General features: G+C 41.0%; 4 protein-coding genes and 1 long non-coding RNA gene across 8 annotated transcripts in view; 4 read left to right on the top strand and 1 right to left on the bottom strand.

The window, feature by feature from the left end:
* The first annotated feature begins 2,694 nt into the window (after positions 1-2,694).
* On the top strand, positions 2,695-57,482 carry LOC133511252 (collagen alpha-1(XX) chain). Of its 3 annotated transcripts, none has more exons than XM_061840023.1 (42): positions 2,695-2,905; positions 8,539-8,655; positions 10,186-10,290; positions 13,180-13,323; positions 15,480-15,647; positions 16,193-16,384; positions 17,585-17,752; positions 17,904-18,023; positions 18,107-18,271; positions 18,616-18,774; positions 19,117-19,289; positions 23,207-23,336; positions 25,475-25,620; positions 26,951-27,080; positions 27,381-27,520; positions 29,508-29,634; positions 29,711-29,850; positions 29,938-30,070; positions 30,535-30,680; positions 30,752-30,881; positions 32,339-32,455; positions 32,844-32,990; positions 33,621-33,677; positions 35,000-35,038; positions 35,140-35,278; positions 36,086-36,228; positions 38,364-38,473; positions 44,470-44,628; positions 44,729-44,806; positions 44,939-45,025; positions 45,117-45,170; positions 45,399-45,494; positions 49,538-49,591; positions 49,700-49,753; positions 49,828-49,881; positions 52,284-52,355; positions 52,433-52,468; positions 52,999-53,065; positions 54,120-54,308; positions 54,391-54,468; positions 56,055-56,216; positions 56,906-57,482. In XM_061840023.1, the coding sequence occupies exons 2-42, from the start codon at positions 8,544-8,546 to the stop codon at positions 56,932-56,934; spliced, it is 4,749 nt and encodes a 1,582-aa protein (XP_061696007.1). In that variant the 5' UTR covers positions 2,695-2,905; positions 8,539-8,543; the 3' UTR covers positions 56,935-57,482. The 3 variants fall into 3 exon arrangements, 2 of the variants coding, with proteins under 2 accessions (XP_061696007.1, XP_061695999.1); XM_061840015.1 differs by having other exon boundaries at positions 2,695-2,909; XR_009797824.1 differs by lacking the exons at positions 49,828-49,881; positions 52,284-52,355; positions 52,433-52,468; ... (3 more) ...; positions 56,055-56,216; positions 56,906-57,482 and having other exon boundaries at positions 2,695-2,909; positions 49,497-49,591; positions 49,700-49,745.
* On the bottom strand, positions 16,410-27,960 carry LOC133511304 (uncharacterized). The gene is made up of 3 exons (XR_009797863.1): positions 27,908-27,960; positions 25,498-25,676; positions 16,410-16,519 (listed from the first exon to the last, which is right to left on the bottom strand). It is a non-coding gene; the product is annotated as an uncharacterized LOC133511304 (long non-coding RNA).
* A 363-nt stretch (positions 57,483-57,845) lies between the features above and the next one.
* Positions 57,846-70,034, top strand: dpm1 (dolichyl-phosphate mannosyltransferase subunit 1, catalytic). The gene is made up of 9 exons (XM_061840000.1): positions 57,846-58,039; positions 58,232-58,331; positions 58,431-58,464; positions 58,575-58,651; positions 58,730-58,755; positions 59,568-59,663; positions 59,746-59,814; positions 62,853-62,967; positions 69,445-70,034. The coding sequence occupies exons 1-9, from the start codon at positions 57,873-57,875 to the stop codon at positions 69,547-69,549; spliced, it is 789 nt and encodes a 262-aa protein (XP_061695984.1). The 5' UTR covers positions 57,846-57,872; the 3' UTR covers positions 69,550-70,034.
* Positions 70,035-72,744: 2,710 nt separating this feature from the next.
* Positions 72,745-86,110, top strand: adnpb (activity-dependent neuroprotector homeobox b). 2 transcript variants are annotated; one of them, XM_061839986.1, is made up of 4 exons: positions 72,745-73,382; positions 79,110-79,226; positions 82,510-82,602; positions 82,695-86,110. In XM_061839986.1, the coding sequence occupies exons 2-4, from the start codon at positions 79,119-79,121 to the stop codon at positions 85,584-85,586; spliced, it is 3,093 nt and encodes a 1,030-aa protein (XP_061695970.1). In that variant the 5' UTR covers positions 72,745-73,382; positions 79,110-79,118; the 3' UTR covers positions 85,587-86,110. The 2 variants fall into 2 exon arrangements, with proteins under 2 accessions (XP_061695970.1, XP_061695962.1); XM_061839978.1 differs by having other exon boundaries at positions 72,746-73,392.
* A 4,545-nt stretch (positions 86,111-90,655) lies between these two features.
* pard6b (par-6 partitioning defective 6 homolog beta (C. elegans)) overlaps positions 90,656-108,055 on the top strand; it is a 26,170-nt gene continuing 8,770 nt past the window's right edge. Inside the window, exons 1-3 of the mRNA XM_061839945.1 lie at positions 90,656-91,132; positions 95,292-95,514; positions 108,037-108,055. The exon at positions 108,037-108,055 is cut by the window's right edge and continues 877 nt beyond it. Coding sequence (XP_061695929.1) covers positions 91,070-91,132; positions 95,292-95,514; positions 108,037-108,055 — 305 coding nt within the window. The 5' untranslated portion in view covers positions 90,656-91,069. The remainder of the gene's footprint in view (positions 91,133-95,291; positions 95,515-108,036) is intronic.

Raw genomic sequence — 108,055 nt, 5'->3', positions numbered from 1 at the left:
ACACAAGGCAGTTTAGATGCTGCAGCATTTGGTCAGCGTCTCCATGGTAGTATAGCACAATGACATTACACAGATAGATCTTGCCTTGGGAGAGTCATACGTCAATGTCATTGCCATCTTGGATGTGGAAACGTACAAGTGAAGCTGCCTCATTCATTTGGTGCTTCGAGATGTAGCAAACATTTTACTTTCGAAGCCATACCTCAGATTAAGACCCAAGAATAAGCTTTAATTGAATCTAACCATTCTAACATCATTTTGCAAGTGAAAATATAATTTGGTGACTTGGTGGTTATCACTATGAATCTGAATAATGCTGTGCAATGAAATCAGCCTCCCATCAAAGTATATTTTATGTATGAGTAAATAAATTGCCTCAAGGTAACTTTGATTGTTGTTAGTTACTTATTTTACTTTTCTTATACTGTCGACTTATTTAAGATAAAATGCTTCAGAATCAGTGGCAAACAGTCAAAGGAAGGTTTATTTATTTTTTTTTTTTTTTGCAATTCAGTTTCTAGTGACATCCGTCCATTTTCTCAGCCACAAGGGTTGTGGGATCCAGTGGCATCCATCCATCCATTATACTTTGCCGCTTATCCTCACAAGGGTCGCAGGGAGTGCTGGAGCCCATCCCAGCTGTCAACAGGCAGGAGGCAGGGTACACCATGAACTGGTTGCCAGCCAATCGCAGGGCACATGGCGACAAACTGCCGCACTCACAATCACACCTAAGGGCAATTTAGAGTCTCCAATTTACGCTAGTTTGGGGGATGTGGGAGGAAACCGGAGAGCCCGTAGAAAACCCACGCAGGGACAGGGAGAAAATGCTATCTCCACACAGGCAGGGCCGGGATCGAACCCGGGTCTGTGAGGAATTTTATGTTAATATTTAAATATCATTACAGTAGTAGTGTTTAACATATTGGTAGCATTTAACAATCAAAACATTTGAAAATAAAACTATTTCTTTGGTGCATATATACATACGTTCTGAGTACTTTGTGCTGTATATCCTAAATGTAAGCAGTATACGTTTATTATTGCCCAAGTATATCGAGCTCGTGCACGTGACGTTACCATTTTCACGGCGCCATATTGCCGGTCGAAAAGACGTGCTCGACATTGTGGGGGACGTTGAACCGGAGCAGAATAAACACAATGCCCGAGACTTGTTGTGCTGTTGGTTGTCACAACAGACAAGACAGATATTCAAAGAGATCATTCTATAGAACACCAGCTGGAAAGACCAGAAAATATCAATGGATTTCGGCAATTAAACATGATGGATGGTGCCCAACCAAAATACACACACGCCTATGTAGCGATTGCTTCATTTCAGGTAGGAATTGTTCTCAATCTCAAATTCCCAGGAAGTATTTATAATGCCAAGTTGGCTGATTTGAGAACAATGCGTATTAATAAAAAAAAAAGACACTAAACCGTCTGTCACAGCAGAGAGGTTAACGTGTGGCCACAATCGCTTCCGTGTATGTTTGGTGTAGATGACTCTGTCCTCTTTTTTTTTTTTTTTTTTTCAATAATAGGTAATGAATGCAAATTTGTGTAAAACCAGGGGTCATTTATTTAAATATTGGTATTTGTATTGAATACTAGCTGAAGAGATTGATGGATTTCGGCAAAGGTTAACGTGTGGCCGAATACGCTTCCGTGTTCATGAGCCATCTCCCCGTCACTATATGGGATTTATTTCTGATTGAGAACAGATCCAGCGAAGAAGTATTTGTATTCGTCCTGACTTCTCTACGCTTTCAAACTCTTCCGTGTAAATCTCAACGACTTACTCGCCAGATAAATGTGTATATCCAGTTGTCCAAGGCAAGCAGAAGCGGATTAACAGTCCAATTTGTTATCGGCGAAAACATCGACTTTGGCATTAAATATAGGTCCTTTATGCAAAGCGTCTCTCATTTTTCCACGTACCTTCATTTATCATCACCATCTGAATGTTTTACGGTACCAGACAAAACTCTGGATGTCGTGCTATAAGACATATTTTCATTTTGTTTCAAAAGAATTAACTTGCAACAATGCTTTGTTTTACCAGCAATATGGCGAGTCATGTGATTTTATGACATAGGTGCACAAGCTCTTTATCTTTGGGTGTGTTAAAGTTAAAACGACTGCACATGAACTATTGTTAAGTGAGGTCATTATGTATTGTAATGGATTTTATGTATATTGGTTGAAATGCAAATGTAATTAAATTGGCAAAAGATACGGAGAAAGGTAAACAGCTGCATTCACTTCCGGGTTAGTCCGATATACTCTTTAATCACTGAAATCAAACTTATTTCTCTATTAAAGGGACAATTCTGATTCACCTTTAATGTGTTATGCTGTTCTGTTTAATCGAATCCTTGTCGAGGACAGTTTTTCATTACAATATTGAAGTGCAGTGTTGTGGTTCAAACTGTTATCGTGGTGAATGATAATAAATTAACCCTCTGCCTGATTTTTCGGAACATTTCGGCCTACAGCACGACTGTATTTGTTGATATTGTCGTGATGGCCTTAATTGGAGAGCCAAGTATTTTTGGAAGTTGTGGTTAGTGTAATACGGGACAGATTTGTGACATCCAATATGGCGGACTCGCTGACGTGTTGCAGCAACGGGCGATTGAGCACAATGCGTGGCCTCAGTACATTTGACGTCTATGGGGGGACGCCCACGAAGGGGAGGATACGGCGAAGTTTTGGAATCACGTTTCCACCTAAAAGACACATTCGCGCACACTCACGAGCCGGTGCAGGAGCGTAGGGCGCAGAACTACAACCGCGGGTGTTTATTTCGGTGCCGTTGCCCGCTCGCATTCGGAAAGAATATGCTCTTCACCTGGAGCTTCGATTAGACCGGATCCCACCCAAGCTGCGGCGTCACCAGGCAGGTAAGCGCTCACCTTGCCGCCCCTCGACTGGCACAACAAAAGCGAGCAAGAACAACTTCGTCCTTTAGCTTTATGTTTTCAATCACGTCATCGTGGATCAACTTGAATTTTTATTTGACCAACTTTGTCTACTTTTGACATTCCCACGCTTCATCACTGACGCGAAGGTGATTCTTTGCTCGACAAAAGTGAAAAAAAAAAAAAATGATGGCTTTACTTTGAGGTAATGTTATTATAACACTACGGGAAATTCAACCATCTTTCCCCAAGCAAGATAATTTACACAATTGCTGAATTTACTGACAAATAAACCTTTTTTGATTTAACACAATATTTGGTGAATTAAAGTGTTTATTTCATGTTTAATGTTATGACTTTACTGTTCAACGCCTGTATTAGTAACAAGTTAATTTATGAACTAAATATCGCTCGTTCGTAGGTGATGTGATTCCCCCCTCCCCATTTTTATGGTATGATGTCATATCCATAGAGTGGGGGTCCTCGGTTTATAACGGTCCTCTCATAGGAATTTTTGAGGTTGTAAAATGCGTGCCACAGACATCTTTGCCAGCGGCGGTAGATTCCGTTGTCACACAGCACAAGACGGCTTACGTATGATTTTTCATTTGATTTCATTGATCGTCTTGACTTGATTTTCATACGTGTTTCCTGTAAGTTTTCGTTATATACATATATATAGTATGAGAATAAAATAAAAGCAGGTTTTTTTTTCACAAAATGTACTCTCTAAGGTTAATACACTTTTTGTGTGTGTATTTTAAGTGGTACAATGCTAGACATATACAGGGGGGGGGGGGGGGCGTCACGGTGGATCAGCTGGTAAAGCGTTGGCCTCACAGTTCTGAGGTCCCGGGTTCGAGCCTGCGTGGGTTTTCTCCGGGCACTCCGGTTTCCTCCCACATCCCAAAAACATGCTACATTAATTGGACACTCTAAATTGCCCCTAAGTGTGATTTTGAGTGCGGCTGTTTGTCTCTATGTGCCCTGCGATTGGCTGGCAACCAGTTCAGGGTGTACCCCGCCTCCTGCCCGTTGAGAGCTGCGATAGGCTCCAGCGCTCCCTGCAAACCTCGTGAGCATAAGTGGCAAAGAAAATGGATGGATGGATATACATGGGGGCCTCTGTTTACAAGAGTTCCCATAGGACATTCAAGGTGACAAACAGGGTGCAATGAACTTATTGATCCAGCAGCAGAAAAATATAATTATTCCTATAAAATTATATGTCACAAGAATGTGTGCTGAGTTCAACATATTGACTTTTTAATTTGATTATTTTTTGTTTGTATAGGGTTGTTGTATTGGCATTATTACTTTGATAATCAATTAATATTTTTTAAAGGCATCCCTTTATTGAAAAAGACAACACTATTTTATTATATCAGAATTGTGTTTCGAAGTGACTGTTTAGAAAAGGCACAAACAAATTTATTACTACTGGTTTGGTACATAACGCCTGTCAAAAAATGGCCAAAAAGGTGTCGTTTTCCAAAGTCAAAACAGTTGTCAGTTAATGTGATAATCAGTTCCAGAAATTATTATTTGTTGAACCTCTAATTCCAATAGTATTAAGTCGGTATTTTACTATATGATTATAATTTTTTGATTTAGCTCTTCAAAACTGAAGTCAACCAAAAGATATCTATATTGTCATTTTAAAGTACTGTTTGTAAGATGGACTTTAGCTGCTTAATATGCCTGTATTACAATACATGATTTAGTTTATTATACTACACAATTTGACAACGAAGCTCCAAGTAATGTTGGTATTATTGCTCTGCACTTCCAGAAATGATAAAAAAGAGGGTCAAAATAGAGTCACCAGCTTTCTCTAACAGGACTACTTTTTGTTTCAGACGGGCAGACTCTCAGTCAATCGGTGACACGCAGCAAGTCGGGTTTAAGGCAATATTCAGGCAAGCACAGACACATGACAGGCATGAGAAAATCAAGCGCATCAGACCTATGATATCATGCTTGAAATCTTCTCCGGTTGTCTTTATCACTCCGGAGATTGTTATGTTTAATATCAACAACTTACTCAATGTTCTGTCCATCCATCCCATTTTGTATACAGGGACACACGTGAGCTGAAGCCTGTCCCGTCGTATTTTGGCCAAGAGGCAAAGTACAGTTTGGACTGGTCAGCATTCAATCAGGGGGGGGCATACTGTATAACACAACAACCGTTCATACTTATGGACAATTTCAAGCAGGGGTGGGAAAATGTGGTCCACTGACCAGTGGCCACAAACAATACAGCCTGCTCCATTTTTTAAATCATGCCCATGGAGCATTTATGGAATCAAGAGTACTTTCATAATTTGTTACATTTATTTTTTTCCCCCCTTAAAATTGGTAATTGAGAAGTGTTCCCCATTCACCATATTTTAAAATTTACTTTCTATAAAACTGATTGTCAGGTTTCAAGAATAAGAATTTGCATGATAATACTGGTTGGAAAAAGTCCTTTTTCAAGCTGTTCTAGTTGGTCTTTTCTGGCTGGCATTTGCGACGGTCTGTTTTCTCATCATTATGCTCAACGTAAATAAGCTTTGCTTTCATTGATTGTTCATCTTTTCCGGTTTACAGATGGAAAACAGTTTGGATTGGTGCAGAACACTGGCTCTGCTATTGTGTCTCGATAGAAGCTTGGGGCAGCCAAGCATTGATAACTATGTCACGTTCTTTGGTTATGCGTTCAAACTTGCATCCCTCGTAAGAATTTGATGTTGATAGAGATATAGGTAGATATAGATGATACCTGTATTTTGATCTTATATTCGTCATCCGCTCCCATTCATTGGAATTCAACCTCCTGTGATGATTATTGCTGGCGAAAATGACCACTAGTGTCACATTTTCATCCACTGTGACGTCATAAGCTGTGAATATAGGAAAGTATTGTTGTAAAACAAAACATATAATACTTAATAAACTGTATTTTTATGGTTCAGTTATGGTTAGTGGCTGGGACTTACTTGCTTAAAAGCAGGAAATGCTGTGTTGATGTTCGCTTGAGTTGAGTGGGTGGCTACTAAGCAAGAAGTGGGTACGTGGAGGAATATTCATTGAAAAAGCTTCAAATTCACCTGTTGTCAAACCCCCCGTTATAGATTGTCTTTTGTATTTTATCGGCAAACTGCTTAGATGCATCCATCCATTTTCTTTTGCCGCTTATTCTCATGAGGGTCGCGGGGAGTGCTGGACCCTATCCCAGCTGTCAACGGGCAGGAGGCAAGGTACACCCCGAACTGGTTGGCAGCCAATCACAGGGCACATCGAGACAAACGACCAATCACATTCACAATCACTCCTCGGGGAAAGTTAGAGTGTCCAATTAATGTTGCATGTTTTTGGGATGTGGGAGGAAACCAGAGTGCTTGGAGGAAACGCATGCAGGCACGGGGAGAATATGCAAACTCCACACAGGCAGGGGCCGGGATTGAACCCGGGTCCTCAGAACTGTGAGGCCAACACTTTACCAGCTGACCCACAGTGCCTCCCAAACTGCTTAGATGTCAAACTTAAACCTTGTCACAGACTCATCTGACCTGATCTGATGATGAAAGGGGACCTTTAAAATATTGTCTGTTCAGTCCTTATGATGGTGAACAGTGTGACCCTGGAACACACAACATTCGCTGTGGGATAATTTGTTATAAATTTGAAAACGTCTATCATTTTAACCTTAGAGGTTCCAAACAGAACAGTTTGCATAGATTTTTTTTTTTTTTTTTTTGGTACTTTTTCTTGGGGGGCGGGGATTTGGCGGGGGACACTATTATAACTAAGTTGTCCCATTCTAACTACTATCTCCTCCAGGTATACTGACAAAAGCATTCAGAGAATTGTGGGAATGAGGTTTATGAGCTCCTTTAAAGAGCAGTGTGAGTCTTAATATTACAGACCTGTGTATGTCATTACCTGTGTAAAGTCCGAGGGTCTGTAATGGAGGGACAGCACCAAAGCACTTGTAGTCAGACTTGGTCATAAATCATTTCCCACGGGAAAGAGGATCATTGGACTGTTATTGCCATGACTTCCGACATCCCAACAGTACACATCAGCACTTCTCGGGAAGACAATCACTTACCTGATACTGGTTAACCTCTATTTTTGCTACTATTTCAAATCAGTATTTCACATCATTTCCAAGTTTTTTTTATTTAGTTATTGATTTTCGCAATCATAAAGATCTTAAATTCTCTTCTAAATAGGCAAGGTGCCACATTAGACATGGCGCCTTACGATGTGCTCTACCTTATGTGCATACTGAGGTCCAACATTTGCAATTGTTGTTGTGTGACTTGCCCAGCAAAGTACACTTAATCACGCTGGTTCCACTGTCAACTTTCCTTTTACTTTGCTGCTTGTAGCACCGCTGTCTTTCTTTTTGCAAAGGAAATACTGGAAAAATAACCAAAAAAAAACAGTCTTGAGAAGCACTAGCGCAGGTGCGTGCTCACACTATGAGCACACACTCGGCGTACTGTGACTGACTGCTAGAGTCCGAGTGAGCAGCGGCTGGTCTCGGCACCGCCCCATATGCATACATAATTGCTCCGTTCAACTGGGCCACCCGGTCAGCCTGTGTTTCATGTGTTCGGACATCGAGAATTGGGTTGAAAACTGAGACATTTTTTACGCAGATTATTTTTTTATTATTATTTTTGATTGAAAACCGATGTGTACTAGTACTGAGGCGTTCGAATTCCGAGACGGAGATGGTCACAACTGACTCAGTAAGGTGCAGTAATTGATGTCGTTTTTCTCACAGCATAAAGTTTATATGCCTGTCTGTTTGTTCTGTTGTTGGTGTTCAATTATCCAGTGCTTTCAATAGTTAAAGCCATTACGATAAAGCCATCCTGGCTGGAGTTGTAAGGGTTTTAACGACTGCAATATTGATGTTGCTGTAGTTTTGCCCTTCTGTGGTATTTCGCATTGTGTGTTAGCAATAAGATAGAGCACTTTTGTAAGCAAGTACTAGGCTTTTTTTTTTTTAAGGATTGAGATTTTTTTTTACATACAGTAGTTCACTACGGTCGGTATGGTGGCCTCACAGTTCTGAGGTCCCGGGTTCAATCCTGGACCCACCTGTGTGGAGTTTGCATGTTCTCCCCGTGCCTGTGTGAGTTTCCTCGGTGCACTCCGGTTTCCTCCCACATCCCAAAAACATGCAACATTAATTGGAGACTCTAAATTGCCCATAGGTGTGATTGTGAATGCGGATGTTTGTCTCAATGTGCCCTGCGATTGGCTGGCAACCAGTTCAGGGTGTACCCCGCCTCCTGCCCGATGACAGCTGGGTTAGGCTCCAGCACTCCCCATGACCCTTGTGAGGATAAGTGGCTAAGAATATGGATGGATGGATAGTTCACTGCCGCCATGTTTCTGTGGTAACAAATTTGTTTGCTCGCAACTAATGACAAAAAAAATGTCAAGATTTCTCAAAACACGCAAGTAATCTGTCACACCATAATCTCTGTACGAACAATGTTTTAAGTATAATTTTTAACATTGTTATCCACCATACAAGTGTACAGCAAAATTGTGGTTCATTATTTATATGACCAAATATTGCTATTGCTTTGTGTTTTTTCAGGTCTCATGTCCCTTCACCAACCAGCCTCTTACTCTCCGTCCTCATTGTCATTTCACTGGATCATGTTGCATTTCCTATTTATCGTTCTGCTGCTGTCATCAGAAGTTCAATGCCAAGGTAGACTGTCTGTCATCACTCTGGCAACACCACATGTGTGTTACTTAAATACAACACTTAACGTTTAACTCCCATAATTCACTCTACAATGTATCATCATTGCGTCTCTTTTTTACAGGTTGCAATTTTCTTGCCTAATTTTTCAAAACAAATTACTAAGGGGATAGACTTGGCACTCTTCCCTTGTATGTTGGTTTCCATTACATTATATACAGTGTGTGTATATATGTTATGGAAATAATCTGTTGCCAACATACTTAAGACATCTTGTAATTGGTTTTTTAACTCAAAGAAATGTAAAAAGAAGTTAACTGCTGTTTTAATTAAATGAGACGGAAAAAAAATACTTATCCTTTGATGACACATGACAGGTGCATACAAATATGGAGTAATTATGATGAAGGTAATTGATTTAAGGTAGCAGAACCTTTTACATTATTGTACAAGTGTATGGAAACTGTATCTGATGTTTCATTAAATTCAAACTATAAAATCCATCTTATTCCCCAGTTTAACAGTTAATAATTATACTAATAATTAATCCAAACCACGGAGCCTTTAATAGGCTGTTTTCTAGGCATGGCAGCGGGAGTTAAAAAAAAAAAAAATTTGCTGCATTCGAGCGCTCACCCTCATCATGCTGAAAATGTGATGTACTGCCTACTAACCAGCCTTCAAGTTGAAGGCGCTTGACCTGTCCATGGAAAAAGGCAGCGAGCTAGCAAATTGTAATATTCTGAACCTTCCTTTTTTCATTTCTTTGGCTCGTCTGTGACATGCATGCAACATAGAGTATACGGTCAAAGATTTTCCCAATAGGACTAAAAATGTTATTTCCAATTCCATCTGTGCACTTGCCTGCCTCATTTTAGAGGGTATCGTTGTTCACTGGGCCGTCAGACACAGTACTCTTCAAACTCCGCTTTGGACCCAATCCGAACCCTTCAGAGATCCATGACCCATACCACACAGGCAGATAGACACACACTCCTGTGGATAAGAAAGGGATCTTTTCACTGTTGAGGATCATATGGTATCCATAGAAGCACTAACAACATCATTTCGTTCATGATTATTCTTCTGTCTTCGCCACCTTTTCACCCTCATGCTCTATCTATAACTCATCCACGTTACGTACAAAACACTGGCACTCTGTAACTCTGTGACGAGCCCCTGACATGACCTCCGACACTCATGGCCCGCCTTAGCATCCTCTTCCTGTTTCTTCGGGCGACGGGAGGACAGGACGCGCTTTGACGGGTGAGGGGGTAGCTGCAGCAGGGGCTGGATGGAGGGTGGGAAGGCAGAAACATGAAAGATGCTGTTTGTTGGGAAATCCCCCTGCTGGAAATCATGCAAATGAAGAAACAAGTGAAAATTTTGTTGGGGAAGGAAATGAATGGCATGGGAATAACAGAAGAATAGGAGAAAGTTCTTGACAATTCCGCCATTTTATTTCCGTCATCTCATTTCTAGGTCCAAGCCAAGTGCTTGACTAAAATCTTGCCGTCATTTTATATCTTTGCCAAGGTCGTCTTAAGCTTACAGTGCTGTCTCAAGACAGACTCCAGATGAAATGGAAAGAAACGGATGGACCCATTCAGAGCTACAAGGTCCGAATAAGACCTATCTCAGGTGAGACTTTTCAGACTCATTTTAAACAAGCAATAGAATTTGGTTCAATTTTTTTGCGTATCTGTCCTGTGTCACAGAGGTACAAAAGTAAAATGTAGTAAAAAGAAATCTCTAAGGTTGAACACAATCAGTTCTGGGACATTGGTCAACTTCATTTGTTTGTCAGTAATTACAGTAAAATACTCGTAGTGGATGATAATATAGAATTCCCCCCGTGTATGTGCACTCCGGTTTCCTCCCACATCCCAAAAACATGCAAAATTAATTGGAGTCTCTAAATTGCCCCTCGGTGTGATTGTGAGTGTGGCCGTTTGTCTTTATGTGCCCTGCGATTGGCTGGCAACCTGTTCAGGGTGTACACCCGCCTCCTGCCCGTTGACAGCTGGGATAGGCTCCAGCACTCCCCATGACCCTTGTGAGGATAAGTGGCAAAGACAATTAATGGATGGATAAATGTGCATTTCACTATTCACCATTTCAACTATTGGCATTTTTTTTCCCATGGCCCACACCCCAAACTATTTGCTGAAAAACTAATTAGCACTTTATTGTGTTGTTTCTGAAATGCAACAGGATGGTGGCGAAACCCTCTCTAAATAGGAACATGGGTCAATAAAATTTGTTGAAGTGATACATCCCGCTTGTCAGGGAGGAGCTGACTTTAACTGGGATATTAGTGGAAGTTCCAGAGATTCTGTACCCTATATACATGGGCATTTCTGGTACATTCCGGAACCAAATTATCTGAGTCATTTATTTATTTTTATGGATGATGCTGGAATGAATATAAAATTATATTTAAGATTTTCTGCACCTTCTGCATTTCTGTAATTCTGCTAATATGGGTGTAATTTACATAACCATCATCTACACAAAGTCTGTCCACCAAAAACTTTGCAGCTGGGCTGAGCGAAAATCCTGTCTTTGGCGATGGGTCTAAATGCACATATCCAGACACTAATTGACTAGTGCAAATCACCAGCTTGCTTTTGAAATGCTGACTCCACAGGTGAAAATGCTTTTATCTGTTTTAGAAGCACTCACATTTTCCCCACACTCTGGTCTCTAATTCACCAGGTAGGAGTTGCTTGCTTCCCACTCGGAATCTTTCTAGTCTCGCTCCCTAGCGTCATGGTAACCAAATCTGTATTTGTATTTGCCCAGCACTATACATTGTACACAATATATGCTTTGGGAAGAATGGGCATAGAATCCAATAAATACTTTTGGCAATGTAGTCTATGTCGCCTTTAAATTGAACGATTAAAAAATGACAATATTAGCAAGCCTGATTCATATGCGCCCCTCACAACTTTTTAATGGATGACCTGGAGTATATTTTCCATGATGATGATCACTTTTTCAAGTCTTTCAAAATAATCCAAAAAAGGCTAAAGAAAAAGCAGAACATAAATCCCCAATTAATCATTTGACATGTTTTGAGTTTGCGTTATTGCTTCTGGTATGTCCTGTGTTATGTCATGCATGATGACTGTTGGAACTGTGACTTTAAGTGGCATATTTTCCCCAACATTTCCAATTCCGAGTTGGACAATCTCAGGGGCATTTGACTTTTACACATTCCACTGTATGACTTTTCGGCACACTTGCTTTTGGCTACCAATTGCATTGTCCTGATTCAATCTGAGGAATGCGAGTCAGTCCCTGCAGCCAGACCCCAAAATCCTGTGACAGCTTGTTGTCTGACCAAAGGAGACATTTGTAGCACCTTATTGTTCCTCTTTTAACAAGGTCAAACACACTCACGGATTGCAGGTGTAATAACCTGTTTACTACACATGCTGTTGTACTGTATATACATGTCCTCCGTTTTTAAAGCTGTTAGACCGAAAGGCCATTGAATTGGAAATGCCTCGTCTTTGTGACAGTATTGCTATGTAAACTAGCAAATTATTATTATTTTATATTATATATTATTTGTCAATTCTCAGTTAATAATTCTTTCATGGACATCCATCCCCCTGCATCAGTGGTCATCAAACATTGTTGTTCCACTTTTTAAATTTTAAAATGGCTCAGTTTATATTTCTTTCTAATATATGTTCACAAACTGAATGAGTGCAGTTGTCCTAATTCCCTATCCAGTTGGAAAAATGATACGATGAAGCGCTGTTGGCTGCATAGTACGAAGATGACACACAACATGTTGCTTGTGGTATTTTTTTGCCAAGTTGTTGGCAACTGGAATGAAAGTGTGTGCAAATCATGTGCAGTGCGCCCAACTGGGTATGAAAGAAAACTTACTGTATTTTTCAAGTCATAATAACATGAACATTTATTTACCACTGGCAGTTAATTCGTCTTGGAAATATGGCAGCAGTAAAAGCAGCAGCAGTTTCTTAAAATTGTTTTTATTGCTCTACGACAGCGTTTCTCAATTTTTTTTACGGCAAGTTCCACCTCACCAACTGCTGTATTTGACTCTCCAAGTTCCACCACCACACCACCACATTGAAATACGGGAGCGTAAACTGGAATAGGCCACAGTGCTCATCAGAATAAATAAATAAATACATAAATAAATGGATAAATAAATAAAAACTACTCAAATAATATCAATTAAAATCTATTGCACATAAAAGTTAAAGATGTACTTAAATGTTCAAAAACAAATGAAACGCACATCTATTGTGTCTAAAAGTTACATACAACTGAACTGTACTGAGGAAATGTACTGTACAATTTGAAATTTTAATAAAGTGATGCTCACACCACACTTTGGTTTTGTGGCATGGATTCTCAATCTGAAAACTTTTCACAGTGCTGATTATGGGATGTACTGTGGACTCAAATAATTCAGTTTCTTTCACATGACACAATGAAATCACTTTTCAACAATAACATATGTCTTGTTTATTTATTTTCCAGATGTGCCGCAGCCAGAGCTCATGTTGACCACCACACGGGGGCGGGCAACCGTTGCCGGACTGGACTCCAGTCAGGAGTATGCCCTCCAAGTTCTCATACTTAATGGGACCACGGAGAAACTTCTGGCAAAGCGACGATTCACCTGTAAGATACGCACTAAGGTGCAATCCAGTTGGGTGACTGGAAGAAGGACAAAATAACCTGATAAATCAGATCTGAGCTATTACTACTAGATGTACTATTTAGCCTTATTTCAACCGAATGAAAACCTGTTTGTCCTGGAAGGTGTTTTTAAGGTAGAGTTAACCTCAACACTAACCCATAAACACTGGATGATGATGTTAAGACTTATCATACAAATATTTAATGTAATTATGTCCACGAGTTGTATGTCCACAGGCTTATAATCACTTCAGGGTGTAGCCTGCTGCGCGCCCAAAGATAGCCAGGATAGGTTCCAGCTAACCTGTGGCCCTAATGAGGACAAACACTATAGCAGCGGTTCCCAAACTTGCTGCACTGCACTTTTTGGAGATCAGCCCCCCCCTGCAAACATTATTGCTTTGGCATAAAAAAAAAACACGAACAACAGCTGGATGTAACTTAATGAAAAATGTTCATGGTAGTTCATGGTTCCAGTCCTAACGCCCCCGTTTGAAAACCACTGCTCTATAGGAAGTTGGATGGATACATTTTATGATAAAATGCAGCACATACATGAATAAATGATGGTAGTCAAACTTAAATTTTGCATAACACTGGATCATAATTTTGTAAAGGAAGTACAGTATTATGTTTAATTACATGCAAAAAGAATCTGATCTGATTCAATCGGACAGAGATGCTGAGAGTTGTATAAAATTCTTTTGACATTACACTTTACAGTATTTTTGCACCTTGCAAATTTCATCTTTTTGATATTTTAATGTTATTTGGTATCACAGCTACTAATCTACAAACCCAGCAATTTGACATATAATGTTTTTTAGATTGTTGCTGAGGTTTTTTCCCCGTTTGATTTTTTTCCTTATGAATGAATGGCACACACAGAAGTCACCGCTAATATATGTTTTCATAGATTCCATTACAGTCCAAATGAAGGTTATAACATTCCTTTCCAACATTTTTGTGGAGACTACCAGTTGTGTTTTTTCTGCATGGCAGGAATGAACTGTAAAGACATCCCGTATAACTCTCACTATTGTTATTGATATGACCCTATAGAACATGTACTTTTAACATTTTAGGAAGTGGTAACATTTCCGTTGAATCTGCGATTGAACCAAATCCCCCACACCATCAGACACAATGATGGATATCAAAGTAGTATGAGAACCGGAAAATTTGTCTTTAAACATACTTTGTATGCTTACACAATTAAAATGACACTGCTGGTATTGGCTCCACACTGTATTCACCCACAATCTCCCCATCCGTTTCATCACCTTTGTAATTTGTGGTATCACTTTTTTGACTTTGTTATATTGTTATATTCGCTCTGGAAAAGCACACCACTAGTTGTAGGATACTGTGTCGAGACACACATGTCCAGGCAGGCCTCAGCAACTCAGCGTGCAAAAACGTGACATTAACTGTCAGCCTGGAATGAATGATGGAAGTCTGGGACTTTCTTTCCCCCTGCCTTTTGACTCTTTCTTGGGCTTTGTGAATATCTCAAGTCCTGTCAATTGTTTCCTCCTGAAACGTTTCAATATTAAATTGTAACTCATCACCTAAAATCCATCCATCTATTTTCTTTTGCCGCTTATTCTCACGAGGGTCGCGGGGAGTGCTGGAGCCTATCCCAGCTGTCAACGGGCAGGAGGCCGGGTACACCCTGAACTGGTTGTCAGCCAATCGCAGGGCACACTGAGACAAATAGCCGCACTCACAATAACACCTGAGGGCAATTTAGAGTGTCCAATTAATGTTGCATGTTTTTGGGATGTGGGAGGAAACTGGAGTGCCCAGAGAAAACCCACCCAGGCACGGGAAGAACATGCAAACTCCACACAGGCAGGTCCGGGTTTGAACCAGGGACGCTTTACCAGTTGAGCCACTGTGGCGCCCACCTAAAATTGAGCCCTTATTTATTTGCTGTAAAATGAGACCCTGGGGCCATTTACAGCCCTCAAGCCATTTTTTAAAATTTGTTTTTTTGTCTCTCATTGGCCACGGTGACCCAAGTTAAGGAACAAGTTTAGTGGAAGTTACTTAGTCAGACATTGTATTGACTCACAAAGTTGGGCTGCATTCATACCATTGAAACTGCTGCTTAAAAGGGCCTCTGTCTCGTTCAGTGGATGGCCTACGCCAGGAGGAGATGATCCGTAGTGGTCAAAGGAGGAAGCTGTTGCCAGGAGGGTCTGGATCAGAAGACCTGGATGATGGTACGGATGCTCTGCTGGCTCTGCCTACCATTCTTTATCCAGACCCTGTTATCACAACTGTGGCTACAATGAATGCAGGTAAATCATTCTGGAACAACGGAACACACATCCATCTCTTGCTATTCCTTAACCTCGATGACAGCTTGAATACAGAACGCACAAGACTCGAGAATGAAATTGTAGTTCTCTCTTTGGCCTTTGACCTCTGGAGCACGCCAGATTGGTACTGTTTACTTTACAGCAGATCAATCTTGTTATGACAAGCAAGGTCAATACCCATGTAAAGTTTATTGTAAAAAAGAAGAAGTTTTTTTTTTTTTTTTGCAAGTTAGTTTAACTGTTCCCAACCATTTCAAAATCTAAATCTCCTACTGGTCTGTACTGGAGTAATATCAACATTCAATGTGTATTGCAGTGACTCTTAAGTTGGTACACTGTGACCACAACAAGCCTTTGCATTGACTTTTTAATCTTGTGAACAATTTACTGAGTTGAAAAATAATTTTAAAAAAAACAATATTTTGATGTAAATTTTCAGCTCGGAAAGGGCGGGGGGGTTGCATGTGACCTTTGGGGATCTTGATTATTAATTACTTACAAGTAGTATTACTTCCCTCTGTCAGAGCCGCCAACTATAGAACAGTCTCTCCCGCCTTTGGACGAGCCCCAGGACAAATCCACCAAGGAGAAAAAGAAGAGGAAGAAAGAAAAAGAGCGAGACCGTTTTAAGGTGGAAATCAAGGATGAACAGGGGATGACAGTGGGCAAAGAGGAGAAAACACACAAAACACCGATTCCCACCCAGACGGTTACAGGTAACCTCTGAGCCGAACAGCTTTACCTCAGGTAGACAAATCCAGTGGTCACTCAGGTTTATGCAAAGCCAACTTCCACCTTTGACAAAACAGGATGCAGCACTTCCTTATGCTTCAGGTTACTGGCGGAGTCCTCTGTAGAACCCAAAAATGACCAAATCCTAAGTTTAGACTTTGTGTTTACATATATCATATATGTAGAAATAAATGACATCCATGTTTTTAAATGTTGTCCAAAGGCAACAGCAACAAACAAAACAATATTCTAGCAAATTTCGATTGAAACCATTATGTCTGTCTGTAATTATTGCTCTGTGCACAGGGAAATCCGCTAAGCTGTTTTCCGTTTTGGTTTTGTTATGTCCCGCATAAAGCCCATCTTGTCGACATTCAAAACGAGAGTTCCCTTTTTCCATGCATTTGTAATAATGGGACTTTATGCCAATGGGTTCGGTGAAATCGGTATCTGTGTGTGCGTGCGTTTTGCGTTTTTAACTATAACTATTGCACTGGTTTAAAATGAAATCAACCACCACTGTTATGTAAAATGTTCATGTTAACCAGTCAGTGGTTATGTAGCGAAGAGCCACATCCCTCAAGTCACCAAACTTATCCAAATGTGCAAATGGGAAGTAAGAAGCAGCCGAATTAAAAACAGTAACATCACTCATCAATATTTCACACAATCCGTACCTTTGCTCAATTGTCCCAACAGCCACTGGCAATCAACTCCAACTGGCACTGAAGCACAGTGTTAATACAGTACTAGAATTGTGGCCGTGTTTTAGTATATATAAATGGGTACAGGTACAGGAGACCACCTTTGAGACCACTGGTGAAGGAAGACACGCTACACTCTGCCGAGTTGATGACAGGATTTACAGAACGGGAAAAGATAATGAAACGCCGTGCTGTTCGCCTTCAGGGCACTTGTCGTACTCTATAATTCAAGGAAACATGCATTTACACAGATGTTCATGTACACATCGTGCTGACACAGGGCGTGCATTTGGCATTGTCTCTCTAGTCTGTCTAATTGAGTAGGACTGTCACGGCGCATTAAGAAATGCACTTTATAACGTGCAATAGTTGATGATACGATATTTCGAGATCCGTGCCTGAAGCTTGTGGAAAAACATATTTGCTTTACATTTTGGTTGTTCCAAATTACTCACACTCTTGGGTGTTGTCTTTTTCAAGGTCCATTTCCGAGGAAACCTTTCGAGTGCAACATTGATGCTGCGGCAGACATTGTGTTTTTGGTGGATGGCTCCTGGAGCATTGGACGCACTAACTTCCGGCGGGTTAGGGACTTCTTGGAGGGGCTGATGACACCTTTCCGTATCGGACCACAATACATTCAGATTGGTAAGGCCAGTCTTATTGCGCTCTGTACTCAAATGGCAAACTGTATAGATGTCAAACTTAAAACTATGTCATAGGCTCATTTTGACCTTTAATAAGGCCTTAATGAAGAAAAGGTTGGTGGTTGGTGGAAGGTCATGTATTCCTCTTTCAGGTCTTAGCCAGTATAGTGGAGATCCTCGAACAGAGTGGGAGCTGAACAACTTCACCAATAAAGACCAACTGGTAGAGGCAGTCAGGAATTTCAGGTATAAGGGAGGAAACACTTTCACAGGTAATATCTGACTGGAACGCAACCTATGATGCTATATTGGCGCGTTGTTCAAAATTCATTTGACTTTATGCATTCATCTTCAGGCCAAGCATTGCTCCACGTCATGGAGGAGAACATGAGGGCCGAAGCAGGCGCAAGGTCTGACACACCCTTCTTCCTTGTGCTCTTGACGGATGGTAAATCACAGGATGACGCCATCGCGGCAGCAAACCGACTGAAGAATGCGGGAGTGGAAATCATCACTGTAGGTGAGACTAGAATGGCCGAAGGTGGGATGGTATGACTGGAATGTAAAACATGCTGTTTGCAGTATTTTGCATTAAACTGACTTGTTTAAATTTGGTGGTGAACAGGGCATGGAGTCGCTGAGTATGTTCCAGTCGCTTCATGATTGCTAAGTTAATTCCAAAAAGCCCAAGATGATATCCAAGTGTCACCCTGATGTTTTACATTAAAGTCAGTGCAATTCACTGGCAAACTATAAAGTGTATCCACCAAAATTTTCACCACAGGCGAGATGTGTTAAGATTTTTCTGATTCTGTTTCCAGATTAGGTTTTAAATATCTAATTAGATTTTTATCTTGCATGTAGGTGTTAAGAATGCCGATGAAGCAGAGTTGAGGCAAGTGGCTTCAGAGCCGGCAGATGCGAACGTGTACAACGTCAATGACTTCCCGCTGCTCAGCAAACTGGTGGCCCGACTCGTCCACATCCTGTGCGGGAGGATCGAGGACCGTGGAATCATAAAACGTAATGTAGCACAAATGTCTCTTATACAATGTATTAAGCCTCAAGCACAACTCTTGGTTTGGATAAAAGTCTGTAAAGGTACATTAAAAGACCAATGCATTATTGTTTTTGGTGTGTGTTTGTATCCTGTATTACTTGTGCTTCTGTGCATGCTCATTAACCTGTCGCTGGAATCTTAAAGAAAAATCAAATACAACAAATTTCTGTCAGACAATCTATTCATATTAAAAAATTAAATGTAAGATAGTGAATATTGCAAATTTGGGTTAGTGTGACCCATTATTCACCATTCGTCCATTAGCTTTATCTTTTCTACACAAACTATCACATGCTGTTTTCTAGAAAGTGAACCAGAGCCCACAGTAAACGCGGCCCTCTCTTACCCGAGTCCCACTGACCTTCGGTTCTCCAACCTGGGTTCCAGAGAGGTGATGTTACACTGGACCAACCCAACAAAGCCAGTCCAGCAATACAGGGTGGTTTACCACAGTACTGAGGGTTCAAGTCCTCAGGAGGTCAGAGACTTTAACATCGCTTTGTCTGTCTTTCTCGCAACGACCTAATGTGTTGTGCTTTATTTTACATAGCTTCATGTTTTAACTTGGTGGCACGGTGGCGCAGATATAGAGCTTCGGCCTCACAGTTCTTAGGACTGGAGTTCAAATCCCGGGTCCCGCCTGTGTGGAGCTTGCATGTTATCCCCGTGCGGGGGTTTTCTCCCATATCCCCAAAACATACATTCAGTGGAGACTCTAAATTCCCACAAAGTGTGATTGTGTGTGCAATTGTTGTCTGTCTCCGTGTGCCCTGTGATTGGCTGGCAACCAGTTCATGGTGTACCCCAACTCCTGCCTCCTGACAGCTGGGATTGGCTTCAGCACTTCCGCAACATTTGTGACTCTACATAGGCAGATTTGAAACCCGGTCCTCAGAAATGTGAGGCCAATGGTCTACAGCTGCACTCACTTGTAATTTAAATAAATAATATTACAACCCAAAGACAAGTACAGTCCATTAAGTTGTGGATTCAATGAAGCAAGGTGTAACCACAACTGTATACGCGTTGTTACGTGTGAATTTAGACTAAAATCCCCAAGCTCAAACCTGCAAAATATGACAAAGGAGTTGTATTGCGTTTAAGGCAATTTAATCACACACAACAATACAACACAAAAACGATAAAACAACTAACACAAAATATAAGTTCAAAGACTGAGTAGTTGACCCAAGCAAGGAATAAGCACCAGAATTGAACAACCAGGCAAAGGTTCCTTCCAGCCAATAGTCTATCCAAGTCAACAAATGTCCAGGGACGAAAGGCAGAATCCAGTGTGGCGTGTACTTGTATACTTGTTCCAGAGAGTGGTGATAAGAAGCTCTGTTGACAGTCCTTCTCGGTCCTCTTAAAGAGGCACTCCTCGGGACATTCCAGAATTCCGCATCACAAAAGAACAGCACCATAGTAACATAAAAGTATGAAATGAAAATAAAGAATAAAAATACACACACAAATGACACTCTCCTCCTTAAGGAAAAGAAAGTTACAGAGAAACTTTCTGTTGTAATACAACTAAGCAACACAAAAAATGACAAAACAGAATAGAAGATAGAATAAACAGAAAATAAAGAAACGAAAACAGAAAAATACAACAGTACCAAACATCAAACAAAACTTGACACCTGGAGAGTGCATCAGTGCGTGCAATAGCCTCCGCCTAAGCACTAACTGCTTATACCCGGCCGTGCCCTACAACATGCCCCAGGAATTTAACCTGGGCCTTTCCAAACTCAATGGACAGTCCGTTTCCCGGCCGACAGTCTCTCGAAGAACTCCTGAATCCTCTTCCATGGCGTAAACGATGACATCATCCATGTAGGCTTTGACACCTTCCAGACACGATGTCACGTTGTTGACAAGCCATTGGAATGTTGCTGGGGCATTCTTCAAGCCGGCATAATTTTGTATTGATACAGTTCGTCAGCGAATGCCAGAATAGTCTTTGCAGTCTGTGGGCGGCACCTGCCGGAAGCCCTTCAGAAGGTCAAACTTCCTCACGTATATAGCTTGACCGACGTGATCAATGCAATCATCCATTCTCGGCAGAGGATAGGCGTCAGTTTCGTGATAGTGCATTGACAGTTTTCATGTTAGCGCAGCAGCGCCAACCACCACCACCACTCTTGGGCACAAGTACACTAGCTGAACTCTATGGACTGTCACTTGTTTTAATAATGTCATTGTCGAGCGTGTACTGCACCTCCTTCCGCAGAATCTCACTCTTCGCAGGATTCATCCAGTATGGGTGTTGTTTTGCAGGCACAGCATCACCCACATCTATCTCATGACTAACAAGGCATGTGCGACCAGACACATCTGGAAACAGGTGAGAAAACTCAAAAAGCAATTGTGACATTTCAGGTTTGTGGTCAGCTGACAAATGAGTTAATTTCTCATCAAGGTGAGCTCTCACATCAGAATTGCAGAATCTTGGTGAACCCTAGATTTAAATTAAATTAGATTTTATTTTTAGAAGTACTCAAAAAAGGGACAATGAGAGCTTTGTAGAGTTTGCTAGGGAAAAGGAAAGTTCGATAGGTGGTGTAGTTCAAGGGGGTTTCAGATTGGCACAGTTTGAGGTAGTTAGTTTTGATGGGGGAATTTAAGCAGTGTGTTATTCCGATCTCAGGACATATTTGGATGAACAGACTATTAAAACCTTACATGATGCAGTGGTGTTGGCTGATAATTATTTTTTGACTCACAAGAGTTCTGTTCAGTCTCCCGGCAATTCCATGTTTTTTCCTCAAAAGACATGTTTCTCATACATAGTCAAGTGATGATAAGGAAGGTTCAAATTCTCAGGATCAAGGACCTGCCTGTGCCTATTGTAAGAAGCCCGGTCACTTGATTTCTGCTTGCAATAATCTCAAATACAAAAATCAGTCCACAGTTTCCTCAAACGCCTGTGCATATATCACACCTCAGCCTTCTTTGCCAGGTGGTTCTGAGGAGAGTTTTGGTTCTGACAATGAACTTTCAGATTCTGAAGTTTTTGCCTTCTCCCCCAAGGCCCGTTACTATTCTGAAGGACACTGGAGCTCTGCATTCTCTGATTTTGAAAGATGTTTTGCCCTTTTCTGCAGAGTCTTCAGCTCGCTAAGTCAGGTATTATTATTAAGGGTATAAGTGGCTATTCTCTTGCTCCTTTGCATTTTGTGAATTTGACTTCAGATCTGGTTTCTGACACCATCGAGGTTGGTGTTCTTGACTCTCTTCCAGTACCCGGTGTTGATTTGTTGATCGGCAACGATCGTATGGGGGCACAAGTTGGCGCTGATGCTATTGTCACTGTTTCTCCGGAGTGTTCACCCAATACAGAGGAATTAGAGTATGACGTCACGGGTATTTTTCAATCTTATGCAGTGACTCCTTTGATGTCAAAGGACATTTTTTCCAAGATTCTTTGCCGAATGATTGTGATTTATCAGATACATTCATGGTTCATTCTGTATCCTCAGCGGCTGATGACTTTATCTACAAACTACTTAGGTCCTACTGATAAGGCTGAAAATTTGTTAGAGAACAAACAAGTCATTTGTATTGCAACAACACTCTCTTCCCAGTTACTGATTGTATTGTTGATGATGTTGCAAGCTTCCATGACAATGTTGATAATGTTGTTAGCAACGTCAAGTTTGATGATTTGAGTGACAACGCTTGAGATCGGAATAACACACTGCTTAAATTCCCCCATCAAAACTAACTACCTCAAACTCTGCCAATCTGAAACCCCCTTGAACTACACCACCTATCGAACTTTCCTTTTCCCTAGCAAACTCTACAAAGCTCTCATTGTCCCTTTTTTGAGTACTTCTAAAAATAAAATCTAATTTAATTTAAATCTAGGGTTCACCAAGATTCTGCAATTCTGATGTGAGAGCTCACCTTGATGACAAATTGACACATTTGTCAGTTGACCAGAAAGCTGAAATGTCACGTCTGCTTTTTGAGTTTTCTCACCTGTTTCCAGATGTCCCTGGCCGCACATGCCTGATTAGTCATGACATCGATGTGGGTATTGGTGTGCCTGTGAAACAACACCCATATCCAATCAATCCTGCGAAGAGCGAGATTCACATAACAGCCTCTGCACAGCGACACAGTATCCTGGAAACAGATTTTGAGATTCTTGACAACAAAAGAGTTGCTAAATGCCAGAGTTTTTTAACATTTAAAATACTTATTTAGTGGCAACTCTTACTGTCAACACAACACAGTGGAAGATGTGATGTTTCAAATATTTCCCCCGTTCTGTCCCACTCCCATTTTGAAGATTTATATTGGTTCCATTTTTGCTTTAATCAGAACTAATTTTTTCAACCATCTTATGGTTGTGCGTCTGGCAGCCTCTAACTTTTCTCTCTCTTCAAGGTGGTGGTGGATGGCTTAGTGTCTTCTGTGCTGCTCCAAGGCCTCTCCTCTCAGACACTGTATCATGTGTCCATTTTCCCTGTGTATGAAAACAGCGTTGGCCTGGCACTCAGGGGAACAGTCACCACAGGTGAGACTCATGCTGCTTCACATCATATTTGACTTGTCTTGGGAATTTTTCCATGTATTACTCTCTCGGGTAATTTATTTCCTCAGACATTCTAAAACAGAATAACTAAATGTAAATACTTTTGAATATGTGCTTGTCGTTTGAATTAAGTTTTTGTTTACAATTGGAGACCTCATGCCCTTGTTCACACTTTAGTTCATAGACTTGTACAAGGACATATTAAGTGCAGGGTGTTCATAAAGTCTCTTTAAAATATAAAAAAATAATTACAAAAATAAAAAGAATTGTCAAATCTGTGGAAATTATTACAAGATTATGACAGAATTTTGGCCTCATTTAATACGCTTCTCCAGTATAGCGCTCGTGAACCTACATCACCGAAATCACGTGACTGACCATATTGCCAGTCAAGTAAAGCATTGTTCAATGCTAAGTCCGTTGAGACGAAATGAAAATACATCTCCCAGAGTTTTATCTGATACCGTTAAACATTTAGACGGTGATAATAAACAAAGTTACGTGGAAAAGGAGAGACACTTGGCATAGAAGACCCATATTTAATGCCAAAGTCGATGTTTTCGCCGATAAGTGGAATGTTAACCCGCTTCTGCTTGTCTTGGACAACTGGTGAGTAAGTCGTCGAGAATAAATGCTGGGATAAGCTTCAGCCCCCGTGCACAGAAGCATGTTGCGGCCACACATTGACCCACATAAACCTCTGTGTTACCAATGATTTCTTTTCTTTTTTAAAATACGCACTGGACTCATTTGAGAACAATGCATATTTAAAAAAAAAATAAAAAGTCTGTCGGGGAGCGGTTTACCGAAGTTTAACGTGTGGCCGCAACATGCTCCTGTGTACGTTAGAGACGACTCCCTGTCGTTTTTTTTTTGTTTGTTTGTTTGTTTGTTTGTTTTTTAACCCATTGTTCTCAAATGAGCCAACTTGGCATTTTAAATACTTCTTGGGAATTTGAGATTGAGAAGAATAATTCCGATTTGAAATGATGAAGTGATCGCTCCATAATCGTGTGTATTTGGTTGGACACCATCCATCACGTTTAATTGCCGTAATCCATCGATATTTTCTGGTCTTTTCAGATGGTATTCCATAGAATGATCTCTTTGAATATCTGTCCCGTTTGTTGTGAGAACCAACGGCACAGCAGGTCTCGGGTATTGTAAATATTCTCCTCCGGTTCAATGTCCCCCACACTGCACAGCTCTTTTTGACCAGCAACATGGCGTCGTGAAAATGGTGATGTCACGTGTACGAGTTTTATATGGGACTATGAGTTACAAACAATAAATTGAGGAGTAAATTGTCAAAAGATTTTGTGAACAACCTGTGTAATGCTAAATTTAAATTAACACTCGAAAGATTGACGGGGTCTTGAGAATTTGAGTGAATTTTTATATCAATGTTAGATGGTAGAGAATAAGGTTTTTTTTTTCAAGATTTTTTTTTCAACAAGTTTAACCATTAAATATACTATCATGGAGTAGTAGTTATAAAAATAGTCACTCTTCTTCAGATAAGTCATTCTTCTTTAATTGTTTCCCAACATTTACAGAGCTGAGAAACATATTTTTTGTCACAGTTGAATGCACAGAATGTCGAAACCCACAGCAGAGCCAACATGAAATTGGGCGCAAATAAACTAGTTCATGTAACCAAGGGTGCACAACAACACCGGCATAGATATGTACAGTACAAAATGACAAAGTAGGTCAGCAAAAAGCTGACGCGGAAATACAATAACTCTAAAACGAAAACACAACAAGGTTGGTAAGTGGAGCACGACAGGAGCTAGAGGTCATAAGGGCGAAAGAAAAAACTCCTAAATGTAAAAAAAAAAAAATTGCATGCAAAGCAGTAACTGAATAAAATTACTCAGCCTAAAAAGCCATACACATGATAAAAAAAAATCTCCACTACACAAGTTTAGAGTACTGAAAAAAAGCCAAACGTACCAACAATCAATTTATTCTACCTAAATAGCCGACCAACTGTCAAATTATTGTAAAGAATAAAATAAGACGCACAACATCTGGTCCAAAGTAGTATGTTTTTGCATTGTAATGTTACGTTTTCCTCATTCTCTAATTTCTTGGCCTCAACTCCAATCCTCCCATAGTACCACTCTCTATGCCAACCAACCTGGAGGTGATGCCTTCCTCTTATAGCAAACTGCGAGTGAGCTGGGCTGCAGCACCGGGGGCCACTGAGTACCTGATCCTCTACTCAGCACTCAACGATGGAGAGCCTGATGATGCCAAGGAGGTGAGAACCGGATCTCACTGTATGAAAATGTCACTAAGGTGTAAATAAGAGCAGTCCTGCAATCATAAAATAATCATTCGGAGAAGGTGTTGAGGTGAAAAGCATGTTAACTACTCAAGGCTCAAATTAAGCACTCTTACATCACATTTTGCAAGTTTTAAGTGCACCTAAAAAAAAACCACATTGATTACCGGTAACCTGTTAAAAGAAAAAAAAAAATCCTCAGAATTTGGAAGTTGCTCCACAAATGAATAAATGATTAGCAAAACTCCTCAAAGAAAAAAAAAATATTTTGAGCCTTGCTACTTTATCATTGTATTACGACCATTTCACATTTTCTGCAAATATTACTGGGAAACGCAGCCTCCAAGTCAAAACCTACCTTTTTTTTAAATTGCTGTTCATGAAATACTACTGTAGTTATTCATTTTAGTGGGCACCAAAGTTTGGACAAGGACTGAACAAAGCTGATCAGCAACATTCCCACAAAAGTAAAAATTGTAACAACTGTAATGTTTGTCAACAAGTGTCCACCAATACTATTGATTGGCAGTGGGACAAAATATTGACATTATAATGTTTCATATCATGGATTATGTTGCAGTATTATCGATCTAATCTAACATTTGTGCACTTTATGGCAGTTGTTGACTTTTAAAGTAATACCAGTTGTCTCCATGCATGAGTGTCAAACTTTTGTCTCGGGGCACGATGTTGTTATGGCTTCCCCCAGAGGGTTGTTCTGACCGTGAAACCATAAAAATCTTTAATCGCTTCATCATATTTATGCATGACATTTTTGAGTTAGTTTTGGAATCAAAAATCAAGGTTAATGGCTTTTTCAACTATTGTTGTTTGGTAACACAGAAATGGTTGCAATATTTCGGCGTTATCATTTACGTAATGACTATTTGAAATTTTGGGATAGATATTAACAAGAATAGTGGAAGTTGAGACGCATGATTTGCCGTCACAGGCCACATGAAATCGTGTGGCCGGCCGGATCTGGTCCCCAGTTTAAGGTTAGTCTGACACCTGTGATGTAGTGTTAACATACAAGCCGGAAGAAAAAGAGTAAGTTTGTTTTGTGAGTTGCACTGTGATTTCCAACCCTTCTCTAGAAAATTAAAATAGGAGTTCCTGAGTCAGTACGGCAACAACCGTCACCATGTATGTACCATATTTGCTATGTAAACTCAAAATGATTGCTTTATTTTTGTTACATCTTTAAACTTTGAAAGATGATCAGTAAATGAAACCAAAGGCTGATTAATTATTGACAGGATTACATATTTTGTCATCGTTATACGTTATTTTAATCCAACTGTAGGAGAGGTTTGGTGCGGAGCGGACAGTCTTGGAGCTGGCCAGTTTACTTCCTGCAACGGACTACTCAGTCACGCTTTATGCTCTCTATGATGAAGATTCCAGTGATCCGGTCACTGCTATCGCTACGACATGTAAGGCTGCTCCTTCTACTTTTTTTTTTTTTTTTTTTGTATACTGGTTTTTCCATTCTTGCTCAGCCTTACAAAATCTTGTCATTACTCTTTTATGCTTTCACTTTTCCGACTTTCACATCCTGTATCTTCAAGAAAATTTGAGTGCATAGATTGGTTTGAAATTGAATTGGGGCACACCACATAACATTAACATAAGGATGTTTCCTGTTTTTCTTGTGATTGTCTTGTTTGTGAGACTGATTAACTAACTAGCATCACATTTGCTAGCGTCTTCCTCTTCCCTTCTGTTCTGTTTAGTTCCTCTCCCTCCACCTGTGAGCGTGCACTTCCCAGTGGTAACTCACAGTATGCTGAGGGTGAGCTGGGTACCTGGAGCTGAGGATGTCCCCGGGCACAGAATAACTTACAGCACTAACCATGGCAGTGACGTAAAGCAGGTAACTTCCTCACAAGCTGTATGATTTTCCTATTTCAAAGTGGGGATAAGGAGTACTTTTTTTTTTTTTCTTCAAGTAGCAGTGAGCACATCTGCCTCACAGTCAAGAGGCTTCTGATTTGAATTTCAGCTTTAGTACTCTTGTTTGAAATTTGCAAGCTCTAACCGTGCTTGCGTGGGCTTTGTCACGATCGTCCTGCTTCCTTTCACATCCCCAAAAACATGCATCATAGGTCCAGAGAGAGACTTTAAGGCTGGATTTACAGTACACTGCAGGTCCAAGTTCTTCACCGATTTAGTGCCTATGTCAGATTTTTTTTTAAATGTAGTTTTTGGGATCTAATATTTTCGCTATGGTAAACGTGAAATATGAATTCAAATCACCTACCCATTCGTGAGATTTTTCTGCCAAGAGGCTTGTAAATCAGGTCATTAGAATTTCTCAACCTTATCTATGTAGTGTAGGCCTATGTACAAGTAGGCTTCTGGTGCAAAAGTGACCAATAAGAGGAAAGGGGCCAGTATTAACCAAATATGGGCAAAGCAGTGTTGGAGGATACTTTTTTCCTCCGCGTATTTATTTAATTTCAGGCAGTGAGAATGTTGGTTATCCAAATAAAGGCTGGAGACGATGAACAGTTTCTTTGAAGCATTTACTTACAAAATATTCCAGGCAGTTATGAGTTACAGACAATGGCTGTAGAGAGCAGATCACAAGTGCGAAAGTACAGAGAAAGCACACATCTTTTATCTTGTCAGAAGGGCAGACCATGGGCGGTATCAAACCTGTGGCATGACATTGGAGCTTTCCACTTAGACAAAGGGTTTCTGTCTCAACCGGTTCAAGCTGGCAATTAATTTTTACAAAGTCTCCAGTATACAGTTCAGCAAGGATAGCCTACGTGCAGAAAAGCTGATATCGCTCAAGGACACTTGTGGCTACAGAGCAGAGCCCCACTGAGGACATGAAATTATGCAGTCATGAATAAATATGGGCATAAGACATATGTCAGCAGATACAAATTTAATTTTTTAAAGAAGTAGCTGTTAAATGGGCCTTTTCTGGACATGCATGACAAAAGCAAGGTGTTTATTTATTTATTTTGGGGGGTGCAATTAAAACCTTTGTACTAAGTCCGTTTTAGAGAGCCACACTAATGGAGGTCTAGCAAAAAAAAAATGGTACATTTAAGATCTGTTTTACATTGTACAAGAAACACATATTCTATCTAATATATATGTTTACATCCAAGAAACACATGAAGCAACTGTCATACTGTACAAAGATGCCCTATTTGGAGGTAAACATTGTCAGGATCAATTCCGGTCATAGACAATAAAGAAGTTAACAATAATGAAAAATATAAACCTTTACTCATATTTTGTTGGCCTGGGGTAGTGCGATCACCATTGGTTTAAATGACGGTCACATCCACATTACTCCTTTAGCCGATGCCAGCAATTATTTTGTTTATCTATTTATGAGCAAACCTCTAATCTATCGTATTTAGATAATATTGAATTGTTTATGCCTTCACTGCAGTTTAGATTATTAGTAATCTAGTTTGCATATTCTGGTCCGTATGTTTTTGCGATGCTTTGGCAGACATCCAGGGAATCTGATTTTTATCCACATTTTGAAGATGCCTGATTCCGGTCTTATGATATGTGATTGCATAGATTTTTTCATTTTTTTACGATGCCAAGATGGATATCCAAATAGTTGCACTTTGGAGCAAAAGATCGTAATTGCGTAAAACTAGCCTAATTTCTGAATGTGGTGTGAATGGTTATCTGTCGTGCCTTGTGATCGACTGCCGTCCAGTCCAGGTTCTACCCCGAACCACATTTTGGTAATTTTGTGAAAATGTTTTCAATGTAGAACTAAAAGATCCATTGTTGCCCTGTCAACAGCAAAGGCACAACAATATTACCATTATTTACAAGGCAGTCTTGCACTGTCGGTAAGTTTTTTTTTTTCTTTTCAGGTGGAGGTAACTGGACAAAGCTCAGTGCTGGTGCAGAGCCTGTCCTCTCTGTCCAGGTATCTGGTGTCGGTCAGGTCTCACTACCCACAAGGCCTTTCTGCAGCCCTCACCAGTAACATCACTACTTGTAAGACACTTGTAACTTTTACCTGCCCTGTATGTCACTCTATGCCTCAAGTAATGTTTATTGATCTTCCTCGCAGTGAAAGTACCCTCCCCTTCTGACCTAAGGGTGGCCAATTTTTCCAGTAGCAAAATCACCGTACGTTGGGAGGCCGCCGCTGATGATGTAATCTCGTACCTCATCAAGTGGATCTCCCTAGGTGGAGGTGACTTGAGACAGGTAGAGGCGTCCGGCCAGATTGCTTCGAGCATTCATAAAGTTACATATGCAAAGTAAATTGTGTGTATTCTTTGGTGTTTTGTTAAGATGAAGGTGAGTGGAGAGAGTGAAGGGGCCATCCTGGAGGGGATGGAGGATGACAAAGAATACCAAATCTCGCTGTCTGCATTATATGGAGATGGAGCTCAAAGTGAAGCTGTGGCTATACGCTATAGCACGTGTGAGTCATGTTTAGTCCCTACTTGTTACACACCTCACAGGCAAAACACGTTTTCTGTCATCTCCATCCACAAATACAGTGAAATCTTGAATTATATTCAAATTCTTTCATTCAATTTGCTAACAGGTTCCAGATCCAAGTACACATTCAGCCTCTACAGACAAAATAAATAAACGTATAGGACATGGCAAATTGTTGTAGGAAGAGCAATGAAATAACAAAACAACACACACAAAAAAATGTGTATATCTATAACGATTTAAAGAAAAGCGATTCCTATAAAAAGAGTGGTTCTTACTTTTAGCCAGAATTAATGGACTAATCGGGGGAGTGGTCATCACTTAGTCTTGTCTGTTACTTTGTCCAATTTAAACTTTATTGGAGGCATCTTTTCAGTCATTATTTCGTTACCATCTCTACTAGTTAATAACGTTACTATTTGGCATGATTCCTGTTTGCTGCAGTGTCTGGTGGAGGCCCGTCCAGTGTCTCTGTCTCCGAGGAAACACCGGTCAGCATGACGGTCAGCTGGGTTCCCCCCAACGCTCATGTCTTGCAGTATCGTGTCTCTTACAGTGCACTGACAGGAGCTGAGAATCGGGACGGCGCTGTAAGTGCCACCTCACATCAGTGCTATCGTTACTTGCATGTTGGACCTGAAAGGTGCATTGTTATATTCAGGTGTTGGTGCCAGGTGGTGAAAAGCATGTGGTGCTGGACTCTTTGCAGCCAGACACACGATACAGCATCCTGGTCACGGCCGAGTACCGTAACAAAGAAGGAGGCAGTGGCTCAACTCAGGGCAAAACCAGTGAGTCAAACACACAAGAGGGTTTATCGGCAGAGGCTTGGGCGTCAAATCATGATTGCAGTTATTTTACACCATATTGGCGATAAAGACTTTCCTTTAATTAGTTAATAAATTTTTTAATATTTAATCTTATTTCTGTTTTATCCCGTCTACATCTGCCTACGTGTGTATCCATCCATATTACAAATACGTACATTAAGATTACAGGATTCCAGTCAACACTGTCGTATTTTCTCACATTTTACTAGCATTTCATTGTTATTTTTAGTTGGTATACAACTGTAAAAAAATCACCTTGTTAATTTGAAAATGTAAAAACATTACGAACAATTCACACAGATATTTGGTTAAGGTATGTTAAAGACAAACAGTGACAAAAGGGGGCAGTGTTGAACATGACAAATAGATGATGCATGGGGTGCCCCTTAGACATTAAAATCGGTTTTATTCAACTTTTTGTGCATATTTCCAGTTATTTTATTGATTGTAGTCAGGCAGGAGCATTTTGGTTTGTTAAATCATTTGTCAAAATACAATATTGCAGATACCTAAAATTTATGAACTAGTTGTGGAATCAGAACTCAAGCTTAATGGGTTTTTCAACTATTGTTGATGTTTGGTAACATAAACGATTGCAATTTCTCATATTTATAATTTATGATGTGACTGAAATTTTGGTACAGATTTTAACTTGAATCATGGAAGTCGGCACACATGGTTTGCCTTTGCATCCACATAAAATCATATAGCGAGCCGGATCTGGCCCCTGGGCCTTGAGTTTGAGACCTGTTTTATATCGAGTGTCCCATAAATCTCCATACATAGGAAGAATAAACTTTTCTTGACATAAACCATTTTTATTTATACAATAATTTGACTGCACTTTTTTGCTTGATCCAAAACACTTCTTGTTTTGTTGTACCTGACAATACGTTTTGCCACAGTGCCGTGTGAGATGTTCGTCCAATGTTTTCTGTTAAATGCGATGATAACCATACGACTGCTTGCTGAACAAGCCATCGGGAGGATTTCAATTTGTTCCTCTTTATTCAAATACATTCTTTAAAATAAGTGAAATATAAAGAAATACATGTTCGAGCCATATGTATTGAATGTATTATGTCTCCTAATTATGGAGACTTATGGGACACCCTGTAGAATTGCTCATCTTTCATTTGTCATCAATATCAGTCATATTTGAGAGTGAATTATAATGCATGTTCTATTATGATGATTTGGAAGTGGAAAACACTTCCATTGTATCTCAAAGCTTGATTATAAATGCTTAAGGTCGGAGGTTCTCCTCTTCCTCACACTTCTTTCTTTTTTTTATTGCTAAACTTAATGTTGCTATTTGTCTATTGACCAAATCGACTCTCTCTCTCTCTCTCTCTCTCTCTCTCTCTCTCTCTCTCTCTCTCTCTCTCTCTCTCTCTCCCTCCCATTCCTTGCTGCAGCCAGTCTACGAGTTAGCAGCGTGAGTGTTGTGCGATCAGACCAATCCAGTATCTGTGTTTCTTGGAGACCCCTGTCAATTATTGATGGCTACCGTATTGTCGTTCAGTCTGTCAAAGGTAATTTTGGGTGAAATTATATTGTGTGATATCTTGTACATATAAAATCTCAACCATATTTTTAGCTCAAGTAGCTTTGACTATTGTAATGGTCTTCTGACTGGGCTTCCCAAAAAGAAACATGGTGACGCAGCATTTAGTTATTATGCTGCACATAAATGGAATAAAGTGCCAACAAAGGTTACGTCAGCCCCAAATGTGAATGTTTTTAAATCCAGGTTGAAAACTCTTTCTTCATGCTTTAATTATGTAAAGCACACTGAGTTATCTTTTGTATAAAATGCACTCTATAAATAAATTTTTGTTTTGCTTTGTCTCAAAATCTCAATATTTGTCCATTTATATATATATATATATATATATATATATAATATTTTTTTTTTGGCAGACAAAGTCTCAATGGAAGAAATTGTAGATGCGTCCAGCAACACTCATTGTTTCAGCGGGCTACAGGCTGAGACCGTGTACCGCATCAGTGTGCACTCAATTCTTGGATCAGCAGAAGGTGCTGCTGTCTCCATTCTACATCCAACAGGTCTGAGGTGATTTTTGTTTTGTTTAGTTTTTTTAAGCATATAATCAGAACAATAGCAGCTGGAGTAGCTATTCTTATAACATTAATCCTCCATGTTGATGCATTGTGAACTGCTCATACAACATCACTATGAAAGGCCACGAGGGCCATCATTTAGGATTACCTTACACAATACGCAGTCTTGAAATGTTCTCGCACCACGACTGAAACATTCTCATAAACTCCATTAAATGCTTTCACTCACACCGCTGAAACTCACTTACATGCTGTTGCTTCGGTTTGAGCTACTCGAGGTGTGTGTAGGGGAGATTTTGGTGAGGTGGAATCCCGTTTCTCAAGAGCCGTCGTAATGAATCACGCATTTAAATTTAAAACTTAGATGTCTTTCTAGTTTTACCGAAATGCCTTCCTTTAGAACTGAAATTGCCTCATGGATAATATACAGAAATCCTCTTGCGCATTATGGTGAAACGGTCTCGTATTCGGCTGAGCTTTTCAATAGTGTGTGTGTGTGTGTGTGTGTAAGAACCTTTATGAATTTATCTGAAGACATGATGTTATAAGAAAAACAAATATGTTGGACATCTTTACTTAATTGAACATTGTTGAGTTGATCTGGTTCTTTCACAGCTCAAGCCCCAGCTAATATTCCTGTCAATCCTCGGATTTACCCTGTTCATAATGAAGGTGACCATATCCCAATTGTTCAAATATTTCACATTAATAGTTTAATCTGTGCTTGATGTCCATGAAAAATGTCTGGTATTTAAGATGCTTTGATTTACAGAACTGTATAGTAAACATTTTGCCTCCTTATCAAATTCTTAGATTTTTGTGTATTTTCACCACTACAATCATCAAAAAATGTAAATAGTACACTTAAAATGTTGTTTTTATATCATGATTTTATTTATCATGGGGAAAAAAGTATTCAAAACTACCAGGCCATATTGAAAAAAGACAGACGCAGTACTTTTCAGTACTGTTGTCGGGACTTTTGCCTACATGACAAGCCAACAGACACTGCAAAGATTTTCTGTGCAGCGTGTTATAAAGCTTCTCTAGTGAGGGGCACACTGTGCTGTGTTACTAAAACATATGAATATAATATAATTTTGAGCCTTGACTGGATAAAAAGACACGCTTTTGACAACCGTCACGTCAAACCAGGCAACACTTTTTCTGTTGTACAACTGCTACATGGCTGCTCGTTCTCATCACTGTCAGGTTCCAACCTTCTAATTGGCTCAGATGTACGGTTTGAGAATGCTAAATTCAGGTGGGTGCTCCTGTATGTCGAAATCCTCACCCTCCTCCTCATAGTCCAACACATTGCTCGCTATAGTGTGGCACACTGTTTGTTAATACCACTGTCACTTCTGGTAGCCCTTGTGGTGGATTGAGGAACCACACCCGGTGTCTTGAGCTTCAGGTTTGTTAGGGGAGTGCTCAATCATGTAATAAAAAACAATTTTTTTGCTAAACTGTAGTTGACAACTTGATGGAAGTTACGTGCATGTGTAACATAACATCTGCTTATGTTATGCATAACATATGTTTAAGTTATCTAGGACTTTTGGCTGAGCCCATAACATCTTTGCCTTCTGACCTCAAAGTCAGTGTTAATTCATGACTCAACAATCAGGAAGCGACTGGTCAAACATGGCAAGCACGGCAGAGGCGGAAACCAATATTGGCCGAAAAGAACATGGTGTGCTTACTTTTTTTTTAAAAAAAAAGAAGAATTCCCAAGACTTTTGGGAGAATATTCTCTGGATTGACAAAACAACTCTTGAAATTTTTGGAAGCTGTGTGTCTCTTTACATCTGCTGTAACTAGGGTTAGGCATCGAGAACCAATTGGAACCGGGACTAATATTCCAATTATCTTGGAATCGTTGAAACTATAACATTTCAGTTCCAAATTTCATTTCTGAAAGTCTGCTTACCCCATACAGTTGAGATATGGAATGACAGAAACATTTATTAAGTTGCCTTCTTTTGTCACAGTTTGTCCTGAAGTCACCATCAGAAACAGCATTGTTAAAGGTACAGTAAAAAAAAAAAAAGAAAAAAAAACATTCCTTTTTAGAAATGTCATCATGTTTCTAAAGTCCCACACCTTGCTGTATCACCATCTGCGTGTCCAGGCTTTGACATGATGGAAGCGTTTGGCCTCACTCCGAAAGCTCACTCGTCTGTGGATGGGGTCGCCGCAGAGCCTTTTGTATTCAACACGCTGCCCGCCTACACCTTGTACAGAGATATCCAATTGACGCAAAGTACCAAGTGAGACAGCACAGTCTCCTGCATCTGTATACTTGCTGTCACTCATACAGTAGAACTTCTAATTTTGAGCTCATCTGTTCCGAGATGATAGCCAACCATGTATTTGTTTGGATTTAGCAAAAATTTTTCCAGTCGTTAATGGAAATGGGAATAATCTGAGGTGGCACAATGGATCAACTGGAAAGTGTTTGCCTCACAGTTCGGAGGTCCCGGGTTCAATTCCCGACCCACCAGTGTGGAGTTTGCATGTTATCCCTGTGCCTGCATGAGTTTTCTCCAGGCATTCTGGTTTCTTCCCACATCCCAAAAACATGCAACTTTAATTGGACACTCTAATTTGCCCCTCGGTATGATTGTGGGTGCAGCTGTTTGTCTCGATGTGCCCTGCGATTGGGTGGCAATCAGTTCAGGTTGTACCCGCCTGCTGCCTGTTGACAGCTGGGATAGGCTCCAGCACTCCCTGCGACCCTTGTCAGGATAAGCGGCTAAGAAAATGGATGGATGGATGGATGGATGGATGGATGGATGGATGGATGGATGGATGGATGGGATAACCTGTGCCAGGGTCAAACTGTCGCCCTAACAACTTTACACATTTCAACATTCAAGTGACATACAAGTACAAAATCAGTTCATCAACAACTATTGGTTTGTGTCACAGATGTGCCACACGCAACTTGCAAAGTAAACCATTGCAAAACTAAAAGGCAACATAAAAACACTCTTCCTTAACTATGAAACGACCGCATAGTGTGACTTTGAACAGAATAAATGATCCCTGTACATTCAGTCACTCTCTTCCTCTAGGTTCATCCACCCTGTAGGCTTCTCCCCCGAACATACCATAAGCATCACCTTCCGCCTGCTGCAGGAAACACCCAAAGAGCCCTTTGCCCTTTGGCAGCTCACTGATAATGACTTCCAGCCCAAGATGGGAGTGGTGCTGGACCGTGAGTTGTTCATTTTCTTTCTCCTTTTTGTAGTCGTTAGATCATCTACAGTACTGCACAAGATTTCTGTCGTGTACAATACTGTACAAAATGTCTTGAACTGCCACTTGTTCTGTTGTTTTGATGACAGTTTTATAACAGTCACTTTGACAGAATGGTATATTGTAGGACACATACAGGCATTAGCAATGACAAATATAAGAGTTTAATTTAAATTACCGTAATTTCTTGGGCATAATGCAGATATTTTTTCAGTGAACAATAATCAAGTCACAACTTCCCATTATACATACTGTAAGTATAGTGAGGAGGAAATTACATTTTATGAATGTATGCGCCATCAAAAGCTTATGAAAAACCTGTACACTTATATTCTAATATGCCAGCAATACCTAGTGATTATGAGAGAGGTGTATACTTTCAGTCTAATGTGCCACCCCCACCTCGAGGTTATGGAAAAGGTGCACACTTCCCTTTCATTCCAGTATGACTGGGGTACATAAAACTGCATATGTTGTGCTCATAAGTTTACAAAACCTGGTAGAATTTGTGAAACACGTTTGTTGGTTTTTTAAATATGGATGATGAGTGAGCAACAGGCATCTTTATTTTCTATATGGTTGGTGTTTTTTGTTTCATTTTAATAATAATGCTTTTTTGATATGCGAGTTTAATTTGAATTCCATTACAACAAATAAAATGTTAAATGTGTTTTGGCTGATCGTTCATGTTTTCTTTAAAGAATTGTATCCACCTGAAAAAATCTGCCCAAGTAGTGAAACATGAGCACAACTGTGTGTTTCTCATTTACTAAATCCAGGTAGGGCGATGAATTCAAAAAATAAGCAAGTAAATAAAAAGAAAGTACCGGTATTAAGTTTTGACTCAAATAAAGTGCTTGACTTCAGAATAACTCTGAAAAAATTAACAAAATACAGATTCATACTTCACATTTTGATCATACAAGTAGAAGAAAAATCATGGATTGTAAAAATGCACGATACAAATAGTAAGTAGAACGATTTTCCGGAATTTCGAGGTCAGCCTTAGGGGTGTGTATCATACAGTGGCGTGCATTATACACGGGAAATTACGGTAGTTTCTTTGAGAGAAGCAGCTTCACAGGTAAGGTAGCTTTATATGTCTTCGGAATGCTTCTGAGGTGCATTTCATTATATCATAAACAAGGTATACTATCATTTCCATTTTCAACATTCCTTATCCTGGTTAGGGTATTGGGGTGCTGAAGCCTATCCCACCTGACTTTGGTTGAAAGGTGGACTAAACCCTGAACTGGTCGCCAGTCAGTCACAGGGCACTTATAAACACGGGCAGCCATTCGCTCTCACATTCACACCGTGATTGAGTGGGAACTAAAGCCACGCTGTCCGCAGAAATATCAGGCATTTGTACCACTATAACATCGCCGACAAGTTACACAATGGATGTGTCAAATAGTTACCGCTTGAGCCTTGTATCATTTTATTCTGACGTTGTGTTCTGATAATGAGGCTGTATATTGCCAGTATCTATGTGAAATTTTGCATGTTCTCCATGTGCTGGTATACATGCTTTAAAAAAAAAAAAAGCAACTTCATTTGTTAAGCAATTTAAAAGTAAGCACAATGTACTGCCTATACAAAGCAATAAATACAACCTAAGAGGATGAATTTCAAATACTATAAAACTCAATGGTAGGTAAATAGAGCAAATTTAAAGACACAAATGTCAGTCATGAAAACAGCAATGCAATTAATTACTTCGGCTTTCTTCCACATTTAACAAAATGTGCATGCATTGGGTTATCTGAAGTTTCTGATGTACTGGTATTGTCAATTTATTGTGATTGTGATTGACTGGCGAGCAGTCCAGCTGGGATAGCCTCTGGCTCACCGTTGACCCTGCACACAGTAAGCAGTCGCACATGAACGAAAGATTATATTATTGTAATGACAATAATCTAAAAATGACATTTTGTACAGTACTATATTGTTTGAATGCCCTTTTTCCAAATCTTGACTATAAAGATTCCAGTATGCAAGAATATATTCCGACATCATGTTTGATGCTTTCCTGCACTGACGTCATCTTTGAAAATAAGTGATATGGTTGAATTGTGCCCTTTTTAATACTAGCATTGACCAAGCAGCTGGTGTACTTAAGTCTGGATTACAGAGGAGAAGTGCAAGAGTTGACCTTTGACCAGCCACAGGTCCATAAGCTGTTCTATGGTAGTTTTCACAAGGTGAGAGAATATAACTCAAAATGTATTCAAAAATGTGTTTTGTTCCCCACAATTACATTACAGCATATTGGAGGAAATGGTGAGATTTGCAACAACAAAAAATGTTTTTTCAATTCTATTTTGGTCAAAAGACTTGTGAGGATAAGCAACTCAGAACATGGATGGATGGTTGGATGGATGTCTGTACAAAAATATTCTTTCTTTTTTTTCCTTTCCTCTGCTCTACTCAGTGACATTGCTCTCATGTTTATGCATACCATCTGTGTGCACTCATTCACCTCACTATTTATATTTACACATGTGCACATGCACAAACACAATCACACAAAATAAATAACAGCAGATCCTGGTCACATATTGTCGTCTATTACAGCTAAGATGCAAAATTTTATCAGCAAGCCACCAAAATACACTTGTCAATTTATGTAGCAAAAATGCACCCCCACATAGACAACTTGGCCCCTAAGTTATTACAATGTTATTATAAGAAGGTAATGTTGGGAGCTAATGCTGCTCTGCGTGCCTTTTGGCTTCATCATGATCGTGCTTCGACTGCTACAAAATTTCACTCTGGAACATTGTTTGACAAAGTTGGTGTTTGGGGTTTTTATTCTGTTGAATAGCTAGCCCTGCTGTTTTGTAACAGACACATTTATAGAAATAGCCAGAGAGCTCAAGATTTACAGTTACTTGGTTGTTTTGAAGAATAGGCAGCCACTCCACATACCAAAGTATTTGTATGTAAACATTAAAAATTCAATTTTCCACACTATGTCCCCTTTAATTGTGATGTTGATTTGAAAATATCTGCATCCTACACAAAAGGTATATTTAAACAGGTATCACAAAATTGGCCCGTCAGAGCGTAGCAAGAGGCCTGTTATTAATCCGCTTTTGCCTTTTACACACAACCCAACAAAGTGGGATTAACAGTGTCAATTAGGTCATTAAATGTATAAGTGTCTAACCCAGAATCTCGTGTCGTACCGAAAATACTAGTCAGCAGAGTTGGATTGAGTAGCGCAATTGTTGCACTCAAGTAAGAGTACTAATACTTGAGAATAATATAACTCAAGTAAAAAGAAGTCGTCCAAATATTGACTTGGGTAAGAGTAAGAAAGTACTCAATGAAAAAAAATATTCAAGTGTAACTTATTAGTAACTTCTGATTATTTATTCATTTTTAATCAGAGCATGAACATCAGATAAAAAACACAATAATATATGTGAGTTTACACACACCCCCAAAACCATACCGCATACAGAAACATCTGAATCATATGCAACTTACTGTCAGGTGTTTGCTCTAGTTAGAAGTATGAGAAAGCTGTTTTTTGTTTTTTTTTGTTCGTTTGTTTGAGTATATAAAGTGAATACACTTGCACAGCAGTTTTAAGTCATTTTAATTGGCTCACGAAGGCTACATGTGCTGTCATTGGAGTGCCTTGCATCGTCCGAGTTGTGAATTGGAGTCAAATAACATTAAGTCTCATGTTGGATTGGTGACCCATCCAAAAGTCAAAGATGGTCTGCGCACACAAAAATTGATACATAAATGTAGCAATTAGTAAATGTATTGATCCTTCTTTAGATAAATACTCAAGTAATCTGACAAGTACACTTGATCAAAAATACTTCACATACGTGGCAAATAAAGATGAAATGTCTTCTTCTTCATCTTTTCCTTTCGACTTGTTCCGATTAGGGGTCGTCACTGCGTGTCATCTTTTTCCATCTAAGCCTATCTCGTGCATCTTCCTCACCAACACCCACAGTCCTCATCCAACACCCACAGTCCTCATGTCCTCCCTCACCACATCCATCAACCTTTTCTTTGGTCTTCCTCTCGCTCTTTTGCCTGGCAGCTGCATCCTTAGCACCCTTCTATCAATATACTCACTCTCTCCCCTCTGAACATGTCCAAACAATCGAAGTCTGCTCTCTCGAACCTTGTCTCCAAAACATCTAACTTTGGCTGTCCCTCTAATGAGCTCATTTCTAATCCTATTCAATCTGGTCACTCCGAGCAAGAACCTCAACATCTTCATTTCAATCAGTGTTCTTGGCAAATAAAGATAAAATGTAACAGAGTAAATGTAGCACGTTTACTGCCTACCTCTGCTAGTGAGGCAGGGACTTTGCTTTTCAAGAGTCAGATTCAGGTACCAAACTTCAAAGCGCATTTCCGGCATTCTCTTACAGACAAATCCATCCCATCCTGAGTTTGGCTCTTAAATTGCCTCCACAGACAGTCTTCTTCTTTTCCTTTCGGCTTGTCCCGTTAGGGGTCGCCACAGCGTGTCATCTTTTGCCATCTTAGCCTATCTCCTGCATCTTCCTCTCTAACCCCAACTGCCCTCATGTCTTCCCTCACCACATCCATAAACCTTCTCTTTGGTCTTCCTCTCGCTCTTTTGCCTGGGAGCTCCATCCTCAGCATCCTTCTACCAATATACTCACTCTCTCGCCTCTGAACATGTCCAAACCATCAAAGTCTGCTCTCTCGAATCTTGTCTCCAAAACATCCAGCTTTGGCTGTCCCTCTAATGAGCTCATTTCTAATCCTATCCAACCTGCTCACTCCAAGCGAGAACCTCAACATCTTCATTTCTGCCACCTCCAGTTCAGATTCCTGTTGTTTCTTCAGTGCCACTGTCTCTAATCCGTACATCATGGCCGGCCTCACCACTGTTTGGTAAACTTTGCCCTTCATCCTAGCAGACACTCTTCTGTCACATAACACACCAGACACCTTTCGCCAGCTGTTCCAACCTGCTTGGACCCGTTTCTTCACTTCCTGACCACACTCTCCATTGCTCTGTATTGTTGACCCCAAGTATTTGAAGTCGTCCACCCTCGCTATCTCTTCTCCCTGTAGCCTCACTCTTCCCCCTCCACTTTTCTCATTCACGCACATATATTCTGTTTTACTTCGGCTAATCTTCATTCCTCTCCTTTCCAGTGCATGTCTCCATCTTTCCAATTGTTCCTCTGCATGCTCCCTGCTTTCACTGCATATGACAATATCATCTGCGAACATCATGGTCCAAGGGGATTCCAGTCTAACCTCATCTGTCAGCCTATCCATTACCACTGCAAACAGGAAGGGGCTCAGAGCTGATCCCTGATGCAGTCCCACCTCCACCTTAAATTCCTCTGTCACACCTAAGGCACACCTCACCATTGTTCTGCTGTCATCATACATGTCCTGTACTATTTTAACATACTTCTCTGCCACACCAGACTTACGCATGCAGTACCACAGTTCCTCTCTTGGTACTCTGTCATAGGCTTTCTCTAGATCCACAAAGACACAATGTAGCTCCGTCTGACCTTCTCTGTACTTTTCCACAAGCATCCTCAAGGCAAATAATGCATCTGTGGTACTCTTTCTAGGCATGAACCATACTGTTGCTCGCAGATACTTACTTCTGTCCTGAGTCTAGCCTCCACTACTCTTTCCCATAACTTCATTGTGTGGCTCATCAACTTTATTCCTCTATAGTTCCCACAGCTCTGAACATCCCCTTTGTTCTTAAAAATGGGAACTAGAACACTTTTCCTCCATTCTTCAGGCATCTTTTCACCCGCTAGTATTCTGTTGAATAAGTTAGTCAAAAACTCCACAGCCATCTCTCCAAATTGCTTCCATACCTCTACCGGTATGTCATCAGGACCAACTGCCTTTCCAGTTTTCATCCTTTGTAGTGCCTTTCTGACTTCCCCCTTGGTAATCATTTCCACTTCCTGGTCCTTCACTCTTGCCTCTTCAACTCTTCCTTCTCTCTCATTTTCTTCATTCATCAACTTCTCAAAGTATTCTTTCCATCTATTTAGTACACTACCGGCACCAGTCAACAAATTTCCATCGCTATCCTTAATCACCCTGACCTGCTGCACATCCTTCCCATCTCTATCCCCCTGTCTGGCCAACCTGTAGAGATCCTTTTCTCCTTCTTTCGTGTCCAACCTGGTGTACATGTCTTCATATGCCTCTTGTTTAGCCTTTGCCACCTCTACCTTTGCCCTACGTCGCATCTCGATGTACTCCTTTCGCCTCTCCTCAGTCCTCTCAGTATCCCACTTCTTCTTCGCTAATCTCTTTCCTTGTATGACTCCCTGAATTTTGGGGTTCCACCACCAAGTCTCCTTCTCCCCTTTCCTACCAGATGACACACCAAGTACTCTCCTGCCTGTCTCTCTGATCACCTTGGCTGTCGTCGTCCAGTCTTCCGGGAGCTTCGGTTGTCCATCGAGAGCCTGTCTCACCTCTTTCCGGAAGGCCGCACAACATTCTTCCTTTCTCACCTTCCACCACATGGTTCTCTGCTCTAACTTTGTCTTCTTAATCTTCCTACCCACCACCAGAATCATCCTACATACTACCATCCTATGCTGTCGAGCTACACTCTCCCCTACCACTACTTTACAGTCAGTAACCTCCTTCAGATTACATCGTCTGCACAAAATATAATCTACCTGCGTGGTTCTACCTCCGCTCTTGTAGGTCACTATATGTTCCTCCCTCTTCTGGAAATAAGTGTTCACTACAGCCATCTCCATCCTTTTTGCAAAGTCCACCACCATCTGCCCTTCAAAGTTCCTTTCATGGATGCCGTACTTATCCATCACTTCTTCATCGCCCCTGTTTCCTTTACCAATATGTCCATTACAATCTGCACCAATCACAACTCTCTCGCTGTCTGGGATGCTCAGAACTACTTCATCTAGTTCCTTCCAGAATTTCTCTTTCAACTCTAGGTCACATCCTACCTGTGGTGCATAGCCGCTAACCACATTATACATAACACCCTCTATTTCAAATTTTAGTCTCATCACTCGATCTGATACTCTTTTCACCTCCAAGACATTCTTAGCCAGCTCTTCCTTTAAAATAACCCCTACTCCATTTCTCTTCCCATCTACTCCGTGGTAGAATAATTTAAACCCTGCTCCAAACTTCTAGCCTTACTACCTTTCCACCTGCTCTCTTGGATGCACAGAATATCAACCTTTCTCCTAATCATCATGTCAACCAACTCCTGAGCTTTTCCTGTCATAGTCCCAACATTCAAAGTCCCTACACTCAGTTGTAGGCTCTGTGCATTCCTCTTTTTCTTCTGACGCTGGATCCGGTTTCCTCCTCTTCTTTGTCTTCGACCCACAGTAGCTGAATTTCCACCGACGCCCTGCAGGTTAGCAGTGCCGGGGGCGGGCGTTGTTAACCCGGGCCACGACCGATCCGGTATGGGATTCTTTAGATGAACGCTCATATTTGTTTGGCACAGTTTTTACGCCGGATGCCCTTCCTGACGCAACCCTCTGCATTTATCCGGGCTTGGGACCGGCCTACAGATTGCACTGGTTTGTGCCCCCCATAGGGCTGCATTCCTCCACAGACAGTAAACTATCAAATTCTGTTATACCGTAGTTTATACAGAACAGTAACAATTTCTTTTTTTTTTTTTTTTTTTTAGATGTGTGTGAATAGGAGAAAAGCTTTAGATTGTACTAAAACAAATAAAGCTCTTTAAAGAGTGTTAAATGATGAAGTTCAGTGAGTTAAGTGAAGTGTACTTTTGATTAAATCATTCTTGTTCGTAGTTCAAGATACACTAACATTAAATTTGACCACTCTTGTTTTACACTTCCAAATCAGTAGACGAAAGGTTGCTGATTGCAACATCATGTTGAATACAACAACGACAACTTTCTTTCGGGTTGTCCCGTTAGGGGTCACCACAGCGTAACATCTCAGATGAACGCTCGTATTTGTTTGGCACACTTTTTACGCCGGATGCCATTCCTGACACAACCCACTCTTGGGGGATGGGGGCCGCAGTGAGAAACAAACTCACGACCCCTGGTTTATCAAACCAATGCTCTAACCACTGAGCTATGGGGCCCCTGCAACATAATGTTGAATTTTTTTTTTTAATATTAACAAGCAATTACAAAGTTATTAAAAGTAAAAATATTTATCCTGTGATTGACAGGTTCACCTTTCAGTCAGCCAGGTGGCCGTCTCCTTATCGGTGGATTGCCAGCGTGTGGGTGAGAGGCCCGCTCGCCCTCTTGGCACGCTTCCTACTGACGGCTTTGAGATGCTGGGGAAACTGGCGAGGACCAGAGGACCGAAAAGTGGCTCTGCTGCTGTACTTTGACTTTTTGATGATTATATTCCAGACACAAGCCATGAGCCAACTACATTCTCCGTCACATGGTCAGCATTCACCCCGTGTGCTTTGTCTCCAGTTCCAGTTGCAGTCATTTGAGATAGTATGTAACACAACGTGGGCTGCAGAGGACCCCTGCTGCGATCTGCCTGCACTGGTCAGACAACCCTCTTCTCAATGCTGAGTTTGACTGTGATTTAAACCACCGAGGAGTCCAGTTTCATTCATATCGATATACAGTGTGTAGATTGGAATACTGATGTGCCTGATTAAAGTCTGTTTGCTTTAGAGAGACGAGGAAAGTTGTCCTCCTTTGGCCGACTCGTGTACCTGCTCCTCTGACATACCAGGAGCTCCTGGTTCCCCTGGTCCTTTGGTATGTCTTCAGTAGACATTTTCGAGTTCTTAGAAATGCATTTAATCTAAGGAATCCAAATAATTGTTTGCTTTCTTTGGTTTGCTCCAAGGGTAAACCTGGTCCCCGTGGTGAGAAAGGAAATAAGGGTGAACAAGGACACAAGGTATATGAAATGAGCCACCTTACATTGAAAACAAAAGCGACCATCCCAAACCATTCCTTACCTGTACTTTCTCAAATGTTTAAGGATTCATGTCCTAGAAGGTAGCGAGATATATATACACAAATGAAACGTGACGATTTACATAGACGGACAGTGTAATGGTTTGCATGACTTATCTGGTCACTAAATCGTTCTTTGAAACAATTGCATGTCTTTTTTGTGCTACAGGGTGAAATGGGTCCTCCAGGAAAACCTGGACTTGAGGGGGGTCTTGGAGCGGTGGGCAGCAGAGGGCTTCAGGGAATGGCTGTGCAAGGGAAAGTAGTAAGTAACCTTCCTTGCCTTAAGTTAGTACCTTGCACAGTGGTATCAAAAGAAAAGTATTACCGTAATTTCCGACCTATAAGCCACGACTTTTTTCACATGCTTTCAACCCTGCGGCTCATGCAGTGACGTGGCTAATTTGTGCATTTTTTCTAATGGCCGCAAGGGGGAACTCGAGCGGAAAAGGTAAGAGTGAGACCGGTGGAATAAATGTGCCGAGGAAGTTACTTTTACCGGTATGTTTTTTTTTTAACCCTCTGTTGACCCATGTTGCATTTTTGCACATGGTACATTAGGGCCCCTTTTCCAGTTCACCGACTTGGCATTTGCCATTATTGAACAGTGTTGTACAATTTCAGATAATCTGGAACCCTGCTTGGTTAACAGAGGATTAACCGGCCCTGTTAGCGCTGTGCTAGCATGTTGCTGCTATGTTACTGCTGTGTCTCAGTGATTTTTACCGGTATGTTTTTTTTTTTAGCCGGACCTGTTAGCGCCGCGGTAGCGCTAATGCGATCAATGATGTCATTGATCAGCTCTGAGAAAGAGATTTTACGCCCTGTTAGCCCTGTGCTAGCGTGTTGCTGCTATGTTACTGCCGTGTCTCGGTGATTTTTACCGGTATGTTGTTTTTTTTTAGCCAGACCTGTTAGCGCCGCACTAGCGCTAATGCTATCAATGATCAATGATGTCATTGATCAGCTCTGAGAAAGAGATTTTACTCTATGTCGCCGTTGTGCATGGTATATCTGAGTCCACAACCTACTTTTTATATATTAGAAATTCCATCATTTTTTCATGTCTTTTGACCAAGAACTGTAAATATCTGATTTCCAACAATGTGGTTTGAAAAAAAAAAAACTTAGCTGGATAAGAGACACAAAGCCCCGTGGCATTTGGGCGTACCCCGCGTTCTGTCTCAGTCTAGGTACTTAGAGGGGGCAGCAAAAAAAAAGAGAATGCATTCAGGTGCAAAAAAAAATGGTACACGCTTTTGAAATACAGGCAGTCACTTGCACGAAACCGAGTGAGCCGGTGAACAGTTCACATAAAATTGACTGGCATTAATGGAAATCGGCATTTAGACGTACCCCACACTGTCCTGCCACGCGCTGCTGACAGGTGCTCAGTCATTAGGGGGGGAATAAAAATCTTTGACGTGAAAACTTGTGCGTTTTGAAATACGGGCGCTCACGTGCACGAAGCTAAATGAGCTGCTGAGCAGTCACAGAAAATTGAGTGACATTAATGGATTTAATTCCAAAGCCTAATGCCACCATGATGCTGTAGGAACAGTTTGGAATGAAGCCTGATGAACGCAGCCATCCTGCTCATGCCAATAAATTGATACGTCAAATTTGTATGAAACGCAACAAAAATGTGTCGTTTTAAAACCTCAACATGACAAAATCCATTTTAAACACAATCATCCCACCCAATTTCTTCAGTTGGGACGTTTCCCGTTTCACGTCAGCTTGTATTTTATGGAACCATTTGCCCACTAATGTAAATACAAATGTGGCAGCGTACAGCACATCATGCATGTGTGTTGACATTCCATAAAGTATCGTGTTACGTACTTAATGTTGTAATAGATGTAGCCATTGAACTTGTTAACGGAGGCTGTAGACTTTTACAAAGTAGCACAAATCTTGAATAAAAACAGTTTGCTTTTATCAACTTATTCTAACTTCCATGGCGGCGAGATCGCCCACCCTACGTATCTAGGGCGGCCAGCGGGCCCCACAGTGCTTCGTCGTGCCATCAGTTCTCAAACATAATGGAAGCTCACCCAAAGAAAAAATAGCCCCAACAATGAGTTTTTGACTCGCAAACACACACCTGGAACAAGGTGCTTCAACCGAAAAAGATGCTACAGAAAAACCGCTCAAGGAGGAAAAGGATTGGCCAGTTGTTTGTATCCAACCTCATAGATTGATCATTAAAGTAAAATTAATTTCTAAAAACTCTATATTTTTTCTTTTTATAGGAAAATGCTTATCGTGGATAGTGGGGATAAAATGGATGGAGTGATGTTTCGATATTTATTTCTCTAATAAATTGACCTCAAACAGGTTTTGGTCTTTGGTTTCATTCTAGAATACAGTAGCGTGCTCTCTTTTATTAAACTATGAATGTTTGAACTTTGAGAGTGTTTAAATAAGAGAAATGTGAGAAAATCTTAATGCCTGTCTGGGAGAAGATTATAAAGTGTGTGGTTAGGGGTTTAATAGCCATAAAACGAATATAAGAAATGAAAAAAAAATCAACCTGTAAATGAAAAACAAACACTAAACAAAAAATATAGTACTGTAAATGAAAAAAAAACTACCTGTAAACAAAAAAAATGCACTGTAAATTAAAAAAAAAACATCCTGTAAATGAAAAAATATGTATCTCATTTTTCTTACGGCTTCTCCCGTTTGGGATCGCCACAGCGTGTCATCTTTTTCCATCTAAGCCTATCTCATGCATCTTCCTCTCTCACACCCAACTGTCGTCATGTCCTCCCTCACAGCATTCATCAACCTTATCTTTGGTCTCACTCTCGCTCTTTTGCCTGGCAGCTCGATCCTCAGCACCCTTCTACCAATATACTCACTCTCTCGCCTCTGGACATGTCCAAACTAACGAAGTCTGCTCTCTCTCAGCTTGTCTCCAAAACATCCAACTTTGGCTGTCCCTCTAATTAGCTCATTTCTAATCCTATCCAACCTGCTCACTCCGAGCGAGAACCTCAACATCTTCATTTCTGCCACCTCCAGTTCTGCTTCCTGTTGCCTCTTCAGTGGCAATGTCTCTAATCTGTACATCATGGCTGGCCTCACCGCTGTTTTCTAAACTTTGCCCTTCATCCTAGCGGAGACTCTTCTGTCACATAGAACACCAGACACCTTCCTCCAACTGTTTGATCCCGCTTGGACCCGTTTCTTCACTTCCTTATCACACTCACCATTGCTCTGGATTGTTGACCCCAATTGTTTGAAGTCGTCCACCTTCGCTATCTCTTCCCCCTGTAGTTTCACTCCTCCGCCCCTCTCATTCACGCACATATATTCTGTTTTACTTCGGCTAATCTTCATCCCTCTGCTTTTTAGTGCATGTCTTCATCTTTCTAATTGTTCCTCCGCCAGCTCCCTGCGTTCACTGGAGATCACAATATCATCTGCGAACATCATGGTCCAAGGGGATTCCAGTCTAACCTCGTTGGTCAGGCTATCCATTACTACCACAAACAGGAAGGGGCTCAGCGCGGAACCCTGATGCAGTCCCACCTCCACCTTAAATTCTTCTGACACACCTACGGCACATCTCACCGCTGTTCTGCTGCCCTCATACATGTCCTGTACTATTTTAACATACTTCTCTGCCACACTAGACTTGCGCATGCAGTACCACAGTTCCCCACTTGGAACCCTGTCATAGGCTTTCTCTAGGTCTACAAGGACACAATGTAGATCCTTCTGACCTTCTCTGTGCCTTTCCACGAGCATCCTCAAGGCAAATAATGTGGTACTCTTTCTAGGCATGAAATCATACTGTTGCTCGCAGATACTTACTTCTTTCCTGAGTCTAGCCTCCACTACTCATTTCCATAACTTCATTGTGTGGCTCATCATCTTTATTCCTCTGTAGTTTCCACAGTTCTAAACATTGCCTCTGTTCTTAAAAATGGCAGAGGTTCAAGCCAAATAAATAAATTAATAAAATTGTTCTATATAACATATCAGTGATGTGGCACAAAATAATGATTCAGAATATTCACATTTAAAGATCACATCTGAAATAAACTACAATCTAAAAAAGCAGAAGTTTCAGTTAGTGCGGTTAAAAAAAGGATCGAGTTATACTGTCAATGAATAAATTTCACGCTGTGCAACATTGTCCATGTAAAACTACAACACTTAATTCCACTTCAAACAATGACCACCAACGTTGAAACACTTATATAACCCATTTAAAATTTCAATGTCAATTTTCCATGATATGTCCCCTTTTAAGGATGGCTGAAAAACAACCATCATCCGTATTCCTCCTCTTAGGGTCCACCTGGGGAAAGAGGAGAAAAGGGCGACCCAGGAAGAGCTGGACTACAGGTGATATTGCAGAGCTCACCATATACATGTTAGTTTAAATCAAAAATAAATTTTTAAAGCCATCAGTTCCCACTCAAGTCTAGTGTACTTTGTGTCTTTTATGTGTAGGGTCTACCTGGCCCCCCAGGTCCAAAAGGTGAAGATGGTCCGCCAGGCCCCAAGGTGAGATGACTGGAACCAAAACAGTAAATATTGCTCTGCTCCATGTCCTCATCTTCTTGAAATTTGTCTCATAGGGCATTCGAGGTGTGGAAGGCAACATGGGCCCCACTGGCCCCACTGGATCAAGGGTGAGATCAAGTTTTCATTTGCAAAGAGAATGTTTGCTTGTGTTGACCCATATGTAACCATTAACTTGACCCGTCACAGAATTCTCCACAGTTTTGTGATTATTTACTTTCCATAGGGTTCTGTATTTCCCAGGACGTAATCGTTGATGGTCACCCTCGCGTACAGATATTTGGGCCACATTAAAAAGGAAACTATCACAGAATTATGAGAAAATACTTGTGCTGCAAGAACAAAGTTGTCATGTTATAGAAAAAAAATGGTGCTACATTGTGGAAAAAAAAACCATTACACGAATATAGTTACAATGATGCAATATTATATGGTAATATTACTAGAAGAATGTTATAAAGTTACGTGCATATGGTCATAATGTGAGGAGAAACTCGTCCTAGAGTTTCAAGATTAAAATTGGAATATTGTGGAAAAAGTTAATAAATTCTGTTCTACTAAGTTCATCCATCCATCTATTTTCTTAGCTGCTTATCCTCAAGAGGGTCACGGGAGTGCTGGAGCCTATCCCAACTGTCAACAGGCAGGAGGCGGGGTACACCCTGAACTGGTTGCCAGCCAATCGCAGGGCACATAGACACAAACAGCTGCACTCACAATCACACTTAGGGGCAATTTAGAGTGTCCAATTAATGTTGCATGTTTTTGGGATGTGGGAGATAACCGGAGTCCCCAGAGGAAACCCACGCAGGCACGGGGAGAACATGCAAATTCCACACTGGCGAGTCCGGGATTGAACCCAGGACCTCAGAACTGTTAGGCCAGCGCTTTCCGGCTGATCAACCGTGTCACCTATTAAGTTGCCATTTATAAATAAATAATAGTAGTCATAGTAAGAAATAATTCAGCTGAAATAAGACACACTGGGACAACAAAACAATGTTCTAAGTTGTGTACATGTGATTCAAATGTAAGCAAAAGCTGTAGCTTTCTTGTCTCATATTCATCTTTGGTTATCAGACTGTAATATTTTCATTTATCCATCCATTTTCAATAGTGCTTATCCCAAGTGGAGCGTATCTCAGCTTTTGCACTATTAGTGATCTCACAAGTGTATATTGATCAGTTCGATCATTGATCTGATCTGCCGTCCTTTTGTGTGGTAGAGCGATGGTTATTTTGGAATTGAATCAGGAAACAGTTTTGTCTTTTGTCATTTTAATGAAATCTTTGCAAAGAGAGAGAAAGAGAGCAACTTGCAGTTTTTTTGCACCTCTCCCCGACTTTGAAGAACACGGAAGACCATTGCACACTTCAGCTCAAACGGGAGGGAATCCAGGAAAGAAGACCTATTCACACACTTACAGTATCTGGTCAATAAAAATCACTGAGGAATTATGGGATATTATAATGAAGGAAAATTGACAGTACTTTGTCAAAACAGTGACTGTGAAAAAAAAACACACCTGACTTCGGGGTTGGCAGCATTGTTACACTTTTCCATGGTTGTCTGTCTCCATTCAGTATGTGCATTCTGATTGACTCTCGAATGGTCCACTGTGTAATCTGACTTTTGCTTTCAGTCAACTGGGATAGACGCCAGTAACCCTAATACCGTAATTTCTGGACTATAAACCGCACCTGATTTTAAGCCTCACCCAGTACATTTTTTAGGGAAAAACATTTTGTACATACATAAGCCGCACCTGTCTATAAGCCGCATGTGTCCACATTGAAACATGAGCTATTTACAAGGAAAGAAAAAGTTTTCAAAGTTTAAATCATATACCTTAGCTTTTCTTTCCAAACAGTGCCTGTGACGTGGCAGTAACACAGCAGCAATACGGTAGTAACACAGCACTAACAGGGCTGGGTAAAAAAAAAAACATACCGGTGAAAGTCACTGAGACGCGCCTGTACAACAGCAGTAAGACGGTTGAAACCACCTGCTTTTATTAGCTCTGAAAGCCTTTTGGGTCTTTTTACGTTGCTCCATTTCTTCCCGCTGCCGTTTCCAGCGTCTCACCATCGATTCGTTTATGTCATGTTTACGTGCAGCAGCTCTGTTTCCTTCTTCATCGGCCAGCTCGATTACTTTTAACTTGAAAGCTGCATCATATGCATTTCTTCTCGCATTTTCCAAGATGAGGGTACATATATGCTAATTTTATTCATGCACAAAGTGACATGGAACTTGCGTCTTCCTTGACACATATATTCCACCTGTCTCACACTTAGCTTTTCTGCTAGAAAAAATGCATCAAATACCCGCATCATTGCATAAGGGTCGAAAGCGTGTGACAAAAGTCGTGGCTTATAGTCCGGAAATTACGGTAGGTGAATGAATGATTGGATAAATGGATACAAGGGATAATAAATTTCTATTACAAGTACACTATTTTCTATACTCTCAATGTGTAGATTTAATTTAGATGTTATATTGCATGTACAGGGCTTCCAAGGGATGCCAGGACACCCGGGACCCACTGGGGAGAGAGGCTTCACCGGTGCTAGCGGGGCTACGGTAGGGACAAAGGGACAAATATCAAAACCAGCCATTTGTTTCTTTATATTTATACACATTTATATTTAAAATTATAGGGTCGTCCCGGGAGTAAAGGTGAACAAGGACAGAAGGTAGGTTGCAAAAGCCTTCTGGTGATCATCAGGAATTTTTCACTGCTGTAATACAGGGAACTCCCAAAATCGAGGAACTGTTGCCAAATATGAAAGTCCACAAGAAATTGACATCCACCCAAAAAAGTTTGGAACTTCCTATTTATGCACAAGATGGTAGCGAAACACTTGCTATAAAACTGTAGTCTGACCAAATGAAGCACCTCCCCTCATTTTGACACAGCTTTGAGGCAACAAAATGCCCTCAGATGGTCCCAAATGAGTGTTTTTATGTGAGACATTGCTTTGACCAATGCACAAACACAGCAAATGGGTGTGTTTTGAGTAAAAACCATAGGATGGGTTCCCCCAAATAATCAGTGAATGCCAAACTGCAAATATGTGGGCGATTACTGTAAAATGGAGAAGTTGTAGTATGACTTCAAATGAAAAAATTCTGCGCAGTTATCCTCACGTTAGCCTCATTGCTATTGATGGTACATGAAAATGTAAAAGTAATACATGACATGGATGTTTGACATGTTTTACAGGGAGAGCCTCAGTCCATGGCCATGATCTACCAGCTTGTCACAGAAGCGTGTGAACAACTTGTTCACAGTATGGATTCTTCGACGTTATGATGAGAATGTTTATGTGCAGTGGAACCTCAAATTGGATCTCACAATTCCACCATTTTTTTCTAAAAAAAAAAAAAAAAGAGTCATCTGAAGCTCTTCAAACGGCCCCATTGATTATTTGTATTTAGCATGTATAGTATGGATCCATATCCTATTTGACAGGTGTAAATTGGGGGTTGCTGCCTCCACAAGGGAAAATATAATCTATATTTTTAGATATATTATTTTTTTTCTTTACACTCTGCGCTCCTGCTTCTGTAAGTGACTTCCTCATAACCACATAGCTCTGTCCCTAGTTGTCATGGGAATGAAACCTGTACCTGACATTCGCTTCACAGTGGTAGGGGCAGGGTGGGCAGTGTCTCATTTTCATGAAACAGGATCACTCCCTCAAAACAGGCTAATAACAGGTTGGTATTAAAAGGGTGCGTAAAGTGTGATTTTATTGTTGCTCTTTTGGCTATTTCGACAAGCACATGTCACATACATGCAGAAAAAAAAGTGTGATTTGAGTCTTCTTATTTCCTCCAGCACAGGTGTCAAACTCAAGGCCCGGGGGCCAGATTCAGCCCGCCGCGTGATTTTATGTGGCCCGTGAAGGCAAATCACATGTGTCAACTTCCATGATTCTTGCTAAAATCTGTACAAATTTTCAAATTCTTAGATCATAAATGATAACATTGGGATATTGCAAGCATTTTTGTGTTACCAAACATCAACAGTAGTTGAAAAACCCATTACCCTTGATTTCTGATTCCAAAACTAGTTCATAAATTGCACGTGTAAATAGGATGAGGCGATTAAACAATTTTATGGTTTCACAGTCATAATGGCCCTTTGAGAGAAACCGTAACGACAATCTGGCCCACGACAAAAATGAGTTAGACACCCCTGTCCTACGGGGTGAAAAAAATATTTCGATCAGCATCCGAGAATAAATTGTGTACACCCTTAGAGGTTTCACTGTACTATAATTATATTTCATCAGAACCCTTTCCCCACGGGCTTGGCTTGAAATTGTGTTTATATGTCAGAGGAGGTTAGGAAGTTGGACATATTGATCGACGACATGAGCCGGAAGTCCGCTCCTGTGGAGGAGCCCGTGGGGCCTCCAGGGGAGCCAGGAGTACCGGGTTCCAGGGGTCCACCAGGATCAAGGGGCACCCAGGGAAATATTGGCCCCCGAGGGAGACCTGGAAAACCTGGGTATCCCGGAGAACAAGGTCAATCTGACTACGATTTTTTTTTTTCTTTGAGGTGTCCTAAATGTAAATTTTACTGTATGTACATTTGTCTCCTCTACAGGAAGGCCAGGGTTGCCAGGGCCAAAAGGTGATATAGGGGCCAATGTACAGGGACCCCCAGGGATCAGAGGGCATACAGGTAGCTCTCCTGCAAATATTATAGATACTGTAGATATGAATATTGTCTAATGCTACTATAGCTTGTTCTCCATCTGCTTGCTTGTATGCATCCGTGCGGGTACCTCAGCTTCCTCGAATAAAATCCTGTGAAGAACGAAAATCCACTAACAATGGATGCGGTATTAAAATACACATTTATGATATGTACCATATGTTTGTAACCATAAGGCGCACTTAAAAGTCTTAAATTTTCTTCAAAATGGAGATCCCACCTTAAGTGCTTAACAAGTTAAAATAATCTGTAAATGTTGTGGAGCTAGACCGAATAGGTACACCTGAGCACACCAGTTACATTGTTAGCATGTATGCTAGCATGATTCAGCATGTACCATATGATGGCGCTCACCAGGCCGCCTATCCACACAAGGGTCGCTGAAGTGCTGGAGTCTATCCCAGCTGTCATCGGGTAGGAGGTGGGGTACACCCTGAACTGGTCACCAGCCTATCACAGGGCGCATAAAGACAAACAGTCTCACTCACAATCAGACCTACGGGCAATTTAGAGTGCCCAATTAATGTTGCATGTTTTTGGGACGTGGGAGGAAACCGGAGTGCCCGGAGGAAACCCATGCTGGCATGGGGAGAATATGCAAACTCCACACAGGCAGGTCCGGGATTGAACCGGGGACCTCAGAACTGTGAGGCCAACACTTTACCAGCTGATCCACCGTGCCGCCCAGTGAGGAATAATAATTTGTCACTTTACATTCTTATGCAGAAGAAGCTTACATTGTTCCACACACTGACAGTGTAGGCAAGTCATTAAGATGTTGTTCACACTCACTGTGTCACATCAAAACTAAAATTATCACACTTCAGCAAACAGAATATCATAACTAGCAAAGAATAAAGCAGATAAAACAATGACTGAAGAAAGAATTGACACAAAACATGCACTAAACGCTATTTACATCCAGTGTTCTGGGAGCGCTACAAAGCATGAGTCCTTCAGAACTATCATGTCCATAATTCTTCTTCTTCTTTTTCTTTCGTCTTATCCCGCTGGGGATTGCCACAGCGTGTTGTCTTTTTCCATCTAAGCCTATCTCGTGCATCCTCCTCCCCCACACCCACTGTCCTCATGTCCTCCCTCACAACATCCGTTAACCTTTTCTCTGGTCTTCTCTCGCTCAGCTCCATCCTTAGCACCCTTCTACCAACATACTCACTCTCTTGCCTCATGTCCATGTCATGTCCATCATGTCCATAATCATTCATCAATAATCAAATGTATACTGCTATCAATTTTCACGGAAACTTGTTTTGACACAAATGACCTGGAGCCTATCGCGACTGAATTTCAACAAGTCTGTGCAAGCCCTGTCATTTTTGCTAGCCAGTCACAGGGCACAATTATACAAACAACCAATCACATACAAACCCAAGGACAATTTAGTCTTCATTAAACTTAACATTTATCTTTTTGGAATGCAAGAGGAAATTGCCAATTATTTTCTTGACGTTTGAGCCACAATTATGGTTGAAGAACTATATAGAACTCATCAGTATTGCTTCAAATGTGTTCTATTCTATGTCTCTCCACAGGTCCTCTGGGTGAGTCCAAGATTGGAACCCCTGGGCCAAAAGGAGAAAATGGAAAGCCAGGACCACCGGGGCTGCCCGGAACTCCCGGCCAGCCGGGCGAGATCGGACCACCAGGAGTGTGTGACAGCAGTGGAGGGTGCCACGCAGTTCCTCAGCAAGCGGGTTAGCATTTCAACTGCAACCACAATATGTCTTCATCTCCATACTCTACTCTTTATCTATCCATCCCTTTTCTGTAGCGTGTTGTTAGGATTATGGCTCAAGTGAACCCGTCCCAGCAGACTTTGGGTGTGAGGCAGGGTAAGGCCTGGACCTGTCCCCAGCCTCCCAGACAGCTATGAATAATTTAGCCTTCACTTAATTTACCATGCATGTTTTTGGAATATTACTGAAAACCCCCACAAAAACAGGGAGAGAATATGCTTACTCCACACATTTGAACCCTGAACCTGAGAAGTCTGTGAGGCAGATGTACTAACCATTAGTCCATTGTGTAGTAATGATGGAAAATATTCAGTTTCACTGTCAAACTGGAACTCAAAGGGGCACTTCATGTCACCTTGCATTAAAAAAAAAAAATAAAAGAAAAAAACTAAACAACTGATATTGCTGCCTTGCATTCAGGAGTACTTGTTTTATAATTATTGTCATGTTTTTGTGACAATAGCCGCTTTATCATAATCATTTTTATTCCTAGTATTTTTTCACCACTGGTGCCCCTGTGTATCTGACAAGCATGCTTTAATATTATCTTCCCGGTAGTGTTAATAATGTATACCTCTGTGTAGTATATGCCATTCTCACAAGTAATAATTTTGCGTGTGCACATTCATGTGTTTGTCCATCTCCAGGAGACCCTTATTATGGGTACCAGCCTTGAGTGGATTTTTGCAAGTGGTGGTGATGACATCACGACGGGACGCCTGTTTACATTGCACTGCATCGTTGTTGACGGTGTTGCGCTTATGTTGGTACAGCACTCGCAAGCATCATCGTTGGAGAAAGCAAAAGAGGAGGATGAAGAGGATTTGCCTATGATGTCACACCGTTATGAGGAACCATCATATTTCCTCAGGATTGTTATTTCGATAACTCTTCCCACTTATCCACTAGGTTCTCTTTTATAAGCCATGTTCGCACTGATACTTTTTTTTAAAATCATGTTTATAAAGTCGTGCACTGAGTTATAGTTTAGTCAATCTCTTCCAATCCTTCGTTTCATTTTCCATTCTAAACTGCCTCAAAAACAGTGCCGATACTTATCCATGGTGAAAGATGTGATCCATGGTGTGAATGACTGTATGTTGTGTATGATATGTATATATTGAATGTACGCAGTTCTTCACTTGTGTTCCCTTGTGTCCTTGCTGTATAAAACACTTTTATACAGCCGTCATGGTCAATAAATGTGGTGTCTGTGTGTGTTGTGCTCGAGAGAGATTTGGACTCAAAAGTGTTTTATTGATTCAACTTCTTTCAACTATGAGTTTATTCATCCGAGAGTACTTCAACAAATCTAACAGACTAATGTTGGAAAATAATGATGAAAAAAACCGTAGTTGGTCATTGTTTCCAGTTGTGTCTATTTTCATAAACACACTGACGTTTCTCCAGATAGTCGATAATAACGCCCAACAGCGGGAGAAATCTTAAAAGAATAATAGGGCCTGGTTTACTCTGATTTTGCTGCAACAAATACAGAATCGAGGTTAGTCGCGTAATAGTTTCAATCAAACCACGGAGAGATGAAGAACTACCCCCTTCATCATCATAGTAAAAATTATTTTGAAATTGCTAAACCGGAATTGATGCGGGATTATGGTCAAATTGGCTGATAGCGGCAAACATACCGCCATGCCAGCTCGTAAGACTTCCCGCTTGAAGCCAAACGATAAGGACAAATATTCGGTGTTATTGCCCACCTATAACGAAAGGGAAAATCTCCCTTTGATTGTGTGGCTTTTGGTGAAATATTTCGATGAAAGGTAAGTTCAGAAGAACTAGCACTGCTGGTGAGCTAGGCGCTTACGTGTGAAACGAGTCAGTGATAGTGTGTCAGTTGTTTATATTGTTGAATGTCATTATGTGTACACCGTTCTACATATACGCTTGATGTAAAGTCTCTAAATTTAGACTTTTGAAGTTGTCGCGTCGTTCAGTTGAACTTGCTGTTTCAGTGGTTACGATTACGAGGTTATCGTCATTGACGACGGAAGCCCCGATGGGACATTGGAAGTGGCCAAACAACTCCAAACGATATATGGAGTGGACAAAATTGTAAGTTTTAAGAGGAACACTTTTGCATTTGCTTGCAGGATCACATTTGTTATTTTACGTGTAGTACATTAACCTATAAAACCCATTTTCTCCATCAAGCTTCTACGGCCACGAGCAACGAAGTTAGGCCTGGGTAAGTTCAAAATGGATTTCAAAATACAAAGCATGATAGCACTTTTTATGGCGCAATCCAAATGGAAATCTGTAAACCCCCCTCCCCCCAAAAAAAAAATATATATATAGGCACCGCTTACATCCACGGCATGAAACACGCCACAGGAAATTTCATCTTCATCATGGATGCTGATCTATCTCATCATGTGAGTGCCACCCAACAAGTTTGCTGTGTCAATGAAAATGTAATAATTGTCTGATTTTTTTTATTATTATTATTTCAGCCCAAATTCATCCCAGAATTTATTAAGTAAGTATTATCTTTTTTAATTCAACCACTATACAGTGATGTGTTGACTTACTGTTTTTTTTTTTCATGACCAAGGCTTAATAGTAATTCAAGACAATCAGAATCATCTTTGTTAATATTTCTATATATTAATATATATCATGTAAAAAACACACAAGGAATTTGTCTCCGGTAGTTGGAGCCACTCTTGTACGACAGTAAATGGACAGAAAATACATTTTAAAAATTTTTTACATATAAAGACATTGCAAGAGCAGCCATGGAGCAATAGAAGGTCGCTAATAATCTAGCAATGATGGCTCAAATTTTTTCACAATTTGACAAAGATTGTAATTATAGTCAGAAAATAAAAAAAGTATAATTGTAAGTTAGCTGTTCAAGAAGTTCATTGGAAGAAGGAAGAAGCTGTTGCAATGTCTGCTAGTTTTAGTTTGCATTGTTTGGTCATGCCATTAATGCGTCCTAGTCCCAAATAGGCCACCAGATTTTTAGGGGACATGTTTTTGATGAAGACAAAATTTCAGCAGGTTATTAGGGTCACTTATTGAGACTGAATGAATTAATAAATGACACCTCATGAGTTGAACAAGGCAAGATACTACCTATAATCCTGTATTTTTTAGCATATTCTGTTCTTCATGCAAAATGGCATCATTCTTAGTGTTAGCAAACTGTTAGGATGTAAGCATTTTATTTTCTGTTAGTATGGTAACATTTTAATTTATTCACACATTATGGGTGTCATGCTAAATGATGGCGGTAGATGTTCAATGTGCCACACAAATCAAATGTTGTCTTGCGTCTACAATCAGGAAGCAGAAGGAAGGCAATTATGATTTGGTGTCAGGCACCCGCTACCGAGGCAATGGTGGCGTCTACGGGTGGGACCTGCGTAGGAAACTCATCAGGTACCAAATGTGACGGGATCTACATGGTGCACAGGCAAGACAGATCTGTCATTTCATTTTCTCTCTTCTGTCTTTCACTCAGTCGGGGTGCCAATTTTCTGACTCAAGTGTTGTTGCGGCCTGGTGCTTCAGACCTAACAGGAAGTTTCAGGTGAGCTTCAATCTTCACTTCCTTAGGAACACCTCAAGAAAGTGTAAATTTCCTTTAAAAAAAAAAAAAAACCTTGATTTGTCATAAGAGTGTCAAGACATGGTCCCTCTGACAGCTATCTTGGTTTGTATCCGCTTTCTCCGTATTTGGCGAAGACCACCTCCTTCCCCCTGGTTGGTTTCCCCGGTGTAGAAGACCCAATTGTGAGAGCACACGATTGTTGATGGTTCTGGCTTGGAAGCGGAGAGTTAGGCGGAGAGCTTTGTCAGTGACATAGATAAGCTTGAGAAATTTAAATGACCCAAGGCCTCTTGGCAAAAGAAATCTCTGGAACTCAAGAATGCGTTGAAGTTTTTAATTAATATTTCAGCTGTTTACTGAGGCACCATAGAGACAATATTACATTCCAAATAATAAAGTTGGTTTGGCAAATATTTGGACCTTTAATAATATATAGTTATCACGGGCAGTGTTGGGGGCTAACTCGTAACATGAAACGAGATGCAGTGCAATATAAATATATTTCAAATTCATGCAAGTTTAATCCATTTTATAACTGTGTACTTATATTACAGTTGCTCATGGAAGTTTCCATGATTACATTTTTCATTACATTTATAAAATAACCACAAAAGCAGTTGAATAAAGGATAAATAAAAAAAGTAAAGTAAAATAAGGCCTGCCCTTGAGCTGCTGGACTGTGATGTGAGACCGCTACCTAAATGAGTCCCCTGATGTCAGCTATTGCATGAATATTTGATAACATATTGCTGTGGTTATTGTTTATCAACAATTAACTTTTCTCTATAACTATATTTGTTGTTTTATCAGTGTCACAGTGGTTGAGTGAACTTTTTAGCTCCAGCCCTTAGCTTGTAGCTCGCAGGCTACCAATTGTAATAAACAGTTTACTATCCTTTTATCCCAGTTGTGTGGATCTCTAAAGGAGACACAGTTCTGCCAGGGGCTTGCTGCAGCATGGAACAATCATAATTTATTGAATCCAGAAAACCTCCCATGTTGTGTGTACTGTATATAAGGAAGGATTAACCCCCCCCACACACACACACACACACACACACACACACACTGCTCTGCCCCTGGTTAGCTACCGTGAAGACAGGATTTGTAGTTTTGTTTCGCTGCGTGTGGTAGCTCTTCAACACGTACGGTGGTTCTTAAACCACCGTATATGGACGCAAATTGAAGATGCTTCATGCGTCCCTGCTTTTTGTACGTTTCAGAGTTGGGACACACATGAAAGGAGATCAGTGTGTGTGTGTGTGTGTGTGTGTGTGTTTGTGTGTGTGTGTGTGTGTGTGTATGGATACACAGAAAAATGTGGTTAATTCCAATATAATCTGTTTTTATCCACTTCTTTTTTTTCAAGGTTCCTGTTGATGCATTGATTTGAACTCACAAAGTTTTCAAAATCTCATCAAATGTCTTCTTCTTTTCCTTTCGGCTTGTCCCATCAGGGGTCGCCACAGCGTGTCATCTTTTTCCATCTAAGCCTATCTCGTGCATCTTCCTCTCTAACACCCAACTGTCGTCATGTCCTTCCTCACAACATCCATCAACCTTTTCTTTGGTCTTCCTCTCGCTCTTTTGCCTGGCAGCTCCATCCTCAGCACCCTTCTACCAATATACTCAATCCCTCGTCTCTGAACATCTCCAAACCATCTAAGTCTGCTCTCTCTAACCTCGTCTCCAAAACATCCAACTTTGGCTGTCTCTCTAATGAGCTCATTTTTAATCCTATCCAACCTGCTCACTCCAAGTAAGAACCTCAACATATTCATTTCTGCTACCTCCAGTTCTGCTTCCTGTTGTTTCTTCAGAGCCACCGTCTCTAATCCGTACATCATGGCCGGCCTCACCACTGTTTTATAAACTTTGCCCTTCATCCTAGCGGAGACTCTTCTGTCGCATAGAACACCAGACACCTTCCTCCAACTGTTCCACCCCGCTTGAACCCGTTTCTTCACTTCTTTTTTACCACACTCTCCATTGCTCTCTATTGTTGACCCCAAGTCATCAACCCTCGCTATCTCTTCTCCCTGAAGCTTCACTCCTCCTCCTCCCCCCCTCACATTCATACACATATATTCTGTTTTACTTTGGCCAATCTTCATTCCTCTCCTTTCCAGTGTGTGTCTCCATCTTTCTAATTGTTCCTGCGCCTGCTCCCTGCTTTCACTGCAGATCACAATATCATCTGCGAACATCATAGTCCAAGGGGATTCCAGTCTAATCTCACCTGACAGTTTATCCATTACTACTGCAAACAGGAAGGGGCTCAGCACGGATCCCCGATGCAGTCCCACCTCCACCTTAAATTCTTCTGACACACCAACGGCACACCTCACCGCTGTTCTGCTGCCCTCATAGATGTCCTGTACTATTCTAACATATTTCTTCACCACAGTTCCTCCCTTGGTACTCTGTCATAGGCTTTCTCTAGGTCTACAAAGACACAATGTAGGTCCTTCTGACCTTCTCTGTACTTTTCCACGAGCATCCTCAAGGCAAATAATGCATCTGTGGTCCTCTATTTCGGCATGAAACCATACTGTGTAACTACTAAATATAATACCTTTTGAAGGAGTGAATCGTTACACTACTGTTGCACTTACAACAGTGTAATTTGTGACGACAACAAACTACATTTCCAAAGCAATGTTCCCCATACTGATTCTGGCTATCTCGCTCGTACCTGTTGTACTAAGACCTGTTTTTCACATTTTGACATTCTAACAAGGGTATTACTGTATTTCCTCAAATGTGCAGATCAGTTTTTCCCAACGTTATTCTTCCAAATCCTATAATTTACATTTGAAAATCATCTTCCAAACAAAAAGTGTGTGGGCAGGTGGAAAAGCATTCATTTGTTTTATCTGCCACTATTTGTTGATGCCATAATAAGCAAATGTATAGTATTTGCAGTACATAAAAATGGTTTTCAGACTGATTGAGAAATTGGATAATTTCCTGTGGCATAGCAGATGAATGATATGCTTGCTCTGTGTGTACGTCAGACTGTACAAGAAGAAAATCCTTGAGAGTCTGGTTGAGCGTTGCGTGTCCAAAGGTTACGTCTTTCAAATGGAAATGGTTGTCCGAGCCAGGCAGCTCAACTACACTATTGGAGAGGTGAGTCACCAAGCTGATTGAGTGTGTTTCCTGGAGGTGGGGCATTAGTTCCCTGAGGGCCACACTTAATGGGGGGAAAAAATATGATTAAAATTATTATGCTTGTGCACACGTGGACAAGATTATTGCTGCAAAACGTGAAAACCCCACCCCCTCAAAAAATAAGGATAAAAAAATCTGATAGTAGCCTGGACAAAAATGTTTCTGCCCTTAAGTTAATATTGTGTTCCACAACCTTTTGAGGCAATCACCAGTCACTCACATTTGAAAAGTGTACGGGTGTGCTCAGTCATGCCCGCAGATATGAAGTTACAGGTGTGGTCCACCAGCCATGCCCGCAGATATAATGTTGCGGGTGTGATTAGGGATAGAATCGCAAGACCTTAAGATAACTTACTAAGTTGTTATACCCAAGTATGTAGTTGTTACCTAATACCATAATCCTAATTTATTGACACTGCACAGACTGAGACAGACATTTTTAAAGAAGTCAATAGACATTAAATTTAAAAAGTAAATATTCATATCATCATTTTATTTCATCATGATGTATTCTTAGAATCTAGCGTAATTTACGGCAGTATCTACTGTCAATCCATTGATGAAAGCTAGCAGTAGATGATCTATGTCTTCCTAAAGCATGTAGAGGGGAAAAGTTTTCAACTTCAAGATAACGCGGCACCACGGGGGAAAAAATGACCATTCGCATTTAGATATAAAGACAGATCAAGTCAAAGTAAATCACAATCTCATATTTATTATAGTTAGATACTGAAACATGACCTGTGTTATATCTCAGAAATGTTTTCAATGTAACTCTGTGGTGCCCAGAATTTTTTTTTCCCTCCAAGATCGGACATAAAAACTGTGCCAAACAAATGTGAGCATTTCATCTGAGATGTCACGCTGTGGCGACCCCTAACGGGACAAGCCGATAGAAACTTACTTACTTGGTATCTACTTTTCAAGCAGCCAGCCTCTCGCAATCGACCGGCGGGGCAGGGGTGGCTGGGGGTGGGTGGGTGCATGCGCGCATAGCTGCGACTGCTGTAAATAGGAAGCCGGCTTGCTAGAACGCACCTTTATGTGTGTGCAGTCGACGTATTGGCCCCACCTGAATCAAGCGACGAGGTGGATGATAGTCTAACGTCTTGTTCTTTAGGCACGCCGTCACACGATCAACCTATACTGCCTCGTGATCAACGCATTGAGCACGCCTGGTGTAAATGAATCTCCTTTGACATGGCTCATGATGTTGATGACTTTCGACGTAATTGTGCTCGCAGTACGTGAAGCAGCTCGGAAAATGCGCTTTTGGCATCACTTCCGAACATACTCAGTACGGTTCATTTACATTTCCTGTTTCCGGGTGAATACTGGTTGTTTTTGAGCAGGCTTGTTTAGGTAACAACGTTTATGAAATAAACGCGGAAATTAATGTCAAGACTACACAAAATAAGCGACGTCTTTCAATATCCACTTTTTCTACTTGTAACAAATTTTATGTGCATGATTTTTCGTGCTCAACTTTGCAAATTTGCGAGTGCGATGGCGCGGAAGTCTGATCGCGCCTGTCAAATGTGACTGACTGCAATCATTGTTTTGGTAACTTTTCAGGATCCTAATATGTTGAGCAAAGTGCCCCAGCTATCTCTGGTTTGATGGCCTCTTTCTGACTGCATGACACTTTCCACAGATGTTTAATTTGATTTAGATCAGGACTTTTCAGAGTGGTCCAATATTTTGTCCAGAGCCGTGCGTGGGTATTTTAGCTGTGTTTAGGTTCTTTCTCCTGGTGAAGGATCTGTGACCTGTGGCCAACATGCATGCTAATCAGTTGCTTTTCACTAAAATTCGCTATTTTGAACTCAAACTTGGACATTTCTGTGGATCTTATAGATCCATCCATTTTCTTAGCCGCTTATCCTCACAAGGGTCGCGGGGAGTGCTGGGGCCTATCCCAGCTGTCAACAGGAAGCAGGCGGGGTACATCATGAACTGGTTGCCAGCCAATTGCAGGGGACATAGAGACAAACAGCCACAATCACAATCACACCTAGGGGTAATTAATGTAATAATAATTAGTGTCCAATTAATGTCGCATACTTTTGGGATGTGGAGAAAACCCACACAGGCATGGGGAGAACATGCAAATGCCACACAAAAGGGTCCGGGATTGAACCCAGGACCTCAGAACTGCGAGGCCAACACTATCCTGCTGAATCACCGTGCCGCCTCTTACAGATCTGTTTTTCTTTTTTTTTGGGTGGGTTTGCTATCATCACAGACTGTTTTGTACTCCTACAGCGCTGGCAGCTAGATCCAATCCACACATCCACCGTCTACACTCAGATGTAAATGTGAATATTACTGCCTGGCGGACTAAAGGTCACATTGTTTTCCCGCGGTCAGGCGTTCAACAACGCCTGCATTGCATCATGTGACCAATGCATTGCTCTACACAGCACATATGCGTAGCTTTCTGGGGACAGGTCAAAAAATGGTGCACAACTTGTCCTATTTACATAAGAGAAGCAAAAACATCAGCTCTCATGTATTGTAGTATTTGTCTGGCGCTGTGTGCCCAAAGGTGAATATTTCAGCTTGCTTATTTGAAACTTAAACTTGAGATAACATGTTGCAAAAATTAAATATATATATCAACTTAAATATATTGCTGATGTTTGACTCTACATACACCCGCCCACACACACCAACATATTCATACTGGGGGTAAATTCTCACAATTCTTACTTGAGTAATTGTCACTGTATATTTCTTATGCAATTATTTTGGAGGACTACTTTTTACCTGAGTCACATTATTGTCAAGTAACTTGAGTACAATATTTGCCCCCTCTACCTACCTCTGTAGCAGACGTCCTCTGTTGATATTCTTACGTTTATGGAACATTTTTGCTCATCAGATGAGCCAGTGTGACATTTTGTGCTCCTCCTTTGTATTTTCGCGTAGAACTTTTTGCGGGTCGTGGCCCTGGTTCTGGCTCCAGTAGTACAGCGAAGCACACGTAACATCGGTGACAAGGGTTGATCCACTAGTACATGTACTTGTATAATTAGGAAACTTGCCTACCTTCATATAATTTGTTTCCAGTTCATCAGTAAACAAATTATATATAGGTTGGAGGATAAGTAGTACAGATAATCAGTCCGGAAAATGGATGGACGGACGTTAAATTTAAATAAAAAAAATTTAAATTAAATTTAAAATTATTAGGCAACGGAGCGATGTTAGGGATTAGGTCACAACACAGAATAAAATAACTTCAAATTTATCAGAGGCCAATAAAAATATTGTACTTACCATAAGTTCCGGCCTATAAGCTGCGACTTTTTTCGTCACGCTTTCAACCCTGCGGTTTATGCAGTGATGCGGCTAATTTGTGCATTTTTTTTCGAACGGCCGCAAGGGGGCACTCAAGCGGAAAAGGTAAGAGTGAGACCGGTGCCAAATGTGCCAAGGAAGTGACTTTTACCGGTATGTTTTTTTAACTGGCACTGTTAGCGCTGCGGTAGTGTGTTGCTGCCATGTTACTGCCGCGTCTCAGTGATTTTTTTTTTTTTTTTTTTTTTTTTTTTACCTTTTTTTTTTAACCGGCCCCGTTAGCGGCACACTAGTGTCGCATTAGCATTGGCGTTGTTTAACTGCTAGAATGAGCACCGCACAAGCGGGTTTCTGCTGTGTTACTGCCGCGTCGCAGTGATTTAGATGTGTGTGTGTTTTTTTTAACTGTCTCTGTTAGTGCTGTGCTACCGTGTTGCTATCGTGTAGCTGCCGCAGCAGTTTTTTTTTTAACGCTATGTTTTTTGTTTTTTTTTTAACCAGCCCTGTTCGTGCTACCGTGTTGTTGCTATGTTAAGCTAAACTAAGGTATTAAAACTTTGACATTTGACATTTTTTCTAACGGCCGCAAGGGGGCACTCGAGGAGAAAAGGTAAGAGTGAGACCGGTGGAATATATGTGCCAAGGAAGTGAATTTTACCAGTATGATTTTTTTAACTGACCCTTTTAGCGCTGCGCTAGCGTGTTACTGTCATGTCTCAGTGATTTTTACCGGTCTTTTTTTTTTTTTTTTTTTTTTTTTTTTTTTAAACCGGCCCTGTTAACGCCGCGCTAGCGTTAGTGTGGTGCTAGTGTTAGCACAGCGCTAGCATTAGCACGGCGCTAGCCTTAAACTCTCTGTGTACTGTCTTTGTAAATGTCTCGTGTTTCATTGTGGCCACCTGCGGCTTTTACACCGCTGCGGCGTATGTATGTACCAAATGGTATTTCCTTTACAAATGTACTGGGTTAGGTTTATAACCAAGTGCGCTCTGTAAACCGGGAATTACGGTAATATTTTCCTGGACGATGCATTCGGGATTAGCCTTTGAAGTTGGTCATTGTGATTAATTGAAACAGACAATGATTGTAGACAATTAATTTCCAGAATGAGAGTGCTTTGAGAGAGGATGCTCTTCGTGTAGCACAGGCATCAAGTGCAGATGTCGATGGCCGTGGCTCTAGTTGGAAGACACCAAAATAAAAGCTAAAGAAATGAGGCGAATTTAAATTCAAACCTAAATTTGTACATTAACATGTACTTGAGCAGTATAAATATTTTTTTTTTCAGTGTGAAGAAAATTTGTTTTGCTTTATTGTATTCTTCAGAGTCTTCCAGATTGCATAATTTGTTAAATTGGGGGGAACCCCCCCAACTCCAGCATACCCCCCACAATGTTTTTGTTTTTTTTTGGTCACCTTTTACATACCTTAGGTGCTTGCATGTCTACACCAAGCTGTCTGACTGTGGGCAGTACATTTCACGTAATAGGTTTGACATTTTGTACCCTGCACAGATGAGAGACACACTGTACTGTATGTAGAAAAGCAACCCCAGAACATAATGGAGGCTCTATGTTTCTTCCAGCAGGTATATTATTTTCTTTGTTGTTGGTCATTTTCCATTAAAAGAGAGAAATATCATAAAATTCAATTGTCACTGAAATAGACTAAAATTTGCCAACATGTAGATTGACTGGTCTTGGTGCTTCTGTGAGAATGTCCTTTGAGACAAAAGTGGAGCTTTTTGCAAGTCATGTAAGTTATTATTTTACAGACACAAAAATAAAGCGTACAAAGAAGAGGGCATTGCATGTTCTCGCTCTGCTTTGCTAAATCTAACACAGGGTGTCTTAGATCTGCACAAGAAACAATAAAGTCTACTATTATTAACCATATAATATATAACTATCAAGGTCTCTGGAGTCAAATGTGTTGCCTAATGTCAGAAAACTTGCAGCTATAGATCAGGGCTCCTCAACAGGATAATGACCCAAAATACACAGCAAAAATGATAAAGCAAAAAAAAAATAATAATAATAATTTGAAGATGTGGCACGGTGGTTCAGCTGGTAAAGCGTTGGCCTCACAGTTCTGAGGTCCCAGGTTCAATCTCGGACGTGCCTGTGGGGCGTTTGCATGTTCTCCCTGTGCCTGCGTGGGTTTCCTCCCACATCCCAAAAACATCCAACATTAATTGGACACTCTAAATTGCCCCTAGGTGTGATTTTGAGTGTGACTGTCTCCATGTGCCCTGCGATTGGCTGGCAACCAGTTCAGGGTGTACCCCGCCTTCTGCCTGTTGACAGCAATCCCCGCGACCGTCGTGAGGATAAGCGGCAAAGACAATGCATGGCTGGATGGATAATTTGAAGAGTCCTAAATCCTATTGAACATCTGTGGAAGAATTTGAATTATGTAGTTAAAACGTACAGTACCCTTCGAACTTGACAACAGGTGTAGGAGATTGTTTGACCGATCATTAAGCATAGTCCATAAAAGGATAATTCAATCGATTTTAATTATCTCACATCATAAAACTAAAAACTTAACATTTGCTCGACCTGACAAGTGAAAGGTAGAGTTTGAGATTGAAATGTAGCCTCACTTCACTTCTCCACAATTGTTTCTGGATAAAACAACAGTATCACCAACAAGACAAAAAAAAAAAAAACCCAAATTTTAATTTACAGTGAGGCTGCAGGGTGTGCCTTTGTGTATGTGCACAAATAATTTACACCCTTCAGTCCTGTTTTCTATCGCTACATTGTCTAATAGCCTCTTCTTGTCATCCATTGACCAAGTTTTAAAATAATAATAGGTTCGAGGCATTAGATGAGGCCAGAGGGGGATTATTATTTTTTTCTTTCCAAAGATCATTTTTATAATATTCTACTGTCAGGTCAAACTGTTTTGACATACGAAAAACGTCTTGTGTGTTGGAGTTGCAAACTCCACCGATAATATCAAAGTATTAAAATGTTTGTTTTATTTCTCCCCTTGAGGCTTTCCAATCCAAGATTGATTTTGTTGTCGGCATCAGACGGTTGCATTCTTAAACCACCTGACATAACATGGAGCCTTCATTTCATGACTAAACAGAGAAATGGGATGACTGATTGACTTCTCTTTTAGGTTCCCATTTCCTTCGTGGATCGAGTCTATGGCGAGTCCAAACTGGGAGGGAACGAGATTGTATCATTTGTGAAAGGCCTGCTCACACTATTTGTCACGACATGATTACGCCACATACGGCGTGCTGTAAATACATGGCCAGTGAGAGATGTAAATTGAGGACTTCTGACAAATATAACCGGACCCTGATGTGGGGGGGCGGGGGGGCACACCTTTGTTTTAAGCAAATGATGAGAGTACACCCTCCTGTTAGAAGTACATGGAGTGTCGTAGTAATGGAGACCATTGATGTGTATTACCCTTCTCGTCCTCAATTAATTTAGCACAAAGAGTGTATGCTGTCTCATCGTGCTGTAGACAATTGTAATACAGAATTTCAGAACATTAATGATTGATTTCACTAAAGCATCAATTGTTAAATGTCATTCTTTTAGAAATACCGTACAAGGATTCTTCAGCGGTGCTTATAATTTGAGTTTAATTTGCCAGATATGATGCCTCATTGTCTCGTTGGAGAAGGCTTGAAGTTGTTGTACAGTGTTCCCACACTAAATAAAAAATACAATTAAAAAAAAAAAGATTTTCCATGTGTTTTAAAGTATACTTACTGTTATGCAGTTGCATATGGGAACAGAGAGGCACCTGTTGCAATTTTTACCCATTTATTGAATGTCAGGAAAACACACTTGCAGGAAGAGATCCTGTCAGCCACAGCCCGTGTCCAGACGCTCACACAAAGACTCGCTGATGTAACGATGCCCACCTGACCAGGCCCTGCCTCTTAAAGGTCAAGTGTCATCCCTATAAACATTCTAAAATAGATATTGTAATAAAAAATACATGATTCACTTCAATGTCTATACGAAAAAATAAATATGAGCGGAGAGCACGTCATCCATGCGCAAAGTTGCAGAAGTGTCATTTGACGACATCCAAGTGGTCGCCATAATGGTTGCATCTTCTGTCTGTGGCGTCACACTGGGACATTCGCCATCAACACTGTGCCACCTACTACAGGAGACGAACACGCCCCTTCTGACACGGAAGCTCTCTTCGAAGAGGAGAACATCTCACAACCGAGTGAAGTGACTGGGACAATATTACCCTATCGTTTCGAGCCATATGTAGATGATATGCGGATCACGGCCAAACTGCATGCGGCCAAACCACCTCACCGCCCGATCCTACTCCGTGAGGCGGTGATAAAAACAGTGCTGCCACCACATGCAATCCGCGTCCATGCAGCGGTGATAAAAAACAACACCGCCCGCAACGGACGACGATGCCGCGGCCAAACTGCCTCCCTGTCCGATCCACCTCCACGCGGCGGAGATGAGGTACCGAAGCCTGGCCCCACGACACTTCAAAATCACGTTTGGTGGTGAAAAAACGGATGGGTCCATACCGGCTGCTGTTTTTTCATAACGTACTAAAAATCATGCATTTCATGACAGTGGACCTTTAAAGGCACATGTATTTATCTAGCGTAGACACCATTAACAACAATTGCAATATTTGTGAGACGTTTATGTTTAAATACATTTAGAATTTCTTTAAAATGAATACATTTAAATCTTTACATTTTAAAGCAAGCGGTAGAGGTTGTAAAACAACTTTTTTAAAAAAAGTCAATGAAAGAGCAAAATTTTACAATTTGCTGAGAATACTATTTAGATATCTTTCAAAAGGTGATGGTGGAAATTTAAAAACAGACAAAAGTCCCCACCCTTAAAAAGTCATTACATTTGCATTAATACAGTGTAAATTGTTACCAAAAAAAAAGCTGGACACAAATGGTCATCTTAACACTCTCATGTGGAATAGGCTATCTTGATTTATTACATATTTACTTGTACTCTATAATGATATACAAGATTGTAACAGAGTGAATTAATAATTGTATAATTTTAACGAAACTTCTTGTATGTAACTTTGGGGTTCTCCCAGCTCGAGTTCTGCATTACAACCAAACCACTTCAATATGAGGTATGCAAGTTATTCCCCTAACATACTTTACAACATTTTTACTCATGTTTTGAAGGCCTTGTGTAAATTCCGTGCTGTCATTTGCAGTGGGCCACCAGCCCTGCCAACAAGGGAAATGAATAGACTTTTCAACTGAAGTCACACACCTTCCAATTTAGAACGCGAGCGCCATCTTGGTTTGGTGAATTCACGTAAACACACGTAACTGAGCAGGAGTCATTTCAGAAAGACACTGCTGTGTTATCGGTTGCTCATATGGGCGTTATAAAGCGTCTTTCTTTCGACTGCCAGCTGTGATCAAGAACCAGTGCGAGAAAACGGAGCGGTTATCAACCAAACGGCGACAACTGTCGCTGTCTTGTCGTAGCAGAGCCGATCTAGCAGCCAAGCACAATACTTGTGTGTGTGAATGCAATGCATGTCTCCAAAATCTGTATTTTCTGTTTTATTATAATAAGTTTGTAAAAACCGCACCACGGGCTGTTTTGTGAGTTGAGTTAAAAATGTAGCCGTGGAAGTGGAGAAAAAGGTGCGGGCTCCACTTGGGACTCGTCCCGGTTGAACCTCTCTCTCTCTCTCTCTCTCCCCTCTCCCTCTCGGTAACAAAAACAAAAATAATAATCTACACCTCTTTCGTTGGTATAATCAACATAATTTAACACAACGCTGACTATAATCACGCAGTACACTAACTTTAGCAGTGGGGAGACACAGGTTGTTTATAATGGATACTGGCGCATGACGAAGACAGCCATTGATGAATTGGTTGTAGGCCTCCAGAGCTTTGTAATTCTTTAGTTGGTCCACGGTATAAGCGCTTGCCGAGAAGAGGAGATAGTGGACGATGTCTGGATAAATTACCGATGCCCACAGTTGTGTGCTCCTTTTGTGTTTCTCCAAAGTATATGAGTCGATATTGTCGATCAAAGCACACTTCTTGAAACAACATCTAATGAGCACCGATAAATTTCAAAAAATTTTTTAGCTATCATGCATCGCTTTAAACATTTTTAAATTGAATAAAATTTGCGTAACTCCGGTCTATATGCAAAAGCATTAGAGTGAACCCATCCAACACGGCCAGGTGCCCCGGATGTAGTCACGTGGTCGAAAACAGTATATTAGTAGAAACTGACAAAATTTAGCGGAGCTGGATGGCTTGAATTAACATTGTGTCATATACAATAGTAGTGGCTTGGTGCATTATATATGTATATATTTTCACAAAGTTGTAGATTCGCGCTTTAAGATACGAGGGAGCTGCAGTTATTTAGTAGCCTGTTTGCGCATGCTCAATTCTAAGGTCTCGCCAAAGTGGACGCCCGCTGTTGGTCTAAATGGCGCCACTGCAATGTAGCTGGCTTGTTTTTAAAAAGCCACACACGGTCAAACTGTGGGGGATTTAAAAAAAAAAAAAAAAGAAAACGCGCGCGAGGAGCCAGTGTTGTGGTGTGAAAAATGAAGACTTAAATCTCCGCGCTCGGGGAACAATCCAACCGCCGTATGCGATGCAAATGTCAACGTCACTTCCGCTCATTTCTTTGAGCCATTTTGGATGTGGGCACTTTCTCGGCTGGATGTGTATTGTATTGTCAGGAGAAGAATGGGGCAGGAGACCTCGTTAACGTAGACACGCATTCCCAAGCTTGAGAGACAGGAGGGGAGCTTTCCTTTTTGGGTCCTTCAGCATGTGTTCGCCCTCGCCGAGCTTTCATTCGTCATATGAGGTTCGGAGCGAGTGTGTTGCTGTTTGCTGAGCGAAGGAAGGAGCAGAAGGCTGGCGAGGGAGACCAATGGCGGGGTGACTGGCTCTCCGCTCTCCCACTTCGGATCCTCAACTCACCTGTACGGATATCGCCGAACGAGCGGGGCGACTAGTGGAAGTCTCGGTCCATCGCTTCGGCCCTTCGCCGCCGGGGTGACGCTCTACTTTATAAACGCCAAGCGCGGATGTAAGAGCAGGTAAACGTGTCTGTCACTATGACATAGTTTGTGGCTAGCTGCTAATGTCACCCAGCTAGGATGAACGAATAGCTCAAACTATTTTTTTGAATTGAGAGGGTGAAATAAGGATAAAATAACTGGTGGTTTAAACAAAATTGACACGAAGCGAGACAATTATTGGACATGCAGTACAACGTAGCCTACCCCTGGTCTAGTTTCGAGCCCCTTGTTGTGAGTTAGCTTAGCATGCTAGGCTCGTCTAGCGCCGCTTGGTTACTCTATACAACAACCACATTTCCTGTTTTTTCGCTGAAATACTGTGTAGGTGTGGGTATTATACAATTCCATTCAGGTTTAAATTAAACTCTGGGAGAAACGTTCAGGGAGGGAAATTGGTCTCTGTTTATTTATTTTATTTTTTACCGGACACCTTTTTTCATCCTGTTTTGTGTGTGTGTGTTTTAATGTACACTGGTTTCCAGGTGACAGTTAAATCCTCGTGTTTTAGATAAGAAAAAACGTTCGGGACCCTGCCAGCTAAATTCCCCCCCTTTTTCTGCTGATTAAAGCTGCGCACTAGTGTCACCCAGGGTTCATTTGATCATCCCAAACTTTGAAGGGGGTAGATGACATGATTCCACACACCCTTTGAGGGTGCTGACTATATGGTGGGGGTCATGTCCCATTCGGTGGTGAACCATGAAGGTTTTTGTAAGCCCTCATGTTGGGTATCCATCGAAGTGGTTTTCTTCCAGCCTTGTCTCTCTCACGCACTCCCTCCCTCCCTTTCCTCCCACTCAGCCTTGGCTTCTCTCTCTCTTGCTCTGTCTCCCGCTCTCCCCCGAGCACCCCCCACCACTTTCTCACCCGTTTCCATTTTCTTTCTGCTTCTGCTCTCCCTCACCCTGTCGCCCCTTCCTCCCCCTTTCCCTTTGAGCCAGTATGTCCGACCTCCCCATCCCATCCCCCCACTGCTTCCGTTGCTCACTCGCTCCCTCCCTCCCTCCATCCTCTCAGCAACCCACCCTTCCTCACCCCCCAGAGCCCATCCTCTCCCACACCCTCTCTCCCTCCCTGTTCTGATTACTCCTTCTCTTTCTCCACTGCAGACATATTGTAGAGACTGCCTCTGACTCAATAGGAGGTGCCATTCTGTGATGGTATTGGAGGCAGAGAGAAAAGGGGAGGGAGCGCAGGCAAAGAAAAAGCGAGGCATTATATAATGGAGCTCCTCACTAGCGCCATCTATGTGTAATGGTAGTAGCTATGACAGTCAGGAGTCTCTAAATGGAAAAACGCCTGGGTGATTGACAGTTGTTGTTCACAGTTTTGCAACGGAAGTTGTAGACCCTCAAGGTTGGAAAATTTTAAATTCTACCAACGTGTTAAAAAGAAAAAAAAACTCATTTGAACCACGAGATCTGGGACGAGACCTCAGTTCAGCGAGCATCACAGAATTAACTTGCTATGCATGCGTTGCAACTCGCAAGAGGACTCTCATTCAAAGCTGTTAAGATTGGGATCTCCATACATGTCATGATCAAAGTTAAATTCGAATCTGAGATAGGGCTGGGCAAATAATGATTTTAAGCAATTAAACCCTGCTTGCAATGACCGTTACAGAGAGGAGCTAGTTTACAAAAGCACGGTCAGTGTTTCTGATCCGTCAAACAATAGTTTTCGGTATGATGAGAAAAGAACCTGTTGGAAAGCAACCACAGATTCAATCACTTTGAGTTTGGTTCCCATCTAAATGTTGCAAAAGCAGTGATTTAGCCATGCGTTGGAAACTTTTGAGCCAAGGCATGTGGTTCACAGCTGCAAATATTTCCCGAGGCCATCTTTCCTCACCTGTACAATGTTACATGAGGAAAAAAGTACAAGAGAGCTGCTAGGAAGGGGAATTACTCTTTGACAAAATGACATATAGTCCAGCCAAGCCATGCAGTTCAATGTCTTTTTAATGTTGCTGTAGCTTGATTAAAGATTGTGTGTTTTCATTAAAGGGACATAACGCCATGAAGTAAGAAGCATTTATTTTCACATAATTTCTAAAGATAAAAATATTTCTGTGGAAAAGGATGCAAGTTAGGCCCGATACATACACAATCGGCCTATTTGTTGCTCAAACATGGCAAAGGCCACACAATTTTAAGTCCATCCATCCATTTTCAGTACCACTTATACTATTGCAGTCACTGTGATTTGACAAGCGTGATCGTGCTCACGTGCCATCACACACTCAAATCTGCACACTCAAGCACGAAAAATCGTGTGTAAAATTTGTTACGACTAGAAAACATAGATATTAAAAGGTGTTGCTTATTTTGTGTAGTCTTGACATTAATTTACGCGTTTATTTCATAAATGTTAACTAAACAAGCCTGCTCCGAAACAATCAGTATTCACCTGGAAACAGGAAATGCAAGTTAACCGTACTATCATGTTCGTAAGTTACATGGCCCTTGCTACCCATTCGCCATATGCGACCACATACTGAGTCTGGGGAGTAAAGTTTTAAAATGGTGGAAAAAAATTGGCGGACTCAAATTTTTGCTGCCAATGGTGTATTAACAGTGGAAGAAAAAATGTTCTGATACACTGAAAATCATCGGTGGCGCTGAAGTTGGATGACTTCGTGAGGCATCAGCAGACAGCTGATCACAAGTTTGCTGCAACTGCAAAAACGTAGTTGATGTAGAACGTGGCTTCAGCAGGCATAACATTGTAAAGATGTCCTTAAGGAACTGTCTCCAAACAGAAAGTGTAAATGAACTGTTAATCATTAAAATTGAAGGGCCTGACGAAGAATTGTTTGATTTTGCTAAAAGTTTCTGTAAACGGGTGAGCAGTAAAAAGAGGAATTTTTTTATGGCAGGAGTCATGCAAAAACTTAGCGTTGAACAGTGATGTTATTTTCTTCAAAGTATAGAAGAGGATTGAGAAACGTTTTTATTTTTATGACACATCTCTGTCATTCCTAATATTTATTAGATTTAGTTGCCAATAAAAATATAATTCCTTGTATCACATTTACGTCTGAAAGTTATTTGTATGGATGTAACCTGAAGAACTTAAGAGTATTAGTCATGTTAGTAGACCGCAGTTTGACTGGTATGTGATTGGCTGTTTTTTTGCTATGATTATAGAAAAGTGGCTAATCCATGTATCACCTTTACCTCTGAAAGTTATTTGTATGGCTGTAACCTGAAGAACACAAGAGTATTACTCATGTTAGTAGACCGCAGTATGAGGTTGTGATTTACTTTGACTTGATCTAGTTCTAACGTTAGACTAGTCTGTCCATATATCTAAATGCGAGCGGTCCTTTTCCCCATGGTACGCGTTATCTTGAAGTTGGAAACCTTTCCCCTCTACATGCTTTAGGAAGATATAGATCATCTACTGCTAGCTTTCATCAATGTATTGGCACTAGATACCGTCGTAAATTACGCTAGATTATAACAATACAGTAATGTTCCTACATACTCTGGTAAACTTTGTAAACTATTGTAGAAATGACAGTAATGCTTAAATTATATGGGAAGTGTTAAGGGTGCCAATAATTGTGGAACAGATGATTTAATGAAAAATTATTTTTTTACTCAGGGATTTTTTAATTTTCTTACAATTCATTTGAGTTGAAGGTTACATTTTCTTAAAATTTTCAGTGTGACAGTATTCTTCTGCAATAAACACTGAATTTATTTTAACGCTTTTAACACATCTTAACCGGGGGTGCCAATAATTATGGAGGGCACTGAACATCACGATTGCCGACAGGAATGTTTGCTACAATGTATCGCTAGCTGGTTGCCACTATCGCCGATGATGTTGAAGTAAACGTTCAGCATCTTCAAAACATTGCGGGTATAGACCGTTCGTGTTCATTCCTTGACAGGCCAGTGCATTTAACTTTTCTTCAAATAAAGTTTGTCAGCTCAAGAATTTTTATTCATGAAAAATTTTAAATACCGTTTATCATGTTCTACTAATATCAGTTGAAATTGCAAATTATTATTTCTGTTTGACATTTTTGTTTTCTATTTTAGTTATTTGTTTATTTTATTTTTCATTTACAGTTATATTAATCCAGTAAGTTATTTTAAGGTCTTGAGATTCCATCCCTTATCACACCCGTAACTTTATATCTGCCAGCATTAGTGACTACACCCGTACATTTTTCAAATGTGAGTGACTGCTTAATAGGAAAAATAAATATTTATAATAAATAAAGCATCAGCATGTATTTATGCCATTCAGGCATAGTGACAGACAGACCACATTAATAGTCCTCTGACGGCAGGAAGTAAATACAGTAATTGTATCCACTTTTTGACATTGTTTGTTGGCGTGTCACTTTTTTTTTTTTTTTTGTGTTCTTGTAAAATATGTGCCTTTTGTTTCATAAAGCTTGGAAATCACTGCTCTAGTCAGATCATGCAGTCTAATCAGTCAGGTCACACCAACATTATAACATGACAGAAATAATGAGTGCGAACTTCCTGTAATTAAATTACTTTGTGATTATATTACTTCACACACACCAAAATCAAGAGCATGGTTTAATATAATGGCAGTAAAAATTTGTCTTTTAGTCTGATCTAGGCATTACGTGTTGTCTGTCCCACACTGCTGTTTTTTTTCTAAATAACTTTGCCTGTCAGATCATTACAGTTCTGTCAAAAAGCAAGTGTATAGAAAATGTAAATTAATTGTTAAAAAATAGAACAAAAAATAGATCCGATGTAATTTTGTGAACATTTATTGTGCAGATTTCTTATCTCAAAATTAAAATTCTGTACTCTAGTGCACAACAAAAACTGAACACATTTTAATGGGCTCCTCTTGACTAACGTGTGTTGTAACGTACATGGTTGGTGAAAAGCATGCAGTAGTTTACCACCTTAGCATTTATTCATTTTAGTGTTTGCAGGTCCCTTTGGTGTCTTTTTTCATTCCAACTTCTCCTCTTTCCCTGCTCTTTCAGCCATCCACTCTTGCACACACAGTCGCAGCCAGCAACTGCACACTATAAAGTGGCCACGCCAACATTACCACCCGTTCCCTTGCCTCACTTTTTTTTATCCTCTAAGTTCTCCCCTCCTTCAGTCACTTGGTTTGCAGGGTTTCACCATTTGCAGTGTTTGGCTGAACTACTAGCTTTGTAGCCCCAACTTGTAGCTAGCTGGTGCGAGACAAGATAAGCGTTGCAGCAAGCATTCTCAAGCAGCCACACAAAGTAGTGGGTATGGACATGGATGTGCTGTGCTTATCACCAACTTGGAGCTGGTTTAAAAAAAAAAAAGTGTAGCCAGCTACCCCTCCAGCTTCATGATCAGACATGCTTGAGACATTTTTATATGGAAGGGAATATGATAACATTATCTATCAATCAGTGTTATCACGATTGGTCAGTTGGATCCAAATGTACGTCAACCACAGTTATGCTGCCATTTGAAGTGCTCATTCTGTGTTTAAGGAACATTTTATAAAGATGGCGGTCAATTTTCTCTTTGCTCTGATACTGTGTGTGACTGGCAACCAGTCCATGGTGTAACCTGCCTCTCACCCAAAGTAAAATGTGATAGACTTCAGATCACTCGCAACCTTATTGGGGATAAGAGGCAGAGAAAAACGATAAATGGATGGTTGTGGCGAGACCAGATTTTCAAGTTGTTTTTGTTTTTGCCCATCAAAGGGAAACTAACAATGTTTGTGTTTTTTTGATCAAGGCCACCAAAATGTTCCAGCTCCCTGTCAACAACCTGGGCAGTCTGCGCAAGGCTCGGAAAAATGTCAAGAAGGCCCTGGGAGACATCGGCTTGGAGTACTGCAGAGATCACATAGAGGTGAGTGCGTGGATATTTCTTTGTTTAATCTCCTCTGTGGATTGATATTGAATACGTGTAAAACTGAAGAAAAAAATTGCTGATATGCTACTATAGCCTTGTGAGCATTTTGTCGAATATTTTTATATTTAGAAGTAGTTTGTCCATTATACTCTATGCAGGAAATGGACATTCCGCACCAGGGAAACTCGCCCTGTTTTAGACTGAATACATTAACATCGCTGGCTCACTAAAATGTCTTTATATCAGCGTAACTATTATACAGTAACACTCACTAACCCACTCGTAATCTGTATGCAGGTTGTTTTCGGTTTATGACAGTACGGACATTGATATCTCAGGATTACAAAAGATGTTAAAAAAAACTACGATGCACAAGTGTCATTATGGAGCTTAAAAAGACACTCAACTACCACCAAACTTTGTGATATTTCATTTGTGTTTTAACTATGGGCATCCCCGGCACAAACACACACGCACACACATATAGTCACTGCAATTACTTTTATGACTGTTAGGAATGGACTACAGTCCATTCTTAATTGTGTAAAAACTCAGGTTTCTTTTTTGCCGTAGAAACAGTATCCTGATGTAAATAACACTGACATTTGGTGGGGATTTGAGTGCACAGTCTGGACGTTAATAAATCCAGTGTGCCACATTGTCCTTCTTGGACAGATGTCTAACGTAAATGGTTTATTTAATGGTCATTTTCAATAGGGATCGGCTTCAAAATCAATTAATTGATCATTGAGAAGTCTACCAGGATTTGTGTGAAATTTGTCTTTAAACAATTGAGGTGCAATGGAGTGCACGATTTGGCTCCAACCAGCAGAGGCACTATTGATGCAGACGAAACGCTTCTTTATAGAGCTCGTGCACGTGACGTCCCCATTTTCACGGCGCCATATTATCGGTCAAACAGAGCTGCTCGACATTGTGGGAGACATTGAACCGGAGGGGAATATTTACAATACCCTAGACCTGTTGTGCTGTTTGTTGTCACAACAAATGAGAAAGATATTCAATGAGATCATTTTATAGCATAGCAGCTGAAAAGACCAGAAAATATCAATGGATTTCGGCAATTAAAGATGATGGATGGTGCCCAACCTAAATACACACACGTCTGTGTAGCGATTGCTTCATTTTAGGTAGCAATTATTCTTCTCAATGAAGGATTTATAATGCCAAATTGGCTCATTTGAGAACAATGCATATAAAAAAACCTGTCTGTTGCAGAGGTTTATGGAGGTTTAGTGTGACCACCATCGCTTCCGTGTACATTCCGTGGAGATGACTCTGTCCTCTTTTTTTTTTTTTTCTCAGTCATAGTTAATGAATGCGAGTTTTTGTAAAACCAGGGGTCATTTATCTAAATATTGGTATTTGTATTGAATATTAGCCGAAAAGCTCGATGGATTCCGTGTCGCTGAACACACTTCCGCGTTCACGAGCCGTCAAAACCCATCACTATGTGGAATTTATTCCTGATGAGAACAGATCAAGCAACAAAGTATTCGTAGGCGTCCAGACTTTTATACACTTTCAAACTTTTGCTTTTACTTTTCATGTAAATCTCGACGACTTAGTCACCAGATACATGTGTAGATCAATTTGTCCAAGACAACCGGAAGCAGGTTAACGGTCCACTTTCTTATCGGGGAAAACATCGACTTCGGTATTAAATACAGGTCCTCCATGCCGAGTTTATCAAATTTTTCCACATACTTTCATTAATTTTCACCTTCTAAATGTCTAACGGTATCGGGCAAGACTGAGCGTCATGCTATAAGACATATTTTCGTGTCGTCTCCAACCGACGTAGCATTGAACAATGCTTTGCTAGACCAGCAGTATGGCGACGTAAACAAAAGTCATGTGATTTTATGACGTAGGTGCCCTAGCTCTATACTCAGGTGTGCGCGTATTTTGCCCGACACGTGCAGTTTTGAAAATGTGTCGCAGTTTTTCTCCAAGTCAGAGATGGCACGACAGCTAGTATTGGCCAGAACGACACACCGGTTTCCTCAGCACAATTTGGTAATTTCCGGTAGCAATTTTTACTTTCCTTTCATTAACAAGGAACAAAGCAACAATGGTGACTTTGGAACAGTGTCTGTTTGAACAAATGGATCTTGTTGAGCAGATGATATATTTAATTATGGTGCAAAATAAATCGAAGAGGCGGCATAGTAGAGTGGGGAGGATCAGTGAGTATGTCATCACACCATGTGACTAAAACGGGCCAATCACAATAGATGAGGTCCACAGCATTCCCCATGCAGCTACATTTTTTTTTGTGTGTGTCCGCGGCAGCCGACGCACAAGCTACGCAGAGGTGCTGCATGGGGCCAAGTGTAGCTCATTGTGCCCATTGTCGACCATGCGTGTATAAAGTGGCCATAAAGTGCTACTCACACCTAAAACATAAAATTTTGTAAGTTTTTAACCCAAAATAATCATCCGGAATGGACCCATCTGTTTTGTCACAGCAAGTCCGAATGTTGCCGTTTATCGTTTTTTTTTTTCATCTCCTGCCATGGAAAGGTCTCTCTAGGATTTTGTGTTGAGGAAGAACCAGGAAGTGATGTTTTTTTGCAGTAGCGGGTTCGAGACAGAGGAAAAAAAACAGCTACTTTCCCGCTGGTAAAACTAATACAAACACACGAACCCTCCAGTGTGGGCGTCTGTAAAAAACGTCACTTGCTGCTTCTTCTACAAAATGAATGCCTCGAGAGGATTTTCATGGCAGGAGATGCAAAAATCCATATATGACAACATCATGACGTTTAGTGAAAAAATTGATGGGTCCATACCGGCTGCCTTTTTTTATTATTATTATAATATTTATTAATATACTAAACATGCTTTACGTGTATGTAGACCTTTAAGTTCGATTATCCACCTATGAAAACTATAAGTGAATGAGCTCAACACTTGTTACATGCATAGTTCACGCATTAATCTGTGTGCGCGTGTATGTGTATTATGTTTTATGTTATACTATACTACTAATAATACTGTCTATTACACACACACACACACACACACACACACACACACACACACACACACACATTTCAGTCATGCATTTAAGAAATAACAACCATAGAAGTATAGTACAACATATGTCCAGTGATGAATGGCTGCGAAAGTAAAAGCAGTTGTCGTCAATCACTGACCATTATGACATCTAAAAAGTAAGTAAGTGGCAATGCTTGACATTTTGTCTTGTAGAGAATTGAAAATGAATCGTAAAATGTCTTGTTGCTTTTTGCAGGACTTTAAAGCTTATACACCTCCAGAGGTGTATATAAAGCACACTTCTTGGGAAGATGTCTGCATGTGGGAGCCATCACATACCAAAGTCCAAGTGAGTACAAATTTAGTAGTTGGTGACCAAAAAATAAAACTATCTTATCATATTTGTATAATAAATGGTGATCCTCTCCGAATGTGTCTCAGGACTACAGATCCAAACCTTTCTGCTGCTCTGGCTGCCTCTTCTCAACCAAATACTTCTCAGCATACAAGAGCCACTTCCGCAATGTCCACAGTGAAGACTTTGAGAACAACATACTGCTTAATTGCCCCTACTGCACTTACAACGGGAACAAAAAGAGCCTGGAGACGCACATCAGACTTTTCCACATGCCTAGCAACACCGTGCGCCAGGGTCCTGTGGCCATGGTGGGCGGTGCCAGTGGTCTCATGATGAAGGACGGCCTCCTAAAGAGGCCGGGGGACAGTGTGGAACAGGCTGTGTATTACTGTAAGAAGTGCACCTACCGGGACCCTTTGTACAATGTGGTGCGGAAGCACATCTACAGGGAACACTTCCAACAGGTGGCTCAGCCTTACATTGCAAAACCAGGAGAGAAGACAACCACTCCAAATGGGGGCCCCACCGCAAAGGGAGAGGGTAACAATGCAAACAGCACCACGAGTCATCAGATCCACTGCAAGAAGTGTCTGTTTGTCCCAAGGACCTATGAGGCACTTGTTCAACATGTCATTGAGGACCACGAGAGGATTGGCTACCAAGTTACTGCCATGATTGGCCACACCAGCGTGATTGTCCCCCGGCCGAAGCCCATCTTACTGATGCCCCCGAAAACTCATGGAGACAAGACCATCATCGGCATGGGGCCGAAGGGGGTCGTCATGGCCACCACTAGGCCTTCAGTTTCTCAGCAGATGGCTCGAGTTGCCACCACATCAAAGCCAAGCTTTGGCTCTCAGACTCTACTCGCTGGAATTAAACACGAGTCATTGGGCTTAAAGTCAGGGACCAACCAGCCCTTCTCTTTTGCAGGCCAACAGATGAAGGGCACTGTACCAGGGAATGCCCAGGTTTCGCCACAGCTGCACTCTGCAAAACATCACTTTACTGGAGGCAGCCTGCGGAGCCCGATGGTGGTCAGTGCTGCATCCTCCCTCAAGTCAAACCCCCTGGGCTCTCGGGTCCAGGCAGCAGCCACCACCTTTGCATCAGTCACAGCCAAGAAGAGCGGCTCCTCGGTCCTGAACACATCCTACACCCAGAAGTGGAAAATCTGCACCATTTGCAACGAGCTTTTCCCAGAGAATGTGTACAGTTCTCACTTTGAGAAAGAACATAAAGCTGAGAAGGTGCCCGCTGTGGCCAACTACATCATGAAGATTCACAACTTCACCAGCAAGTGTCTCTACTGCAACCGCTATCTCCCCAGTGACACCTTGTTAAACCACATGCTCATCCATGGGCTGTCGTGTCCACACTGCCGCGCCACCTTCAATGACGTGGAGAAGATGGTGGCTCACATGCGTCTCTCTCACCCAGACGAGCCAGTGGGGCCTCGCACAGACTCCCCCCTGACTTTCGACCTCACACTGCAGCAGGGCAACCCAAAAAACATTCAGTTGATTGTGACTACCTACAACATGAAAGATGCCCCAGAGGAGTCTGTGGCCTTTCATTCCCAAAACAACACCCCCGCGTCACCCTCCCTGTCCACCACGCTGCTGTCAGCCAAAAGGTTATTGTCTCAGCACCCACCTAAAACACTCTCGGTGGTACCTGAGAGCGCGCCTGTTAAGAATGTCCCACAAACGTCTGTACCATACAAAAAGGACGTGGGGAAGACCCTGTGTCCACTTTGTTTTTCAATACTCAAGGGTCCAATCTCGGACTCGCTGGCCCACCACTTGAGAGACAAGCATCAAGTCATTCAGACTGTCCACCCGGTTGAGAAGAAACTAACCTACAAGTGTATTCACTGTCTGGGTGTGTACACCAGTAACATGACTGCCTCAACCATCACCCTACATTTGGTGCACTGTCGAGGCGTAGGCAAGTCCCACAACGGCCAGGAGAAGTCTACTCACACCTCCCGAATCAGTCAGGGGCAGGGGGGTGCCATGAAACGGGCCGCCTTAGATAGCACTGATACTAGTGCGCCAAAGAGGAAGAGGCGGGGACCTCCTGGGGAGAGAGCACACCCAAGGGATATTAACGGTCCATTTGAAGAAAACCCAGATGAGCCTGTTGCCCTCGCGCTAGATCCCAAAGGACTTGAAAATGAGTCGTACGAATCTAGGAAGGCGTTTCTCACACAGTACTTCAATCGAGCACCTTACGCCACGCAGCGAGAAGTGGAGAAGCTGGCGGCCGGTCTGTGGCTGTGGAAGTCCGACATCTCCAGCCACTTTGTTAACACACGCAGGCAATGCACACAGGAATGTGAAAGCCACAACCCCAGCGTCCTACTTGGGTTCAATATGCACGAGGTCTGCAAAGTGAGCCATGGCCTGGTGTTGGACGGGGGTACCGGCCCATGCCAGAGCCAACCGACCCGAAGGCGCACATCTCGGACACGCTTAGGCCTGTCGGAACAAGCTCGCCAGAGGCGCAAGGAGTCAGCCGCTGCAAATAGCGGGGTCAGGAACATCAAGTGTTTTAACTCCAACCTGAACACTAGCAGAGACCCAACTGAGACAATCAACAGCACCCCACTCCAGAAGACACCCACAGACCCTTCCGAGCCCATTGCCATTGATTCTGACAGCGAAGAGGAAGTCCAGCGGGAGTCGTCTCAAGTGCTGCGTCAACCTCCAGGATCAGATGGAGCAACAGTACTCAAGGAGGGGGTCAAGGTCACATCGGGCCTACAAGACGTGTTTGAGGACGACGACGAGGAGGATGATGATGACGATGACGACGACGACGACGAAGAAGGGGTGCATCTAGAGAACGGCTTCGGGCCCGCAGAGGCAGCCAAAGCAAGAGATGCGCTGCCCATCATTATTCCCAAATTCGTACCCTCGTCTGCCAGGCGGCGTGGCGACGGCGCACAGCTGGGTAAGCAGCAGGTCTGACTACTTACATCACGTTGGACGATTTTTTTTTTTTCAGACCTGCAGCCCCACACCAACAAATCTGCCTCACCCAGACCCAAGGAACACACAAAGTAACTCCAAACAAGCCATCCAATGACGTTTCAATTGACTTGAGGGCACTGGACAGCATGGAAGTTTCAGAGTACACCGTGAGGTTTTAGCAAACTAGAAGTATTTCTGGCTTACACCAAACAAAAGGCATTAGCGTTGATTTAGCCACTGGATTTGTAAACATGACCAGATAATCCAATGGGGTTTTTTTTCTTCTTTTTTTACCCAAGTAGTTTTTCCAAAAAGTTGTAAATTTGTACAGTCTTTTCGACATGTTTGGCCAGATGACGCCGAACATCACCTCTTGGATATTTGCTGTCTAAAGTAGACATCCGTATGCTTCATGATAGATGTTGCTTTGGTTGCTGGTCTTTTCTTATGTTAACTTTATTTTTTAACTAAATATTTTTTTCTTTTGCAAAATAAGATATGAATAAATAATTGTTAAATTGGTCATTTTATTTCTTTTGCACAGTGCTGCTCTCTTTTTAACTTTGTCTTGATGACAGTATTTTTGCAGTTTGTGCTTCTTAGCCATGACTGCAGTCTAATAGCTCTTTTTAGCGTAGCCTATTATCTGCGCACCTCCCCCACTCACAGACGCACCCAAATGATGACTAGATGGTAACTATCATGTTGTTAAAATATATATCCATCTCATGTTTCTTTGTTTATTTTCCACTTGCGCATTTATGAATAAAGTGCTGTGAATCTTTCTCACAATAATGGTGGCCAAAGTAGCTTGATTTAATAAGCCTAACCCTAACCCTAATATAAAATGAAATTAAGCCATGTCGATTCAGGGTCCTAGATAGTGCTAAGGAAAATGTATTGGGGCCCCCTTCTCAAATTTTTAAGTTTCTCCACTTATCTTTAAGACCATAAAACTGTTGAAAATATCGGAAAAATACAACCCAAGTGAATTTAAAATTTTGTATTTAAATAATTTAATTATTTGAGGAGAAAGTGTTCAAATTTACCTGGCCCTATGTGGAAAAAAAATATTGCCCCCTAACCTCATAATTGGTTGTGCCATCCTCGGCAGCAACAATTAAAATCAAGTCTTTTCTATAACTGGCAATGACAACATCACTGTGGAGATATTTTGGCCCTCTCCCGTTCAGAATTGTTTGAATTCAGCTAGAACTGTGTGTGTGTGTGTGTGGGGGGGGGGGGGGGGGGCAGCATGAATGGCCTTAGTCGGGTCATGCCACGGCATTTTAATCTGGCTGGACTTTGACTCGGCCTTTAAAAAAAAAAAAAAGATAATTTCAAGCAAGATAGCGAGGGTGGGTGACTTCAAATACTTTGGGGTCAACAATCTAGAGCAATGGAGAGTGTGGTAAAAAAGAAGTGAAGAAATGGGTACAAGTGGGATGGAACAGTTGGCGGAAGGTGTCTGGTGTTCTATGCGAAAGAAGAGTCCCCGCTAGGATGAAGGGCAAAGTTTATAAAACAGTGGTGAGGCCGGCCATGATGTACGGATTAAAGATGGTGGCAATGAAGGAACAACAGGAAGCAGAAATGAAGATGTTGAGGTTCTCGCTCGAAGTGAGCAAGTTGGATAGGAATAGAAATGAGTTCATTCAAGAGACAGTCAAAGTTGGATGTTTTGGAGACAAGGTTAGAGAGAGCAGACTTAGATGGTTTGGACATGTCCAGAGGCGAGAGTGAGTATATTGGTAGAAGGCTGCTGAGGATGGAGCTGCCAGGCAAATGTGGTGGGGGAGGACATGAGGACAGTTGGGTGTTAAAGAAGACGATGAGATAGGCTTAGATGGAAAAAGATGACACGCCGTGGCAACTTCTTAACAGGACAAACCGAAAGCGAAAGGATAATACTAATTTCAAGCCATTGAGAATTTCAGGTATGTTTTGGATCCTTATCCTGGTGGAGAAGTAAAGCAGTGATTCCCAAACAGTGTTACGGGTACATTAGTGTGCCGTGAGCGCTCTTCAGGTGTGCTGTGGGAAGTTATCCAATTTTATGTAATTGCTAAAAAAAAATATATATATATATATTTCCAAGAAATATAGATTTACTCATATATTTATGCCAGTGAGGCAAAATGACAGACAGAACAAAAAAATCCTCTTCTATGAGATGTCAGGAAGTACATACAGTAATTAATCAATCCATTTTTGCTGGCATTTACTTTTGTTGGTGTACCGTGGGATTTTTCAGTTGTAAAATATGTGCCTTGGCTCTATAAAGGTTGGAAATCACTGAAGTAAAGTATATTTTCCATCAAGATTTTCTGACAGTGCAGAATTCATGGTTCTATTAATCAGTGCAAGTACTCTGGGTCCTGAAGGAAGAAATAATCATATTACCACCACATTGTATGACAATTTACAGAAAAATACATTGAAACTAGTTGGGTGAAGCTTCATTATGCAACAAGACAATGACCCTAAAACACATTGCCAACACAACAAAGGACTTCATGGGCAAAAAGTGGAAGGTCTTAGACTGGCCAAGTCAATCACCAGACCTTAACCTAAGAGAGCATGCACTTTACCTCCTGGAGGGAGAAACCCCCTCCAAAAAAAAAACAAGAACAGAAAAAGGTTACTACAGTGAGTGCAGGATGAGGTTTGATAAATACGATGGACGGTCCGAACCTTCTGGGGAAACGGTTTTTAACTCAGGATAATTTGACAGGTGAGCCTTTCTTCAAAATTCTAAAACTCAGACCGATTATTTGCTATGTGTGCAATATTTTGCTCGAGACTACATACTCCACAGCACAATATGTGCAGGCGTAACAGCATCCCTCCATTTCTTAACCTCTTATCCTCATAAGAGTTGCGGGTGAACCCTGACCTATTCAAGATCATTTTGGGTGAGAGGAAGGGTACTCCTTGGACTGGTTGCCAGTCACTCGGAGGGTAAACAAAATCTAAACAACCACGCACAAATATGGATAGTTTAGTCTTAAAACAAAAACGTAATGTGCATGTTTTTACATAGGAAAATGGAGTACTGAGAGAAAACCCACGCAAGCACCTGGCGAACTGAGATTCAAATCCTGAACTGTGAAGGGGACATGCTAATCACTAGTCCACCTGGCTGTTTATTAACCAAACATTGGATATAATGAACACGACAGCAAATCTTGAAGAGGTGACAGATCCTGAACTCGGGATGAGGCGACATGATGTAATTGGAGGTCGAGGTTATTTGATCCCGTCCTTTGCTGTCCCCCGCACCCCAGCGAGGAAGACAAAATGGAGGGGAAGAGAGATCTCCTCTGCTGGATCGTCCGTGTTGCTATGCTGTTGGAAGGAGCGAGAGGAGGAGAAGGGGAGACTGACTGCGAGGGGGGAGGAGGGGGGGGCCTCTTCTGCAGTGCTGTGTGGAGGAGGAGTGCTGAACAGGCCTTCCGTGGGGGAGGGAATAGGGGAGCAAAGGGGGAGTCAGAGGAAGGTGAAAAGTGGGAGGGGTGAGGTTGAGATGAGGAGTGGAGTACTTGAGCGAGTGCCGTCCCTTGTGGCTGGAAAGTACTCACCGCCTTTTGGATATTTGAATCTCCGTCTACTTTGTGTTAGGAGTGGAGTTTGCATGTTTTCTCCGAGTGCTCCAGTTTCCTCCCACATCCCCCCCCCCCCCAAAAAAAAAAAACTTGCAACATTAATTGGACACTCTAAATTGCCCCTAGGTGTGTTTGTGAGTGAGACCGTTTGTCTCTATGTACCCTGCGATTGACTGACAGCTAGTTTAGGGTGCACCCTGCCTCCTGCCCGTCGACAGCTGGGATAGGCTGCAGCACTCCCTGCAACCCTCGTAAGGATAAGCGGCAAAGAAAATGGATGGCTTTTCATTGTCAAAATGGCACAATTGGGGGCAGACTCATCGGGCCAGTTATTTTCAACCTTTATTGGGTTAAGGCACATATTTTATACTGTATTTGAACCATCTCACAAACTAAAATGCTACAAACGTGTCAATTATGTACTTTCCGTCATCTAATAAAAGAGCATTTATTTGTTCTGTTACTCGACATCACGGCATGAATAGATGAACAGATATTTCATGAATAATTTTCTGACCAATGAAGTGAATTTTGCTAATTCCCCACAGAACAAACATCTGAAGAGTACTCAAAGCACACTGGGAAGCAGATTTTCCCCAAACTTCTCATAACTAAAAAAGTTTTCTTGTTTTCAACTATTGTTTTAGTTGCAATTGTTACCTCAAAAACACATGAAAATATTTAATTTGCCACCACCATCATCATCATTTCGAGTGCTCGAGTGCTTCCATCTTCTTGCCGCACATGCGAAGGAAGACTTGCTCCGGGAAGCGGCTCGCAACAAGCAAAACAAACTTTCCTGGCAAGTTGTGAAGAAAATCAACGCTGACTAGACGCAGTACATATTTAAATTGCATTGTGTGTACACTAACGTTAGCAGTGTGGTTACGATGGATACCGCCGCATGACGAAGCCAGCCATTGATGAAGTGGTTGTAGGCCTCCGGACCTTTGTAATTCTTTAGTCGGTCCACGGCATAAGCGCTTCTCGAGAAGAAGAGATAGTTGAAGTCTGGATAGGTACCTGACGCCCACAGTTCGAAATTCTTGCTCCATTTGTGTTTCTCCGAGGCATATTGGTCGATATTGTCGATCAAAGCACACTTCTTGTCATAACGGTTTATTGAAACAACAACTAATGAGCACTGATAAGTTTCCAAAGTCTTTTTAGCCATCATGCGTCACTTTTAGCATTCGTACGAACATTTGTGTAACTCTGGGCTATATGCAAAAGCATTAGCGTGAACAGTGCGTCAGGAGAGTGAACCCATCCAACACGGCCAGGTGCCCCGGATGTAGTCACGTGGTCGAAAAGTCGATAGGAGAACGTTCTCAAATTGACACTTTAATTGATCATGTTAATATTCAACATCTTTGAAGTACGGAGGAAATAGTGGGCACCGTGACTGCCTGAAAATAAAGGGTCTTGAATACCGAAACATATGTGTAGCGAGCGAGGAAATTGAATTTAACACGTGGTCGTTTATTGTTGCGTTTTTTGTCCACCAGATGTCACTGTCAAGCAATACAACAAGATGGGGAAATGTCTTATTTTGAAGTCAGCCAGTATGATTTTTATTTTGAAGTGCCGCGCCTCACACCGAGGGAAGGAACAGAGTCCAACGAGGCGACAGGACCGGACAGTACAGTAGCCGCTACCAGGGCACCGATGTCCGGCTGTGGGTCAGCCAGTATGACGGGGAACAAGTTGAGGAGCTCCGGGGCTGCTCGACGGTAGCCAGTCGCCTTTCAGCGAACAACACGGACATTGACTCCGGCCGGGCTTTCCACCTCCCTCCCTCCCGCCCCCACTATCAGCATACCAAAGCGGACGAATTCGGTTCTTTCGGTCACGAGCGGAGGTCCGCGGCGAAACATGAACAAGAACCACCGAGTGCCGAGCAGCCGTTCTCTGAGTGCCGTGGAGGTGAAGAGTAAGGTGATTATCACAAGTTGGATCCATCTTTTCTGTTGTTGTTGTGTTTGTCGGTACACTCCGCTCGTCTATTCGAGGCTAATTTCGCTCAGCTACAGTTCTCGGAATCAAGTTGTTAATACAAATGAGCAAGTAGACTCTCGCACTAAGTTACCGCAGGGTGCTTGCTAACTCGCTAGCATGAAATGGTGGCAATAATCGGCCGAGATAAGTTTTTGTAAAGGCGCTCGCCTTAGTGACTAATGTCACCTGTCACTGGCTCTTCTTCCTCCTACCAAATATTGACTGAAAACCGAATTCAAGTGTATATTATGACGCGTTGACTTCAGCTAGAGGGTGTGTTTTTTTTTTTTTTTTTTGAAGGCGCCTCCAACATTCTAGTCAGTGAAGGGAGCTCAATTGGTTGTGGAGCGCACAGGTGTCTGTGGGCCCGCAGGCTGCTTGGCTCCTACCGCGGGAGGCGGCCTCACCTTGGGCTGGGGAGGGCCAACCTTGGTCGCTCTTTGCCTGGAGTGGGCAAACGTGTTGTGTTCAAGAGCCGCATTTGATTTTTAAAAACGGACGAACGGTTGAGGTTGATAGTTAAAAAAAAAAAAAAGTTACTGTACGAAAGGTTTTTGACTGGGCCCGCATTTTCCAGTCCATCGTGGCACTTTGACCTTTTCTCAACCCCAATTTACAAGTTTCTGATTTATTTTTTTTACTTGACAGATAATTTTAATTAATTTTCTGCTGATTCGCAGAGTCCCAATGTTTTTTTTTTTTTTCAGATGAAAAGGTTATTTTTGTGAAATGTATAAATCTGTTGAGAAAATTGTGTGTGTATCTGCGGGGCGAGGTTGTGATCAAGACCGGCCGCCAGCATCTATCCGCAAAGCTTGTCGTGAAATTAGTCACAGGTGTGATAGCGGAAAACGGCATTGCTATCTGTTTGCGTTAAATTTGGTGTTTTGTTTATAGTAGCAACAACATTTCGATTTCTGGCAGCATTTTGGCGGTATTTCATCGGTATTTTCACTCTGATGTGGACATTTCATAGAGAAGCATTCTGTTTACTACGGCATAGTTATAACTTATTGACAAGACAGTGGCGCCTTGGTTCTCGAACACAATCCGTCCCAGATGGCCGGTTGATAACCAAAAATGTTTGAAAACCAAAGCATGTTTTCCCATTACAATGAATAGAAAATGAAATAATGCGTTCCAAGCGAATTTTTTTTTTTTTTTAGCTTTTCCTGATAATAGCCTGCATAGTGGAAATACATTTATAGTTTAAATACTTTATATAATTAAATCATTTAAGAAATATATTTATTTTTTGCTTAAATTGTATGCTTTAGCCTAGTAGAGTATGCTAGGCTGGGAGTGCATGGCCGTATCTGTAGCGACTCGGCCCCCAGCCTTTTTTTATCAACAAAAGTGTAGAATAACTATCAAACAAGCAATAATAAAGGGGGAAAAAAACAAATTGTTTTTTATTTGCACAGAAAGTACGTAATGTAAAAAAAACAAAAACTTGTAACTTGAGTTAGGGTTAATGAAACAAAAGAAAAAAGCAATGTAAAACAACTCTTTGAAATGTTTTTAGTAGGGTAACTCGCCCCTTTTTCACAAAGAACGAATCTGTTTGTTTCTGCCGTCTTTTAAGCACTTTTCCGAAGTGGCTCATAACAACATCATTAAAATTTTGCAGTGCTCTGCAATATTCAGCTTTATTCGGGTCATGAAGTTCTACAAATTTATGGATGTCGTTCCATTTAGTGCAGATAGCTTTAATATCGACACTTGAGACATCCTTCCTGCCTTCAGCCTCATCAGACGACATCTCCTCCCTTCCTCGCCAACACTATCCCCAGCGAACAGCTCAACACTAACTTATTCACCTGTGGCACTGGTGCCACCAACTAAAAAGGTTGTCTGCATGTCTATATACATACATGCAAAAAAGAAACGTTATTCCCTTCCCTAACATTTATTGTTTTGTGTAAATTCTTGAAGCTGAGTTCAATTGCTTAATATTGTTTGAGTAAAGCATTACTTGGCATATTTGTTTGCCCATGTGTAACTTCACTTCTGTTTGTGCTCGAGACTTATTTAGGCCTCTATGGTGGATAATACTACAGTCTTGTTACGCTAACTTGCCAATTAATTTTATAACTTAATTACAAAGGCGTAATTCAGCACGTGTGGTGACGCTGTAGTCGTTGCAGACTTACTGTACATTGACTTAAAATATGACTGTTGACTTTCCTGGTGTATATTCTCTTAACCTCCTGTGTTGAGGCTGCACTTTGCTTTGGAATAATAAAAAAAAAGTCACAGAAAGCTACTTCAAGAGTTAAAACCAAGGTCTTGTGTGACTTCATGAATGACGGTTATTTGAACCAATAATTAATTTTTTTGACAACATAAGCGGCGTACCACACACCATTATCTCATTTATAGGAACTTGGACACTGTCACCTTCCTTAGCTACATTCTCTGTAATTGAAATCTGTAATCTCATAGTGTGTTATATGGCCCGTGCGGGTTGATTTTTAAAATCAACAACATAGCAGTGATGGTGCAACTGTTATTGCTCAAAGTGTATCATTATACACAGTATTTTGTCTACTGTAGAGCTCAGATGATAAACTGTGACTTTTTTCACCTTTTTTTTCCACTTTAAAGATGAGAATTATTTTTGGACTTTCCCAATCCCAGGAGTTTGTTCACATCTATTCTTTGTGTCTCTTGATTACACTAAAATCATGTTTACTCTTCATGTATTTTTCAATGAGGTGCATGTTGAAGTATTAACTGTTCTCCTTTTTATATGAAGTCAAACTTATTTTATATTTGTTAGCATAAACAACATACAAAAAGAACATCCAGCAATACTCACAGGCTTATTATTTCTGCACTTTGGGAACAATAACAATGGTCCTTTCCGACCTGTCAATCACTCGCACAATAATAGCCAGTCAGATAGCTGCATTGTCTTAACCCCTGACTTGACACGCCCCTCTCGCCATCTTGTCCCACAAGCAATGCTGATTATCAGTAACGTGCTCTTGGAAAAGTTAATGTTACGAAGAAAATGGTCCTCAGATGCGCTTGGGGAACGTGCAATTGTGATGAAAGATATCCTTTATTCATTTTCCAAAGCCTAAAACACAGTTGGCGAAGTGTTTACAACTGATTAAGGCTTGCGGAAGAGCGCACGTACAACTAAATATGGACAATATCAATAAAGACAAGGCTGTATGTTCGAAGTTAACGGAGGGAGAAGTATCTGAATTTGACTGAATTATTATCAGTGCATTATACATTGCAGGAGAACACCTTTCACTTTGTTAGTGTATCACTGACTTGCTGAAGGAAGTGTGTAATGTTTCATCCCGAAGAGTCGGATTAGGGATACGTGAATAGGCGATGTCATGCAAGAGAAATGTCTATTTGCCTATTTGTAACACATCAGACTTTTAAGACAGAGCACCGGGTTCCATTACGACCCAAGTCAAATGAATACACCCACTCACTTACAAAGACTGCAATGATTTTACTCATGATCTTTCCAAGTAAAAAGTACTCACCGTGCTTTACATGTGCAGTACGATTCCACTATTTTATCCTGTTGGATTTCAATAAGAAGTTCGTGAGGCGTCAAACTTTTTTACATCAATCTCCAACGTTTCGCTGTAACTCTGACATTGTGTCCTGCTCCATCCAAAATCTTAATTCTGTGTACATATCCTTTCGTAAAATAGTTGAGACCTCTCTGTAGAACTCTCTTGGACAAGTCTGACACATTTGGTAAAAAACATACCACAGTATTATCTGTAATACGCGATAATCGACTTCAAACATGTTATGTTGAATCGCCATTTTGGAAGCTTATGGGATATGGCTAAGTGGGCGGAGCTTAAGATCGCCATCGGAAATGTCCATTGGTGGAGTTGATCCTACATTGCTGACTACTTTTTCACGACATGTTTGATCAACTCTTCTCGCATCACACTACTGCGACCATCGAGCTAAGGCGTGCACACCACAGTGGGAAATGTGAAATATGTGGATCTGATATTTTATTTTGTGATTTTTGGGATATGCATCGATTTGCTAAATTGTCACATTTTAATGTATATTTTTGTTGTTTTTCTCGTTTTGTGCATCGTCAAAGTTCGGGGCAGAGTTTCGCCGGTTCTCTCTGGATCGTTCAAAGCCGGGCCGCTTTGATGAGTTCTACGGCCTTCTACAACACGTGCATCGCATTCCTAATGTGGATTTGCTGGTGGGCTACGCTGATGTGCACGGTGACCTGCTGCCCATCAACAATGACGACAACTACCACAAGGCCATCTCCACCGCCAGCCCCCTCCTCAGACTCTTCCTGCAGAGGAAAGGTAGGAAGAATGCTGGTAAAAAGGGGGACAAGTCCACCTGTTCACTGGGATCCAATTTCATGTTGAAATGTAGACCTGAGTCTTGAGTTGTAACTTTTGCAGTTTAACACTGGAAAACTATAGGCTTGAGAAGGTGAATGTTTATCAAAAAACAAAATGCGCTTTTGTTGCTCTTTTGCTGAAGCACTATTGATGGACCATGGAAGATAACAAAACAATCATGACACTCACAAGAGCATTGGTTGTGGAGATATCGGGAGGCATCTGCGTATGCCCAAACCTGAATGTGTGTGTGTGTGTGTGAGATATATATATATATATATATATATATATATATATATAAATACATTTAACTTTTGATTGGATTGGGATTCAGCCCGTTTATTCAGTTTGAGGTGTTGATATGGCATTTTTATTCAGCTTGGTCTTCTAAAATGATTATAATTGGAATGGAAGGCTCCATATAAACCAGGCTAATCTTGAAGTTTATTTATTTATTTTATTTCAGACCCAGGGGGATCTCTTTCAGAGTAAAGAGAAATAAGAGGAAATTTTAATCAAAGTAATACTCATTTAAAATAAAATAAAAAAATATAAGGGTGGCCTTTATTTTTCATAATTTTGAGGCATTAAAAAAACAATTTTTGTGATTCGATTTTTTGAAACTATATCGTCTTTATAAATTTGTTATACTGAGTGACTTGTGATCAATTGATTGGTGACCAGTCCAGTGTGGTGCACCTCTTGGCTATAGTCAGATGGGATTGGGATCCAGCACACCCAGACACCAATGAGGACAAGCACTACAGAAAATTGATGGATAGATGGAGTCACCTGTTCAATCCAGACTTAGGGTTTTGTTGGGTTGTCAGCGTGTTGTGTTTAAGCTGTGTCGCTGTGCCATATGACCCAATAGACGCTAAGCCACTTTGTCATGAAGGAGATTAGTGGGGGTCAGTGTGCTGCACTGCATGGGACTTTGTTTCAATTACACGCTCCAGACATCAGCACCACGCTGGGCCCCTGCTGCTGCAGCACAGACATACGCAAACACACGCATGCACATACGGTAAGTGCGCACATGCACACACACACTCTATACCACACACAAAAAATTGGGATGTATGCAGTTGTCAGTCACAAGCCATGCCTTGCTCGAATATATATATATATATATATAAAAGAAAACATTATTTGCTCATTACCTACATGGTATCAATAGTAGTTCCAGGAGAACATGTTTTTGGGGGGTATCAGACACCCAAAGCAGGTTGTGTTGAACTCATTGCAATGTATTAGTTTTTTTTTTTTAATAAGTTCTTAAGCAGGTTTTAAACACTACTTATTAGACTTTGACCCCCTTATGGGTGACCATGTACAGAATGGTTAGATGGATGTGAGAGGCTTTTATTGCAGAAGTGTAGACCTTAGACAAGCCTGCACCTTAGGGCATATGTGACTCTGCGATATTTATGGTGTTCTGCAATGAAAAGACATTTTTGTGTTGTCTGTGAGCCAGCATCAAGTCCTGGCACTGTAGGTTATTTTGGTAATATGTCTCGAGAGCTATGTTTAGTCTTCCCTTCTGCTCTCTTTTGGTGTGCAGATCTTTGGATGGATGTGTGCGCTCATGTATGTCTGTGTGCTTTATGTGTGATGATTTAAATAATGCCTCCAATATACTGTGTGTGGTGTGTTTCTGTGAATCTCTCTCTGGATGTGTGTGTGTGTATGTATGTACAGTGTGTATATATATATATATATATATATATATGTGTGTATGTATGTGTAGTTTGTATTATTGTTTTTTTTTTTGCTGTGCATTGGCATCGGTCCTCCTCGTTTTGATTAGTGTCATACAGCAAGTAGCAGCATGTTCTTTCAAAAACTGCTTTCAATGCACCCTGATACCACTCCGCCTGCATCGCTAAGCCAACCCCTTTACTCGTGAACAATGAGTCAGTCACTATTGTGCCAGCCATGAGGTGCCCACTGTTTACCTGTTGTCATGGGAGCAGTGAAGAGAGACACGTTTACAGATGGTTTCTAAAGTGGCGGAGAGGTTTTTCAATGTTTATACAGTAGGAGGTGCAAAGAATGGTGGAAACCCTACTGTCAACATTCTGACCTGATATTAAAAAGCTGTATTCCTCAAACAGCAGTTCTTAAGTATTTTATTTGGTAAATACAGTAGAAGAAGAATCATCATCTTTATTGTCATGAAGATGGATGCATGCATGCACACAAAATTTGTTCTCTGCATTTTACTCATCAGTTAACACACATACTAGTTAGACAAACACACTGGCTGAAGCGCCCGGGGAGCAATTCAGGCTATCACTGTCTTGCTCAAGGAGACCACAGCCGTGAGTCCCGGAGATGGTCTGATCAGGGTCTTGAACCTAGGTCCCCCACAGTGGAAGGCGGTGAGCTTCACCATTGGGCTATTGCATACATGGCAGTCACATTGAAAGAGAACCATCATTACCTAATTGTGTGGTATACTCTAAATGGGGCGGTGCAGTGGTGCAACTGTTTGGAGCGTTGGCTTCACAGTTCTGAGGACCGGGGTTCAAATCCCGGCTTTGCCTGTGTGGAGTTTACATGTTCTCCCCGTGCCTGCGTTGGTTTTTTCTGGGCACTCCAGTTTCCGGTTTTAATTGTAGACTCTAAATTGCCCCAAGGTGTGATTGTGAGTGCGACTGTTGTCTGTCTCTAAGTGGCCTGCGATTGGCTGGCATCCAGTTCAGGGTGTATGTTCACTATGGCGATGCCGAGTAAATATGATAATGGTTATCAGCCAATTTCGATCAGGATGGTTTTAAAATTGGCTATAAGTCTAAAAATGACAATGACGTTTTACTTTAATGTTCGCCTTCTGTCATTTGATTTTGATTATTTCTCCTGATATGAAACAAGCTTTGAAACATTTATATGCAGGATTTTTTTTCTCACTTTTATGTATTTTAGTTTAGACATACTGATGATGTAAAAGTGCTTTCCTTTTTTGAAACATGAAACAAATAAATTACCATTTAAACTGTTCAATATTTTAACATAATAAAATGAACCGTCAAACTGCACGGATCAACTAGTCCATTTGGTGTGGCAAGGCAGCTTTGGCAAAAAAAATTTGCTGTGTGGAAACGGATACCAATAAGTTTCCAACATGTTGGTAAATAACTACTTTTGCTACATTTACCCTAATTACAGTTAACACTATATTTCCCTGACTCTGAGGGAACATTTACACAAGAACTTTACAATAAAAACATGGGTTTTTATTTTTACAAAGTTCAGCGTATCAGCGTCAATGTTTTTAAAACAATCCCCTTTCACAGCGTGGCAAAACCACCAAGACTCAGTCATTTGGACACAATGCGATACGGTGTGCCAACTGCTTATCTTCCAGGTTTTATCCACTACTCAGCACATCAGAATTGGACTTCTGGGAGTATTGTCCTCATTGGTCAGAGTAAATGTACGATTTGTTGGAGAAGCAATTATCAAGCAACACAAAAACATGAAAAGACCCATTTTTCCCACATTAATTAATGAATGTGATTGTGTTTTTCATACAAATATTGATGATTGTGATTTTAATCCTGTCTTATGATAGACTACCATTTCTTCCGACTTGCGTACAAATTGAGGACACATCGCTCACGTATGAACTCTCCTAATCCGATGACCCCCCCTGTACTGTTATTTTACTGTCACAAACGGCTAAGTGTTCTCTTCTGGATGTTTTAACAATTGGCAACAGAATTGAATACATGTATATTCCGTTGCCAACTACAGGATTTGAAACAGAAAGGACTCAAATGTGCACGTTGGAATAGTCAGAAGTTGTGGTACTGTTCATGTAAATACTTAAATTGCTAGCGATGACTTCCCATCATACAGTGTGAGTTAGAATTTATAAGACTTTTAATTTTGTACAGTGAATCCCTAGCTTTCTGCTACCATAGACCAAATTGCGGTAGAGGCAAAATGTTTTGGTACACTTAGCAGTTTGATAGTAAACATCTAAATATATAGTTTATGAACCTAGTTGATTTCTACTGCTTGATACAAAAAGGTTGGAACTAATGTTGTCCCTTTCAATTTCTTTGGCATTTCATATATATTGGTGACTCAAGTTGATCAGAAAATAACTGTGTAACAGTTGGGTTGTTCTGTTGCCACCCTCCAGAATGAGCCGTTACTGTTTCCAGACCGTGATCCTTGTGGAGGTTGCTCACTTTTCATTTTCTGTTTGGGTGTGTGTGTTTGGTGGTTTTCGCAGTTTCAGTCTGTGAAAGGTACCAAGAAAGGTATGAGGAGGGACATGAATGTTTGCTTATCCCAGCTGGGTTTGCCTTGCTAATCACTAACCAATGAGTCATCCAGTCAAAGTAAGGGGACATATACAGTACAGTGGAGAAATGAGTTGTTGGACAAAGTCTAAATCTCCTTGCAAACACAGCACATGATTTATGCAATGTGTGAGCAAGTACCATGGTACTTCTGCAGTACCAAGGCAACTTTTTCCCATTCGAGCCTTCACACGAAAAGGTTTTTGAATGGGTCTGAAATATGTGTAACCTCTGCCTATTTGTGGTTCAAATAATTTGACACCAAATAACACCTAAAAAATACCACCTAAAAAAAAAAAAAAAAATCCTGATGACCAACATCATGACATTAATGTGCAGTAGCATAGTAGGTCCAAGTGTTCCTCAAAAACAAGGAAAGGGTTTTAGTCTAAAAAAGTAAAGTAAGTAAGTATAATATGTGTGGCACACGATGTCACACTCTTCAAACTGTACTTTGATGAACTGAATTGTCTTGAACTGCATTTGTATCATTGTACCATGATTCCTCGTGACATGCTACACGTTATATGTTAGGAAATAGTGGAGTCATAGCATCCCATCAAGGAATGTGTGGAGGAGGAACACGTTAGCAGAAGGGACAAAAGAATAGAATAAGAGAGCTTAAACATTATTAAGGTCAGTCTTAATGTATGACCCGTTATTGATGCGAGGCAAGTAATTAGACCTAACCCTTATCTAATCTAAGTGTGATTGGAATTAAACGGGAGAAGAGAGTGAGAGAGAGACATTAGACTACATTCCATATACTCTATGTGTGAAGGATATGAGGAATAGTATTAGTGAGAGGAATGCAAGTGAGGCCCGAGCTGGGGAGGGTGGGAGAGAAGAGAAAGGGTGGGGGGGAGAACAAGCGAGGGGCTGCATTTTGGGTGGAATGTGGTCAGTCTCAGATCAGTTTGGTTGCCCAGATTAGACTGGACAGCAGGTCAGACCGGACCCTCACTGTAGCGTGTGGCTGCGGCCAAAGGGGGTACTTACTGATCAAGATCGAGAGGGAGAAAGCACAGACCAAATGTTTTTGCTCCCCTCGCAGCAAGTATGAAGGGGGAGTGTGGCTTTCACAGGATATACACACATGCACGTATATAGTGGTACTTCTACTTACGAAATTAATCCGTGCCGGAAGTTGTTTCGTAACCCAAGTTTTTCGTAAGTAGAAGCGCATTTTACGTGTAAATAGCGTACTCCGTTCCAATTAGTTAGTTAAAGTACAAGTGAGTTCGTCATCTCCCTGGATTAGAAGTTGCTTAATCAGTTAACATCAGTGTTTGACTAGTTACCAGCCACTTCTCTTTCAACATTATTGGTTTGTGCGATTTGTCAGCCTCTGTAACACTTGGTGATAAAATGCTGTGGTCTACCATTGTTGTGTGACACACTCACGCATGTCCATATTACTATAATCTCTAACATGTTGAACATTCTACGTTAACAACATTGAAGGTATAAACAATTTCAAGACCCATTTTCAGGGTCCAAGGTGTCATCATATTAACCACTGGCAAAATCAACACCATTTTCACCGGGTTCCAGATGGATTTATTTTTTTATTTTTTATGTCCAATGCCCAAAAGCTCTAATTATGTAATCACATAAGAGTGATGGCTGTGATTGTGAATTAATGAGTGGTGCTATATTAAAAGCTGCCTAATGATCAGCACCATGGTTTCTTGCATTAAGGATTTAATAGAAAATTCATCAAACTCTCAGCAACTTGGCACCTCTTCCAGGTCATAACCATTTTTTGTGTTCCATTCTGTTCCCGTTTGGTCTCACTGCTCCTCCTCAAAGCTTCATCTTTCTACGAAACCCTTCTCCCTTATCAGCAGCATTTAAGGTGCTTTTTATCTGGGCTGTGCCAACGAGGTATTCTGTGCCGCACTAAGAATAGTAAACCAAAGGGAATGTAGTCCTTTTCAACGTTTATCACCTTTACACTCTTCATACCGGTCCTCGGTCAGCATTTGGTATTTTCGTTCCTCTGTCTCTCATGTCTTGTTTTGTACTTGCCCTGGTTTTTCTCATCTGCAGAATTTCAAACTGGCAGATATGTGCATGCGCACACGCACACCAGCGTTGTAACACTCTGTGTCAGGAACACCTCGGCACAGACTGTAGTGAGCATTCAGGCTTGTCATCAACAAACCAGACTTTTTCCAGAACACCACAACCTTTAACTTCTTGTCTTTGTATGTTTGTTTTTCTTAGCTCGTCATGAGTCATGTTTGGATATGTTGGACTACTTTCACGCACGTGCACAATTGAGCACACAATTGTATTGAATTATTCTCTTCAAATGCTAATGTCTATTTCCTACTTTGTTTCTTCATGTTTAGCCCAACTTTGCCCAACCAGTTAATTATGGTAAATTTCTATATGCACTCATGTCATTCCGTTGTCAAAAATCGCGAAGGGTACCAACATGACTAAACCGGTACCACTTTACTGAATGGACTGGAAAAGACCAGCACAATATTCACACTCACTTTGATTGGGGGGGGAGATAACACTACCTGATTCTAAACAGATGTAAAATGTAACTTCACTGTACTATTTTTTTCATACTTAGTACCTATAGATGCACGTTTTCATTCAGTTTCTTGAGATATAGGGTAGCATTACAGACACTCAATGTTTGCCCCTTCGAATTCCTCTTCAAACATCAATGTCTAGTGCTGTCATGTCAGTCTAGTGCTGTCCAGTTTGTGCAATCTGAAATGATCATGCTAATTGCTTCACTGCTACAATTTTTCAACTGATTGTATTGCAAGATGCAGGGGAATGTAAACGTTGCTATGTATATATACAGTATAAAGAAACAAGTCACAAGCAGCCAGTTCCAGTGACGTTACAGGGTACTTGCAGAACACCTGATTATATTGCAAAGGATGGCCCATCACTCCATTTGACAAGTGCACATTTAGAACTCTCCTGACAGCAAAATTAGCTAGTGTGGCATTGTACCATTTTGCTGGTGTCTTTTATAACCTCTTGAATGAGTCATTGCCCTACTCCTGGAGTAATTTTGGTTGGCCGACCACTCCCGGAAGGTTCGACACAGTTCTGTTTTTGCCATTTGTGTATAATGCCGCTTACAGTGGTTTGCTGGAGTCCCAAAGCTTTAGGCTTTATAACCTTTTGTGATTATTTTAGAAAGTGTCTGCATGTATGTGTTTGTGTTTGTTTATACACACACATGCACACACAGTGTGTGCAGAAAGTATTCTGAAATATTATATGGCACCCATTGGCTAAAGAATTTCTTTTTTTTTTCCTCATTAATGTACACACAGCACCCCATATTGATAGAAAAAACAGAATTGTTGACATTTTTGCAACTTTATTGAAAAAGAACAACTAAAATATCAAACAGCCATAAGTATTCAGACCCCTTTCTCAATATTTAGTAGAAGTACCCTTTTTGGATAATACAGACCTGAGTATTTTGGGTGAGTGATGCAACCAGTTTTTCCACACTTTTTGGATTGAGGATCCTCTGCCATTCCTCCATTTCTGTCAGGTTGGATGGTAAATGTTGGTGGACTGATGTTTTCAGGTTTCTCCTAAGATGCTCATGCAAGCTGAGCGTGATAGTGGACCAGAGTGGCTTCTTTTCCTCGGGCAAATTTCCCTCTTGACGTCCCTTTGTGTTAGGAAAGCATGTCCTTTTAATTCAGAGCAGAGTGGAATGACCAAGCTTGGCTGAACGCACACGTGACCCCGTGTTGTGGCTGTAGCTTATCATTTTCTCCCCAGTGCTTCAACTTCCGTTGTTCATCGCTGATTCCATTCAAACCCGCGAGGGAGTTCACAGGCTTCCAGCACAAAGTTTGAATACCTGACCTGTACACAACTATGACGAGCACACCACTTAGTTAGGTGTGGGTGGGCACTGGGACTGGGGTCAGCAAGCCGTGCCTGTTGCGCACCTTCAGGTGATGAGGCGGTTCTCAATGCTTAGCACAAAACCCCAATCCACCCACCTTCACCTTCAATTACACAGGCGAAGGCTGACATGTCCAACTTGATCTTAAACATGATGTTCAGCGTGACATCATTTTCGTCATATCCTCGTCTCACTTCAAATCTGCTTCCTGTGGTACAATTACAATCAAGAAGAAAGTAAAATGAATCCCTCCCTATTTGTGCTTTGCTATTCAAGAATTAATTTATTTGCATTTTTGTGTTCATTCTGTAACACCCTAATACGTTGCCTAAGTCCAGGTCAATGAAATTAATTAGTAATTGGTGTCAAGGTACATGATAATCCCTGCTAGATTCTTGAATCTTCTCTGTTTGATAAACCACTGAAATCCACAGTTATCTCTTTCACTAGTGCATTTTCTCCTGACACATTGTGTCCTTCCACTTTACTTTCTATTTATTATGCTTAGACACAACACTCTGTGAACAGCCAGCCTTCTTAGCTATGAACTATTTTAGCTTACCCATCTTATGGAGGGTATCAAAGATGGTCTAGCTAAAGCACAGAGTTAAGTCCGGTGTTTGATATGGTGTTAGGATGCTTTCAAAACAAGGAGAGCTCAAACTACTTAGAAATGAGCGTAGTAAAAAAATGACTATTCAATTAAATTTGAAAAAGATTGTAGGGTGAAAGTAGCTCCTGCCTTCTAGTGTGGGTGGCAAACTTGGACAAAATGAAATCCCAGTGTCTTGAGGGGTATCATCAGCTCATCAGCAACATATTGAGAGCGGGGGGAGAAAAACCATGATTTTGTAAATTTTTTGAACATTGAAATTGATTCAAATTTGATTCATGAACTGTGAACTAAACTACGACGTTGTTCATTTTTGGAGCAATGAACTGAACTTTTTTCGAACTAGTTTGTGACGAAAAAGAACTTTACCAACATTGACTTTACTTACATACAAGGTGCTTCAATGTTTTGCTTAGTGTAGTCGCTGTGTGACATATGGCCAGTATACTACCATCTGATCGATAAGTAAGTAATATTTTGAGTCATGCAGGTGAAAAACATGGCAAATTTGATCAGAAAGGAATAATGGGTGACTGGATTATTTACACAAACAGAAGAGGGTTTCGGACGTCACTTATACAAAATATTCCTTAGCTGCAGCCCCATATTCAATTCACTCATTAATCATCTTGTATTTTTTATTGTATAGTAACACCCCTGCTTCGGGTCCCTGTGTGATAAATCGCCCTTCAAAATTAGAAAATTGCTCCACAAATAAAGAAACTATTAGCAAAATTGCACCTCCTTAGAAAAAAAAGTCTGTATGTGCTACAGCATGTTTGTGACTGTCATTTGAATTTAAATCCATCCAATGATGTGTAATCCTAATTTTTGATAGCCGTTTAAGAGTATTTTTAAATTGAGTGTCACCATTCAAGTTGGAATGTTTCTAAAATAAACTAGGCCTTGTAGTTAAATATGCATACAGTGTGTGTGTGTGTGTGTGTGTGTATTTTATTTATTTTGTGGCATCTTGTAACACATTTGGTTTTATCGTTATAACCTATTCACTCAGGGAAACCAAGGGGAAAACATTTTTTGACAATTTTTCACATATTCTATAGCTTGTTAGTGACAAGTTGGTTAGCGCGAGAGGCTAACATACTACTGTAATTCCCGACAGAGCGCACCTGGTTACAAGCCTCACTCAGTACATTTGTAAAGGAAATACCATTTGGTATTTCATATTACATTACACACATTACATACATACCACCGCAGCTGTGCAAAAGCCGCAAGTGCCCACATTGAAACCCACATTGAAACGAGATATTTACAAAGATGGTACACAGAAAGTTTAACTCTAGAGCCGCCACGCTAACATTGGCACTGCACTAACGCTAGTGCCGCGCTAACAGAGCCGGTTTAAAAAAAAAAACATACCGGTAAAAATCGCTGAGACACGGCAGTAACCCGCCAGCGCAGCTCTAACGGGGCATGACCGGTAAAAGTCATTTCCTCGGCACATATATTACACCGGTCTCACTCTTACCTTTTCCGCTCAAGTGCCCCCTTGCGGCCATTAGCCGCATCACCGCATAAACCGCAGGGTTTAAAGCGTGTGACAAAAGTGGCGTCTTATAGGCTGGAAATTATGGTAAACTAAATCAGCACAAACCATTGCACTGAAATCCACCAAACACCAAAAACAGTGCAGTCAGCCCCTTATTGTCAGGTTTAGCCTTTTGCATTCCACATTCAGAGATGTGCACCATGAAAAGTTGCGTAGTGGTGCGATCAGATATGTAGCACCTGCATTAATACTCCCCAATGAACACCTACTTTTGCCTTTATTTTGCATATGGTCGCTTTACGGTGCTGTTGTTTTCCATTGAATTGCAGTAAAATAGAAGTAAATGAACGACAATGCTTAAAGCCTGACCTGAGAGATGGATGTTTGTCAGCCACCTGAATGGATGTCATCCAAGAAGACTTCAACACATGCATACGCTGATTGACACAGGCGGGTGTTGACGGAAGAGAGTGGAAGTTATCCAGATGTTAATATTTAGCTGCTGCTATTTTCCTTGTTAAGTAGTAGCGAGGGTACTTCCTGCCTTTTCCCACCCTTTCAACTACTCTGTTCTTTTGTCACCATAATGTGTTAAAGTGTACTGGATAAAAAGTCAAGAGGGACAAGATTATAAAATGTGTGGGGTGTTGCTGTTTCGTATGCATGATCCACTTGCAAAAATATTCAAGGAGTGTTTTCAACTACTGACAGCAGTCGACTGCATTTCAATGTAGCTTATTGACAAGTGACTCTTCCGACACTAAATCCAAACACTTCTTTAAGCCCTTATCCCCTTCAACAGCACAGAAACCGTAAATTTATCCCTAGTCTTGGTTGATCGCGATGGCGTGCCGACAAAAAAAAAAAAAAGACGTCAGCCGTATTTTTCTGACCCTTAGCTCACCGCGCAAGTGCAAACAATGAGAATGACTACAGCAAAACACGCTTGTCAGCGAGTTCACCCACTATTTTAAGTTTACGGCAAATACGACACTGACATTTCGCCAAAAAGCGAGCTGAGAATAAGAAAAGTGAACAAACTAAAATCCCAAATGGCCGCCCAGCGGTCACTTTTCACACATCAGAGTTCAACAGCGAAAGCTGCCACCGAAGTATCGTTCCGGGTTCGTCACATCATTGTGACAAGAAGTCCTTCCAACACGGAGAGATGTTAAAAGGGGCATAGCTGACTCGTTGTTTCGATCTTTTAAAAATAAGGTTAAATAAAAAAATATTATCTTCAAAAAAGCTCTACCGCTGTCAAAGAGTAAAGTTACATGGCGCTGTGAAGCCATGGCTGATGTGTGGAAGGACATCGGAGATTGTGAGTGTTTCTCACTGCAGTTGGACGAATCCAATGACGTGAGTGACACAGCCCAGGTGTGCATTTTCATTTGTTTGGTGTTTAGTGATCATCGTGAACACAGATAGTTACAAAAATGTTCATAGTTTGTTGTGTTGTGCAATATTGGCTCATGCAGTTATCCAAGGCACACAAACATACATTTACACATAAAGAATCCTCAATATACTTTAACATAAATATGTTTTGCATTTTTGTAATGGGGAGATCTTTGTGGGAAAAAAAAAAGACGCCCCACCGATCGCGAGAGGCTGGCTGCTTGAAAAGTAGATCTTGGGGTAAAAAAGTCTGGCCACCCCTGCTTTAGAAGAATGAGTCAAGTGAACCATCCAAATATTTACTTATTAAAGAAACTTACTCAAGTAGACTAACTCCTAATATCTGATTTTTATAACATTTAAAAAGCATGAACGTCAAATAAAATGAAAAAATATTGCATGGGAATCCACACCCACTCCAACTATTTCCGTTTTAAACTGTCCCAAAACCTAGCGCACATGCATTGTACCTTACGGAAACATTATTTATTTTTACACTTAAATAACTTGATAATAAAATCAATAAAAGTAGCAACTGCCATGATTGTAATGGAGTAAAAGTATCGATTGTTCTTCAAATAAATAAGTTAATGTAAATGACATGCAATGTAAACCAACGTTCAATAACAATTGCTTATTCGCTGTCCCTTCTTTCTGCTCTTATGTCACCTCTTGTCTGTCTTCCCGGTGGCCTTCCTCTTGTCACTTTCTACTGCCTTTTATTTCGCAGAGGAAGCAGACTATACAAC

The sequence above is a fragment of the Syngnathoides biaculeatus genome, chromosome 2 (assembly GCF_019802595.1).
Source record: "Syngnathoides biaculeatus isolate LvHL_M chromosome 2, ASM1980259v1, whole genome shotgun sequence".
In the NCBI taxonomy this organism is placed as follows: Eukaryota; Metazoa; Chordata; class Actinopteri; order Syngnathiformes; family Syngnathidae; genus Syngnathoides; species Syngnathoides biaculeatus.
Note: the sequence above shows the minus strand (reverse complement) of the source record. Positions and strands in the feature narration are given on the sequence as shown.

What these genes read in the sequence shown, in the direction of transcription:
- dpm1 (XM_061840000.1), top strand. Translation starts at nt 57,873, where the DNA reads ATGGTCAAATTGGCTGATAGCGGCAAACATACCGCCATGCCAGCTCGT. An exon ending in TTCATCCCAGAATTTATTAA is followed by an intron (nt 58,756 to 59,567) that starts GTAAGTATTATC and finishes GTCTACAATCAG; the next exon opens with GAAGCAGAAGGAAGGCAATT. An exon ending in TCAACTACACTATTGGAGAG is followed by an intron (nt 62,968 to 69,444) that starts GTGAGTCACCAA and finishes CTTCTCTTTTAG; the next exon opens with GTTCCCATTTCCTTCGTGGA.
- adnpb (XM_061839986.1), top strand. Translation starts at nt 79,119, where the DNA reads ATGTTCCAGCTCCCTGTCAACAACCTGGGCAGTCTGCGCAAGGCTCGG. An exon ending in ACTGCAGAGATCACATAGAG is followed by an intron (nt 79,227 to 82,509) that starts GTGAGTGCGTGG and finishes TGCTTTTTGCAG; the next exon opens with GACTTTAAAGCTTATACACC. An exon ending in CATCACATACCAAAGTCCAA is followed by an intron (nt 82,603 to 82,694) that starts GTGAGTACAAAT and finishes AATGTGTCTCAG; the next exon opens with GACTACAGATCCAAACCTTT.
- LOC133511252 (XM_061840023.1), top strand. Translation starts at nt 8,544, where the DNA reads ATGTCCCTTCACCAACCAGCCTCTTACTCTCCGTCCTCATTGTCATTT. An exon ending in CAGGAAGAGCTGGACTACAG is followed by an intron (nt 49,592 to 49,699) that starts GTGATATTGCAG and finishes TTTTATGTGTAG; the next exon opens with GGTCTACCTGGCCCCCCAGG. An exon ending in CCGGTGCTAGCGGGGCTACG is followed by an intron (nt 52,356 to 52,432) that starts GTAGGGACAAAG and finishes TTAAAATTATAG; the next exon opens with GGTCGTCCCGGGAGTAAAGG.